This window comes from Malus sylvestris, chromosome 3 (genome assembly GCF_916048215.2).
Source record: "Malus sylvestris chromosome 3, drMalSylv7.2, whole genome shotgun sequence".
NCBI lineage: Eukaryota > Viridiplantae > Streptophyta > Magnoliopsida > Rosales > Rosaceae > Malus > Malus sylvestris.
In genome coordinates this window covers 13,037,124-13,152,421 of record NC_062262.1, presented here as the reverse complement: position 1 = coordinate 13,152,421, position 115,298 = coordinate 13,037,124, and the positions used below count along the sequence as shown (strand labels likewise).

The 115,298-nt window shown below is 37.9% G+C and overlaps 7 protein-coding genes and 1 long non-coding RNA gene across 8 annotated transcripts; 4 read left to right on the top strand and 4 right to left on the bottom strand.

Annotated features, from left to right (window-relative positions):
- Positions 1–22,723: 22,723 nt before the first annotated feature.
- On the top strand, positions 22,724–27,869 carry LOC126615653 (magnesium transporter MRS2-11, chloroplastic-like). Its single transcript, XM_050283516.1, has 14 exons — positions 22,724–23,158; positions 23,264–23,336; positions 23,552–23,622; positions 23,804–23,889; positions 23,980–24,070; positions 25,435–25,503; positions 25,736–25,816; positions 25,913–26,078; positions 26,172–26,217; positions 26,367–26,447; positions 26,892–26,974; positions 27,226–27,269; positions 27,374–27,490; positions 27,572–27,869. Exons 1-13 carry the CDS (start codon positions 22,802–22,804, stop codon positions 27,467–27,469), a joined length of 1,344 nt encoding a protein of 447 aa, XP_050139473.1. The 5' UTR covers positions 22,724–22,801; the 3' UTR covers positions 27,470–27,490; positions 27,572–27,869.
- Positions 27,815–31,530, bottom strand: LOC126615652 (uncharacterized). The gene is made up of 4 exons (XM_050283515.1): positions 31,222–31,530; positions 29,515–30,483; positions 28,791–28,838; positions 27,815–28,643 (listed from the first exon to the last, which is right to left on the bottom strand). Exons 1-4 carry the CDS (start codon positions 31,408–31,410, stop codon positions 28,227–28,229), a joined length of 1,623 nt encoding a protein of 540 aa, XP_050139472.1. The 5' UTR covers positions 31,411–31,530; the 3' UTR covers positions 27,815–28,226.
- Positions 31,531–32,708: 1,178 nt separating this feature from the next.
- On the bottom strand, positions 32,709–34,801 carry LOC126614239 (E3 ubiquitin-protein ligase RSL1-like). The gene is made up of 3 exons (XM_050281821.1): positions 34,444–34,801; positions 33,463–34,127; positions 32,709–33,025 (listed from the first exon to the last, which is right to left on the bottom strand). Exons 2-3 carry the CDS (start codon positions 34,035–34,037, stop codon positions 32,923–32,925), a joined length of 678 nt encoding a protein of 225 aa, XP_050137778.1. The 5' UTR covers positions 34,038–34,127; positions 34,444–34,801; the 3' UTR covers positions 32,709–32,922.
- Positions 34,802–47,599: 12,798 nt separating this feature from the next.
- On the top strand, positions 47,600–51,543 carry LOC126616686 (aspartic proteinase 36-like). The gene is made up of 10 exons (XM_050284773.1): positions 47,600–48,048; positions 48,406–48,535; positions 48,656–48,903; positions 49,004–49,231; positions 49,680–49,842; positions 50,060–50,133; positions 50,231–50,327; positions 50,691–50,757; positions 50,901–50,972; positions 51,103–51,543. Exons 1-10 carry the CDS (start codon positions 47,816–47,818, stop codon positions 51,276–51,278), a joined length of 1,488 nt encoding a protein of 495 aa, XP_050140730.1. The 5' UTR covers positions 47,600–47,815; the 3' UTR covers positions 51,279–51,543.
- A 10,123-nt stretch (positions 51,544–61,666) lies between these two features.
- LOC126616687 (uncharacterized) lies at positions 61,667–62,276 on the top strand. Its single transcript, XR_007621231.1, has 3 exons — positions 61,667–61,765; positions 61,963–61,989; positions 62,131–62,276. It is a non-coding gene; the product is annotated as an uncharacterized LOC126616687 (long non-coding RNA).
- Positions 62,277–74,080: 11,804 nt separating this feature from the next.
- LOC126616569 (uncharacterized) lies at positions 74,081–77,350 on the bottom strand. Its single transcript, XM_050284639.1, has 7 exons — positions 77,289–77,350; positions 76,087–76,405; positions 75,402–75,640; positions 75,079–75,297; positions 74,860–74,958; positions 74,687–74,767; positions 74,081–74,578 (listed from the first exon to the last, which is right to left on the bottom strand). Exons 2-7 carry the CDS (start codon positions 76,130–76,132, stop codon positions 74,357–74,359), a joined length of 906 nt encoding a protein of 301 aa, XP_050140596.1. The 5' UTR covers positions 76,133–76,405; positions 77,289–77,350; the 3' UTR covers positions 74,081–74,356.
- Positions 77,351–80,635: 3,285 nt separating this feature from the next.
- Positions 80,636–83,770, bottom strand: LOC126616988 (uncharacterized). The gene is made up of 3 exons (XM_050285084.1): positions 83,588–83,770; positions 83,367–83,456; positions 80,636–82,045 (listed from the first exon to the last, which is right to left on the bottom strand). The coding sequence occupies exons 1-3, from the start codon at positions 83,768–83,770 to the stop codon at positions 80,636–80,638; spliced, it is 1,683 nt and encodes a 560-aa protein (XP_050141041.1).
- A 10,676-nt stretch (positions 83,771–94,446) lies between these two features.
- Positions 94,447–96,172, top strand: LOC126616987 (F-box protein At5g07610-like). The gene is made up of 2 exons (XM_050285083.1): positions 94,447–95,708; positions 95,890–96,172. The coding sequence occupies exons 1-2, from the start codon at positions 94,447–94,449 to the stop codon at positions 96,170–96,172; spliced, it is 1,545 nt and encodes a 514-aa protein (XP_050141040.1).
- The last annotated feature ends 19,126 nt before the right edge of the window (positions 96,173–115,298 follow it).

Genomic DNA, 115,298 nt, shown 5'->3' with positions numbered 1-115,298 from the left:
CATTGATGCATGTGCGTCTGAATATGACATTGTATGCCATTGGGCAATCAACCACCAGGAAGTTAGTGGTAATGGTAGCTGTGTAAGGGCCTATACCAATGGTGAAAGGTAAGTGTATGCTCCCTAAAGGTTGCACAATATCACCGGAGAAGTTTATCAGAGGGAAAATCGAGCGATCAAGCAAGTGTTCAGCTACATTAAGTGCCCTGAAAGCTTCAGCAAACATGATATTGACCGAAGCCCCCACGTCTACCAAGATTCGTCGTACTTCAAAGTTGGCTATGTGAGCTTCCACGATCAGTGGGTCGTTGTGAGGGTAGATGATACCTCTTTCTTCCTCAGGGTAGAAACATATTGGATCCCAGTTGGGCTTTTGATACTTACCTCCCCTGATGTCTTCCACGTGAAACACTTGGTGGCCAGACCTTAAAGCTCGTTCACTATTTTTCATGGCCCTGTTGGAAGATTTAGATATGGGTGTGCCACCACTTATGGAATATATCACATTCACCTGGCATTGGTTACGATTACCCCTTGGAAAGTGAAAGATGAATTGATCAATTTTTCCTTCACGTGCCAAAGCTTCAATATGATCACGAAGGGTGATACACTTCTCGCCGTTATAGCCGTTATGCTCGTGGTAGCAGCAAAACGTGCCCGTGTTATTCGTAGGCTTGTAATCCGGGTGCCTCAGCTTTGACTTTGGTATCAAGTGTGCTATGCTGGGGTAAATGGCCACACATGTGGTGTTCAAAGGTGTGTATGCCTCATACCTCGGGGTAGGGGATGTCCTGACACGTGGTTGACCCACTGTGTTGACTGCCTGGGGTCAGGGATTATCATGGCGATACCCTTGGTTATTGCGGTATTGTCCCTTACTCCTTTTACTAAAATGAGACTGGTGAGGATGGAAATCTTTCCTTTTGCCCTGAGATTGATATGTATGTTGATTTGACAAAGTATTAAGTAAAGCAGGGAGAGGCACCGCTGCCGTTTAGAAGGTCGAGGTCTTCTCATTTGGTTGGATCTGGCTTTCATTCCCTACTTGCTGATAAGGGGTAGCTGTGGGGGGTTTACCTTGATATGTCCTTGCCTCGGTGGAGGCATGGTTGTAAGCATGTGCCATCACCTAAGAGAAAGTCTTCCAAGTGTTGGCATTGATCATGTACTTGAAGAAACAGTCACGTAGGCCTGTCGTGAAGGCTTTGAAGGCAGTTTTGTCGTCTGTCTCGACACAACGGGAATACTCATGGCTGAAGCGGCCAGCATACATACGTAATGACTCGTCTGGCTTCTGACGAATAGTGTACAACTCGTCCGCAGAGTGCAAGCGATCGGTTTGGAAAATGTGTTGAGAAACAAACAGTTTCCTGAATTCCTCAAATGAGTCTACCGTCTTAGGTGGAAGACGGCAATACCAGTTTAGAGCTTCACCAGAAAGGGTAGAGGGGAAGAGAAGACATCGTTTTTCGTCGGTGTGCATCCGGTATGCCATGGTAGACTCAAAAACATTAAGGTGTTCAATCGGGTCATCTTTTCCAGTATAGAGTTGCAAGCCAAGCTTTTGTTTTGTCTTCGCTTGAAGGGGGTGTCGAGGATCCTCATTGTGAGAAGGCCAGGCCTGGGTTGGTTCCAATAAGATATCTCGGCTTGACGTTCGACCTTCAACTTGTTTACTTCCTTAAGGAGTTGTAGGATAAGAGGGTCTTGAGTGGAGTGATGTACCACCGAGATTTTCTTTCATAAGTCTCCATCGCCTTTTGGAAGTAGGAAAGTTTGAGCAAGGGCATGTGATTTTTCCTTAGACTAGCTGTACTGACTTCTAGGGCGAGTCTGTCGGAATACCCCAGAGTCTCTTGTACTTTCATGTTCCTCTGGGACCTGTCGTTACTTCCCTAGATTGGCAGCTGGCATGGGTCGTGGGAGGGGACCGAGTCTTTCAAAAACCCTTGGGTCATTGATCTTCGAGCATATGTGGAGGGTATTCTCTCGACGTTGCTTTAGGAAGTCTCGGTAGTCATGATAAACGGCTTTCGATCCTTCCAACCCTTCTACAAGGAAGTGTCTTCCTCCACTTTTCCTGTTTCGAGTTGAAGTAGCTGGGTTAAGAGAAGTCTCATGTTGATCAATGTTTTGATGATTAACTCGCTCCTCATCAGGGATACCCATGTCGAAGGAAGGTGACCTTCCGTGTTGGGGGGCACCCAGATGATGGTTGATGTCCACAAGGGCAACGAGCTCGAGTATTTGAGTGCGCCTCGTTTTGTGGAGTGTCTCAAAGAGCTTCTTATACTGCTCCTAGAGGACCTCATTCTTCATTGCTATCTTATTGTTCTGAGCTTCTAGCTCATCGACTTTAGCTTGAAGAGCAACCCTCTTTCCTTCCTTCTTTCTTTGCTTCGCACTAGGTGCAAGAGGGGTGTCATTCTGTGTGTTGTGGCTTCCTTCGCTCCCCATGTTGGAGAGGGATATTTGGTCAAAAGAGAGTGTACGAATGGTGGAAACCAGCTTGGCAAAGCTGAAGAGAGTGGGAATAAGTGTCATTTCCACAGACGGCGTCAAATGTTGATGCACAAAATCAGTGAGGACTTTGGTACAACAGAAAATGTTAAGTTTGTGACCTTTGCTAGATTGCTCCGGTCACGAGTATGGATAAGTATGTAAATGGATAGGGACAGGGAAGTAAACACAAGATGTACGTGGTTCACCCAGATTGGCTACGTCCACGGAGTAGAGGAGTTCTCATTAATTGTGAAGGGTTTACACAAGTACATAGGTTTAAGCTCTCCTTTAGTGAGTACTAGTGAATGATTTAGTACAAATGACATTAGGAAATATTGTGAGAGAATGATCCCTATTTATAGAAGAGAGTTTCTAGTGTCATTCTGACATTAACACGTGTCGTGTTGTGATTGGCTTCTGATGTTGACATGTGTCGCGCTATGATTGGCTTCTGATGTCGACACGTGTCGCGCTTTGATTAGCCTCCTGGTTGGAGGGAAACTCTTCTAGGTCATTGACAGTATAACGTTGATCGGTGCTCAGTAGTTTCAGGATTGGTCAAGTATGGTACAAACAGTGGTCAATCCATGGCCTAACAGCCATTCTCCTACCAGAAGAACTTATGCAGAAAATCTCCACCAATTTCCAGCCAAAATTTGACAGAAGCAAATTCAACTACAAAATTACACTTCTACCAATATTCATGGCCAAGTACAAAGTCCTATGGATCTTGAAGTGGAATTATGAAGTTGTTACCAGTGAAGTCTACAGAGTAAGATCAGTCAAGTGGTGGGATAAATTCAATCAACAGAGGGTTATCAGTCAGGTCTTCTATGAATTTTCCATTACTCTACCTCTAATCATTCTAACCCAGCCATTACCGCTAGTCATTCCTGCACAGTCATTATCAGACATTAGTCCATTCTCATCCCTCAAAGGAACAATCAAGTCACCCAAGACAATAAGAACAAAGGGAAAGGACAAAGCTGCCCAACTCCAAGATCTAACTCAACAATTACTTACAGAACCAGCAATGCTCCACACTGAAGATGAAGAAGCTTCAGACTCAGAATCTTCATATGCATCCTCATAGCAACCAGCCGATCTAAACAACCAAATAGCTAAGTGGACTGACTACTAGGAATCTCAAGACCCATTTGTATGAAGCCATGTGAACATAGTTAGTCACCATGTGAAAATTAAGTCATCATGTCAAGTCACCATGTGAACACCATGTTAGTTACCATGTGAAAATTCAGTCATCATTCCAAGTCACCATGTGGAGCGTTCAGACAATATTCGCATCAATAATTCCGACAAGGCAAAAAATCATTCAGACAGCAAAAAGAATCCAGCACATTCCACAGTAAAAGCATTAATTATTCCAACAAGTTCACTATTCATCAACAGTAAAATCAAGTCATCATCTATCCTGTGCTTCAACAGTAAAGGAATCAATCATCCAAGTCTCCTTTTCTAAGTCTATAAGAAGATGACTCTGGAGAAAGAGAAATCAAGTTAATTTCCCACAAATCAAACTTTCTTTGGGTTCACACTGTATCCAAAGAAATCAAAATTGTAAACACTTTCAATTTTCAAATGTTAAGGATGCATGCGTGCACCAATATCCTTTTCATCAGTCATTTTATTATTTGCTATCTCAATCATCAATAAATCAATTGTAAGTCTCAGTATAAGTTTTGCAATAAAATTTATTTTCAAATTATATTTGCATCATTATTTTGAATTCATTATTTTCATTATGAATATTTTTATAACAAATGATTTCAATTGACGTAGAATTCTTACTCACAATCAATTCATCGAATATCTCAATCAAGGTAAACACAGATTAGTCATTCATAAATTTTTTTTATTCATCTTTCACAATCGGTTCCATGCTTTGTTTAATCCTACATATGAACCTCATTTGCTCCCACTTTTGCCTCATTTGGTATCAGAGCCAAATGAGTGGTAATTGAGTTATCATCTTTATAGTTTATTCATATTGTTCACATTTTAACTTTTTAGTTACAGTTTACCTTATATGTTAACTTTCTGAGTATGATTGCTTACTCTCAAACCAAACAGTAAGGAGTGTTCCAAACAATAACTCCATAGGATTGGCATGAGCGAATCGCATGAGCGGAGAGGGAGTTTAGCAAATACGCGAAGAAAGTAAAACCGGTAAGATTTATGTAATTAGAGAACTTGCATTTTGAACGATGAGTAGATTATTTGGATCTAGTTCAACTACCAGCACAAGCTCCAAGTCCACTTTGAGTAGGATTCCAGATATAGTAAATGAGGAACAAAAGTTAGAATTTCAAACAGATCAAAGCGTTGATTTTGGAGATTGGAACATCCCCAAAATATCTAGTAAAAATATTTACAAAAAGAAATGGTCAGTAGTTTCTTTCAGAAGTGAACATCATGTTAAAATAGTCGAGAAAACTTATTCTCTCAATAAAGAACATGAGACTTGTCAATTATTTACAGCAAACAAATCAAAGCCCATAGAAAAGATGGTCATAATTACATTCACATAGGTTTAGTTCAGATCATAGTCAAACCTTTAACAAGAAGAGGCTTTAATACCTTTATTTTGTTATGTCTCCGAGATGCAAGATTCCTTGAGATCCCAAATTTTTATAATATTATTTGGAAATATTATAGTGAATTGTAGATGTTTACTACATTTCAACCATGTTAGCCATTATGCATGTTGCAAGCTAAGTGATTTCATGCTTACAATTACATGACTAAGCTTTATAGCTTAGCCAAGTGGACAAGACAAAGAAGAGATGGCTTTGGATTTGCTTACAAAGGACATGTGTGTATGTGACTCATGAAATTTAAGCAGAAGGTGGCCATTTGTGAGAAAACACAAGTGCTTAGTGAGCACTCTTCATATTGACTATGTGAAGCTACATAGGTGGACGTGTCTTCTGGTTTTTCCATGCAATTGACACCTCATTGCCATTAGGATAAGAACCAGTCTTAAGTTTTGTATATTTTATTAGTATTTTTATTTGGTTATTAAGTATATTAACCGCCTGCTACTAGTATAAATAGGATAAGCTCATTGTCATTTCTATTCAAAACCAAAATAAGCACTTGAATGAGAATAGGATGGCATGCAATGCATGCATTAGTTTACGTAGAGATTGACGTCTATATCCATACACATAAATATAGTTCTATAGAGATTAGAATCGAATGGTTAGATATCAGTCTACCTTCAAATTAGTGCTTGATCAATGAAAGTAAACCAGTAAGCATACAAAATAGCTTAGTCAACCTAGACAACATAGAACAATATTTTGACGGAATAGTTAAAATCAACTTCAACCCTCCAGCCAAAAAATCAAACGTCCATCTACACGAGTTAGCCCAGTCACACAAGTTTAGAGAACCAGTTAGGAATTCTTTTTCTGGATCCACATTAGCCAACATGGTGGGTCGAGATCAAGATTTAATCAATTCCCTAGTCAATAAGAAATTAAAATCAGTAGAAAATAGCTCAATAGTCACCTAACAAGAATTAATTAATGATTTAATCAATATGAAGTTAAAATTAGTAGAAACAACCTCTCAGGTTACACACCCACGATACCAAACTAACAACCATAACCAAGAAGAATAACCCTCCCCAACGGAATCTGATTTCGAAGCAAATCAAGTCAACTACCAATTGCTAGTCCTAAACAAACCATTCAAAATTCAACGAAAGAAACTCAATGCTGACATCGAAGCAACGGAAATATTCCCAGAAGAAATACCTTCAGGGAAAAATATACAAAAGAACACAAATTGGACTTTTACAATAAATGGAGCAATTTCATGAAAAAACACATATTTGAAGTATTTTTCTTCGATTTCGTTGAAAAATATTACAAGTCTGAAAAGAAGTTAGAAGTCATCATCAAAGAAAATTAGGTCAAAGAAGATAAAACCATAGTTGTAGACATCGAAATTTCGGTAAATAAATATTGACCGATAAATCAAAGTGTCAACGCTCATGTATTACATAAACTTTACATGTAGCGTGTGACTCAACGAAAATTGAAATGAGTTGGAAAAGTCATCAAATAGGACACGTGTCAACACCTGGTAGAAACGACTTATTTCATCTGGGATATTATATTCAAAATTAGGCCTTGGAAAATTCTATAAATACAAGCCCATTTCATTCATTTAAGGGGGGAGGGACGAATTCATATTACACCTTGAAGCTCTGAAGCTCTGAAACTCCGAAGCTCTCAAGCATCCAGGTTCCCGAAGAATCAAGAAAGCCTTCTTCGTCCTTCGTTCATCGTTCTTCCAAGATCAAGCCCCGACGGCCCTTGAAGAAAGTGTTCTTCGTTCATCGTTCTTCCAAGATCAAGCCCCAACGGCCCTTTGGATCAACAATCATCCACCAATTCAAGATCAAGCCCCGACGGCCCTTGAAGAAAGTGTTCTTCGTTCTTCGTTCATCGTTCTTCCAAGATCAAGCCCCAACGGCCCTTGGATCAACCATCCACCAATTCAAGATCAAGCCCCGACGGCCCTTGAAGAAAGCACCATCGTTCATCATCCGTTCATCCAAGACCAAGCCCCAACGGCCCTTTGGATCAACAACGTCGACAAATCCACACATCCAACCATTCTTCAAGATCAAGCCCAAAAGCCCTTGGAGATCCGTTCACCACTGTTCTTCAAAGATCAAGCCCAAAAGCCCCTTTGAAGATCCGCTCAAATCCACCTTCAAGATCAAGTCCACGGCTCTTGAAGAACGTTCATCCTTAGATCAAGCCCAACGGCCCTTTGGATCAATCACACATCCACAAATACACACCTTACGGAGATCGAATCAGAGGATCAAATTAGAGAGAGATTGTAACCCAAAATCATCAAACACAAATATTTGTTTGTGCGCGTCGTTCTTGTCTCTTTCGTTTTAGGAATTTTTCGTGTTCACAAATTGGCACGCCCAGTGGGACAATCTCTACCTCTCATCTCTTTCTCCGTTCAAGGAATCCAAGCACACCTCAAAGTCAATGGCATCAAGCAAGGAACAAGCCATTCTCGCAACCACTGAGGGAATGATCCTAAGCACTTCTGCCGCAAACGGGCAATCCATTGGTGCCACAACCGCTCCTCAACATGCCACTTCAAAATTGGTGCCGCTAAAAGAGCAAAGGGAGCATCCAAGGTGTGAGTCTGTCATCAACCTGACCTCGCTGGGGGCACCGAAGCATGCTGCTGAGGCACACAAGATGACATCCCAAAGCAGCCAACGACATTCTTCATCAGCATCCTGGATGTCTAAAGGAAAGTCACGTCTATTGGTCGCACAAGTCATGACTATTGGTGTTACCTCCATTGAAGAACAACTGGCTCAGATGAATGAAGCAATCGCAAGGCTAACCCGAACTGTGGAAGAAAAAGACTTGCAAATTGCAGCACTCGTTAATCGACTAGAGGCGCAGGACGGCGATAAACCCGACCCAGAGAATGATCCACTAAAGAAAAGAGATGACGAAGAAGAGGAGCCTACGGTGGAGAGAATCGATGTGAAGCCGGAGCCAGACCAAGCAGCGGCACTCATGGGATCTCTTTCTATCCAGCAGCTGCAAGAGATGATCACCAACACCATCAAGGCACAGTACGAAGGGAGCTCATATACCTCCGGGTTGTACTCAAAGCCGTATTCAAAGAAGATCGACGCCTTAAGGATGCCGAGGGGTTATCAACCACCAAAGTTCATGCAATTTGATGGAAAGGGAAACCCGAAACAGCACGTTGCCCACTTCGTTGAAACTTGCAACAACGCAGGAACCGAAAAGGATTACCTCACCAAGCAGTTTATGCGCTCGCTGAAAGGAAACGCCTTTGAGTGGTACACAGACCTAGAGCCTGAGTCCATCAACAGCTGGGAGCAATTAGAGCGGGAATTCCTCAACCGCTTCTACAGCACCCGCCGCACTGTGAGCATGCTAGAGCTAACGAGCACAAAGCAGTGGAAGGACGAGCCAGTCATTGACTACATCAACAGATGGCGCACTCTAAGCCTCGACTGTAAAGACAGGCTCTCGGAAACCTCTTCAATCGAGATGTGCATCCAAGGCATGCAATGGGGTTTGCAATACATCCTTCAAGGCATTAAACCACGGACCTTCGAGGAATTGGCCACTCGTGCCCATGACATGGAGTTGAGCATCGCCCATCATGGGAAGAAAGAACCGATCGCCGACTACAAGAACGACAAAGTCCTTGGGACAAAGGTGGAAAAGGCTGCATGGAAACCCACCAAGGAAGCGATGACGGTCAACACAACTCCCGTCAAAATCTCCACACGAGGCAAGGCGATTCAAACCGAAGCTTTTCGTGATCAAGAGATGCGTAGACGCACTTTGAAGGAGCTTGAGGAGAAGATTTATCCATTCCCCGACTCTGATGTAGTTGCCATGCTGGATGACCTGTTAGACAAGAAGGTGATCAGTTTGCCTGAGTGTAGACGGCCGGAAGAGATGAATCGTACTGACAACCCAAGATACTGTAAATTCCACCGCTTCATCAGTCATCCGACAGAAAAGTGTTTCGTGCTGAAAGATCTTATCATGAAGTTGGCTCATAAAGGAATCATCGAGCTAGATCTTGACGACGTGGTGAATTCAAACTATACTACCATCACCTTTAGCTCTTCCGACTCAAAGTTTTCACCTCAACTGCTGGGGGCAACCTCCAAAACAAGCAAAGTTGAAGGATGGACTCAAGTCACTCCTAAGAAATTGCACAAGAAGCATACGCCTCCTCCACAAATCCGCCAATCGGAAAGGGGGCAAAGCAGCTCTTGTCAACCTTCAAAGCAACGTGAACATGTTGAAGATGATAAAATTGCGACACAAAGATCGTCCATCCCCATCACGATGCGTGATTTCTTGCCCGAAGACTTCTTCAATCACTCGGTCAAGGCTCCTTGCTATGAAGATTGTGAGGAACGCCTCTCCAAAATTGCTTGACAAATTCACCAATGCTCCTTGTTCGCACGAGCCTAAACTGCACGAACCAAAGCTCATCGTCTGCACGAGCATAAAAGGCGACACCAAAGCTCCTTGTCTGTAAGAGCCTAAACTGCAAGACACAAGGCTCCTCGCCTGCACGAGCCTAAACTGCATGGCACAACACTCCTGGTCTGCACGAGCATAAAAGGCAACACCAACGCTCCTGGTCTGCACGAGCATAAAAGGCAACGCGGCACCGAAAGCTCCTTGTCTGCACGAGCTGAAATTGCAAACAACACAAAAAAAGAAAATACCAAAAAAAATATATGTATGTATTTGAACTACGTTATGACTTGATCTCTTCTTTAGAGGGGTACGTAGGCAGCATGAATATTCAAAATTTCGAGTTCAGTCACATCAAAATATAAATAAATGTTTTATTAAAGAAAATCAATTTTCTTTAATTAAAAAAAAACAAAAACAAAAACAAAAAAAACAAAAAAACAAAACAAAACAAAACAAAAAAAAACAAAAAAAAAAAAAACAAAAGAAACATATATATATATATGTATTTGTATGTCTTGGCCCAGCTACAATCAGGCTTCCTTCATTTCACAGGCCCAAATGCCAAGAGCCCATCCAAAATAAAGCCTATCTGCACACAAGCCTCAGCTAAGGAACACAGCCCAATAGTCAGGCCCACCTGTTGCACACCAACTCCAAATCGTCAGCCTGCTGCTCTTCTGCATCAAACACCAGCCGTGGCCAGCGATGCCCTCTGCTCACACATTTCCGCCGCACAGCCAGCAAAAGCAGTTGAAATTTCTCTACGTTCCTTTCTAGCGGTACGATGGCGAAGAAGCAGCTGATCGTGGCCGTTGAAGGCACAGCCGCCATGGGGCCCTGCTGGGCAACCGTCGTCTCCGCAGCTTCAGCAATTGCAACAACGGCATCAACAGCAACAGCAATTGGGTCCAGGAGATTGAAACCCACTGCCAGATTTGTGTGGATGAGTAACGAGTCGTAGGGACGATTCAAGAGAGATGTGAAGTAGGAAGTCCATGCTCTAGCAACAAAGTCCCCCAATTCTATCCGCAGGTAAGCAAATGCTCCACCAGCAGCTCTTCTCCGCCGTGACCCTCTTCCACCTCCGGCGCACTTTGCCATCATCGATCTTGAGCACGAAGTAGGCGGCGAACAGCTCGCTGGAGTTCAGATCCTCCAGCCGGATCTCGCACCGATCCTTGCACGACACGACCCGAAGCCGACTGGACCAGATTCGGAAGCAGGCGGACGGTCATCGGACCCTAGCCCTAGCGTACGCGAGCTGTGCGCGGAAGCTGAAGCTCGAGAAATCGAAGCTGGTTCGGGTCTTCGCCGATCTCTCACGGAACTACTCGGATCTCATGAACAAGCCCATCGCATCTGTGAAGAAGTTGTCTATGACTTTGATTCAATCCCCGGACTTACCTGTGTATGTCGTTGGAGATGAGAATCGGCTGTTGCAAACCATTCTCGACGTTGTCGGTAATGCTGTGAAGTTCACAAAGCAGGGCTATATTTCAATTACAGCATCTGTTGCGAAAAAAAAAAAAATCTTCAAGAGACTGGCAACCACCGGAGTTTTATCCAGCGTCAACTGATGGTTACTTCTACCTACGAGTTCATGTTAAGGATTCTGGCTGTGGGGTTCTCCCAGAAGATATTCCTCATCTTTTCACCAAGTTTTCTCAGCCCTGAAATGGATCCAATCAAATAAACAACGGTGCAGGACTTGGACTTGCCATTTGCAAACGGTTTGTAAACACCATGAGAGGTCATATTTGGATTGAAAGCGAGGGTATCAACAGAGGGAGCTTGGATGGCTTGATGTCGTTCTCGCAGATATTGAATCTTGCAAACAATGAGAGGACTGATGACAAGTATTATAAAATGATGCAGCTGGACGACACTGAGATGCCACCACAGAAAGGGCAGGACATGCAAAACACTCTGGGAATTGGCGGCGACTCCGTTGGGATGTCCACGGAAAACCCGAGCGGTGGTTTGGCTGTTCACCATCAGTACTACCCTGGTGCTTCTCATGGGTACTTGTCATCTCTTGCAGGGCTTCAATCTCTGAATCAATCTCAGCCGTTCAATGTTGGGGGTGGTCATGATCCTGCCTCGAACATGAGCCTGCTGCAGGGGTTCAATCTCTCAGCTCCTGCATGGAATGGTCAGATGGTTCAGTCGCAACCACAGCAGCAGCGCAGTGAGCGGCGGTGTGCAGCAATCTCTGGCAGCCTGCTCTTCTTCACCACCGTTAGCTCTCCCCTTCTGCCCATCAGTTCCAAGCAGCAACGGTGACGGCAAAGTCTCCGACATCAAGGTTGCACCGCTCTTCTCTTGCCTCCTCCTCCGTCTCTTGCCTCGCAGCTGCCACCAACTTCAAAGACCGCTGTCAAACGACTAGTCGGTCGAGAAGCTTTTCCTCAAACTCCAGCTCTCCGTCCGTCTTCGTTCGCTCCCTGCAAATTCCTCTACCCACCACCCAAATTTATACAGAAAAAATATATTAAAAAAATAAAAAAATAAAAAAATAAAAAAAAAGGATGGTGGAGCAAAGTGGTGATGGCACCACGTGAAAAAAGAAGAGGTGCATCTGGCACCATGATTAAAGGCCAAAAAAAAAAAAAAAGGGTTTGATCTTTGGTGCGTCTGGCACCATGATTAAAGAAAAGAATTGTTTGATATTTGGTGCTCAGGCACCATGTGCAAAAAATAAAACAGGGGAAAAGAAAGGAAAATATAAAAAAAAAAATGGATGGTGCATCTGGCACCATGTGCAAAAAAAAAAAAAAAAAAAAAAAAATCAAATCAAATTTACAAGAGGGGATATTCAAGGACGATCAGGTGGCGCCTCACAACTTGACAGTGCTCCAGGAAGAGAAGGCGCCGGAGGTTGACTGTTTGAAGCCTCAGCAGTCGGTACAGCCCCAGAAGAAGAAGGCAAATGTTGCTGGAACAAACTCACAAACCTCTGATGATCAAGTAAAATCTGACCATCAGATTCCTGCATCTGGTCAATCTTCCTCTTCATGTTTGTCGCATAGCTATGTGCGAGCTTATGCAACTGTTTATTCTCATGCTTGAGCCCCTTAATCTCCTGTTTGAGACTCATCACTTCAGCCGCCAACGATTCAACTTGACGGGTTCGAGCAAATAGGCGTTGGGCCATGTTGGACACAGAACCCGCACACTGCACACTAAGAGCCAGAGACTCCTTAACAGCCAACTCATCAGACCGCCTGGAAAGTAGTCTGTTATCTTTTGGGGTGACAAGGTTCCGGGCCACCACCGCAGCGGTCATATCATTCTTCATCACCGAATCCCCAACGGTAAAAGGACCAGTAGGGGATATGAAGGATGGGCGCCATATGTTATCTGGAGAAGACGGGACTACCTCTTCATCAAGGTTCAAATCAAAACGACGATCGGAGGGTCCAGACATTTTCAAAGGTGTTGAAGAAAGAAGAGGTCGGACAAATCAAGACCTTAGAAGTGCAAGAGGGGAGTTTTCACAAGCGAAAATTCAAGTGTGCTTTGAAACGAACTGCATGCCTCTATAAAAAATCAGCACTTAACGGGATTTCAGAGATCGAAGAGGCGAGCTCAGAATTCGAAGAGGCCATTCAAAAATCGAAGAGGCAAGCTCAGAAATCGGAGAAGCATCTTGCTTTTCCAGACACGTCAGCACCCATCACACGCAAACTCAGCTTTGAGGAAATCACGGGTAATTTGTCGAAGCGCCAATCCCAGATATCGAAGAAGCGCCAGTCTTTTTCAGCCGCGTCATCACCTGTCATATGCACACTCAACTTTGCGCAAATCACGGGCAATTTGTCGAAGATTTTCGGTGAAGGAGAAAGCACGTGAAGTTTACTGTTCAATCACGCGTTAGTTGCCGACACGAGTGAAAGAATAGTACCTCTACAGGTATTAAGGGACCTCCTATAACTGTCCACCTTCACCTTCCATAGCAAGGCAGACATACAGAGTCTTTCTTCATCTCCAAAGATGCTTTCCCAACGAAGCCTCTCGAGTCATTCAATGTTCCTTATTCCTTGGGGTACCTCTGCAAGCCAATGACTCCAAAGCAAAAGTATCTCATATCACCAGGGTAGAAAGCAAGAGTATCCCATATCATGCGTTCTCCCTGTCCTTTCCTTTGTCTTTGTTCTTACCTACAAAGACAAGGATAAAGAAAACAATATGCCGGAACTTCCACTCAAACTCGGGTAAGGAACCGACTGCTTGGAACCCTTCCCTGATTGCCTACCTAGCACTGCTCTCGAGTACTCGTTTCCCACTACTGTTGTACTTCCAAAGAAGCTGCCACATCTGCCTGGAGAACAGATAAGGCAAGTGAAAATGATACCTTGCAGCATGTGGAGACAAGGTGCAGAAGGAACAAGCAGAGAAGAATGCAGTCTGCACAGTCAACTCAGCAGAAGGAGTCCGAGCTGAAGAACTCGAGAAGCTGCCATATCTGCCTGAAGAAACAAGCAGAGAAGAATGCAGCATGCATAGTCAACTCGGCAGAAAGAGTCTGAGATGAAGAACTCGTTTTGACCCTCAAATTCTTGGGTCGACTTACTAGGCGTTATGGGCTGCATTTGCCGATTCACCACCCTTGAATCAAATCCTTAAAGATCAAGTCACCAACTGGAAAAAGAGCCCGTCAATCTTGAAGATCATACCGTTGACCAAACTGCTCAGGTGTGAATTAGAAAGATTGAACAAAGAAACAGGTTGTCACCTTTACCTCGTGCCTGCTTGCCATGTGTTCGAGTCAACCTTCAAGAATCAAGCCTCAACGGCCCTTGAAGAAGTTTCCAGCCAAATTCAAGATCAAGCCTCGACGGCCCTTGAGGAAATCACAAGTCCGATTCAAGATCAAGTGTCTACCACTCTTGAATCAAAACCTAGTTCAAGAATAAGCTGTGGAAAATCAACAATTGGAGGAATCCAGAAGATCCTCCAATCCAGTTCAAGATCAAAGCTGTGGAAAGTCAACAAGTGCAACAAAATACGTGCAGATTCATCCACTACCAAAGCCAAAGATCATCTACCACATGAAGCTCCTTGTGGTCCAATTTCAACCTTCAAGATCAAGCCTCGACGGCCCTTGAAGAAATTTCAAACAAAAGTTCAAGAACAAGCCTCAACGGCCCTTGAAGAAATCTCCAGCCCAATTCAAGATCAAGCATCGACGGCCCTTGGATCGACATCTACAATAAGGGACTTCAAAACGCATCTCCTACACGTGACAAGCACATGTATACGACGTGCCTTGAAGTGGGGGCATTTGTAGACATCGAAATTTCGGTAAATAAATATTGACCGATAAATCAAAGTGTCAACGCTCATGTATTACATAAATTTTACACGTAGCGTGTGACTCAACGAAAATTGAAATGAGTTGGAAAAGTCATCAAATAGGACACGTGTCAACACCTGGCAGAAACGACTTATTTCATCTGGGATATTATATTCAAAATTAGGCCTTGGAAAATTCTATAAATACAAGCCCATTTCATTCATTTAAGGGGGGAGGGACGAATTCATATTACACCTTGAAGCTCTGAAGCTCTGAAACTCCGAAGCTCTCAAGCATCCAGGTTCCCGAAGAATCAAGAAAGCCTTCTTCGTCCTTCGTTCATCGTTCTTCCAAGATTAAGCCCCGACGGCCCTTGAAGAAAGTGTTCTTCGTTCATCGTTCTTCCAAGATCAAGCCCCAACGGCCCTTTGGATCAACAATCATCCACCAATTCAAGATCAAGCCCCGACGGCCCTTGAAGAAAGTGTTCTTCGTTCTTCGTTCATCGTTCTTCCAAGATCAAGCCCCAATGGCCCTTGGATCAACCATCCACCAATTCAAGATCAAGCCCCGACGGCCCTTGAAGAAAGCACCATCGTTCATCATCCGTTCATCCAAGACCAAGCCCCAACGGCCCTTTGGATCAACAACGTCGACAAATCCACACATCTAACCGTTCTTCAAGATCAAGCCCAAAAGCCCTTGGAGATCCGTTCATCACTGTTCTTCAAAGATCAAGCCCAAAAGCCCCTTTGAAGATCCGCTCAAATCCACCTTCAAGATCAAGTCCACGGCTCTTGAAGAACGTTCATCCTTAGATCAAGCCCAACGGCCCTTTGGATCAATCACACATCCACAAATACACACCTTACGGAGATCGAATCAGAGGATCAAATTAGAGAGAGATTGTAACCCAAAATCATCAAACACAAATATTTGTTTGTGCGCGTCGTTCTTGTCTCTTTCGTTTCAGGAATTTTTCGTGTTCACAATAGTCTCTTCTAGTCACCCTCCACAAGAAACACTTTTAATTACAACCGCAAACACACAGATACCAGCCACTCATTTCAAACTTCCCAAAGAAGATACATGAGTTAAGCCAGTCATTGAACAAAATAATTTCACAAACTAGAGTCTACACACCATAGGAAAATAGCTAGATAAAATAGAAACCAAAATTGATAGACTTTCACATCCCAAACCAACAATTAAGGAGAGACATTTAGTCAACTTCCCATAAGCCTTGTCTAGCATAACAGCTTTAAAGACAATCTCCACTAGTCAAAAAATAAAAAATAAAAAAAAAAGATCAAATGTTACAAAAGTTAAAACAAGAAAAAACAGTCAATGTCTTACAACATCCAGATAAATCTTAACCAGAAACAACTTCTGTAATATAGGATTCAGAAGAAGAGAGTGAAACAAGTTCAATAAAAAAAGTAGAAGAAACTTTTCATAACCTTGAACTAAAATGAATCACAAATAAAAGAGTCAATCCAACAACTCTTACCAAGAATTGGTATCCAAAACCAACACCTTTGGATATTCAATTTGAGGAAAGAAACATCCAGAACCAATTCTCAGTCTCAGCTGATAAACTCTATGAATGAAACATAGATGGATTATCGGAACAAGAACTTCTGAACAAATTACAACACATCTCCATGGTTGCTAATAGTTATATTACCAACCATAATCTCAGTCGAGCCGAAGTTGTCAATCTTTTAGTCACTAGATTTACAGGAATGCTCATTCATGGTGGGAAGAGCATCTCACTAAACAATCCAAAAAACGAAATTAGAAATGCAATCAAAAGAGATGAAGGAACACCTATTTTCAATGAGCGGATTGGAAGGGAAGTCCCAGACGCAGTCAACAGGTTACTTTTCACAATCATAGAACACTTCATAGGAACACCTAATAATGTCACCTCAAGAATTCATGACCAATTTAGTAACTTAAGATGTCCAACCCTAAGCGATTTTAGATGGTACAAAGATGTTTTCATGTCTAGAGTCATGCTTAGAGAATACAGTAATCAACAATTTTAGAAAGAAAATTTCATTAATGGTTTTCCAAACTTCTTTGCCCATAAAATCAGACAAATTTTAGTCAAAGAAAGTATCATACCATATAATACCCTTACGTATGGAATATTATTAATATTATCCAAAATGAAGGATTAAAAATGTGTATTGATATGAAAATTCCAAAACAAGTAAAAAAAGACAAGTCAATAGCCAAATATGAGTTAGAAACATTCTGCGAACAATATGGATTATCCCCTAATGCTCCATCCAACAAAAATAAGAAATCAGAAGCCTACAATAGGTACCCAAGTAAGAGACACCCCAAATACAACAAATACAAATTCAAAAATAAGAATTTTGAAACAAACAATTTTTACGAGAAACCAAAGTCCAGCAAGAAGTAGAAGAGGAAGCCCTCAGGAAAATTCCACTCCAAAAACCAAGAACCAAAAGGAAATTGCTACAAGTGTGGCAAATTCGGTCACTACGCAAACAAATGTAGAGTCAAGAAAACAATCAACAGCTAAAAATCTCTGAAGAAGAGAAAGCCCAGTTAATCCAAGTCTTTGAACTAAGAGACACAGACTATAGTCAATCCGAAGATGGTTTAGAATCTAGTTCGTCTTCTTCCACTACTCCTCAAGTAGCCTTTCATCCCTTGACATCAAGATAAGATGCACGGATACTTGCTGTAAGAAAATTTGTGTCCTCAATAAACAAGAAGAACAAGAAGATCTTCTTATCAAGTTAATCAGTAAAATAGATGACCCTAAGTTAAAAAAAATTTACTTAAAAAGGCTTAAAAAGTGAGTCTCCCAAGAAGATGCCAGTACTAATCAATCACAAGTAACCCTAAAAATATGTCTTAGTACAACCCTGGAAAGGTTTTGTAAAACTAAGAAAGAAATTACAATCAAGGATTTACAAAGAGAAGTCAATAAGATCAAAGAAGAAATTAAGTTTCTAAAATCAGAAGACCTAGAAATTCATTCACATCTCAGTAGCATTCAAACACGAGAATTTCTTAGGAACAATGAAATCCAATCCCCATCAGATGAAGAACAAAATAATTCTTCATCCGATCAAGAATCAGAATCCAAGTTCGTAAATAGTCCAACACAGGACTTAGTATTAGGATTACTACAAAAGATCAAAATCCAGAAATGGTATTCTAAAGTAAAAATAATAATTGAAGATTTCCAGTTCGAAATAATTGCCTTAATTGATTCAGTTGCAGATTTAAATTGTATTCAGGAAGGTTTAATTCCTACTCAATATTTCCATAAATCAATGGAAATCCTTAGTGCAACAAGTAGGCCTGGCAAACGGGTTGTGTCTGTCGTGTTCATGTCGTTTTCGTGTAACACATGTTATCTTAACGGGTCGTGTTGTGTCACACCCGTTATGACCCATTAAGAAAAATATTTTTTTTTCTTAAATTTGCACATACCACACATTGCCACATAAATATTACTTCAAAACATTAAAATATATTTGTCGTTTAAGTACTACATCTACACTCGAAAATAAGTGCTTAATAAAAAAATAATAAATACACTACTAATCTATTACAAATATTAAATGTGCAAGGATATACAAAATGAAAAAAAATTTGTTTCCAAGATTGTGAAGTCTTTCTTAAAAGTTTAAACCTCAATTTACAAAATCCTCGATTTACATCGGTCATCATGAAATTGTATTGGAACTTTGGCTTGATCTCAGCCGATCTAATGGTTATCCATTTTTTTAATTTAATTTAATATATATATATATATATAATTATATTATATTATATAATTATTATAGTTTTTAGGGGTATAAAATTGTTAAATTAATATATATAATTATTATAGTTTATTCCTACTTTTATTAAGTATAACATAAGATTTTGTGATATCCACTAGTGTAAATAGTTTAAATTGAAGATTGAATTCATTCTTTGTATTCATATAGGGTCAAGGAGTGTAGCTGTAAAAAATCATCAACATCGGAGTTAAAATAACCGTTAAATCGTGATTTTCGTTTTATAACCGTCGAAAAGTTTTGTCCCGTTACTTGATCTCTGAATGTTTGTTTTTTGCAATTTTTGGCGTATGCGATCTCGAAGTATATACAAACATGTTTGACGGTTGGATTGTTGAAACTAGTTTCGTAGAATGCATGTATCTCATCAAAACAATAGATTCACTAACACTTAAAAGTTTATTCATTCTTTCATTAAGTATAACATAATTTTTTTTTCTATCCACTAGTGTAAATATTTTAATTTGAAGATCGAATTCATTCATTGTATTCATATAGGGTCAAGGAGTGTGACTGTAAAAAATCATAAAAATCGGAGTTAAAATGACTGTTAAATCGTGATTTTTCTTTTTATAACCGTCGAAAAGTTTTGTCCCGTTCTTTCATCTCTGAATGTTTGTTTTTTGCAATTTTTGGCGTATGCGATCTTAAAGTATATACAAACATGTTTGACGGTTGGATCATTGAACTAGTTTCGTAGAATGAGTATCCATTCAAAACAATCGATTCACTAATACTTCAGAGTTTATTCATACTTTCATTAAGTATAACATAAGATTTTGTGGTATCTAGTAGAATAAATATTTTAAATTGAAGATCGAATTCATTCATTGTATTCATATAGGGCCAAGGAGTGTTGTTGTAAAAAATCATCAAAATCGGAGTTACAATAACTGTTAAATCGTGATTTTTCGTTTATAACCGTCGAAAAATTTTGTTCGTTACTTTATCTCTGAATGTTTGTTTTTTGCAATTTTTGGCGTATAAGATCTCAAAGCATAAACAAACATGTTTGACAGTTGGATCATTGAAACTAGTTTCGTAGAATGAGTATCCTATTAAAACAATAGATTCACTAATACTTAAGAGTTTATTCATACTTTCATTAAGTATAACATAAGATTTTGTGGTATCCACTAGTGTAAATATTTTAAATTGAAGATCGAATTCATTCATTGTATTCATATAGGGTCAAGGAGTGTAGCTGTAAAAAATCATCAAAATCGGAGTTAAAATAACCGTTAAATCGTGATTTTTCATTTAGAACCGTCGAAAAGTTTTGTCCAGTTACTTTATCTCTGAATGTTTGTTTTTTGCAATTTTTGGCGTATGCAATCTCGAAGTATATACAAACATGTTTGACGGTTGGATCATTAAAACTAGTTTCGTAGATTGAGTATCCCATCAAAACAATAGATTCACTAATACTGAAGAGTTTATTCATACTTTCATTAAGTATAACATAAGATTTTGTGGTATCCACTAGTGTAAATATTTTAAATTGAAGATCGAATTCATTCATTGTATTCATATATGATTAAGGAGTGTATCTATAAAAAATAATCAAAATTGAAGTTAAAATAACCGTTAAATCGTGATTTTTCATTTTATAACCATCGAAAAGTTTTGTTTGGTTACTTGATCTCTGAATGTTTGTGTTTTGCGATTTTTTGTTGATATGATCTCGAAGCATATACAAACAAATTTGACGGTTGGATAGTTGAAATTAGTTTTGTATAATTCATATCCCATCAAGTTCAATGGTATATATATATTAAGTACATTTAAATCTATTTATTTTGTACGTATAATTGACCGGTACACAAAGTAGTACATCACGTGTCATTATAAAAATAGTGGGATATGTCATATGTATGATAAAAAGTTAATAACTTAAAAAAATAAAATTTCTCACCACTTTTATTAATTTTCACTTTTCCCTCTCTTTTTTGTTTCCTTTTCAGCTTTTCTTATAATTTTCATTTTTCCCTCCCTTCTTTTTCTTTAAAGGGGCAGCAGCCTACCCATCTTTCCCTTTCTTTTTTTTGTTTCCTTTTCAGCTTTTCTTAGAATTTCCATTTTCCCTCCCTTTTCAAAGGGTGCGGCAGGAATGGAATGGAATTATGGAATCAATGGATACATATTAATTAATAATTATTATAGTTTTTATAAAATTTAATTTAATATATATATATATATAATTATTATAGTTAATATTTTGGGGGTATAATTATTATAATTATTATAGTTAATTTAATATATACATATATATATTATAGTTTTTAGGGGTATAAAATTGTTAAATTAATATATATATATAATTATTATAGTATTTTTTTAGGGTTATAAAATTATAAAATTAATATTCTGCTTATCGTATATCGTGTTAATCACGTGTATACCCGAATCAACCAGTTATCTTAACATGTGCTTATCGGGTTACCCGATAACGACCCGATTCGTTATCGTATCGACCCAAATACTTGTTAATTTCGTGTCGTGTCGTGTCGGGTTATTGGGTTGTATTAGGAATTGCCAGACCTAGCAGCAAACCAGTCACCAATGCAATTAAAATATGAAATTCCAAAGACACATGTTTGTCAAAACAATGTTTGCTTTAAAACACCATTCGTTCTGATAAAAAACATATCAGACCCAGTCATCTTAGGGCTACCCTTCATAGCTCTATTATATCGTTTCTAAGTTCACCACAATCGCATAACCACGAAATGCTAGGACAAAAAAAATCACAATCGCATAACCACGAAATGCTAGGACAAAAAAAATCACATTTGAGTTCTGCACGAAAACAGATTTCAAAAAATTAAGACAATTACAAAAAGATAGTATTTAAAAATCATCAATCTAGTTACCAAAAAATCACAACAAATTAATTTCTTAAAAGAAGAAATTAATTACAAAAGAATTGAAGAACAATTAACAAACTAATCTTTATTACAAAACATTGACAACTTTCAAAAGAAACTTGTTAATGAAATTTGTTCTGATATTCCCAGTGTTTTTTTGGCACAGAAAACAGCACATCGTTAAACTTCCTTACAATAAGGAGTTTAATGAAAAGAAAATACCAACAAAAGCCAGGCCAATTTAAATGAGTGGAATTCTGTAAAACAGAAATTCAAGAACTTCTCAATAAAGAAATAATAAAAAAAAGTAAATCACCGTAGTCCTGCCTTGCTTTCTTTGTCCAGAAAAACACTGAATTAGAAATAGGAACGCCTAGGTTAGTCATTAATTACAAACCTCTTAATGAAGACTTGGAATGGATACGATATTCAATTCCTAACAAAAGAGATTTAATTAAGAGACTTAGTCAACCATAATCTTCTCAAAATTTGACATGAAGTCTAGATTTTGGTAAATTCAAATTCATGAGGATGATAAATACAAAATAGCATTTGTCGCTCCTTTTGGTCATTATGAATGCAATGTAATGATATTCGGTCTTAAGAATGCACCCAATGAATTTCAGAATATCATGAATAAAATATTTAATCAATACAGTCATTTTTCAATCGTTTATGTCGATGATGTTCTCGTATATCACAATTTGTGGAATAAATTGTTCCAAAGAAACCATGCTGAAATTCGTTGGAAGAAACGAGTCTGAAATTAGTAGAATATCTCACCACTTGACCGAGGTTCAAATGAGGTTCATATGTACAATTAGGGCTGGTTTGGTACTGCTATGCTTTGAAAAAAAATTGCTTCTGTTGTGCTGCGATAATAAGCTCATTTTTGCTGCTTCATTTTTCACCCAAAACTGTGAAAAAAAATTTGTTTTTAAGTGTTTACCAAACATTTTTTTAAGCTCAACTTTTTTTAATACTCACTTTTTATAAAAGTACTTCAATACCAAATAAGTATTTACACTAATTGTTGAGCCGAGCTGCGCCGAGCCGAGCCACAACCTGAAGCCGTTGCACCGAGCCGCACCTGAAGCCGCCTCTAATTCATTTTCCAACCAGAAAAACAGAATGCTAACGGTAATAACAAAATAAAATAATAAAAAAACTCAATGAGGATATAATTTTAAAATATCTGCAGAACTCCTCCACCCTACATGATCGCAGCCAGAGCTCTTCGACTTTGCAATGGCTCTGACTCCATGGCCGTACCTCCTCCAGCTCCCACTCCACTCCTCGCCCCACTCCGCTCAGCTCTTCTACTCCCAATCGCGAAAGGCCGAGGCCTCTCTCGTCTCTCCGATTCCGGTCAAGCTCTCCGTCTCGGTCTCGCCGAGACCCAAGTGCTTTAGATCGGCCACCGAGGAGGACCGGTTCAGCGACCCCGAAACCATCTCCGATGACGAAGATAGACCCCACGACGAAGTTCCCGTCAACAGCCGACATCAAACGACGACGACGGCGGCGACGAGTGGTGGTTCGGGTAGGGTTGCGATGTCGTCTGCCGGTGATTCTTTGCTCGGAATTCGCGAGCCGGTCTACGAGGTCTGTTGCAAGTCAGTTTTGTAATCTGTTTAATTGCACTTTAAGAATGTGATTAATGTATTAATCCATATGATTAACCAATAAGATTATTTAATTAATTAATAGGTGGAAGAAGTGAAGGCTAATGGGACGATATCTGTTAGAAAAATAAACAGACGTCAGCTGCTTAAGTCAAGTGGTGAGTCAACGAATTTAAATCACATTATTGCGTGAAAGAAATGCTGATAATATCGTTTTATATTAAAAAAAATAAAAATACATGCGCCGCTTTTCATTAATTTCGTAAAAAAGCTATTTACTTTACACTGCTCTTTGAAATTAAACTGCTAACAACATGATGTGGGTTAATTCTAGTGCTGTTTCCGGGTTACGGGTGTTAATTTTCATCCTCAGGTCTTCGTCCGCGTGATATTCGGAGTGTTGATCCTTCATTGTTTCTCACAAATTCGATGCCTTCGTTGCTGGTATGATTCCAGCTTCCATTTTTGGTATTTCATGCTAGTTCCTGCAAATTGTAATGCTTTTGTGTGTGTTCTTACCTGTATAAATATTTAAATTTTGGTAAGTAAGAATCATAGATAACTAATTCTTTTTAAATGGCGGAAATTTATCATACTTACGAGCTTCTTTTGATCCGTCTCTTAGGTCCGGGAGCATGCTATTCTGTTGAATCTAGGCTCATTACGCGCAATAGCAATGCAAGAGCGTGTCCTTATATTTGACTACAACAAGTGAGAGAGCAGAACAAGATATTGCATTGACTTCTAGTTTTGCCTTATCGAGTTCAAAGCGTAATACTACTGGAAATTTTGCATGTGCAGTACAGGAAGCAGAGCTTTCATAGAAGCATTGTTGCCTCGACTAAACCCCAAAAATATGAATGGAGGACCATCTATGCCATTTGAGCTCGAGGTTAGCGTTCTTGTCGCAATTCCTATCTCGGTTCATGCTAAATCGCTGTTTTTGCTTTGGAATTTCAGATTTATTAGTGTGTGTTACGGATTTGCAAAGGGTCTGCTTGTAGAAACCTTACACAAAGATGATTCCAAGAAATGCTACCCTTTTAATTTTCTTCAATTATAAGGGTTCAGTTCTAAGAGGTCGCACTTGGTGCGATGGCAAGTGCCTTCGCCCATGAGCAGTAGGTCTCGGGTTCGAGACTTGGGAGCAGCCTCTCCATAAATGGGGGTAAGGCTAGCCAACATTCACCTCTCCCAGACCCTGCGTAAAGCGGGAGCCTTGTGCACTGGGTACGACCTTTATAAGGGTTCAGTTCTGGAGGATTTGAAAAAGGTTTCTAGTTTGCCTTATTGCAGTTTTTTATGCCTTAAGGAACGGTAATATGGCTGCCATTTGCATTGAATTGGAGGGCCAAATATATAAGTTTTAATCCTAGTACCATTCTTTATTTTATGACTGACTTCAAAGATATATTAGTTCTTGATATGGTATTTTGTAAGTTGGATACCCTTACCTGAAAATTTCTATAAGAAATAAGAATCTAACTTATAGGCAGATCAAATGTAAGGCAGAGATTGTTCAAATGAGTGAGAATGATATTCCTCTCCTATGTAACCTGCTGAGCTCATTAGCTCATTGCTGAGAAATGCAATGAACATTCTCGGAAATTCTCTCTGTCATGCTTCTAATTCTTCCCAGAAATCCAAAAGGGGAAATTTCTCCATTTTTGATCCTATCCTTTATGAAAGAAAAATACTAACACGCACAAATATGTACGCACTTTAACAAGCTTGTGGCATGCAGTGAACTACATAAAATACAAATTCAATAACAACTGAACTGAGATTAAAGATAGACAAAACTTTCCGTTATGGCTTAGGTGTGACTGCTTTGGATTATATCAAATTTCAAAAGGAGGATACACTGTTTGAGTTTAATGTTTCACTGTATCTCCTTTCTCAATAACTTAGAACAACCTGTAGGTTTTCAATAACAAGGCTTACATCAAGGACCGATTTCTGTGTTACTAATATTCATGTTCCGAAAAGGTTGGCAAGAGGTAAAAAGTGACCTTATTTGTCATGCATATGCCCCTTCTGCGCAGATGTTTGGATTAATCAAGACAGAAGTCATCGGCATATTATCATTAAGAATAGGGGGGTTTCTATACTTTGTGTAAACTTGAGGGCTTTCTTTGCTTTTATATGATTCATATTCCTTGTCATGCATATACTTCCTAATCTTTTCACCTATTAAGCTTCTGATTCTCAATTTATCAGAGTGCCGAACGTATTATGTGTTTGTGGTACTTTCAGGTTGTTGAAGCAGCATTGCTCTCAAGAATACAGCGTTTAGAACAAAGACTAATATATTTAGAACCTCGTGTGAGTATGGGCACATAGTGAGTATTTTAATATATATTTTTTTCCCTAAGGTTCTCTTTTAGGTTCTCTCAGCAGATATCTACCTTAGAGCTAAATATATCCTCTATGTTCTAGCTTGCAACTGTCATGAAAAAATCAGTAAATTAAATATCTGCCTTAGAGCTAAATATTTGTTTTTTCAAATGCTGTGGTTCAAGTGAAATCATGTTTAATCTCCTTCAATTGGCTTCAGGTTCAAAAGTTACTCAGTGTTTTGCCGAACCGGTTAACTGCTGACATACTGGAAGAGCTTCGTATTAGCAAGCAAACCTTGGTATAGTTGATCATTTTGGCTTAATGGTAAACCCGTGTTCAGGGGCATTGACAAACATCATTATTAATCTGGTTACCTGTCCTTTGTTGATGAAAGGTTGAATTGGGTTCGAGGGCAGGGGCTTTCAGGCAAGTGCTCTTTGATCTGTTAGAGGATCCCCATGAAATACGCCGTATATGCATTATGGGGAGAAATTGTACACTCAAGAAGATAAATGATGACATGGAATGTTCTGTTCCTTTAGAGAAGCAGATTGCTGAAGGTTAGTTTTAGTGCTGTAATTTACTTGAGCAACGTTTAAGTTGCAAATTCAGTCAATGAGTGTGTATCTTTGGTTTGGTTTTGTTATATACAGAAGAGGAGGAAGAAATTGAGATGCTCTTGGAAAATTATCTTCAACGGTAGGTTCCCCTTCACCCCTAACGTTAGCACGAATGGATAGTGATGCATTTTTTTCCCTATGCTATAGTACCACTGCAAAGCAGCATGTTTGAAACCAGTGCTATGATGTCCACCGTGGAGTTGAACTTAGTGTTTGATGCATTTGCAGGTGTGAATCTTGTCATGGCCAGGCTGAAAGGCTTCTCGATTCTGCTAAAGAAATGGAAGATTCTATAGCTGTCAATTTGAGGTCTGAATGTTTTTGCTGTTTTTTATTTGTTTATAGCTCTAGACATTCCGCCTGGATGTGAAACATTTATTGATCTTGTTGTTTGACAACCACGAAATCCACAGAATCTAAAATGTTTAAGCTGTTAGAAAACTGGGCTGACAACGTATATAGATCAGCATCCTCTTCCACGGAAGCCCCGTCGTGCTCATAGAGATGCAAACATAAATGCAGACAAGAAACACATAGCTGCAGCCCCATTCCGCACACCATACAACCTTACCTTGAGCTGAATTAGTATTAGTTAAAAGTTTCATATGTAATCCTGAAACCGAAAATTTCCCTATAATTGTTGTGTTTGCACTCTCATACTCAAACCGGAATTGAATTGTATTGGATGCTTAAAGGCCACACTGGGTGCTTTTCAATTATCTAATGCCAATTTTATCTGATTTCATTTATCAGTTCTCGGAGGCTTGAGGTTAGCAGAGTGGAATTACTACTCCAGGTTGGGACGTTTTGTGTGGCACTTGGCGCTCTGGTTGCAGGTGTGTCCTTAACCTGCTACAAACCCTATCTCTTACCTCTATTAGTTATGTGTAATGCTTCTGGAAATAAGTTTGGGCATTGTGTTGGTACAAATGTTCCAATGGGTTCCGGACCTCGGGTGCGATTCTACTCGTTTCCAGTTGTCCTTGTGCAGATCTTGCTATACCACATAGGAAATTCTCATGTATTGTGATCATGGCAACAAGTATCTATCTACGTTGTCAGGAGTCTTATTTCCTTCTAATTTCAGGTATTTTTGGCATGAACTTGAGGTCCTACCTCGAAGAACATGTGGTACGTAAAAGTCCGCGAATTTAACTTAATTGATTATCTTCCCATTCTCTTCCGGGTAACCACAACTTGGCCTTGGCCATTACTTATTGCTTAATTTGGTGCAGTTCGCATTTTGGTTTACAACAGCAGGGATACTTGTCGGCGCCGTCGTCGGATTTTTTCTTGTCTACTCTTATCTCAGGACACGGAAAGTATTGTAAATGTAAAGTGATTCAGTATAGGTAAAAATTTCAATGCTCTCTTTCGTTTCGTTAATCTCGTTTGTGTTCTGGAAACCTAATCGCACCTCGTTAATTTTACAGGTGATTTCGGAGGTGATGAACAAACAGTCAGCTGCCAAACACATTGATATGATTGTACTTATTTCAATTATTTCATCACTGCTGCTGGTAACGCGAGTTGAATCCGTTAGGCTTTAGCTCTAGCATATGCAACAAGTAGCGGTGATTAGTGTTTATGGCCCTGTAATATTTTGGCCAAGTTGGATGCTGGATTGTATAAGTGCCCCACTGCCCACGCCTTACAGAAGTAAGAAACAAAGAATGTACACCCAAAAGAACGATATATTCACAAATTACAAACATAAATCTTTAAATGAAACCTAGTCTGGTGAAAGTTTGATACATCGACCCTTCCATAGAACCGTCAAATTGGAAATAACGAAATATTTGATAAGAATGTTTGTAATCAAAGACAAGATGTGCTTCAGAGATGTACTTAGAAATTTGAGCACGATTGAGAAGGATACTAGAGCAGACTACTGGTAAGCACTAATCAAAGCCGCATCCACGAAACTCGAAATGGATTAACAAATGAATATGGAAAACCAACAAAAGCTCAATGCTTTGGACAAAAAAGGAAAGAAGGAAAAGGAAGAAGATGAAAACACAGCTCTATGGTAAAAGAACAAAACAAATTGCATAAAACATGGAAAAGAAAAACACCTGAACCAACTGGTCATGCATGTTGTGATAAATTTAGTGCACTTTGGGATTCTTTAACAGGTTTTGAAGATTCATCAATGGCTATATTCCCCATTCCCACCTCCATTGCTTCCCTCCCATCCTTCTCCACCTTCTCAGAAATACTCCCGTTGGACGCCTGAGGTTGCACACCAGCCACGGAAGGCTCAAGGAGTCGAGGACCTGCACTGAACCATGAATGACTGAGGCATTGTGCAGCTGTTGGCCTCTTTTCAGGCACAAAATCAAGTATGGGAACTAGAAACTCTGCCATGTCATGTGCATCTTGCTCGCTGAATGCGTACTTCTCCGTTAGCACCTTATTAAGAGGCCAGAAACGCAAACGTCGAATATGCTTCAAATCCCCATACCGGTTAAAGAAGTCCCGGGAATACTTGCCACCTAATGCAGTCTGCAAAAGAAACATTTATGAATACCCTTATTTAACCAGATTTATTGTGAAACAGTATAAACTCACATTCTTGATTCTTCAAAGTGGCAGTGTAAGCACTACATATTAGTTTCACGTCTTTCAGTGAGCAAAGTATCATGGTATTACCTTACGGGGAATTGTTCCAAGAAGTTCCATCATCAGTGCCAGGTGATCCTGAAAAATGAGATTTAAAAGTCAATATGGAACTTCAATTATTTAAGGGAATACAATATATCTGACACCTAGTTTTTCAAATTCATCGTAAACTTCCTTGAAATTCAAAGTGTGCAGTCTACCCCCGTCACTCTATGATCAATTAGCTCAATACCCTATTCAAGCAAATCCAGTAATGACTCGGGCAAAAAATTAACTCTGTAATATTTGACAATTAGCTCAATACCCTATTCAAGCAAATCCAGTAATGACTCGGGCAAAAAATTAACTCTGTAATATTTGATGAATTATGCTGGTTAGATGGTGCTTACGATGATATCAAAATTTACAAATTTGCGACTACAATGGCCCCTTTAAAGTGTTGAGTGCATCAGATAAGACAATTTAGGGGGTGGGGAACAATAATGACCACAGAAATATAGAACATACAAAATGGTCCACCATAAGGTGTAAGTTTTAACATTTGAATTGTTGCCTGAACAAAGAAAATATACATGTTCTATGATCTATCTAGGTGGCTATCCATGGAAAGAAATATTTTGATGAATTCTCAGTATCTGTAAAAATATCCGATTGGGAAAATCAGACAGTGCAGTACTTCAAAAGCGGCAAAGCTTTAAAAATCTAACAAAAATCTTTAGCAATTTCAGAGGAAGAAATCAAGAATTTCGCATACCTCATCCCGATCATAATTGTCACCGCTGTGTGGATCAAAAAGAACGTCACCAGTGGCTAGCTCAAAACAAACACAAGCAAAGGACCATAAATCTGCTGGAGTTGAGTATTTCGCTCCAAGAATAACTTCTGGACATCTGTACTGCCTTGTCTGAATATCACTAGTAAACTGCTTATACGTCCAACAAGCATTTCCAAAATCAACCAATTTGCATTTAAGGTCAGCTTCTGTGAATAACTTCTGCCTTGCAGAACGGCTTGCTTGTGCTTCTTGAGTTTCTTCCTTTTCTTCACCCTTTACTGATTCATTACTAACCCCAGAATCCTTCACTTGTTCTTGAACAGAAACCCCATTTGATTGTAATTCATGAATAGAATCTTCCGCATCAACTGTAGTGGAATCTGCCTCCATATCCTTCAAAATTTCCCTTCCTTCACAACCTTGAGTTGCCTTCTTAGCCTTTTTACGGATCTTCTTTTTCTGGTTTTTGGTGAGATCTCCGTTTAACTTCTTAATGTCTTTAGAAGCCCCAGAGACGGGCACAGTTTTATCTTTGCTGTTTGGAAGGATGAGAGGAGCACCTGATTTCCTAGGATCTTTAGATGGATCAATCATTGACGAAAGCAAAACATTCTCTGGCTTTAGATCAGTGTGTATTATTGAAAGTTGACTATGCAAATAATCCAAACCCACTAATATATGAAAACAAATTTCTTTGACCATGTGCAGCGGAGCCCCTCGGTAGTCATTATACTTAATAAGGGTCAGGAGGTTATCCCCCAGGTACTCAAAAACCAAACAGACGTGCTGTCCATTTGGGCCTGAATGCTTGAAGTGATCCAAAAGCTTCACAACACACTTCTTATTGCCAGGGTCTCCCTCGGCAATCTGTTTGAGAATCTTTATTTCGTCCATCGCAGCTTCAGTGTAATAACGAGAACTCTTTTGAATCTTCAAAGCTACATAACGCTACAAACAATGAATTTCTCATGTTATTAAAGGTTTGAACAATGAGATTATAGAATGGGTACTCAATTACTTTCGTACACGTGGATAAAAAAAAAGGGAACTTTAACAAAAAGCTTCCGGTACTGTTTACTTAAACGAAAAACCACATTTTTACACTAAAAATCAATCCTCGTACTATTCACTTTACCCTTTATTTTGTTCTTATCGTTAAAACTCAGAGTTTTCAAGCTATTTTCATTAGTTTTCCTTAAAAAAAATCCGCACACACAACAGGAAAGATAGAGAATCTTCAATCCAAATGCTAATAAAACAACTAAGATAAAGTAACTGTAATAAGAAACTAGCTCAAATCACTAAAGAGTAACCAATACAATAAATTTATTCTAAAACGAGATCCTTACTCAACTACACCCAACTCTTTTCACTATTTGTATAAGCCAACCAATATAATCTGAGAATTTGAGCCATTCCCTAATATTTTTTTTTCTTTTTTTTTTTTCTTCTACTCCTCTTGCAAATTACATTCAATTTTTCCTTTTCATTCTCACAATAACCGAATTGGTTCGCTATCAACTAATTGGATTCATCAAAAAATTATGCCTCTTTTCATTGCCTAAACCCTAATTTCCCAAAGAATCATACAGAACACAACATTTCATTTCCTCTACTCTTTTCATTTTCCCTCAGTTTCTCAGTAACCAAACAAGCAGCATTCTTCACAACAAGACAGATACATACCGAGCTCTTTGTGTCCCACGCAAGCCAGACGGTGGAGAAGTGGCCCCACCCGAGCTTGCTCTGAACCACATAGCAGCCATTCTTGAAGGAGTCCCCAATAGAGACGGCGTGGTAGCCTCCCTTCTTGTAATCCTCGGTGCCTTCGTCTTCCGATGTGTAATCGCTGAGCTCGTCCCGGTCATCCGCCATTGGAATTGGGGAATTAGGGTTAACTCTTCACTGAGAAACCCTAGTGAGGTTTACTGGAACAAAGACCAACAAAGAAAGTTGATTGAGATGGCAGAACCGCAATTTTGGGGGCAAAAAAAAAAAAGAAAGGTGGCAGAACAGTAAATTAAATATAAAAAGAAAACAAACGGGCCTGGCTAGCCCAGACTCTACCCGGCCCAAGATATTTGGGCACCACATTTGTTCATTGTAAGATTTGAACCCCATACAAACATAATCCTAATATAAACTTCATTGTTTGAATGAACCCTAAAAGAGTGCAATTGTGGACCAAACTGAACCTAATTATAATAACTTGTTTGGTAAGTTTGACTTACATGAAAATCCGCCTAAGCCGAATCAAACCACCTAAACTGATTCTTAATTGTTTTAGCACTTGTCACATTTTTTTTTATCGGTTGTTAGCATATGTACTATTATGTTTTTTTATCGGTTCGTTAGATATATATAATGGTCCTATTAATACCGTTGGGATTACGTGTCAAAATCTGGGCTTTTGAATTAATCAAACAATGTAATCCAACAATCCATATTAATTAGGTATGATAAAACTTATAAAAAAATAATTAACAAATACAGAAAACGTCTCCACCAATTATGCGGCAGTAGAGGCGGTTGAATCTCATTTTAGGGTTACTAGGTTTTACTATGGGGTCATTTTTGGGCCTTTTCGGGTGGGCCTTGGATTTTGGGCCGAGACACACTCTTTGAAATTTTTTGTTTTAGGTATTGAAGGGAACCTTTACTCATGTGATGAATGCATAAGTGACGTCCTATTTGTGCCTACCCTATTTATGGATCTCTTATTTATTTTCACTCATGTACCGTCTCTATTTGGACTTTGTTATAAAAATTCCCAATGACCTAAAAAAAGTATATGAAATGCTTCTGACATTCAAGGGTTTCTAGAAGATGAAGAGTCAAGTTTCATTCAAGGGTTTCTAGAAGATTAAGGCGGAGTAAGGTTTCATTTAAATTTCTGAATTAATTTACTTAATCAATATATCCTGAGTCTCCTCACATCCTTGAAAGGTTGGAAACAATTCAGCAAGTTTCTTCCCCCGGCACCTGACCTTTGGTGTATATATGATGGTTCAACCCAATCTCAGCGAGCCGTGGACGTGTCTGAGACACAGAAGAGCCATATACACAGACTAATAAAGGTTCTCCTACTTGGAGAAGTGTCTTCCATGCGAGGTGCTAAAAAGTGACAACCACTTTAACTTGGATCTTCATGTATTTAGACAACAGACTGTAAATTCGAGAATTGGGTGATCTTGGTGATGATAAAACAGCGCAAGCAGATAGATAAGAGAAGCACATAGGAGGTGCTTCTCTTAGCACAGGTTACAAAAGTTACAACTACATTTTCCCCTAAGAAAGAAACCCAAAGAGATTGACGAAAACGTAAACGGTGATAGGTTTAGAAATTACATGTGTTTGTTCACATATAATGTCATGTCACACTCCTTGTCACGGCCTGATAATAAAATGCTCGTCCCAGATAGGGCAGGAACAGGTTGCATGCTTGTTCTTCCATTCAGCTCCACAAGTATAGCAAAACTGATGTCCACATCTACAAAGACAATAAAGACATGGTAAAAACAACAAGGGTTTATACAAAACCCATGAAATTATATATATAGCAGCATCCAAAAACAAAAATAAAAAAACACGAGTGAAGCCTTTTCTTAGTTTTCTTCGTAAGAAAGTCGAAATGTCCTTACAAGAGAAAATTGCATTTGTGTCGAGATCTTGGGACAACATGTTAATCCACATAAGAACTCGAAGGAACTTCCTCGCAAATTGGAATGTGAAAAATAAAGAGCGGTGTTCATGAGAATAAAAGGGTATGCGGAAATCACTTACCCTCTAATCTTGTCTTTTCTTTTCTTGGCTATTCTTTCATATATAACATTTCAAAGCGTTCTAAATTAAGACAGCCAAAGGAATCACAGAGGAAACCTAAAAATTAATCAGACTGGAGGGACTAGAAGCGTAAAGCACAAGCACCTGCAAGTGATGTGGTAGCAACCACTCTCAAGTTCAACCATATGATTGCACTTTGAACACTGGCGCCAAAGTTTCTTCGACGCAAATGATTTCAACAATTGGTCGTCCACGCAGGAATACGTTTCTGATCTCTGGAAATCGTAGCAGCTCATATCATAGTGCCAAGGAACCTTGCAGTTGATACAGAAATAGTGTTTACATTTCACGCACTTCCTGCCTCCCTCACTAACAAAAGAAGTCTTGGTATTTTCCAAGACCTCCTGTTTCGACATTAGTGCAGAACACCTCGGAAATGGGCAGTAAACTTTCTCCGTAACAGGAATTGAAGACTCCTTGATTCGTTCGATCAAAACATTGGCAAGTTCAGACGACAAGAATGTCTTACAACTATCGACATTCACCTCACACTTACAGTCTTTATGAGGGCATTGTGCCACGATCCCGTTTTGCAAATTTATTTCGACGTGATGTTTCAAGCAAGGCAAGCAATATTTGTGTTCACAAGTACCGATCGAAAGCATTCGAGCAACATCAATGTCTTCAAAACAAATCAAACAAGTTTCCTTCACACTCATGGCTTTGCTAGTTCAGGCAGGTAGAGGGGTTCTTAGAAGTCGTAGTATCAAATGTATAACCCTGCTTGCAAGACTCCGTGTGTTCGTAACCTATTTGTTATATATTGTCAGTCTTCTCCATCAATTGCAACAATATAACAAAAGCTTCTGTGCTAACCAAAACAGTAAAATTGAAATAATGAAGCTTAATGCTAATTTAAAGTAACACATCGGTTAACCAAGTTATCGTCACAGGAAAAAGATGAACCTTTTCAACTTCAAACCGCAAACTCCGTAGAATTTGAGGAAGAAAAGTTCGTTCACACAATTTATCAGAGCACAACTCAGAGTTGCTTTCGATTGCACGTTCTTCATGGAGAAGAAGCAAGAATTCAACCAAAGAAGCAAGAATTGCAGAAGATCGTACCAGTTTTGCAGAGAGAGATTGCAGAAGCAGCGTAGAAGTCAGGATCGAAGACATCGATCGGCCATGTACGGCGAAGATACCATATAGAAATGAAGAAACTAACCTCAACAGTAGAGTTAGAGAGAGAAGTAGAGAGATACAATTCTAGATAGAGAGGAAATGCTTTCTGTAATTTTCATTAAACTTTGAAATTGCAAGTAATCCCAGTCTAATATGACTCATTTAGAAGTTCTTTTAAAATATTTATATAAAAAATATTGATAAAAGAAATTTTAAATCTAACTTTACTAAAAATACAAATAAATTTAAAAAAATACTAAAATTTAATAAAATAAAATAAAAGCATATAACCGATTCATCCTGCAAAAAGAACTCTACTCCATAGACTTCTCTATTTCTTACTCACTAAGAAAAGCAATCTAACCACTCCATTAGAACCGACTCAATAAGTTAACCAAAAAAAAAAATATCTTTCCTCTCAAATTCACCGAAAATAAAAACAACTTTCCTCCCAATCTTTTGACACCTGGAAGCATCTCAAGCATTGATATCTTTACACCCCCACAGTCCACACCACAAAACGATTCATGTCGTAAAAGTTGTGAGAATGAATGCTTATATGTTTTAGCTAAAAATGAAAAGTGAGGAAGACTTAAGAATAATGGTATTGTTGTTGTATGATGTTTTTTTTATAAGGAAAACTAATGAAAATGGCTTGAAAACTTTGAGTTTTAATGATAAGGACAAAATAAAGGGTAAAGTGAATAGTACCAGGATTGACTTTTTAGTGTAAAAATGTGGTTTTTCGTTAAAATGAACAGTACCGGGTGCTTTTCGTTAAAGTTCCCTTTTTTATAATGCATTCATTTCACTTTTATGATTCGTCACATATATGACTCTATATAAGGAGCATTCTGTGTAGGATTACAACACACAACACAGAAAAAAAGTGAAAGCAATAATATCAATATCCTTTCATTCCCTTCCTTACCTGCAATTTTTTTTGTGTTATAGTTACAAAAATAAACAGTGATACATTGCACTCACTTCGCTCATGTCTCTAGTAAAGGTTATCTCTCTAACTTTTGCCTACTTATAACAATCTATCCCTCTAACTTTTGCCTATTTATAACAATCTAAGATTTTGAGATTCTTTCTAGCTAGTTTCGGAATATCAAATTTTTGAGAAATTTTTCAGTATGCTCGGATCATAGAGTAATACACAACATGTAATTATATATTTAAGGGGACACTTGAAAAAAAAAAACTTTGCACTAATTATATAATTACATGTGCCGTACTGCCTTGTGTTCTGAACACATTGAAAAATCTTACCAAATTTCAACTTTAAATCTTTGAGTTTTGATGAGAGAGAGAGGTGGTCATGACATGAGTCATGAGGAGTCATGCCTTCATGCATTGCGAAAGTGGAGAAGGAGTAGCATGTAAGGTTTGATTATGAGAATAAACCAGAAGGGTTTTCGTCGTACGTCTTTTGGAGTTCTCCACCTTAATCAATTTCAAAACAATAATTTATGGTCCATTTGGTATTTGATTTGAGTCTAGAATTTTTAATTCAAAAACTATTTTTAAGTTTAGGTCCTAAAATAAGCTGTTGGTAAGCCCAGTTTCCAAAAATGAACTCAGAAAAATTTAAGAACAGTTCGTTATAATTTGAGAACGCCAAAAGTTAGGTTTTAGGGGTTTTTTTTCTTTTCTTTTCACGCTGATCATTCTTCGCAATAGTGAGGTCTGAGTGACCTTGTGCCGCAGCGATCACGAGCAATCAAGGACGAAGACATTCCGGGCGGTGAAGTTGCGGGTAGACCTGGCATTTTCAACCTGATCTGTTAAAATTAGTATTTAGGTGAGTGATAAACGGATCGGGTGGTTAATCATCCATTAAATAACGGGTCATTTCGGATACACCCGCAAAACTCGTTAACCACCTGTTACCACTCGTTATTGAGGATTTTCAATAATGATTTTTATGTAATTTCAATAGTCTGTTCGTCACTCTTCTCACTCTAACGGAGGAGAAGGAGAAGGGGCAGAAGATCTTCTGTTGCTTCGGAAGGTAAACAACTGCTTCGTTTTCCCTCTATCCAAACAGCTTTTCAGTCTCTGCTTTAATTCTTTGTTCAATTTCTCATCAAATTTTTCAGTCACTGCTTTTCATTTCGTGCTCTTCTTGATTATAAAGCGAGAGGTTTCTTGTTTTTCTTTCGCGACGACGTCGTCAACTAGTCCAAGCAGTTCTTTCACCAAAACACCTGCGAAACATTTACCAGCTGAACTCTCAGCCTTGACCAAATCTCAAACCCAAAATCCCAAAATCCGCCCCAAGATGCGGCCACCCCACATCTGCAATGCCGCAATCCCACACAGACGACGCCGTCTTCTCTTCACTCTACTCCACCATTTTTTATCGCAAGACTTCGGTCAGTCGACGTCGAATCGGACCACAGCTTTTACGGGTTGGGTACCAAACCCAAAAACAAATTGTTAACGGGCGAAGCGAGTGACCCGTTATCTTAACGGGTTAGGTTCGGATGACCCGTTAAATTAACGGTTCGGATTAAACTCGACCCAAACCCAGTAAATCCCAACCGTTTACAAGTCTAGTTGCGGGTGATTTGGAGTGAATTTTCCAACGAGTCCCTCAGATAGAAGAGATCTCTCCTAGCTTCTTTCCATCTACTAAACCGTTTTTTTTTAAGAAACTTTAATGAAAAGGACTTGTGTTAAGTTTATTTTAACAAAAAATCATGCTATAACTTTATTTAATGAAAAACCCTTAAATTTTAATAAAATGAAAAGGACACAATTAAAAAAAAAAATCTGATGGGCGCGCAAGACCTGTGCACTGTTTATGAAACTAAACACTATTTATGAAACTAAACACTATTTATGAAATTGAAACTATTTATGAAACTGCACTATTTATGAAACTAAACAGTACTAAACTATTTATTGGTCCAATTTCATAAATAGTGCCTAGTTTTTTGTCCACTTTCATAAATAGTGTCTAGTTCTTGATCATGTTTCATAAATAATGTCTAATTATTGGGCCTAGTTTCATAAAGAATGTATAGTAATTGGTGCACTTTCAAAAATAGTGCCTAGTTATTAGTCATGTTTCATAAATGTTGTCTAGTCCTTACTTCAGTTTCATAAATAGTTTATAGTCCAGTTTCATAAATAGTTTCAATCTATTGGTTTAGTTTTGGAAATAATGCCTAGTTCTTGTTTTCGTTTCATAAATAATGTCTAATTATTAGTCATGTTTCATAAATAGTGTCTACTTATTGGTCTAGTTTCATGAATAGTGTCTACTTATTGGTGAAGTTTTATAAATAGTGTTTAATTCTTGGTTCAGTTTTATAAGGTTTGAAATTTAAACTCTTTTTGGTCTTGTAAAAGCACCCATTATGCCAAAAACGATGAACCCAGAAGTGACTTTTTAGATCAAAACCTTGAGAAGATTATGTTCTCATTAATTATATTTAAAAAGCTATTTTCAATTACCAAATTAAAATTTCCTCACTTTTTTCATATACCTACAATAATAAATGTAGCTCTCTATCCAATTTCTTGAGCTTCGGTGTCATCTTGGAGAATTTTTTTCTTGTGTCCATAACACAAATGATATACCACGTGTTATTATATAAGTGGTGAAAATTTTTATTTTTTATGTTATTAATTTTTTAACATAAGAATCTCACAACTTGTATAAAATATACCACTTCGTGTTCTGGGCACATTGAAATGATTCTCGTCATCATGACTACTATTGAAAAATAACACCACAAAATAAAATAGTAGAATGTAATTCAATTCGAAGTATTTTTCTTATTCTAAGCCAAAAAAAAAAAAACCATAAATGTAGCTAACGATGGCACAAAAAGATAGGAGGAGGAAAAAGTGGAGTGTTTGAAGTTGGGGGGACTTGGATTGTTTGCCCTCCCCATCCTATACCATTCCCATATCATCCTATATTTTGTGGTCACGGTTAAGCCACGTCAACATTTTATATTGATTTTTTTTATAAAAATAATAAGACAAAAAGTAATGGAAATATAAAATATTGACGTGGCTTAACCGTGACCATATAAATATGAGGGAATGGGGAGGGTATGGAATGGGGAGGGCAGACAATCCAAGTCCAAGTTGGGGAGGGAAGGGGAGGGGAGGGGGGTTCAAGCCCCAGCCTAAGTTGGGTTTGTTAGGTTTTTATTTATTTGTTTATTTTTTATCTTTTTTATTAGTCTTTTATCCTTATTATTAAAATAAAGTTAACGAGTGATTTTTTTATTAAAATGTAAAGATTTGAAGTTATTTTCATTAGTTTTTTTTTAATTCCCACGCACATAATGCATGGGTTACATTCTAGTATTTTCCAATGCTAGTATATCTGAAAAGAACACCTTCCTAGATAAATTTGTAAGCTGAGTATTTCAAAAGAAAGGATAACTAAAAGTCTATCTCGGGTCACATTCATGTGAAATGTTTTTCGCATATAAACACCGATATGGCTCATTATGAAACATGTCATTATCATCGAGTTAGTCCGTTATGGATCTTACGCGATAAAACTCGACTCAAACTCTCAAATTTTGGTGTGAAATCAAGTTGTGTTATTGTATCACTATCGTATACGATTTTCCGATGCCTCTCTACTTCTGAGAGGTATTTTTTCCTATATGTTATGTTTAAATGGAGGATTTCCCGCTTGGGGGAGACTTGAGCTAGCGGCACCCTTGGTAAAGTGCAAATGCAGTGGAGGTAGCCTGGAGGTCACCAACTTAGTCGACTAAATAAATAAGCTACTTGTGTAACTCTTCCAAAAATAAATAAAAAATAAAAAATTGATAGTTAATCAATTGAAGGAAGGATTCCTGAAATATAGTCAAGTTTATGTTCGGTCAAATGAACATAACTGAAGCTTGGTCAATTTCAACAACCTGGGTTTGTTTTCTTTGCAATTTGTGGTTATAATGTGTTCAACCAAAACCATATGGAATTATCTATTCAACATATTATATATTATTAGTCTATTAGAGAAATGCTATAGGACTCTTTTAAAAGTGGAACTGTTCATGAACTCTCTGCCATTAACGTCATTTTCCATACCAACATTATAAAATAGTGTAAAAAAATATGAGATGGCACCACTTAGTACTACTGTTTAGTGGTATTCCTCCTCACTTGTAAATGAGAGGTCTTAGGTTTGATTATCGCCAAACGCGAATTTGAACCACATTATTGCTAGTCCATTATAAGGCTTAGCCCACTCCCCCACCCGCATTTCTCATATTATCAAATGAGAAATAATAAACACACACTCTTTGTAGACAAACGCTCCCATGTTTAGTTTTCGGCCGTTATTTTTGTTTAATTTATTCAATTCGATAATTAAAAATAAAATTCGATAACTAAAAAAAAAAAGCAGCATCGTGTGAGACTAAAAAAAATGTGTGCAAAAATTATCTTTCGATTAATTATCCTTCTACAAGGGTGCCTGTTGTGTTGTGGCATAGGAAAAAGGAATGTCAGGAAGCTTCCTTCTCTATTTCTTGGTTGGTACACAAAGCAAAGTGACGGTACACATTTTGGTGTTCCTTTTTCTTATTTTTTCTTCTTCTTTAGCATGTGACATTCTCGTCTAGGGATAATGTGATGTCCCACAAAATATAAACTCTGTATCAGTTTTCCTTTTCAACGAAATAAGTCTTGATACTTGATTTTCTTCCTGTTGAAGTAATTGACATGCCTTCGATTTGTAGTTTAAATTGCAGTCATATTTGGTATGAATGTGACGACTTTGATTGCATCTGCTCGTTAAATTCATTTCAATCTTTATACGTTTATAGAACGAAGAAATTTTGTATTGTATGTCATATGTACATTGATGTAAATGTAATATAGAATTTTCAAAGCATGGATGTTAAAAGTATAAGTAGTGTCTCAATACTATTTTCAAAGCCTGAAGTGTCTCAATACTTTGTCCATCTAATCTAAATCAATTAACCAATCTTGATTTGTTTTTTCTTAACTGTATTGCATTAAAGTTATGTAAGACTCGTGCTAATTGAAATGGATGGAATTTGCAATAGAATTGTAGCTCACTAGGAGGGTTATATTTAGGTCACTCTTGGCTCAAATTTGTACAAAATTTGTCTCCAGTTATAAGTCAAAATAAATCTACTAAAAAGGATCAGGCTACAACCTCTACCCCCGCCGCGTGCTCCAATATGTGCATCCCAATCTTAGAAAAATATAACCATGCATAGCTGGAGATGAAAAAAAATTTAACCTTACAATATTATTTAAAATATTAATTTTGAAAGGCCTTATTAATACCACGGAAAGAGATCATCTCCGGATCATTTCCACCTAATCTTTCTCATCAAACAATTTAGGCCCTTGAAATTTGATTCAACGGTTAAAGTTATTATAACTTTTAGAGTGAGCTTGTGTTTTTAGCTGTTTGATCAAATTTTAAATGCTTAAATTGTTTGATGCGGATGATTAAGTGGAAGAGATCCTAAGAGGATCCCTTTCCTAAGAGCAACTCCACCCATGAAGCCCTCCCCCTGGCAATCCACTATTGAATCCACCATTTTGAACAATAACTGCCTTTAATGAATAGTAATTGCCATTTGCATCTCCATCCTTGGAGCCCTCCCCCTAGCAATAGGCAATAAAATATTAGTTTTTTTTTGTTTGTTTAAATAATACAAAATAAAATTATTCGTAATTTCGGATAAGATTTTTTAAATCGTTCTCGTTGCGCCACGTGTCATTTTATAAAAAAAACAATTATTTAGTGATGGATTTCGATAAGATTTTTATCCAATGTCATTGTGCCACGTGTCATTATCTTTTGAGAATCTTTGACGATAGATTTCGATCAGATTTTAACTCGTTCAAAATTGCGCCACGTGTCATTATCCGAAAAGATAATTATTGGAGATCGATTTCGATAAGATTTGTATCCAATACGATCGTGCCACGTGTCATTATCTTATCATAATCTTTGAGAATAGATTTCGATCAAATTTTTAACGAATGACGGCATGTCACGTGGCCTTATCTACAATCCAATCCCTTCTGAATCGTCCATATAATCCACCATCCATCCTCACAAATCTCACACCAATTTTCTCAACATCTTTATCTCATTATTCATAGTTTCTGCTTCTTCTTCACCATCCATCATTACAATGTCTTCTTCTTCATCAAGGATGATGTGGGAAATCGATCAGCAAGAGGAAGAATTGTTTAACCAATCTGCAGGAATGTTCAACCTTCAGATGGCCGAAAATGAGATGGAAGAGGATGAGGAGCGTAGAAGGAAAGATGACGAAACAAGAATGGCCAGAGCCTCACATTCCCGTCGAGTCATCCAGACTGTTGCTCAGATATGTAGGCCCAACCGTTCAAGAAACCTTGATAGAAGCAGGCAACGACGGGGTGAAGAGCTGTTGGACGATTACTTTGTCCATAACAGTGCATTTCCTGATACGTACTTCAGACGTCGTTTTAGAATGGAACCACATTTGTTCAACAGAATCATGACTGATGTTTGCAACCATGATTCTTACTTTGTGCAAAAGAAGGATACTTGTGGTGTTTTGGGTCTCCTGCCTGAGCCAAAAATCACTGTTGCATTGCGGATGCTTGCGTATGGAGCATCTGCAGACTAAGTGGATGAGATAACGAGGATGGGGAAATCAACCATTCTTGAGGCCCTGATGAGGTTTTGCGGAGCAGTCGAATCTTTGTACACCGCAGAGTACCTCCGAAAACTTACTCACAGGGACTTGCAAAGGCTTCTGAAGAAATGCGAGATGCGAGGTTTTCCTGGGAAGATAGGAAGCATCGATTGTATGCACTGGACGTGGAAAAACTGTCCAAGTGCATGGCAAGGCGTATATGGGGACAGAAAAGGATCAAAATCTATCATTTTAGAGGCAGTGGCATCTTTTGATACATGGATATGGCACGCCTTTTTCGGGGTTCCGGGGCTCAAAATGATCTTAACGTCCTTGCCCAATCCCCAGTGTTCAACGATGTCCTGCAAGGAAAGGCACCAAAAGTCACGTACGTCGTCAACAGACGTAGGTACGACGGGGCATACTACCTAGCTGACGGCATTTACCCACGGTGGGAAACATTTGTCAAAACAGTGCCACGTCCGCGAAGTGCAAAGGAAAAACACTTTGCAAGCTGTCAAGAGGGGTGCAGGAAGGATGTGGAGCGTTGTTTTGGTATCCTTCAAGCTGGTTGAGCGATCGTCAGGGGTGCTGCCAGAATGTTCGATGTAGAGTCACTTCGATCCGTCATGATGACGTGCGTCATTCTTCACAACATGATTGTGGAAGATGAGTTCGATTATAATGCGGTTGATGAATATGAGCCAGAGCTAGACACGATGAACAATTCAAGAACACGGATATATTGTGCACATGATGCCACCGAAGAACCCGTGCAACATAGCCATTAGAAAGGGATGGACGTTACAATTAAATGGTCATTCAACGATATACTGCACTTCAAATGTCATCTATGCACAATGATCGGCAAATTGACTTGATAGAGCACTAGTGGGCACTGAAACAAGTTGAAGATACTTAAGTTTATTTAGTATGTTTGTTTGTATTTGGTGTGTTTATGTAATTTTATTTGGTGTGTTTTTTGTAGTGAGTTTTTTATTATTTCGTATGTTTATGTAATTTTATTTGGTGTGAGATATTTGGTATGTTTATTTATTTTTATTTGGTGTGTTTTTTTGTAGTGAGTTTTTTATTATTTCGTATGTTTATGTAATTTTATTTGGTATGTTTATGTAATTTTATTTGGTGTGTTTTTTGTAGTGAGTTTTTTATTATTTCGTAAGTTTATGTAATTTTATTTGGTGTGTTTATGTAATTCCAATTGGTGAGTTTTTTAGTTTTATTTGGTGTGTTTTATAATTTCATTATACGTGAACAATTTGATGAATAAAGATTCTATTATTAGGATAAATATATTACGAAATTAAATACATGTACTCTCACTTTAAATAAAGTACTAACTTCAATAAAATGGAAACAACATAAATAATAAATTACAACCCAAAGTGATTGGAAAACTATGGGCTCCGATTACAAAAGTACCCTATTCCTCACCACTTAACCAATATGTGGTGCTAGGATCATCTTGTCTTGTTGTGTTAGGACCATCTTGTCTTGATCTCACTTCTCTTGCACGCCTCCTTTGCACCACATCCGCTTTCTCCGACTGCCAAAAATATTTAGAATTTGGAGACATCCCTTCTAAACGCGTGTTCATAATGTCACGATCTCGTTGTGCAATTCTTTCTTCTCTAAGCAACTCACTTTCTTGCCTAAGTAGCTCTCTTTCCCTCTGTTCAGCTTGAAATGCTTGTTGAATAGCTGCAACTTTTACCTCATCTCTAGCCTTGTCAGCCTCATATTTCGCCAATTCCCGCGCCAACGTCAATTCACCTTGACGAGCAAGTTCTTGCATGTACTTTCCATAATCATTCTTGGAAGCACTTCCTTTCCTCTTTGAAGCCTTCTTACCTAGAGGCCTAACTGGATAACGGGTTGACCCCGACGCTTGTTCAGGAATGGGCGTTTTAGGCACTTCTTCTCCATCTTCTTCATCAACATGGGAGCCATGATCGGGTGTAGAGTGTGGATGGGTGCTGTGTACAAAGGTGTTGTGTAGAGGGATGTTGTTCATGCATACTTCTGGACCAACAGGCACAACTTTGAATTTAGGACAATCTTTAACAATATTCCAACATTCCCACCGGGTGAATGATTTGTTTCTTGATTTGATTTTGGCACCATACCATGCTTGTGCTTGAAGTTGCTACAAATAATAATATTGAAATTATTAGGTAACAAATAAATAATACAAACAAATAATAATAATGAAATTATTAGGTAACAAATAAATAATACAAACAAATAATAATAATGAAATTAGGTCACAAATAATAATAATGAAATTAGGTCACAAATAAATAATGCAAACAAATAATAATAATAAAATTAGGTCACAAATAAAAAATGCAAACAAATAATAATAATAATGAAATTAGGTAACAAATAAATAATACAAATAAATAATAATAATGAAATTATTAGGTAACAAATAAATAATACAAACAAATAATAATAATGAAATTAGGTCACAAATAAATAATGCAAACAAATAATAATAATAATGAAATTAGGTAACAAATAAATAATACAAACAAATAATCTTACCTCATCCACATAATTTGCCCCACTTCGAACATTACTACTAGCTTGTGTCAAGGCATCTCTCCACGTACTAAAGGAATGGCTAAGTATTTTCCAACGACTGGACATCGATTCTTTGGTTCTTTTCCCACTCATTTGCTCAAGAAATTTGGTATGAATTAAACTCCACATTTCTCGCAACTGCATCTCATTACCCGTAAGGGAATTATGAGTAACTTCAACCCAGCTAGTGCACAACGCAACATCTTCAAGAAGCGACCAATTCGTACCTGCATCAGTAGTCATTTTGTGGAAAAAAATTGGATTGAAACTTTGAGAGAAATATAGAAATTTGATTGAAAGTGGTTGAGAAAATATGAAATTGTGGTGTAAGGTAGATGGAGAAGAAGTGGTATTTATAGAAAAGTAAAAACAATTTTTTACAAATTTTTTTTCAGATTTTTTACAATTTTTTCGGATTTTTTCCATTTAAATTTGTTTTTTTTCAAATAATTAATCTCTGCCGTTGGATTTAAAAAAATTTGAATTCCAACACTCCAAATTGTGCCACGTGTCACAACGGTAATTTTTCTTAATTTTAAAACTATTTTTCTTTATTTATAAAGCATATTAATATCGACCGTTGATCTCAGATAGAACGGTTGATATTAAATAAGATTTTTTATTTTTTTTTACCGTTGAAATCCAACAGATCCAAATGAAGGAGCCGTTGAGATTGAACGGACCGTGGGAAGCCACGTGGCTTCCCAACGGTAACTGAGACCTTCTGAAAAGCGGACTGGTTTTCTGAAATGTTGTCGAGCGACGCGCCCCCACGCGCGAGTGGGGTGCACGTGCCTGACAGAAAAAAATAAAAAATGGGCTGGGAGCTTGGGCTGCCGGGCTGTCACAAATTGATAGGCCTCTTGCTCGGGCCTTCTCCACGAGCTCGGGCTCTTCATGGCTGGAGCTGGTTGACAGGCCCTCGGGCCCTTTCTTCTCCCTTGTCCCCCGGCCTACATGCAAGGCTGGACTTGCTCTAATACCACTAACAATCAAACAAAAAATAAAAAGAAAAGAACACCCTTTTAAAACTTATGGGGGTAGATTAGTCATTTGACTAAAAGGAAAAAGGAAAACCCTACTTTTTGTCCTTTTAACAATTAATTGATGAGGGGATATATTGTAAAACGTGGACAACCTTTAGCTTTAAAAACCGACCATGTAAAGTAAAATGTGAAATAATTGTGCATTGGGTTCTGCTAAAGTTCACAAAAAATGGACTACATGCCATTTCAAAAAGATAATGGAACTTGATTGGCTCTTTACCAAGAACATTTCTAATGGTTCCTTAAGGGTGCGTTTGGTACGCAGACGGAACGGAACGGAACGGGACGGGACGGGACGGGACGGGACGGAACGAAGGTGTAATTTTTGAAAAAGACATGGGGTATATTTGTCTTAAAATGGTAAAACAGTGTGTTCCACAGACGTGGAACAAACCCGTTCCAGGGGGGAGGTGGGACGCAAAAACACCCAAAATCTGTCCCGTGGAACAACCCGTTCCACCCATTTTTGGCGCACCAAATGCGGGACGGAACGCCTCGTCCCGTTCCGTCCCGTCCCGTCCCACGTACCAAACGCACCCTAAGGGTGCGTTTGGTACGCAGACGGGATGGGACGGGACGGAACGAAGGTGTAATTTTTGAAAAAGACATGGGGTATATTTATCTTAAAATGGTAAAACATTGTGTTCCACAGACGTGGAACAAACCCGTTCCAGGGGGGAGGTGGAACGCAAAAACACCCAAAATCTGTCCCATGGAACAGCCCGTTCCACCCATTTTTGGCGCACCAAACGCGGGACGGAACACCTCGTCCCGTTCCGTCCCGTCCCGTCCCACGTACCAAACGCACCCTAAAGGAGTCTGCTGTACCTAAAATGTAGACAAAAGTTAGAAGTATTCATCTCTAATCACACTCCCTCACCATACTCCTAGTAGTCATGGATGCGTGTTAAAGAGACAGTGAGGTTGGATACACAAATGATTGATGAAATTACATATTTATGTGATATTAAGGAGGAGGAGGTTAAAAAGTGAAGACATTGCAGAAAAAATGGCCTTGATGATAGTACGTAACCAGTGTTTGAAGTTTTTCCGATAAGATCAATATATATATATATATATATATATATATATATTGGTGGAAATATTAAAAAAAAAAATCAGAGAAAATATGAAATGGTGAGGTGAAGTCCATATCCCATAAATTCCTAAATTTTGGCTAAAATTGACAGAATTCGTCGATATTTTAAACATATTGATTAAATATCGACAAACTGTTATAGGACATTCCATAAAGTTTCTTTCAAATTTCCACATTTTGGAGCCAACTTTCATTATTTCCATCGAAGACAATCGATATCGATATAATATATTTATCAATATTTCCACAAATCTACATATCAATATTTTCACTCCTACCGATATTTTAAATACTATATGTAATGTGTAATGGATTGGGTTGGATAGTGGTGAAGATAAGCTTTCGAGGGAGCTTCGGTTGGCATGTACAAAACTAGGAGGAGACGAAGGTGAGAGTGGTGGCGGATGTACACAATGCAATGGATGTTTGGGTCTCTCCCAATATATTACTTGCAAAGTAAGAAAAAGAAAAAAGATAATGAACGTAGGCGCATGCGCATGCTTTTGTGGTTCACCAAAACCCGGAAGAAGCACGGAAGATCCCCACTTGTGTCACACCGCAACTCGAGATTTTGTACCTTTGAAAAGTAAAAGTTCACCGCAATTAATAAAACAATTAAGACAAACAAATATTTAAATAAATTATTTACCATTTCCACGTTTTCGAAACTTCTCTTCTCTCCCTCACGTCGATTGCCATCTCTCTCTCTCTCTCTCTCTCTCTCTTTTGCTTTCTCTCTCAAGACTCCTTTTTTCTTTCCTTTTATTTCTCAAAAACACACACGGATTATACTTTCTTTCCTTATTATCTCTTTGTCTGCTGTTAGAATTGGAAGCTCTGAGAGCTCCTGATTAAGTCTTGGGTCTTCCTTTTTGATACAAATTCTAATTGTTCCCACCGTAATGGGCTTCCCCCCCGGGATTCTCATCGCCGGAGCCATTCTGATGTCGGCGGCCGTGGTTCTGTGCAGTTTTCCGGCCACCCTCACCCTCGAGAGAGCTTTTCCTTCGAACCACCGAGTGGACCTGAGCCAACTCAGAGCCCGGGACAGAGTCCGGCATGGGAGAAGGCTTCAGTCCTCCAATGGCGTCGCTGATTTCCCCGTTGAGGGAACGTACAACCCCTTCCGCGTTGGGTAATTTGGTCTCCTCCTTTGGCACTTTTAATGGGTTTTTGATGTCGGTTTTCTCTAATTTATGGATTTGCTTGTGTGTTTGATTTGAATTGATTTTGTGGATAATGGGTTGCATTTTTAAGTTGGGTTTCTTTCCTTATAAGTAACAATTAGTTATTTGTAAACCATCTCTTATTTATTTATTTGTTTCTTTAAAAGCGGTATAAGTTTAATGCTGATTTTCTTAATTGTTTTCTTCTGCTTTGATTTTTTCTCTAAAATTCTATACTCTTAGCAGTAATGGGTATTTATCACTGAAGGCTTTGGAGAATTGTTACTAATTATGTTGTTTTTCTCGGAATTTATTTCCCTTTTCAGGCTTTATTATACAAAGCTGCAATTGGGATCTCCTCCAAGGGATTATTATGTGCAGATTGATACCGGAAGTGATGTTTTGTGGGTCAGTTGCGGTTCCTGCAACGGTTGCCCGGAAACAAGTGGGCTCCCGGTAAACTCGCATTTCCTTACTTTCAACATTCCTATCATGGTTTCAATTTTTTTTCGAGTTTTTGAAAGCTCAGGAGCCATATTCTGCTACAATTGAAATGGTTGCTTGTAACTCATACAGATTCAGCTCAATTTGTTTGATCCTCGAAGTTCATCAACGTCACAATTCATTTCTTGCTCAGATCGACGGTGCAGTCTTGGATCTCAATCGGATTCTGTTTGTTCCACGCAGAATAACCAGTGTTTGTACACCTTCCAGTATGGAGATGGCAGTGGGACGTCAGGCTATTATGTATCAGACTGGTTGCACCTTGAGACGATTCTTGAGGGTTCTATGACCCAAAATTCTTCAGCTAATGTTGTCTTTGGGTGAGTTATAATGGGGCTTTCCAAGTTAAATAATTGATTTATACTCTTTTGTGCATTTTTCTTGAATCTCAAAAGTCATTCTCTAGGATGGTGAAAACAGGTGTAGCACCTTGCAGACTGGAGACTTGACAAAGTCAGATCGAGCTGTTGATGGGATCTTTGGGTTTGGCCAACAGGGTATGTCTGTCATCTCTCAGTTGTCTTCACAAGGAGTAGCACCAAGTGTCTTCTCCCACTGCTTGAGGGGAGACGATACTGGTGGAGGTATATTGGTTATCGGCGAGATTCTGGAACCAAATATAGTCTATAGCCCGCTTGTCCCCTCACAGTACGTTCCCTTCTGTAATTCCACTGCACATCTTACAATATCACCCCAAAGCTAAAAATATTTTGTGGCCTTCTGTTATTTCACAATAGTGAATCAGTCATTACTCATTATAGAAATCTGACTCTGTTATAGCATATTATGGTTTACCTTAAACCAAACAGTTTTGGTAACGCAAATAAATCACCTTCAGAATATTGTTTAGGTATGGACAAATAGAGCCCTGTGAACAAAAGGGCAGTTCACTTGACCTTTCGGAATCCTTATAAAAATTAACTAGTCCTGCATTTACTTCTAAACAAAAAATTTAACACGTTGCTCAATTCTGATATGTCAAATTTTAGGGACTTATTCTTTTTTCATTTTTGTTTCCTGCTAGATTCCCAAGAATGAATAGCATAAACCTCACTGATGTGTTTTTGACTAACCATTTGGACATTTAATATTTCAGGCCTCATTATAATTTGAATCTGCAGAGCATTTCTGTCAACGGGCAGATGTTACCCATTGATTCCACAGTGTTTGCAACATCAAGCAACCGAGGAACTATAGTCGATTCTGGTACAACTTTGGCGTACCTCGCAGCCGAAGCTTATGACCCTTTTATCACTGCTGTAAGTCTCACTTATGTGATTTCCTATAATTCGTCTGTTTTGGACATCATTCTGGTGCTTCGGGAGAAATAAATGGAAACATCATGCTCTTTGATATGTTACGCTAGTCAATGTTTCTGGCGATGACACTGAGAGTTTTGAATTTCTCAAATTTGGGTAAATAAAGCATTAAAGCTAGAAAATTTTCAATAATATTTTGCCATGCCATGCCATGCAGATAACAGCTTCTGTTTCACAAACTGCGAGCCCTGTTGTTTCCAATGGAAATCAATGTTATATGATCACCTCAAGGTTAACCTTCTGAATCTGTTGTCTCCGTTCTTTGTTCATTCTGTGCTTTCTGTTTTGTAATGATTTTCTCTAACATGTATGTGTATTTTATGTTCAGTGTCAGTGATATATTTCCTCAAGTTAGTTTTAACTTTGCTGGTGGCGCATCCATGATTCTGAGACCTCAGGACTACCTCATACAGCAGACTTCTGCTGTAAGTTTCCCTTTTAGATATTTCAGTTACTAAGAACTTACACGGACTTTTTGTTTTCTCACAATACTGATGAATTAAAAATGTGCATCTGCTTCTTCTAGTGGACAGTCCATGTTATGGATTTTCCAATTGCATATGTCTTCCTTGGCTATTCTCATTTCCTTCAACATTTCATTCATTAATGTTTTCTCTCCACTCACTAGGATTTAGAACGGGTATATATTGGAAAGTAAAAAATGGTTTTTCAGCTATTAGATTTATACCATCTATACATTGCTTGTCCTTTATTTATTATCATATATGTAAAGCTGTAGTCTTGCCGTCTGAATCATTAGTTGAAATGGGTAAACTTAATTGTTACAGAGTGGTGCTGCAAGGTGGTGCATTGGTCTTCAAAAAATTCAAGGTTCAGGGATAACGATATTAGGAGGTATAGACACCAAACTGGAAACTTTTTATCGACTTATTAATTTTGTAGATTCTGTACTTTGAAGGTTTATACTCCCTTATCGTGAACTTAGTGGTTGGATGTATGTTTAAGAGTTTTTCTTAATGTGATATTCCCCTTGCCAGACCTTGTGCTAAAAGACAAAATTGTTGTCTACGATTTGGGTGGTCAACAAATTGGATGGACTAACTATGACTGTAAGTTTCCGTATCCTACCTGATTTATGCAATTATTCGTTTATATCTTTTATGCAATTACTCTTGAAGCTGTGAGTTTATGCCAGCAGACCCAGCACTGAACTTTGATCCATTGTATCATCTTTATTAGGTTCAACGTCAGTTAATGTTTCTGCAACGGGTAGAACTGGAAAAAGTGAATATGTCAATGCAGGACAGCTAAGTGACAGCAGTTCTTTGCATAATGATCGCTACGAGCTGATACCAGCATGCATGTTGGCTTTCGTTTTGTTTATCATAACTATACAAGGAAACTTGTTTTTATAGCATACGCTTCCAATATCTGGGGTTATCATATCATTCTTTTTTCCACTGTATATCTCTAACCTTGCTGGTTTATATTCATAGGAACCGGTAAGACCGTGTGCTATAGTTTTCATACCCCCTTTGGCTGTTCAGTTGCAATAGAATAGGTTTGTGTTTCTTCTGAGATTGTTTTCATCAAACATGTAGAATTTCACGTTACCCTGCCGATAGGTTGTAAAATACATTTACGTGTAATTGGTTCAATGGGATAGTAGTTTATACGAAACTTCCTTCGTGTCATTCCTTATTTGCACCGGTATATGCTTTGGCACAGATTCGCGTTTTTATTCTTTTTACAATTATTATGAAGTGATTGTAATTATCTAGATCTTATCAAGATGTTTGAAGCTAGATTTTTAAGGAGCTAATGATAACTAAATGCTAGATTTATTTTCGCAAGCAACGATCTCTCACATTTGCTTTAACATGTGATATTCAGTTCTTTGACAGTGCTTATCAGTTGTGCTTATCTGTTTGTGAGTTTTACGCGCAAGGAAGTAGACTTTTCAGGTAGCAAAGCTAGCTCTTCGTATCTTTGGCATCGAGCAGGTGAACCTCGCTACACAACCAATTGTTACTCTAGCATCTGCTTACAGGCTTACACCTTCCTGTTACCCGACCTACATGAAAAAATCCAGTAGCTCCCTTAGAATTTAAGCCTATCTGGCCTCGTGAAATCATTCATATAGCCGCTGTCGGAGCGGCTGTAACATCCCCCTATTTCCACCCGACTCCTCTAAACAGATCCCTTACCCAGATTAGTACCTTGACCGTCAGATTTGATCCAACAGTTTAAGCTCTGTGACAGCGGACCGTTGGACCTGTAGGTACTCGGAGGAAAATTGATCTGCTTGCCCCTTCTGCCCCATTTCATCAAGTTTCTGGACATGGTGATTTGCTAGAGGGTCTGTTTTCCTCCTCTTTTTCCAAGGGAGGAGAAACTTCAAGGCTTGGATTGTTTTTCCTCCTTTCTTCCCAAAGGAGGAGAAACAATCCCGACCTTGAACTCCCCGAACATGGAAAAGGAAGTAATGTTGTAATCTTCCTCATTTCCCCTAGGAGAAGAAACACCAACACTGCCTATATTTCAGCAGTAGAACACATCATCCTTTATACACAATGCTTAAATTATGCGGCCACAAGAAGTGAAGAGATAAAACTGAAGACCATTTGAAAATCCACATTTAAAAAAGAAAATTAATGAACAAGGCTTCAAAACTTTGAATTTTAACAAAAAACTATTTAATAACTGTATTTAATGATAAGGACAAGAGGAAAAAAAAATATCAAGCGCTCGTGTAGTCTCTGCATCTTCCGGCTGCTTCATTTTCCAGTACTCATCAATTGGGGTCCAAAAATTGCCTTGCTCGAAGCAACTCCAATATTTATTTTACAGCACTTACCTCGATATATTTGTAATATATATATACACACACCCTAGTAACTATTATATATTATGGACATATGAAGCACTAAAGAGTACCTTGTGCAACTTTATTTACCAAGCCACTACCTTTTATACCTACAATTTTGATTTACATGATGCACCATTGAGATGAATGCAATGTTCCTAGCAATTTCCATCCACGAAACCACCAGCGCCGTAAGATGTTTCGGAAATTGTATGGTAATCAAAATTTAGGATTTTTAAGTTCACACAGATATTGAAATGATTGAAGACTTGAGATGCTTCTGAAATTGAAGGACATGAAGCGGGGGCACGATCTGGGCTCATATCTATGGGTGCATTCGATTTTATTGATTTCATTTGCATTATTTTTTTTATTCTGCAAAGGGAGAAGGTGAGATTGTAGGTGAAGGAGAAAAGGAAGTTGCATATGGGCAAACAATAGAAGAAAATTAAGTGATTAGTGTAGAAAGTTAGGAAATTGAAGAGATACAAAGAAAATTTGATGAGTATGGAAGAAAATTAGAAGAAGAAAATGTGTTTGGAAGGTGAGAATGTGCCAAGAAAATTCAAGTTGGGGAGAGAGAAGAATGTAGTACCGTTAAATTTCATAAATAGTGTAGTATCGTTAAGTTTCATAAACATTGTAGTAGGTTTCATAAACAGTAGTAAGTTTCATAAACAGTGTAATACCGTTAAGTTTCATAAACAGTTTGTGTGAGGACTTGCAGGTCCGCGCGTTAGATTTTTTTTAAATTCTTTTTAATATTAAAATTATGTCTTTTTCATTAAAATTTAAGTTCTTTTGTCATTTTTATTAAAATTTAAGAGTTTTTCATTAAAATTTAAGTTTTTTTCATTAAATAAAGTTATAACATGATTTTTTATTAAAATAAACTTAGCCCAAGCCATTTTCATAGAAGTTTTCCTTTAAATGCATAGCATCTCACTTCAAATAAATTTTATATAATTAGGTGGGTCTTTAATTAAGCAAAATGAAGTCTTAATTAACGTAACAAATTAATTAACATGTAATGTCCAAAGCTCATTTGTTAAACTCAAAGCTAAACAGCCTAGTGAACAAACCTATACTATGTGAATGCATATGCATGCCAAACTTATTTGAGTGGATGTCTCTGAAACGCTAGCCATTTTTATGATCGGGAGCATGAGAAATAAATTTAGAATAAAATAGTTACAATGGAAAAGTCATTACAAAGTTAGGCGTTTTGTTAAGAATTGCCAACTTTGCACTAATATTTTGATTGTACTATAAGGTATTTTGATGTTGAACTTGTTTCAAGTTGAATTTTAGTATGGTGATCATCATGAATAATTTTTTTTTCAATTGGGTTTGCATTAATGGCATAAAAAGCATTTAGTTTGTAAAAGATTAGGTTTTGAATTTTTGAGTTTGTTTGAATGTTGAATACTTGTATTAATGACAATTTTTAACGGGCCTACAAGTGAGGCACAAATTAAAACCAAAACCATTTGAAATCAAACCAAACCGAAACTAAATAGTTTGGTTTCATTTCGATTTTCATCCAAAAATCGCACCGAACCGAATAAATTTTAGTTTCAATTTTACTCTAAAACCGCACTGAATCAAATTGTCTCCAATTCTAACGGCCGTGGCCACGTTGAGACATAGCGTCTCTGGCGGTTCGGTTTATAGAGAGAAAGAGAGAGGGAGGAGAGTTTAGTGTGTGAGGAGAGCAGAGTGAGAGTAGGTGTGTGTTTGCATGTTGTTTATACAGAAACGGAAAGAAATTAAAGACATGCAAAAGGGAAGGAAGGGCTCTTGGGTTGAAAACGAGAGCAAAATCAATAGAAATTGTGCTGTGGATCTTTTTTTTTTTTTTGAATTATACTCTAAAACGGTTAAGTGATATTCTTTTAATGTAGATAATATTGTTTGTTAAAAAAAAACGGTTAAATGAGGTGGTTAGGTGGTTAATTGGGCAGTTGAGAAAATAATCAGAAGGGCACATAGGACTTTTTCTTTTTTGTTTCGAAGTTTTAATTTAATTTAACGACCTAATAATTTATTTATTTTTTGGGTCAAAAGATAGAGTTTATTAAATTATTATAGCAATGTTTACATCTTCAGCAAGAATATTAAAAAAGAAATCAGGACCAATAACGTCCCATAAATAATTTGATTTTGTTGGAATTTGGTTTTTGGGATTGGAATTTATTAGACGATTGATTTTCTGGTTAGATCTGTCACAATCCGTCCCGAAATATTATATTTTTAGGCATGAAATGTCAAATATACCCTTGGACGTTTTGTGTGGTAGTGTGGTAGGTTAGAATTTGGACCAATTAGTGCTAAGTCCTATTAGTTTGGAACCAATTAGGACTTAGATGGTATTTTCTTTGGTTTTGGTTGGTGACCCACGCGTACCACACACACACACACTCACTCTCTCTCCTCCCTCACAGACTTTTCTGAAAATCCGTACAATTGTACGGACGAACTTTGGAACCAACCATACACGCCCGGATCTACGTCAAGAAGGTAATATTCGAACTTCTTGCAAGTCTCTGAGTTCATATATGCCATTTTTAGATCGTGAAACCCTAAAAAACCCCGAGAAACCATCACCCCCGATTTGAGTATTGTTCATGTGGTCATAATTATGGATGCTTCAGGGGATTTTAAGCTCGTAAGAAGCTTTAGGACGTTCTTACGAAGCTCGAAGAAGAAAAACCAAGCAAATTGGATGTTAGGAAGTCGAGTTTGGCGACTTCTCCCTCCTTGCACATCGCTCGTCCAAGAACCCCAACATCCCTCGTCCTGCTCGTCGCACATCGCTCCCTCTTTGCCCTACTCCCTTATCATCGTCCTCCTTACCCTTATCTCTGTGTCTTCCCTCATCTGCTTCGAGTTGTCTGGTAAACTTCGAATCTTCAATTTATTTTGTCGATTTATTTTGCAGATCGTGACATAACTGAGCTTTCTTTGATTTTGTTGTTTTGGGTTTGAGAAATTTTCAATCATAGACCTCTGCACTTGAACAAATTAGGGTTTTGATTTTTAGGTCAAATTGAGATTAGAATTTGGGGTTTTCATATTTCAACTTTTCTTTCAAATCCGAACTCAGAAACCATGCTTGGCCATAAAATCGACAAGTTTCTTTTGCAGAAGGGACACATACTTCCATCTCTATTATGTTAGCATAAATCTGTGTGGTTTTTCGTTTTTATGTTCTTGGTTCACGAATCTTTACCAGTTTCTCTATTTTATTTTATTAAATTGCATGTAGGGTTGGATGTTTGTGAATTGTTTGGATGAGAAATTACGTGAGTTGAAGAAATTTTTGTTATGCACTCTTTAAATGGTTTGTGGTTATGTTGAAAGTCGTATCTTCTATTTGGTTTTGTTTCTGCATTTTTTTATTTCCTTTTACCTTCCTTGGAGGACCTTCTGTTGCTCTTAAAGACAAACCCTATCAAGAAAAGAAAACTTAAACTTGTACCCTAAACAATCAATCCTATGAATAAATGTGATCACCGGAGAAAATTAGGAGAGGTTTTCTTCCAAGTTCTCTTCGAATCAATCCTTTTTTATGTCGTCTATCAGAAATTTGAAGTGGAGATGAGTAGTTAAAGGTGATGGCTTTCTTTTACTATGGAACTGTCTCGGACCACCTTGTTTGAATGGCATTGGAGATAGGCAGGAAGCAATTCCATATGTCCCGTCAATGCCCAACCATGATATTACAATGAATGTTTTGTACCGTGTGGGGTTGATACTGAACTGCAATATTCTGTGGGTGCAAAGAAGAGGAGCATAAACGGAAGTGGCTAGTGCTCAGAACCCAAGGGAAAACAAGTAACAAACGACTCAAAACCCTCGAGTCTAGAAGAAGGTATAATTCCTAAACCCATACATCAATTTTCGACATGGATCTATTGAATGTAGTCCTTGGATGTGTGAAAGTTTGCGTTGCATCTCTGTGAATATGACTTCTATGATATTATAGAAAAAACAAACTGTTTAGGCAATATAAAATACGGTTGTTGATGAAAGAAAATTTTAGCTTTAGAGGATTTCCAGTAAGCTGATTGGATCTCTTTAGTCTCGTCAAATGGAGCATTCTCTCCTCGGTTGAACTTAACGATAAGCGTAACTGAGTTGGCAACTTGAAATTTCCATTTGGAAACGCTCACTGATCTCAATACCCTGGATATCCAAGCAAACAAAAGTTAAAGGTCCAGTAAAGCTTTACAGTTAGAAAGTATGAGCGGGAAGGTGGAAAGCAACTATAGTAATGCAATATATGGCTAAGTTTCTAGGCCTAGTATTAAAACAAATGAATCACTTCACGCAGCATAAGAATGAAGAAAAATAATCACACCACAGTGATTACGCACATTGGTTCATACGCTACAAGCATAAACAAACTATTAAATTGGTATAATTTGATTTTGGGCTCATGAACTATAATGATGCAGTTAGTTGTGACTTGGCTGGTTATTTTTGGACTGTTGATGCAGTTAGTTGTTTCAGAATTCTTTGTATACCTTTTCTTTTGATCTAGTTCATTTGATATCATAATAACTTCATTTCCATCACCCTTAAATTACAGTAAATATTACATATATAATGTCCTCATTTTTTTTCCTTTTTTTTTTGTTTGGATAGATATGGATCGAATGAAGCTTTTATTGATCTTATTGTTAGAGATGTCTCATTAGAGACAATTTTCATTTGTACGATTCTTGTGTTGCTGATGCTAAGGGCCAAACAGAGACATGTTGAACGACGCACTTTGACTAACCGTTCACTTGTTAGACAAGATATTAGTTTGTGTTATCTGAATGGTATAATAGGGAATACCGATATTGAATGTGTCGACGAATTGAAAATGGATAGAAGGACTTTTGGCATATTATGTGACTTACTTCATCAAGATGGGAGGGTAAAAACGGATGGTTTGGTGTCTGTAGAAGAGCAGGTGTGTATGACTTTATAAATATTAGCACATCATACTAAGAATCATAGTGTTGGTGGTAGATTTTATAGGTCGGGAGAGACTGTAAGTAGGTATTTCAATAGTGTATTGCAAGGAATTTTGCTATTACAAGGTATCCTACTAAAAGTCCCTCAGCATGTGCTTATTGATTCTATAGATCCTAGGTGACGATGTTTTAAGGTATGTTGATAATTTTTTTCATTTTCTCTAAGCTTTAACTAGAGATTCCATTTGTATAAATTAACAAAAGCTTATTTTTTGTTTAGAATTGCTTGGGAGGATTAGATGGAACACACATTGATGTGCATGTACTTGAAATTGACAAACCAAGATACCAAACAAGAAAGGGTTGAGTCGCAACTAATGTGTTAGGTGTGTGTTCAGGAGATATGTAGTTCATATATGTGTTTCTGGGGTGGGAGGGTTCGGCATCAGACTCTAGAATGCTACATGATGCAATTACTAGGCCTAATGGTTTAAAGGTACCAGAGGGTAAGGCTACTAGTTAGTCTCAACTTTGTAAGTTAGGTCTAGTTTTGGTTGTGAACTACAAAATACTAATAAGGTCTTTTTTTTATTAGGTTATTATTACCTTGTAGATGGCAAGTGCCTTCGCCCATGAGCGGTAGGTCTCGGGTTCGAGACTTGGGAGCAGCCTCTCCATAAATGGGGGTAAGGCTAGCCGACATTCACCTCTCCCAGACCCTGCGTAAAGCGGGAGCCTTGTGCACTGGGTACGACCTTTATTATTACCTTGTAGATGGTGGTTATACAAATGATGAAGGATTCCTTGCACCCTATAGAGGAATACCTTACCATTTATCTGAATGGGAGGGATGAACACCTTCCAATAAGGAAGAATATTTTAAAATGAAGCATTCTAAGGCAAGGAATGTAATTGAACGATGTTTTGGCTTGCTAAAAGGAAGGTGGGGGATACTAAGGAGTCCAACTTTCTATCCAATAAGGACACAAGGTCGAATAATTACCGCTTGTTGCCTACTACACAATCTTATTAGGCAAGAGATGTCTGTGGATCCAATGGAGAATTATCCAATAATAGAAGATGGACAAAATACAGAAGAAGGTGAATATGTTGGTAGTGTTGAAACATCTGACTAGTGGAGTGCAAAGAGGAATGCCATAACTCAGGAAATGTATAATGAGTGAAGAGCAATTAGGAACCAGCAACCGAACAAGCTAAATGTGTTAATGATAACATTTTATTTTAGTTTTCCTTTTTATCATGCATATGTTGGATATTAGCAAAATGATTAGATTACTCATCATTGAATGTAATTCGATTTATTAATTGGATAGTATGCAAATCAATTGGATATTATGCAAATTGATTCTTTGTATTGTACTTTAGTACATTCAAATATTTTTTGTTTAGGTATGGATAACGACAATAATTTGAGTGCTGCTCAAGAGCCAAAAGGAAGAAAGCGTAAATGGGAAGCATTTGAGGAAGAAGTATTACTATCCGTTCTTGAGGATTTTGTTGCTCGGAAGCAACGGTGTGACACATGTGCTTTCAAACAAGGTACTTTAATTGAAATAACGAAAGCTGTCAATGTTTTATGTCCTAATTCAAATATAGAAGCAACTCCACATATTGAGTCAAAGTTGAAGAAATGGAAAAAAAAACATATAGTTTGGTCCTTGACATGATAAACACAAGTGGATTTGCATGGAGTGATGTCAAAAAGTGCATTGAAGTTGACAGTAATGACGCATGACAAACTTATGTGCAGGTTCAAACCCTATTTTATTTATACATTAGTTATATTCTTGCAGCTATATTTGTTACGCATGCTAAATTTTAGTTTTGCTATGCTGATATAATCTTAAAAAAATAAAGAAGCCAATGGATAGAAGCAAACCTTTTCCACTGTATGATAGATTTGCATATATATTTGGAAAGGATCGGGCTACGGGTAATGTAGCCGAAACCCTTGCTGAAATGATGGAGGAACAAAGTCATGATCAGGTTGGTGCAAGTGATATTGGAGGTGAAAATGTTGTTTATCCAATGAACCAACAAAGCCAACAAAGCACCCCATCTGAAAATAGCCAAAGAAAGAGGAAAAGAGGAAGTTCAAGTGATGGAACCGGGGCAATTATCAGTGGACTGAAACAATTTTATGTTAAAAGTGGGAAAATGATGCAAATGGTAACTGAAGCTATAGTTCAAAGTACTGCAGATCATAGTGACATAGCTAATGAACTTAGTGCAATGGGTCTTTCTCCTATGGATCAAATTGATGCTTTGACTCTTATTTTGGAAAACCCACAAAATGTGGGAGTGTTCAGGGCAATCAATTCGGAACTCAAGGAAGTGTTCGTCCAAAGGCTTTTAAGCGACAAAGCAAGCAGATGAGTATATTGTGTGGTGCCTTTTGACATGCATGTATTTTATTAATCGTACAATCTTAGGTTATGGCTTCTAACTTAGCTTTGCACTATGAAGTATTTTGGCTAATGTTAATTAGGATTTGGTAAATTATGGAGATCTACTTTGGAATGCTACACTATAGTTAACTAGCATTTTGTAAAATGTCATGGATGAAAGTTTAGTGAATGATGTTTTAGAGAGTCAATCAATAGCAAAGGTTGACTTGTCACAAGTATCTTTTTACGTACCTTCATATGTTGAAGTTGCATGTATTGGGCACTCTTCTTTTTCTTCTTTTGGGTGATAAAGAGTTTAAACCAAGCTAGATTTGCAGATTAAAAGAGCTTAAAGAAGGGATGTGAAAAAGAGCTGAGGGTTTGTGTACACAGATCCCATAAGCTAGTGATAGCTTAGCTGCAAAAGCCGTTATATAGAATAGAGTTGAGAAAGTTCAAGTTCCCAAACACTCACTTTGCTGCCTAAATGTGCCTTAAGGGGTGGGGGAGTCTTAGCCACTTGAAATGTAATGTTGCTCATTATATGATAAGCTGAAGAATTCTGAAAATTTATAAATATTTGATCACCAATTTGCCATCTTAAACTCAACTATAATATGTCCCAATTCTATTAGCAGGTACTAAAAACAAAACAATTGTCCTATTTTTTAAAGATTCATAACATACATGGCAAAAATATGCTCCAATTAACCCAGATCATGATATTTGTAGCATTATTGCACAATGGGAAAATTTGGGTGTTGGGCACAGGTAATTGGAGCTATTAAAATAGAACAATAATGTAGTCCTAGTCTAAGCAAACACAAATTTGGTGAACCGTATTGTTTTCATTATCCTGCTTCTTAGTTCGGCACTGCACCAAATGCTTCACTAAGTTAGTCCAGCTTAGTCTAGTCTAAGTCAATCCAGCTTAGTCCCTGCAGCTAGTCCAGTCCGAGACAGTCCGGTGCAACAAACGCCCCCTTAGGGTGTGTTTGTTTACCTTCACTAGGCTTCATTGGACTAATAGTTAGTCCAAGCCCATGTTTGTTAGCAACAAGGACTACGTTTAATGGTATTAACCGGGACTTGTGTCGACTAAAACCTTTGCTAGAAGGTCTTAGCCAGAACCTTCCAGAGTGAGCGGATTGCTAGTCCCGCTCTTTCCCTTCTCCTTCGCACCTTCGCCCCTTCACCCTTTTGTCTTCTTTTTCCTTGTCGCATCTTCGCCCTCTCGTCTTCTACTCCTTTGTGGGTTTCCAGCCACATACTTTGCGTTCACCACCAAAGGCCTACTCCAGTGGGCGGATAAGCATTGCGTTCGCTGCCAAATGCCTCATCACCGACCCATTCTCCAACCCCAACAACCTATTAATTAGGTTTATGTTAATGGGGTTTGATGAATTTAAGTCAATTTGGGTTAAATTTTGTTAATTTGGATAAATCTCGTTAATGGGGTTTAATAAATTTATGTTAATTTGGATAATACTTATTGGATATTAAAATTCCATTATTGTTGTTTTTTTTTGTTTGCAGATTCTTGAAGCAGGTGGAGAAAAAATGGGAGTTTCAATTTTTTTGGTCTCATCGGTTTTGGCATTGGAAGTCTGAGAGGATTCTTGTTGGGTTTCTATGTTTTCGTCATTTCATAGCATGAGGAAGTGAGAGTAAATCTTTTATTATCTTTCAGTGGAAATTATCCCTCTGTTTTTCGTTGTTGCTCATCTTGTTTGCTCAATCGATTGGGTATTTTTGTGTGTAGAGATTTTGGATTAAACAATTGGTTGAACTTGTCAGTCGTGCATGTATTTGATTGCATTCAGTATCACCTGCATCTTATGAACCACTGATTTTGCAGGGACATTGTTCTGCAGCTCTGTGAGAGGTACAATTGCTTGTGTATGATTCTTAGAATTGATGCTCTGTATGTAATTTAGAATCTTAGAATTGATTTAAATTTGAATGATGTAGACAGACGTGAAGTGGGTTAATTTAATGGTTGAATTGGTGGTGGTGGTGGGTGCAGGTATGGGTGGACATGGTGGCATAGCTAGTTGGAGTTACATTGGTTTCAAAAGGAAGGAATGTGGTGCTGCAAAATAAGTATGGACCTCCAAGATTGTCAATGACGGTGAAACTCTCCTCAAATAGGTAATTGGTTCCACATTTGAATTAGCCGATTGCTGTTTTAGTATTTTAGAATCTTTGAATTGATTTAAATTTTAATACCGACATAAATTGAGTTGTCCTTGGTGGCATTAGTTTAACTTTAGTGTTAATAAATGATACTCAAAATATTATCTACCAAATTATTGCTCATGTGTTGTAGTTGGCATTTGTATCTAGAAGTTTGCATGAGCATCTTTTTATGGTTCCCTTGTATTGCACACTGACTACCCACAAAAGTTTGATCTTCCAGCTCCATTTGTATTGCACATTGCCGGACCATAGACAATTGTTGTGTTCTATTTATGATGATGCAATATGTGCATTTGGAGCGATGTAATCTGTGCATTTGGAAGGCTTGGCTACATGTATAGGGGTGACAAATATAACATTAAACCAGACCTTGTATCTATGGCAAAGGCTCTCTCTTCTTCTGAATATATGCCAATCAGCGTTCTTGTAAGCCCAGAAGTTTCAGATGTCATATCCTCTTAAAGTAGCAAGCTTGGTTCTTTTCCTCATGGGATTACATATTCTGGACACCCCGTAGCCTATGCAGTTGCAATTGAAGCACTTAAGATCTACATAAGTAGTTGAAGGGCATTGAAGAATATGTAAATGAACTCAAGTTTAAGCACAAGTAGTTGCAACTTGTATATGTATTGATAGCTGATGATGGTGAAAAAAATATGTAAACTTTCATGTAAAAGCAAAATCGTTTCCCTGTTTTGTTTGTGAGATGAATGATATTTTCAATCAAGCATCTTTTATCTCTTTAAAAAAAATGTTTTTTAAACAAGAAAGTGGAAGTTTTCATAATTAAATATAAAAAATAAAAATTTAGTCCTGACTAGTCTGATACTGCACCAAATGCTTCACAATTTTAGTACTGCTTAGTCCAAGTGAAGCCAATCCAACTTAGTCCCTGAGATTAGTTCAGTTTGAGATAGTCCGGTGCAACAAACACACCCTTAATTTCCTTGGCCACCTTCACCTTGTTCCAGTTTCTGAGCTGTGCATGGTTTTCTCCTTCTTCAGCCACATGTTTACATGGTCAAGGTTTCTTACACGTAGAGGATGTGTACATAGTCGAGGATGAGAAGTTCTTAATTTAATCGTCAAACAACTACGTAATTTTTTTTAATAAATCTATTTGTGTATAAATAATGCATGAAATGTGTGTGTGTGTGTATATATATATATATATCGGAAGGTAAATATATAAATATAGGGGGTTCAGGCATTATGGGAATGTTTTCATGCTTTAAGATTGTTTCTAATATCTTATTTTATTTAAGCGGACCTGATTGGCAAAAAACAACAAAAGCCTTTGAATTTGTAGAAGATCCTTCTCGGAAAGCCGGAATTGCATCTCCAATGCGTTGTATCACGTTCAACATAGAAAAATTAAATTGAATTAATAGCATGTATATCAATTCAATAAAATAATTAAATTAATCATGAAAAGAATGATTAAAAGGTAATACTCCATTGATTGAAGATTAAATTCTCTTGTTAGCGCAGCGTCAAAAACATGTTGATAACGTGTTGCAGGCATAATTTACTGAACAAGTATGGAGGCCAGAGAGAGGAGGTGCGGCATAGAGAGAGAAGAGAGAAATGTGTAATTGTGGGTGTGTTTTATTCCACCACATTATGCCTTTATTTATAGTAGTAGGGCAAGTAAAAACCTTTCCCTTTAGGATTACAATATTTAATTGTTAATTTACTCATAATAGAAATATAAGATATATTCTCATATCTAATAGGATTTATACAATCACATTCCTAATCTAATTTGACTGCAACAATATTTTTATTTTTGACTTTTTAAATCTGCAATAACAATTAGGAAAATACACAAAATTATAAAAAGACTCAAAACTAACACAATAAAAAGCACGTCCAATAATTTTTTGCCTTTCAAGTCTCTTGCAATTCTCTCTTTTATTCAAATTTCAATCTCTTTATTGTATAGAATGAGGATCCTCTTCGAATCCTCTTTATGAGGATACTGGGGATCCTCCATCTTGTCCGTTTATCGTATATCATGCGGTCAATTTTTTCAGATACTATTTATATTCAATTTTAAATAAAAAATTTACAATGATTTCTGACACATTTGTAATGGAAATTACATTAGTAGGAATATAAGCCGAAACATGTACGGTATATGATGAACGGATACGAGTGGAGGATCAGAGAGGATCCTCATTCTTAGATTTGGAATTCAAACCTCTTGTGATTCAAGGTAATCAAATAGAAGCTAAGATTAAATTTAAGGTAATCGAAGAGAACATTCTATCTTTTTTATAGTTATTTTTTTTCTGTTTGAGTTATTGGGATTTTTTTTCTATAGTATGGTAATGGATCAATGGTTTGGTATTATTGTTGTGTTTGTTACATGGTTTTATGTAGGTATATTTAGAAATTGTGAATTTGTGATAATGAATTTTGGAAAAAACATAAGAAAATGTGTTGTGTTTGTCAATCGGGTTTTATTGTTTGTTAAGACTTTCTCAGGTTAAAATATTTAGATGATTGTTGTAGTGATTTTGTAATTTTTAATGGTATTTGGTGTAAAAATAAAATTTTCATGTATTATCGAATTATTTTACATATTAATGTACAAAGAATTGAGATCAAAGAACTATAGGATCCCATTTCAAAGACTCGCCTAGAGCCCCAAATTCTTATGACTGACCCTGTGTGCCATCATTAATTTTCTCGTACTACTTTACCCAATTCCATTCTACATATTCATTGAATTTTTTGTAGAATTGACGTTAAAATTTTCAATTTCTCTTAACCTAGTAAGTTGGGTTTGTGAAGAAAATAAATTCACTAGGAAAACATCTAATGGCAAACTACAAAAGTAATACAAGGTGTCTTACCATAAGATTTATTTGAAACACCGTTAGTTCCAACAGGCCAAATTAAAGGTGTCTTGGAAGGAATCACTTAATTTTTATTAACATACATCGCCACTGATAATTTGATACAATAGATAATCGTTTCGCAGAATTATATACATGTTCAACGAGTTAATTATGTATGGCTAAGGATTGAGTCATGACATTCGCCCCATTGGAGAGAGAGCGAGAGAACTATGGCAACGGCTAGGGAGTACACGAGAAACAAGCCCGAGCTTGATTACGACAACGACAGCGACAGCAGAAGGTGTGGAGGTGGCGTGCAGGAAAGGATGAACGGATTGAAGTGGGGTGATGGTGGCACGCTTGCGAAAGTGGGTAATATATATATATATATATATATATGCCACGTGAAAAGACAGGGCTACAAGCCCATGTAGTTGGCAAACAGAAGAAAGAAAACCACTTTGGTGAGTGATGGATGTTTAAGAAAAGCAAAAGCAAATGGGAGGTGATGGGTGCAGCGCCTACGTGAAGAAAGTTGTAAATTGGGGCGGAATGGTGATGGCGTGATGGACAAGGCTAAGTTTTGTAATGGACTTCTCGTAAGGGTGCGTTTGGTACGCAGACGGAACGGAACGGAACGGGACGGGACGGGACGGAACGGGACGGGACGGAACGGAACGGGACGGAATGAAGGTGTAATTTTTGAAAAAGACATGGGGTATATTTGTCTTAAAATGGTAAAACATTGCGTTCCACAGACGTGGAACAAACCCGTTCCAGGGGGGAGGTGGGACGCAAAAACACCCAAAATCTGTCCCGTGGAACAGCCTGTTCCACCCATTTTTGGCGCACCAAACGCGGGACGGAACGCTTCGTCCCGTTCCGTCCCGTCCCGTCCCACGTACCAAACGCACCCTAATGGATCAGGATCTTCTCTAACCAAATGGTGAGCATCCTCCTGATCAGGTTAAATTTTATTCAACGGCTACAATTATTATAACTTTTAGAAGGACTTTCTGTTTGTAGTCGTTGAATAAAATTTAAACGGCCTGATGGGCCTAATAAGGAGGATTCTCACCATTTGCTTAGGCCTGATGGACAAGGCCTGCAAAATGTAATAAAACAACGAAGCAAGCTTTTGCTACTCGAGTCCAGAGCCTCACTGGTAGCTGTTTTTTTTTTTATTTTTTTTTATTTTTTTTTTTACAAGAGTATCTAAAACTAAAAGAAGTGTATGAGTAGGCTAAGACCATCTCCAACCGAAGGGTCTAGAGGGCTAGAGGGCAAAAAAAAACCCTAAACTTGTCTCCAACCGAGGGACAGGCAAAGAGCTCGTGGGCCCCACTGGAAAAAAAATGGTCAAAGGGGGCTAAAATTTTTGAATCTCAACAGCTAGCTGACATCAGCTAGCCGTTATTTTTGAATTTTTTTTACAGGTTTTTTTTTGGGCCAACAATTTAAAAAGAATATTTAATTAAGGTCCAGAAAGGTGATTGGTTCCATGTAAGGATGTTGCTTTTATAAGCATGTTTGATTGCTTAAACCTCTCCCACAACCGATGTGGGACAAATAAAATGGGTGCAACACATGCAAGCTTTTGCTTGCTCAATTCTCTCCTGATGTGGGACAAATATAATGGGTGCCCCAAATATAAGCTTCCTATTATAGATGGTAAATGTGTATTTAATTTAGGGTAAATAGCTAAAATGGTCCCTGAGATTTGCATAACTCATCACTTTGGTCCCTAACATTTCAAATCAATCAAAGTGGTCCCTAAGATTGTCCACCATCCATCATTTTGGTCCTTCCGTTAAATGTCCCGGAGCTCTTGGCCGGAAGTTTGGGCAATTTTTTAAGCTTCATAACTCAATCGTTTCTTAACCAAATTCAACCCATAATATATCAAAATGAAGATAGGAAAGTGTATAATAAGATTATACCTATTTGGAAGCCCAATGGTTGCCGAAGATGGCCGGAAAATAGCAGCCACTTTCGAGTCGTTTTCTGGCCAAACCACGGTGAGTTAGCCATCTAAAATGGTACCATTCTCTTTGTCTCATCGAGAAGTATGATTTTCATTTTTGAATCACTTGATTTCGTTGAGTATTGAAGAATTTATGAACGTTTAAAGTTTACCCAGTTTCCGGCGAGTTTTCCAGTTTTCCCTCGTACCAGTCAACTTTGAGGCTATTTTCCGGCCATCTCTAGCAACCAATGAGCTTCCAAATAGGTATAATCTTATTCTACACTTTCCTATCTTCATTTTGATATATTATGGGTCGACTTTGGTTAAGAAACGATTGAGTTACGAAGCTTTGAAAATTGCCCAAACTTCTGGCCAAGAGCTTCAGGACACTTAACAGAGTTTTTAATGAAAGGACCAAAATGATGGATGGTGGACAATCTTAGGGACCACTTTGATTGATTTGAAATGTTAGGGATCAAAGTGATAAGTTATGCAAATCTCAGGGACCATTTTGGCTATTTACCCTTTAATTTAAGTTGTTGTAGTTTTTAAAAGTTAAATAATATGTTTGGCCCTCGGTTGGAGATGGTAATGTCATCTCCAACCAAAGGGTCCAGAGGGCCAGAGAGCCGAAAATAGCCCGAAAATCGTCTTCAACCAAAGGCCAAGCCAAAGTGCTTATGGGCCCCATAAGATAAAAAAGGGTCAAAGGGCCGGCCCAAAGTAGTCAGCCAATCGGCCCTGGGCCGGGTTGGAATTCAAACCCCCCAACGGCTAGTTGACGTCAGCTAGCCATTATTATTTTTTTTTTACATTTTTTTTTATAGTTTTTTTACATTTTTTTTTGTTTTAAAAAAATATGTTTAAAACATTTTAAAAATTCATTCTTTTCCCTATAACTTCCTAAACCATTAAACATTACATAACATTAATTAACATGAAACAACATTAAACAATATTAAACATCATTAAATTATATTAAATAACATTAAACAACATAAAAATTATACAATATAAAAAAACATTTAACAACATGAAACTTAAACAACATTTTAAAAAATATTTAACAACATGACATCACTTAGCCATTGGATTTGAATTCAAGTTGTAATTTTTAAATAATAAATTAAGTTTGGCCCTATGGCCCTTCGGCCCTTGGTTGGAGATAATTTTTTGTGACATGGCTAAAACGAGCCCTCTGACCCTTTTGGCTCTCGGGTGGAGATAGTAAGAAATATGGCCCTGCAATGTTCATTAAAATATTAATATCTTGGAGGGCCAGAGGTATAAAACGAGCCATCTGGCCAACCCTTGGTAGGCCATCTCCAACCGAAGGAACCAGAGGGCCAAATGGCCGAAAATAACTCGAAAACGATCTCTAATCGAGGGTCAGGCCAGAAGGCTTGTGGGCCCCACTGGACAAAAAAGGGCCATAGGGCCAACTAGCCGGCCCAAACCAGCCAGGCTCCAATTCAAATTTGAAACGGTTAATTGTTGACGTTAGCTAGCCATTATTATTATTTTTTATTTTAATGTTTTTTTTACAAAATATGTTTTAAACCTTGTAAAAATTCTTTTTTTCCCTATAACTTCTAAACCATTAAACATTACATAACATGAAACAACATTAAACAATATTAAACAACATTAAATAACATTAAACAACATAAAAAAAAACATTTAACAACATAAAACTTAAACAACATTTTTAAAAACATTTAACAACATAAAACTTAAACGCCTACTTCATGCTATTTTTGGCCCAAAGATGTGCAACAAGATCCTGTTGTAGGTACTTGTTTGTGGCACTGGAACTTATCATTCTATAGCGCCTCATGTACTCATTTATAGAGATACTACCAGTTCTTGGATTGAAATGCAAATTAAGCCCATCATATATTTTGTACGAGCCTTTCTTGACCTATTTGGATCGTCTTGGTCGTTATCGGACTCTCCATCAATATACCCATTTTGCTTATCCTCCACTATCATATTGTGTAATATGATGCAAGACATCATGGAGTCCAAATTTTCTCAACTCTACCCTCTTACCAGTTTGCTAATGATCTTCCACCGTGCTTGTAGAATATCGAAAACTCTCTCAACATTGTTCCGGTATGTCTCTTGGTGTAAGGTAAACAACTTTTCGGTGTCATTCCTAGGGTTTGGAATTGCTTGAACAAGTGTCGCCCACTTTGGGTAGATGTCATATGCCAAGTAATACCCCATATTGTATTAACGGCTGTTAATGTAGTAGTCAAGTTGATGTGTTTTATCTTTTGTCAGGCTATTGAAGAGGGGTGAACGCCCAAGAACTGTAATGTCATTTTAGGATCCAGGGACTCCAAAGAAAACATGCCAGATTCATGTGTCATACGAGGCAACCGTCTCTAACACAACAGTTGGCTTTCTTGACCTTCCACAAAAACCTCCTTGCCATCCGGTGGGACAGTTCTTCCAATCCCAATGCATGCAGTCTAATGACCCTATCATGCCTGAAAACCCACGGTCTTCAGCTTTGCGAAGGAGCCGATCTAGATCTTCTTGATTTGGCTCGCAGAGGTACTTGTGTTTGTAAACGTGAACAATTGTGACACAGAATTGTTCAAGAGTATCAAGGCATGTAGACTCATACATACCATAAGTTTCATCCATCGAATTAGCTGGGGAGCCATAGGCCATCATTCATAGTGCAACAGTAACCTTCTAATGAGGTGAGAAACCAGGGCGACCTGCTCTGTCCTGCTTCCGTCGAAAGTATGGATTGACCTGCTAGACATCACGAAGTACACGCTCGAAGGCATGACGCCTCATTTGGAAGCGACGTTTGAAATCTTCTTCTATGTACATCGAGTTGGGGTTGAAGTAGTTGTTCATCAGATTGACATGCGTCATTGCTGTGTTTCGTGGTTTGTAAGAGTGACCAGCAACAGAGCCACCCTATTGAGGTTGTTGCATAGTTGGCTGACACACTATGGCTGCTGCTCTGTTTTGTGCGTTGCGCCATGCTTCATCTGCTTCATCAGACTCCTCATCTGCTCGTCTCATCTGCGCCCATTTTTCTTCCAATTTGGAATTGGATGAGGACCCCGAGTTGGAATCCGAAGAGGATCCAAAGTTGGAATTCATTGCAAACTTGAATTGAAAGAGATTGAATTGAAATAGATTGAATTCAAAGTTGTGTGAATTATAGTCCAATATCCATCCTATTTATAGCCCAAAAAAATTCAAATTCAACGGCTATATTATGAGAACATGTATTAATATAAATAAATATATATATATATATAGCCGGCAACGTGAAAATGCAAGGCTACAAGCCTATGTAGTTGGCAAACAAAAGAAAGAAAACCACTTTGATGAGTGATGGATGTGTAAGAAAAACAGAAGCAAATGGGAGGTGATGGGTGCAGCGCCCACGTGAAGAAGGGAGAAAATTGGGGCAGAATGGTGATGGCCTAATGGACAAGGCTAAGTTTTGTAATAGACTTGTCATAAGAGCATCCCTAATAAGTGGCTTTACATGGTGCTGGAAAAAGGACTAGGATCCTCTCCTGAGCTAAGGATGAGGATCCTCCTCATCAATTGGTGTGGGCCGTTGGATGAAAATCTAACGGCTACAAACAGGGGGTCCCTTTAAAGTTATAATAATTGTAGCCGTTGGATTTTCATCCAACGGCCCACATCCCTTGATGAGGAGGATCCTCATCCTTAGCTCAGGAGAGGATCCTGGTCCCTGGAAAAATGGTGGATATAGCTCATTATAGAGTTTCGAGGAATCTTTGAGGCTTTATAAAAGAATATCTCCTAATGATGAGCTATATCTTTTGGGCTCTATTTGGGGCTATATGTATTTATTTACGTAGTAATTTGATTAAGCGATGATTTTTTTGTGTGTTTGCTTTTCTTAAGTTGATTTTTGGACGTGCTATCTTAATTTTTTTTTGTGAACCCTTCAAATTGTAGCAAAGTTAGATTTCATCATTTATGAATCGTTCGTTGGATTAGATTCCCTTATCTCAATTTCATTCGTTGAAAGAAACAAACTCCTACTTCGCCCTCTAAAATAATTTGATTTTCACATATAACACAACAATTTACCTAGCACCAATTGGTAAATTAGTATCATACAATTTTGAAAAAAAATATTTGAAAATTTCACCTATCAATGCCTATGAACGTTAAATCAATTTGAAATTTTAATTCTTATGAAATTTAAAACAATCATTAATTAGCCAAATTGCAAGAAAAATAAGTAAGAAAAAAGAATTATAAAATAATAAAAGGAGAGTATAAGTGTATTCGCAAGTGGAGGAAGAGTGATATAATTTTGCTTATATGAGTTGCTACTTTTTTGTGTGGGACCCACTGTTTTTTTGGGCTAGATGTAGCCCAATTTTATGCTACCTAAGAAATGAAGTTGCTGGCCCTAGTGGTGGATCTAACCCCATTTTCCGGCTCATTGGGAATGAAATTTCTTGCTAAGGCTAGAAATGTGGTAGCCTCATGGAGGATAAAGCCTCCATTGGGGATGCTCTAATAATATGGTTCAACTGTATATTTGGCGAAAATTGAATCTAAAACTTCTCCATTACAAGTGAAGAAAAAAAATACCACACTATACCGTAGTATTAAATGAGGCACGAAAATCATTTTTATTTATCACAATGCTCACCATAATTATGGAGTATACCCAAGGGGGTGGTAAAAGTACATACTCTAAATTATGGAGTTTGGTGGAGTAGAAGAATTGATATTCTAAAAATGTGAGTAATTGATTGACATTTAAATTGACGAACGTTTTTCACAATCTATGGAAAGGTATTTGTAAGAGCAATCATTGCTCAAGTTCAATTGTAATCAACGAACCATACATAAGAAGCAATAAATGAAACAAAGACACAAACACACGTAAGACCATCTCTAACCGAATGGTCCAGAGGGTCAGAAGGTCGAATATAGCTCGAAAACCGTCTCCAACTGAGAACCAGGCCAAAGGACTTGTGGGCCCCACTGGACAAAAAAGGGCCAAAGGGCCAACAGGCTGGCCCAGGGCCAGGCCATAATTTGAAAGCCAACAGTAACTAGCTGACGTCATCTAACTATTATTTTTTATTTTTTACAAAATTTGTTTTAAAAATTGTAAAAATTCTTTTTTTTTCCTTATAACTTCCTAAACCATTAAACATTACATAACATCAAGTAACATGAAACCACATTAAATATTATTAAACAACATTAAATAACATTAAACAACATAAAAATAAAACATTTAACAACATGAAACTTAAACAACATTTTAAAAACATTTAACAATATAAAACTTAAACACATACTTCATGCTTCTTTTATCCGTTGGATTTGAATTTAAGTTGTAGTTTTTAAATAATAAATTATGTTTGACCCTATGACCCTTTAGCCCTCGGTTGGAGATGGTAAGAAATATGGCCCTGCATTGTTCATTAAAATATTAATTTCTTAGAGGACCAGAGGGCTAAAACGAGCCATTTGGCCAACCTTCTGTTGGAAATGACTTAATAGAAGCTATACCAATTCCGAAATATAGCGTGATCAACAATGGCGGTGGGCAACCACTAGTAAAAAAAACTACTTGCGCGACGCATTATTGAGCGACGAAGTATAGACGTCTTTGCTCAATAAAAATGAATTTCATTGCGATCAAACTAAAAAAACACAAAATTAAAACCCTTGCACGACGACATTGTCTCTTTGCGTGAGGAACTCTTCGTCATTCAAGGGATATTTGACAACAAATTTCCATTTCATAGCGCAAAACCCCAAATGTTTCGTAGTAAACTGGGTTTGGCGCCACCATCTGCGCAACGACAATAAACTTGGCGTGAGAAATATTTGTCGTGTAAGGCTTTGCCGGACAGAAAAATGGATTTCGTCTCACAAAAACCTTTAAAAAAATGCTAAAATATATAAAAATCTTGTGCAATGAACACTTCGTCGCTCAAGGGCTATTTGCGTGAAAAAATGTTCCTTGCGTCCCTCAAAACCCTAAGAATCTGCGGTAAACTAGGTTTTAGCACCATTGTGCGACAAAAATTTAACTTTGTGTGTCAAAAATAAAAAATGCTCTCTTCGTGCAAAACTTCTATTTCGTTACACAAAGTATTAAAAAAACTTAAAATAAATAAATAACCCAATACCTTTTTGGGGTTTGGGAGACGACATATTTGTTGCCAAAAGCCTTGCTCGACTTAATACCTTCAACCTTAAACCCTAAATTATTAAAATAATATGGGTTAGTTTTGCGCAAAGTATATATGGGTATTTTTCCTTACGCAAAAATGGTTGGTCCAATGAAGTGAGGGTTTTCGTCGCGCAAAACTACCCCAATTTTTTTTCATAATTTAGGTATTTATTAGCAACGAAGTTTTATTAGACAAAGTAATGCTACAAAGGTTCATACTTTGAGCATGAGATTGCTTAATCACATAAATCTCCTCACATAGATCATAGATCAAGGTACCCTTGAAGTTTGTAAATGTTATGCACTACTAAATTAAACAGTTTGCGCGACTATGGACATTTTGTTGCGCAAAGAATTATTTGGTCGCACATAAACTATGGCGACCATAAAATCGTCGCGCATATTTTGTCGCGCAAAGCTCGTGAAAAAAGACATTGCGTGACGAACATCTTCAAATTTGTCGCGTGTTTTACCAACTGCGCGACGCTTTACTAGTCGTCGCGTGAAAGTTATACGGACAAAGGTTTTCGTCGTACGATATAAACAAGTACAAGTGCGTTTGTGGGTAATTTGTCTCAAAACTTGTTGTGCGACGAAATCTATAGTAATCGCGTGGTAATGCGCGACGAAGAGTAAGACGCGCTTAATTTTGCACAACGACATTTCGTCGTCGCGCACGTGTAATTTTTAATAAAAAAATAGAATAAAAGGAAAAAAAAACAGATTTCATAAAATGTACGTACAAATGTAAAGTTAAAAAAAAAAGGGAACAAAACCACGAAAATAAAGAGGCAAAATCTATAGGCGTGTCATTCGGAGGTGCTTGGTAATCTTGCTGCTAGTTTGGGACGGGGTCGGAGGTCGACGGGCCTGATTGCTGTGCTTGGTCGGTGTGGAAGGGTTATGAGGGTGATGGTGTAGAAAAACCGGGGAGATGTATTCCAGAGAAACTAAGGGCTTGTACAAGCATTGACATTTGAGACTTGTATGATGCCAGCTCACTCCTCAGCCCAGCGACTTCCTAAGTCAAAGCCGTAACCTTGGTATTTGACTGCGAGGATGACGAGGCTCCAGTCTCCCGACGCCTGGCATTTCCCATCCCTCGACAATATGTCCTTGACCTCCGACCGAAAGTCTGGTCTAATGTCTTAGTGACGATGTGAAACCTTGCATCCTCAGGGGGATCCACAAACTCGATCGGCGTGTCCGGAGAAAGGTGGGAGGCGGACTCCTGAAGCACCACCTGTCGCTTCTCCACCATAGTTGCATGTGAAAAAAAAAACATGGATTATTAATAGAAAACAATTTGAAAGAATTAGTATAAATGTTTAATGCATAAGAAATTACTTACATGAAGGGACTGGGTCAACTCATTCCCAGGCTGAACATAAACGTTAGCATAGATGTCAATCCCCGGAAATTTTGAACCCTCCTAAAATCGAAAAAGATAAGGAAAATGTTAGTACGAAAAAAAAAAACTATTAGCGACATTTTAAAATTGGAAATGAAAGTTGTAATATATACCTTCCGTCGCGCCTCCATCCTATAGGCGAAAGGCCTCGAACCCGAATGGTGGAGAAGAGTCTTCTTCTCTCGATTGATCTTGTTCGCCTTCGCCTTCTTCTGTTATACAAAAAATAAACGTATTAGTTGTAATAGTTAAAGAAAATTAAAAAAATTAATAATAAACATTATTAAAAAATAAAAAAAGTAAAATGAAAGAAGTCGTCATTAAAAACGCACCACATATGTCGGGTCACTAAAATGACCGCAAAGCCAAACCCAACTATCTTGTCCGTCCTCCAACTCCTTCGGACATCCCTCCTCAAAAGCGATTTGTGGATCATCAAACTCCTGGAAGCATTGGTGCAGGTCACTCTTCCACTGCTTGTAGCGTTCGGAGAAGAACCGATTGACATACGCGAACTTGTCCTCGTCCATGTGCTCCAAATTGTAGTTTGTCTGCAATATAACAAATATTTTGAAAGTATTTGTAATAAAAGACAGTAATACATATAAATTTATAAATTTTACATGAAAAGCATTAAAAATGTGATGGTACTTACGAACAATTGATTGCGCACCGTAATCATCGTCTCCTCCGGCATTGCCTTCCAAGACTTCCACAACATAGGGCAAAAGGTTCGCACGACATGCCCAATGTCGTCGGCCAATACACTATGCTGCTCTGCCGTTGGTGCTGCCCGATGTCGCTCATCGTATCCAATTGGGATACGACCGTTGGTCACCCGAGTGACCTTCCCCGTCTTCAATTGCCGACAAGGTCCCCGGGGGTTTTTCTTCGCTGCAAAGAGATGAAAAAAAAATCATTAACCCATAACTAATAACAAATCCTACTATAATTTTGGCATAATCTCCCCTATAATTAACACATTTCCCAAAACCCTGAAAATAACATAAACAATATACATATCCAACACAATGATCACAACAGTTTAATAAAGGGAACTTTAACGAAAAGCTCCCGGTACTGTTCACTTTAACGAAAAACCACATTTTTACACTAAAAAGTCAATCATGGTACTAATCACTTTACCCTTTATTTTGTCCTTATCATTAAAACTCAAAGTTTTCAAGCCCTTTTCATTAGTTTTCCTTTTAATAAAAGGTTCGGAATGATGAAAACTTTTTAATCCTTACATGACATAACAAATTGAATACCTGGCCATGTACCCTAAACCCTAAACCTTAGTAAACAAGGGAATGAGGGAGTGAATTAGGATTGTATACCTGGCCGTGTACCGGAGGCATCGGTTGTGGATCCCGATGGCGACATCTGGTCCACATTGCATGGGCGTCGGTGAGTTCGTCTGGCGCTAATAGGTAACGCCACCGAAGAAGTCGACGATGCCTACGTCTGTGGGATTGGAGGACCATCTGAGTGAATCGGATTGACCGGCCTATGGTCCATCTCTGCCAGAGCAGTGATGGCAGTAATAGGTATAGTCGTCGGACTAGGTGTAGCCGTCGGACTAGGTGTAGAAGTCATTGGCCTCCGGGTTCTAATCAGGTAAGGCATCTACAAAATTGGCAATCAATTTGTGTACATCTACAAAATTGGCAATCAATTTGTTTAGTACACAAAGATTTTGATTCTGTTTTCACATGCTTACAACTTCAATGGCTACAAAAGGATTGCTAATTGTTGATTTGATTTTAAATGAACTTGTTAACTAAAACAAACATATGGGAATTCAAGTCCATTGGCTGGTCAAAGCACTTTCTGAATGCATATGGGCAGATTCAATGATTTTGGAGATGTAGAAATATGAAAATCATTGAAACATTCCCATCATAACAAAGTTCATGTGCTCTGCGATTTGCAGCAAAAAAAGTTTGCTAATACCTCTCATGAAAATCTAATATATATATATATATAATCTAAACTATAATGGAGGAATTCAAATTACTGTGCAAAAAAGAAAGATTAATATCAAAACGTAAATGTAACTTCGAAATTGGGAGGCCGAATTCAACAAGCAACACAATCGAGTCTATCATATTAATAAGGCAACAACAAAGGGTAATACCCCATTATATATCAACAAATCGTGGCAGTCAACAATGCAAATCCTTAATTTAAGAACCCTGTACTTAAATTAGAAAACCCCTAATTCGAACCCTGTACTTGAAATTAAAAAACCCCTAATTTAAGAACCCTAATCTAACCCCCAGTGAAGCACCCTAAATCTAACCCCCAATTTCAGAAAACCTAATCTAACCTCACTGCCCAAAATCGTTCCCCTAAGTTAAGACCTAAACCTAACCCCAATTAAGAACCCTCAAAAGTCTAATTTAAGGACCTAAATGTAACCTCCAATTTACAAACCCTAAATCTAACCCCACCGCCCCCAATTTGAAAAAATAAAAACCCTAATTCTAACCCCTAGTCAATAAACAAAATTGAAACTAAAAACTGAAAAGGAAATTACCTATTGGAGAAAAAGAGGCGATGAACTGAGAGAGGGATGGAGAGACGAGGTGAGTGAAGGAGAGACAGACGAAGATAGAGAGAAAGGAAAGAGAGGGTATCGCGCGGGGAAAAAAGGAAGACGAGGGAAGTAAGGGAGGAACGAAACACACGGGGTTTAATAATATAGGATATTACGTGACGGATTTTTCGTCTCGCAAGGCTAAACAATCGTCGCGCAAGTTTTTTAAAATTTCCGCGAAAAAAAAAGCTCTTTATTTGAATTTTCAAACAGTTGCGTGACGGATCAATATATTTCGTCGCGCAAATATACTTTGAGCGACGAAACATATTGATTCGTCGCGCAATTGTCTGAAAATTTCCGAAAAAACGCTTTAATTGAATTTTCAGACACGTGGGCAACGAATACATATATTTCGTCGTGCAAAGGGTATTTGCGTGACCAAAAATATTTTACTCGTCGGGCAATTGTGTTTTAAATTTGTTTGTTTTTTTAAATTTTTTAATTTTGTTTACAATTTATTATAAAATACAAACAAAACAACTTTATTTACAAAGTAATTCACATATAAAATGGGAATCATTCATACCATTTTTTTCCATCACTCTATATAATGCATTAAACATTTCATGTGTTTTACAAAAAAGTTACAAATAAATTGCCTTAATCTTCATCCGAACTATAATAACTTTCACTTTTGTCGCTATCATCATTTTCAGTGTCCCATTCCTTATCATCGATAGGCAAGGTATAAAATATCGATGATATCGGAAATATCGGTAGTCCAAAAACACGGAAATTTCGATGGAAATATCGGGATATTTTCGATATCGATAAAAATTGAATAAAAACCACAGAAATTGTAAGAAAAACTTGGAAATTTTTATTTAAACTTTGCAGGATGTTTATTTAGTCAATTGTCTATTAGTTTATCACAAAAAAATGGAAGGAAATGCATTGCATGATAGATATAACTGATTTAAGTTGATTATATAGCGAGCTGGCAAACATTGTGAGTGTAGAAAATATGTAGTAATGAATGAAAGAAGTTTAAACATACCATAATCATTTATATATAATGAATTAGTACAATATTTTACACTTTATACATTGCATGGTAAGATACATGAGTGACTTAGCAAGGTCTAAAATATCGATGATATCGGAAATATCGGTAGTCCAAAAACACGAAAATTTCGATGGAAATATCGGGATATTATGGATATTTTAGACCATGTCGATAGGTACGTCACCATAGTCGTTCGTGCGCACTGGACCATCGTATCGTGGAATATTACCGAGGTCAATCGTGATGGACTGAATTGGTACTTCGATTGAAGATACTCCATCTATCTGAAATGGTTCTTGGATAAGATTAGTAACTCAGAGTGTTTCTGCACCACTTTCCATGAAAGATTTAAGACGTTGGTCAGCAACATTGTTGATGTCGTCGTTAGTACGGTCTTGTTCTACTATAGCATACATGTTCCTATGATCCATCTTTTGAACAACTTTCCAACCCCTCCCGGATTTAGGGTCATCTAGATACACAATTTGTTTTGCCATGGTTGCTAATATGTAAGGATCGTCATCGTACTAAGTTTTGGTAGTGTTCATTGATAGTAATCCATGATCTGTTTTCACACTTCCATGCCTATTTGGGTGTGTATCAAACCATCTACACTTAAATAGGATCACTTGGCACCGGTCTTTATAAAGCAATTGCACGACACTTGTTAGTTTGTCATAAAATTCAATGTCTGTACTTTCGCCTCCTCCGGGGACATGAACACCGTTGTTTTGTGTACACAACTTGTCATTTCGTGCACCCGCTAAGAACTTGACGCTGTTGACATGGAAGCTTGAGTACAATTCAACGCGAATTGGTTCGAATGCTAAGTTATATAACTCTTCACTGTACGCGGAGGAATTTGATGCTTTCAGTTGATTCACCTAATATTAGACAAACATTTAAATTTGTTAGTTCAAGCAACTTAATTGGTACAATATATATGTCCAATACAAAACACTTCAAACTTACATATTCGAGAAACCACTACGGAAACAATTCATGGTGTTTCTTGGCATACAAATGTGAAGGATGTGCTTGCTTCATCATATTTTCATGCTTGTCTAGGTGTGACAGTGTCTCATCACAATTGTTAAGTACGAACCAATGTGCTACATCCATGTCTTTCTTGGAAAACGACTCGCCACAAATAGGATCTCCGAATGGTCGAGCGACCTCGGCAAAAACTGAAAGTTTCTCATTTCTCACACCCCCCTCATTATTGCGAGGAGGACGATTGAAAGTTGTCTCAACAACTTTTAAATACATTCCACAAAATGTAAGTGCCTCATATGACACCCAAGCTTGTATAATGGATCATTCGGGCCTCGCTTTGTTTCGTACACTTTTCTTCAAGTCTCCGAGAAGCCTGCCAAAAGAAAATGATACGATACACATATTACTAATCATAATATATTTAATATCGATTAATAAAAAAGACGAGGAATATATACCTTTCTATTGGATACATCCATCGAAAGTTGACTGGTTCAGCAAGCAATGCCTCATATGGTAAGTGAACCATCATGTGTATCATACTTGTCAAGAAGGCTGGAGGAAATATCATCTCAAACTTGCATAGAACTTGCACATTGTCATGGCGCAACTGATTAACGTCCGTTCTACGTAACATTCTTGACGTCAATTGCGAAAAAAACTGGACAACAACATGATTAGTTTCACTACATCGGGTGGCAAGAGATGTCCGAATACTCACAGGAAGTAGGCGTTGCAGAACCATATGGCAGTCATGACTCTTTAAGCCAGCTAATTTACCCCTGTCAACGTTCACGCAACACGCGATATTTGAAGCATACCCATTGGGAAACTTTACAGACGATAAAAACTTTAAAAATTCTTTCTTGTTATTTAGTTTCATTAAAAAAAATGCAAGATCCCTTATGGCTTTATCATTGTCCCTATTAATCCATAAACACCGTCGTATTCTCATTCGTTCCAAATCAAGACGAGCTTTGATCGTGTCCTTTGTCTTGCCTTCAATATCTAGAATTGTGTCGACCAATGTGTCAAATACATTTTTCTCAACATGCATAACATCGAGGTTGTGCTTCAATTTTAGTTTTGACCAATACGGGAGCTCAAAAAACATAGACTTGTGCGTCCAGTTCATATGTGTAGCAGGTCTTGTCCTAGTGACATTAGTCCCGAAATGAGCAAAATCCAAACGGTTAAGCTGTTCCAAAATCTGAGCACCAAACCATTCTCTGGGTCTGAGGCGATGCTCTTTCTCCCCGTCAAACTCTTTATCCTTTTCTCGTCACTTGTGGTCCCAAGGCAACCATCTTCGATGACCAAGGTAACAAACTTTTCCAGCGTGCCAACTACATGTTACGTCTTCCTTGCATACAGGGCATGCCATATAACCCCTAGTGCTCCACCTAGAAACCATTGCATATGCGGGGAAATCGTTCACAATCCACATCACTGCAGCCCGTAAAGTGAACATCTTGCCAGTACATTTATTGTATGTGCGCACACCGTGTGTCCATAAATCTTTTAGCTCATCCACCAACGGTCGTAAGTATACATCGATTGACCTACCAGGATCCTCAGTTATCAATAGAGTCATCATCATGTATTGTTTTTTCATACATTTCCATGGTGGCAAATTATATAGAAATACGAAAATCGGCCAATTACTGTAGTGTTGGTTTAAAACCTCAAACGGATTAAATCCGTTAGTGGCAAGTCCCAATCTAACGCTACGAGAATCAGCAGCAAACTCGGGGAACGTTCGATCGAACTCTTTCCATGCCTCCCCATCTGCAGGATGTCGCATCACATCGTCGTCTACCCGTTTTTCCTTATGCCATCTCATGTCTGTGGCAGTATGCGACGACATATACAATCGTTGCAACCTAGGTTTCAGGGGCAGATAACGCATGAATTTTTGTGGGATCTTAGTGGTTCTATTATGAGATGTCATTTTGAACCTCGACTCATTGCATACAGGACATTTATCCAATGTTTTATACTCTTTGTAGAATAAAATACAATTGTTTTTGCAAGCATGAATTTTTTCATAACCCAATCCAAGACCTTTCAACACCTTTTGCGTGTCTCTATGGTCTTTCGGCAAACAATTGTCCTTCGGAAGCATTCTCTTAAAAACCCCCAAAAAGTAATCGAAACACCGGTTCGATGTACAATGCTTTATTTTTCCATGCATTAGTTCCACAATGGCCGTGAGAACGGAATAGCTTTTGCATCCCGAGTATAACTCTTGGTTGGCATTTTTTAATAGTTTTTCATATTGTTCGAACTCTGCACTGTCCATTGGTGTAGGTACGTCATCTTCCCCTTCGTGATTGGTGTTTGTTGATGCAAATGGAAAAACATCATTTATAATATCCATGACTTGTTCATTAGCATCGACAATAGGTTCAACATTATCCACTCTTGTGGCATTTGAAGACGAAGCATTGTCTAATTGTTCCCCATGATGGTTCCAAGTATTATATGTCTCAATCATTCCATTCCTTACTAAATGAAATCGAACATTTTCTATTGTCTCCCTTAACGTGTTGTTACACCTCCTACAAGGACACTGGATTCTAGTTGCACCCGGGGTTGTGTGTACTTGCAAAGTCAATAAAATCCTCGATTCCATCCAAGCATTCGTTCGCGCATCTATTCGAGTTTTGTATCCATGTCCTGTCCATAATTCCTGGAACCACAACAACTTCTTACAAACTTATAATGTCACCTTATGCCTCCGGTAGGGGCCCTATCCCATTCGGGAATGCATATTTATGTCACGTAATTTACGGCTATATCAGATTAGATTTCGACATGGATGAATTTCGGTAGCATCCCGATACAGTTCTTCAGGTGTACGACCCGAAGAACGTACAAAGATGATAACGAAATCTCCACAACCGAAACCTAATCCTTCAACCATAAACTACGCGTCATAACTGTGCATTCCCAAATTGTCCAAATAATGGGACAATTCAAGAATTAATTGGACCGCAGTTATGCTTTCGCATCCATGCGCGAAATCCAACTAATCCTTAAACGGGAAACTAAGTTTTACTAAAAATAAAAAACAAGTACGAAGTTAATTTCAATTAAGTCCGTACATCACAACACATATTTGTACGTCAAGTACAAATTTAACAACATAATATAAATATAATTTCATAGCACAATATAAACATAACAAACAAAGTTCAACATAATTTAATTAATGGTGTATGTTTAAAAAATAAAACGAAGAAATTACCTTCTCAATCGTTATCCACCAATCGCTAATCACACACAATATCCCTATAGAGAACGAAATTAATGGCGTTAGTATGAATTTACATTAATACTTTTATTGTAACGACAAAAAACACTTACCAGACACACCGAGATAGCTCGATAAACCTAGAGAAGATGGAGGGAGTAGTTTAGATGATGAAATTGAGAGAAAATGAAAATGACGGATACCAGATTCAGCAAAATCGCAGGGATGAGTGCAGAGGCACAATCTGCAAATTTTTTGCAGTTTGCCTCTGCACATGGCTGATTTCAGACTAAAAAGGACGAACGATTTTGCGCGACACATTAACTGTTAGTTGCGCAAAGAACCTTTGAGCGACGAAGAAAACTTGTTCATCGCGCATATAATTCTTGCGCGACGAAGGACTGTATTCATCGCACAAATGCTAGTCGAGCGATGAAAGAATAGTTTCGTCGTGCAAGAAATATTTGTTTTTTATTTTTTATGTTTTCCTTCTTTATTTTTATGTACTGTAAATTTTTATTTTATTATAAATCAAAAACTCAAACCTAATTAAACATTAAATTAATTAACAAAACTAATGTACGATCCCAAATAAAAATTATAATTACAGCAAATATTAAGACTCATCCACATAACATATATTTATTCATTAAATTCAACATAAAGTCCACAAAATCTTATTTAAAAAAAATAAAAATAAAAATAAAACAAAACAAAACAACCCTCATCAACTTCAATCTTCCATCGCCTGCAATACATCAAACTTCCACTTCCGGAATCTCTGCTTGAAAAGCCCATCCACATAAATCCGTTGCTTCTCATCGGTTTCATCAATATCCCAATGAACCTACATTAATGCCAATAACAATAAATTAGTAATTTAAAAAATATTACGTTTTATCAAAAATAATTTTTCATTATTTACCATAAACTTACCGATAACTCTCCTAGCATGGACTTCTACAGCTCCTCAGGGACCTTTTTCCAAGACTTAAACTCGGCAGAACAATTCCTCTGCACCAAATTCCCAATGTCATAAATGAATTCGGAGTACACCTCAACCAAATTTTTGCCTTCAAAGTACGGCACTTGCTTCCGTCGGTACCTCTCTACTCGCACTACAACTTTCTTTTTTCCAAAACCTTCCCCAATATCGGCCATTCTTTTTGAAACAAAAAAATTTTGAAAACTTCGACTCTGAAACTCTGTTAATATAGCACTAGGACAACTTTGCGCGACGACTATTTCGTCACGCAAAACTATGAGCCATCGCGCAAAATGCGTCATTAATGAGCAATAAATTGGAAGGTTTGAATGCATTTAGACAGGGCACTGTGCGACAAACACATGTATTCGTCGCGTATGGTGTATTTGAGCGACAATTTATTCGTCACGCAAGGTGTTGTTTAGCGTCGCTCAATATATTGCGCGACGAATAGAATAAAATAATTGTAATTACAAAGTTTACGTAAACATAGATATCTATGTTTACGTAAACTTGGTAATTACAAACAAATATTCATAAACGATTTAATACCTTAAATATTTATTCTTAAATTAATTAATACTTTAAATATTTATTCTATAAATAATTAATACCTAATATTTTATTCTAAAAATAGTTAATACCTTAAATATTTAATCTACAAATAATTTATGTCTTCATCCATACCATTTTTTTCAGCATAAGTACGATATTCATTAAAGATTAAAAACACATATAAACCATAGCCAGGGTGCTTAATTAAGTCCAAATACATAAATTAGATAAAAAAACCTTAAATTTAAAATTGTCGTACAAAACATAAACTTTAAACTACTATTTGGATAATCCTGCTCCATTCCGCAAGACTTCATAATGCCACATATTGTAACCTTCCTCCAACGCATCCTCCAGCAACTTCATCAATTGTTCTTTCGGTTCATCATCAAAAACATACTTACGCTGTTACACATATATACATATAATTAATTCCAACATATAACTAAAAATTTTGCAATCCATCACAAGCTTTTTCACATTTCCTGGCACATCTTTCCAAGAACGCTACTCAGCAGTGGGGCAACTATTCCTCATAGATGCAGCAATTGCACGAGCAAACGCAAAATGTTCTCTTATATCATGCTCGTCGGCCTTGCGCACACTCTTATTGTTGTTTTTATCTGCCATCTCAGCACGAAATTGTGAAGAAAAAGACAGTAGAAGCGCCTATAAATAGCAAAGTTAGGATCTTTGTGCGACGAACTCTTTGTCGTGCAAACATCTGCATTAAATAGCCTCAGATTTATTACCTGATTCTAATGTATTGGAAGGGAAAAAGTTGGTGGAATTTGCGCGATGAATATTTGTTGCGCAAAAATAAAATTTCGTCGCGCAAGTTTTTCCCGCCAAATTAAATTACCCACGTTTTCTTGCTGACCTTATGCGACGACAAAAAAAATTCATCGTGCTAAGTATTCTTGAGCGACGAATAATTCGTCGCACAAGTTTGGTTTATTTATTTTCTATTTTGTGCGATGAATTTTTGTCTGTCGCGCAAAATGTCGTCGCGCAACCTATTTTTTTTACTAGTGTATGGCACTATTAGATGATGTTCAAAAAACATAAGTGGTATAATGTGATCGATGCAAAGTCAATTGCAAAATTTGAGCCGTTCAATATTTAGACCTCTTCTTCAAGATGATCATTGAGAAAAATTATTCCATTTTGAAATGGATAAATCATTCTTTATTTCAAAAGAAAAAAACACGTATGAGAATTAATTAACAACTTTGCACAATGAATAATAGCATATTTGTGGCGCAAAACATACCCCAAAATTTTTAAAAATAATTTATATTTTCGGGTATTTTTTGCGCAAGGGTTTTAGTAACAAATATTTCTTCGCACGAGACCTTATAAATTTAGGTGAGTCGCGAAAATGGGAGCCGAATATTTAGTTTTTTGAGTGTTTTTTAAATTATTTGAGCGACGAGTGGCTACGCTTTGAGCAATGAAGCACTTCATCGCGAAAGTGTTACGCATTCCACACCAGATTAACAGTGATGATTGGAGAAATTATTTAGCAGAAATTTCTAGTTTTCAAAAAAATGAAACACTTTTTATTGTATGATTAAGTATAAATGGATTTTTGGCTAAGAAATATGAGTTGTAAAGGCGTGGGTAGGTGGGGATTGAGGGTGGCGGAGGACAGTGGAGACGAAGATGGGGATATACGGCCCAAATTGAAAACATATAATTTTTGTTGCAGTCATATTTAGAATAAGAATGTGATTGTGTAAATCCTAGAGAATATGAGAATGTATCTTATATTCCTATTAGGACTAAATTACCTATTAAATGTTGTAATCCTAAAGGGAAATGTTTTACCCTTTCTACTACTATAAATAAAGGCACAATGGGGTGAATCAAACACACCTCACAATTAAATCAATCTCTCTTCTCTCTAAAGCTTGCCGCACCCCTCTCTCTAACCCTAGATTGCTCAATCAAATAGGCATATAACACGTTATCAGCACGCTCTTGCCAGAAGCTAAGGAATTTACGCATCATTGGAGGAGGCTATCATCCACCAAATTCAAAGGCTTATTCGTTTTCTGCTAATCAGGTATGCTTAAAATAAAAGAAGATATTTGAAACGTCCACGAAGCATGAAAACATTCCCCATGATGCATGAGCCCCAATATGTTTATATTTTCCTTTCGATATATATATATATATATATTGTATATGTTTATATATTTGTCAATATATATATTTGTTTCATGCATCGCACAATTAAATTGTTATGTGGAATTTGTGAGTCAATAAATAAAATTAAATTAGAAGCATGTTTAGGGTTTTCCTAAACCCTAAAGGATTTGAAAAAAAAAAAAAAGAAGGGGAAAGGCACCATCATTGTGCAAATAACCATCAGGCCTAGGCCTGGATTTTACCTCGGTAGGGCCTGCAGCCCTGACCCTCTGCACACTGACTTTGGCCCGCAGCCATCCAACCTGCTCAATTAGCTGGGCACTATTCCCTGCACGTTGCAACCTTTAAGGTTGCTGGTTCTGTGTTGCCAGGCCCGCAGCCTGCTCCTCGACCCACAACAAACTGACGCCAGCCATAAGGCTGGGTTTCTCACGCCAAGGACCATGGCCCCAGTTTTTCTGGGTTTCCTCGTGTGCTAACCCACAAGCCAGCGTATGTTGGGCTTGTCTCCGTGCCCTCCCTTCAGCCCAACAACAAAACCCAGCTACGCCTGGGGGTTTTCTCCCTCCCTGTGTGGCCTGTAGCCTACCCCTTAATCCCTTGGGCCGTGTCTTATGCTTAAGACACCCACCTAGCCCAAATTTTTTGGGGCATATTTTTCAATCCAAATGCTATTATTTTAGCATTCTAAAATAATTTAACTCATATGTTAATATTATTTTGCTTCTACAATCGACCCCGTATGACCCGATTTATTGAATTAATTAAAAGTGACTTGCAGTCTATTAATCTGATAATGAATCCAAAATTATTCACCTGAAGATCACTTTTGGACATTAACGATTCAATAATTTATTTTTATACTTTGAACCATCACATACTTTCGCAATAACGAAGCTCTCACACTTGAGTTCCCGAAGACAACTCAGATTCACTACACTTAGTTAGTATATTGCATTCTGTGTTTCTTGCAGGAACCTCCCATTATGAACTAATTGTTCATAAAACTATATTGAACCTGTAGTTTCAAATTTAGTGCCTTTGAAACCTGAAGTTTTCATTCAAAACATACCACATGAAACCTGTAGTTTTCATGCATAAATTAAACCACTACATGTCTAAAGAACCTGTATGTTCTACGATATATATCTATGGCTTACCATATGACTAATCACGTTTTCTCCCTCCGTTTTAGGGACATGTCGAACTCGAACAAGCTCGATTGCTCCATTCTAGAAGTCTCTGGAAGAAACTATCTGAAGTGGGTTCAAGACGTGAAGCTCCATCTCATTACAAAGGGTACTAGAGCCACCATTGAGGCACCTATCGCCGACAAACCTGTTGATGAAGCTCAGAAGGCTACTGCAATGATCTTCATTCGAAGACACATTCATGATGCACTGCAGACTGAGTATCTCGCTGAGGAGGACCCACGCACCCTCTGGCTTGCTCTGGCCAACCGTTTCGATCACCAGAAAGACATATACTTGCTTGAAGCAAGACACGACTTTCAGCATCTTCGCTTCCAGGACTTTAAGTCCGTGAATTAATACAACTCTGAAGTTTGTAGAATCCGTTCTCTGTTGAAATTCTGCAAAGTGGAACTAACCGAATCAGATCTCCTGGAGAAGACCTATTTGACCTTCCATGCCACCAATATTGTCATGCAACAACATTATAGGGCACAAAAATTCACTAAGTTTTCGGATTTGATCTTTGTTTTACTTCTCACTGAAAAGTAGAACCAGCTTTTGATGAAGAATCATCAAGCTTGACCTACTGGCTTGAACGCCGCGCCTGAAGCGCATGCGACCTATTCTAGCAGCCCTAAACGACAAAAGAACCGTTGTGGCCTTGGTAATGGGTGGTAAGCCCAACCATAGGCCCAAGGTCAATAGAGTGCTGCACCTAAGGGAAGAATTGCGACCCAGTAGCGTCAACTACTCGCCCCTAAGGTCCCAAACTTTAAGAACAAGGGCAAAGCTCTCGTTCAGGCTGTTTCCACTGAACTGGACATGTGCTATCGCTGTGGATCAAGGGATCATTGGTCACACGTATGCCGAGCTTCCCCTGAGGCTATTGCCAAGTATCATTCCCGTCGTGAGTCTAACTTTGCAAATGTGGATCATCTGGAAGATGCAACTACATCAATGGAGATATCGAATTTCCAGGAGGCGTCAGTGCCTATGGATGAATAAATTAGACATGTATTTAGGATGTTTACCCCTAGTGGCCGAACCCACTAGGAGTGGCCGGCCCTACCCCCTATTTTGCTAGGTTTATGGTTTAATTTTGAACAATTTTTCTAAGTATTTGGAATAATTTGTTTGGTTTTGGTTTGTTTTGAATTATGGATTGTTATTTGAATGGATATTATTTTCTTGAATTGCTTAATTGAATGAATGGACTTATATTTATACATGTAACCAATTCAATCAATTTATTTCTAGGTATGTCTAGTGGGGAAGTTAGTTGTCTGGTAGATAGTGCAACCACGCACACCATCTTGCGTGAACGCCATTATTTTACTAACTTCATACCCAAGAAAGCTCATTTGACAACTCTCTCAGGCTCATCCAACCTGATCGAAGTATACGGAAAGGCACATATCATGTTGTCTAATGGTACAATTTTGACCATTAAGAAGGCACTCTATTCTCCACGTTCCGGAAGAACGTTGCTGAGTTTTAGAGATATTCGAGATAATAAATATCATCTTGAAACCACTGAAGATCATGGTTTTGAATTTCTTTGTATCACTTTTTATGAATATGGCTAGAAGCATATTCACGAGAAGTTGGAACGCTTGCCGAGTGGGTTGTACATCACAACCATTCGCGGCATAGAAGCCCACAGTGTGGCCGGCCTTATGCCTGCGTTCCCAGACACTTTGTTGCTTTGGCATGATCGTTTGGGACATCCTGGACGTGACATGATGCACCGTATCCTCAAATCCTCACACGGGCATAAGTTACATCCCTATGTTGGACTCCCACCATGCAAAGCGTGTTTTTTAGGAAAGTTGAATACTCAACCCTCATATACAAAGATTATTCACGACCCCCTTAAATTTCTTCAGAGGATTCAAAGGGACAATTGTGGACCTATCCAACCAACCTGCAGACCATTTAAATATTTTATGGTGTTGGTATGCATCGACAAGATGGTCACATGTTTGCTTGTTGTCCACACGCAATGCCGCGTGTGCTAAACTCCTAGCTCAAATCATTAAGCTAAAGGATCACCACCCTGATTATCCGATCAAGTCGATTCGACCAGATAATGCTGGAAAGTTTACGTCATAGACTTTTGACGATTATTGCATGTCAGTGGGGATCAATGTGGAACATCCTGTACCCCATCCCATGTTCACACCCAAAATGGCCTGGCAGAAGCTTTCATAAAGCGTATTCAATTGATAGCTCGGACTTTGGTTATGCGAACCAAACTGCTGGTATCTGCTTGGGGTTATGTAATATTGCACGCAACTATGTTGGTCCGCCTGAGGCCCACCGCTACCCAACCACATTCACCGTTACGGTTGGTCACTGGATACGAGCCTGACGTCTCGCATTTACGGGTGTTTGGGTGCGCTATTTATGTGCCAATAGCGTCGCCGCTACGTACCAACATGGGTCCTCAAAGAAAAATGGGAATCTATGTCAGTTATGATTCGCCATCAATTGTTCGCTACTTAGAACCCTTGACAGGAGATCTCTTTACCGCACGTTTTGCGGATTATCACTTTGATGAGACAGTCTTCTCGTCGTTAAGGGGAGATAAACATGCTAACGTTCCCATAGAACGCTGCGAATTGTCGTGGTATGCTCCCACTATGTCTCATATAGATCCCAGCACTGCTCAGTCTGAAACTGAGATGAGTCGAATTATAGATTTTCATAGCATTGCTCAAAGCATGCCAGATGCTTTTAATGATCTAGCAAAGGTGACAAGATCACATATACTCACTAAAAACACACCTGCAAGGATATATGTACCCCATGTACATCAACAACCCACCTAGGAAGGCTGGACCGCCCCCGAAGGTAGGGAGACCGTACCTTCCACGCGGCAAGGTACATTGGCGGCTAGCCAATCATCTGCTCCGACCCTGAAGCGTGGCAAACCCCATGGTTCAAAGGATTCACAACCTCGGAAGAGGAAAATGGCACCAACTAGTGACCCTAGTTTGAATCCGACCATCGCTCACTCATCTATTCCAACGCATGAGGTTATTCTAGATTACGGTGATGCTTCAGATGAAACATGTTGACCTTCCGAGAATCGTGAGATTTCGGTCCACTACACAGTATTGGATGAGGTTTGGAATAGGAATAAGATGATCGTTGACAATGCATTCTCGTACTTAGTAGCTACTGACATCATGCTTAGCGATGACATTGAACCACGTTCCGTCGATGAATGCCGACGTAGAATCGATTGGTCAAACTGGAAACAAGCAATCTAGGTCGAATTTGATTCGCTCTCGAAACGTAAGTTATTTGGACCTATCGTTCCTACACCACCACTCGTGAAGCCCGTTGGCTACATGTGGGTTTTCGTGAGGAAGCGTAATGAGAAGAATGAAATAGTGCGATACAAAGCACGCCTCGTAGTGCAAGGCTTCTCTCAGCGCCCAGGGATTGATTATGAAGAGACGTATTCCCCCGTAATGGACGTTGTAACGTTCTGCTACCTAATTAGTTTGGTAGTTTCTGAAAAACTGAATATGCAACTTATGGACGTGGTAACCGCGTATCTCTATGGGGATCTAGATACGGAAATTTATATGTAAGTTCCAGAAGGACTTCCATTGACTGGCTCAAATAGTTCTAGACCACGGAACACTCTCTCAATTAGGTTAATGAGGTCACTCTACGAATTAAAACAATCCGGGCGGATGTGGTATAACTGTTTGAGTGAATATTTGACAAGTTAGGGTTATGTGAACAACGAACTATGCCCATGCGTGTTCATAAAGAAGTCACATTTTGGATTTGCAATCGTTGCAGTTTATGTTGATGACATGAACCTTATTGGGACTCCCGCACAGCTTGAAGAAATTACTATACACTTGAAATCGGAATTTGAGATGAAGGATCTTGGGAAAACTTGATACTATCTCAGCTTGGAGATCGAGCATTGTTCGGATGGAATCCTAGTACATCAATCGAACTACACCCAAAAGGTGTTGCAACGTTTTAATGAGGATAAAGAAAAGCCTTTGAGTATACCTATGGTTGTTCGGAGTCTAGATGCTAAACGAGATCCCTTCCGTCTAAAGGAGGATGATGAAGAGATTTTGGAACCCGAAGTTCCTTACCTAAGTGCAATTGGAGCTTTATTATACTTGGCTTAGTGCACTAGACCCGACATCTCCTTCGCTGTGAATCTATTGGCTAGATACAACAATGCGCCCACACGCAGGCACTGGAATGGTGTTAAAGACATTTTCCGCTACCTCAAAGGTACTACGGATTTGGGCTTGTTCTATACCAGTGAATCTCCAAGTGTTGCCGCCCCTTATGGCCATCGGATTGATTCTGGCCTTGTTGGTTACGCAGATGCTGGATATCTGTCTGACCCACATAGAGCATGTTCTCAAACGGGTTATGTCTTTACCATTGGAGACACCGTTATATCTTGGAGGTCTACCAAGCAAACGCTAGTTGGGACTTCGTCTAACCATGCTGAGATTCTCGCTCTACATGAAGCATCGCGTGAGTGCTTTTCGTTGAGAGAAGTTATGGAACATATTCGAAGCACTAGTGGTCTTACATCAGTCGTTGACTTTCCTACGACGATCTTTAAAGACAATGCAGCTTGTATCGAGCAGCTGAAAAAGGGATACATTAAGGGAGACAACACCAAGCACACAGCGCTGAAGTTCTTTTACTCACACCAGCAACAGCAGCATCAGAATATTGAAGTTAAGCAAATCCGTTCCCAAGACAACCTGGCTGATCTCTTTACCAAGTCATTGCCTAAATCTACATTTTAGAAGCTCGTCTAAGGAATCAGTATGCGTAAATTATCTGAGTTGAATCGTTTGTAGTTCTCTTATTTAGAAGTTATGTCTAACTCAGGGGGAGTATCTAGAAGCATACTCACATGACCTTAATGTACTCTTTTCCTACGATTATGAGCATTTTTCCCACTGGGTTTTTGCTACTTAACGAGGTTTTAATGAGGCACCCATCATGGGATGATCATACTCCGATGAGTTCACCACCTTCGTCTAGTTTGACGAGTGTTTTAGACATTATGCTTTTTTTCTTACTTTTCTCCTTAGTCTATGGGTTTTCCCCATTCCTTGGGTTTTACCATAGCAAGGTTTTTGTGAGTTTTTACAAATGCATACTTCAAAGTACATTTGAGACTCGCGATCACCCGTTGTGCCAATGACTTCATCAACTATTCTACCTTATCTGCTAAAGATCTGATGCGATGGTTTGTTGAGTATTTACACACTCAAGGGGGAGTGTTGCAGTCATATTTAGAATATGAATGTGATTGTGTAAATCCTAGAGAATCTGGGAATGTATCTTATATTCATATTAGGACTAGATTACCTATTAAATGTTGTAATCCTAAAGGAAAAGGTTTTACCCTTTCTACTACTATAAATAAAGGCACAATGGGGTGAATCAAACACACCTCACAATTAAATCAATCTATCTTCTCTCTAACCCTAGATCACTCAATCAAATAGGCCTACAACAATTTTTTAATACTATAAAATTTTCATTACTTTAAATATTATAAATAATAACAATTTTTATTAATGTTTTGTCCACTTGGTCAAACTTGATATCCATATCAGCAAAAATATGGGCTTACAATTGCTACGTCAGCATTTAACAAAAAAATTGACAGATAAATTGACGGAGGTTTGACATTGCAACAAATTTGTAAGTTAATGTATGATATTGTAATTATTAAAATATGAAGTATGAGATTATGGTTCGACTCATAGTTGAGGTAGTTTTGTGTAATTTATCCATATATCTGTGTTTTTGTAAAAGTTGCCATTAAAACTCAGTTTTTATAAATAAAATAAAAGTGACACTAATCATTTGAGTGTTTTATTTTAACAAATAATGTATCATATAAGAGAAGATATCTTTCATATGTATAAATATTAGATGATATATTAAGAAATTTTTAAGTGTAGGAATCCTATATAATCTAGAAGATATCTTTACTATTTAATATATTAGAAATATTAAATTACCAGGAAATTTTAAGTGTAGGAATCTTATAGGATATAGAAGATGTATTTCCAATTCTTTGAAGGATAAGTAATTCTCACAATGGACAATAATGTTGTGTTGTTATCCCTCCTACATTATGCCTTTATTTATAGTAGTAAAGGGAGAGAAGATATTCCTTCTCCTCCAAGTAATACAAGTTGTAATAGGAAAGGATAACTAGAATCAAATCTAATCTAGGATTTACACAATCACACTTATTCTAGGAATGTTTACAACAGTTCAAGTAATATATTAAAAATATTAGATACATTAAGAGAATTTTAAAATAGTGTAGCAATAATCGTATCTTTACTATTAGATATATTAAGAAAATTTTAATGGCAAATAGAGAGGAAGGAGATATCTCAATGATTTGATCCTAAACCCTAATTAAACAAATGCAGTTACTATTTCAAATTCAAGTAAAATGCTTTCCTCATTTTGGCAAAAAAAATAAAAAAATAAAAAAAGAAATTTTTAAGTGTATGAATCCTATATAATCTAGAAGATATCTTTTAGGATATATATGTACAATTGTATTCCTTGAAGGACAAGTAATCCTTACAACGAGTTATATAAATTAAGGAACAAGACCAGAAGGATAAAGAAAAAGGTTGAGAAGGGTTTCCTACGAAACAGAAGGATATATTCTAGGGTTTCTTCTGTATACTAGCCAAAACAAATCAGGTCATCCAATCCAAATCAAAGTAGTAATCCAGATTCAAAAGTGACGATATATAGTTCAGATCCGCGTAAAGATTTTGTACGTTTATCTTTTCGTTGTCCTTCTGTTTCTTTTGCTGCCGGAGATTCCCCCGAATTTAAGTTTTGGAACTCTCGGTCTTCGACTGTTAGATAACTACTGATCATCATTCTAAACGGTCTCGCCAATGGATTCTTCTCCCGCTGAGGCTGTCAACCTAAACGATTCCGGTATGTGTGAGGATTTGTGGTTTGAAATTCTGTGCAGATTACCACAGCTGGATCTGGTGCGATTCAAGATGGTGTCCAAGTCATGGCATCGAATAATCTCCCAGGTTTGGTTGCGGAAGTTTTGGCTGCAGTCTCCTGTTTTAGGTATTTATTACTTGACATTAGGACACTCAGAGGATGAGTATCATTTAATCCCCCCTTTAATCAATTACGCCTCCGTAGTTCATTTTTGTCATAGCCAGACATGCATGACCTCCGATCGTTACCTCGACTGTTGTAATGGGTTACTCTTGCTGTTCAAACCGTGCACTCATCAGTTCTGTGTGAGCAACCCCATCACCAGACAACATGTCTCCATACCTGTAGTGTCGTCGGCTGCTGAACATGATGGTCGTAACCTCTTTTGTGCTGCCTTGGCGTATGACCCTATTGAATCTAATCACTACAGAGTCGTTCGAATTGACTTTTCCCAACAACCCGCTTCCTCAACCCCATCACCAACGTCTCTGGACATGGACATATTTTCATCGCAATATAGGCAATGGGTTCGACATGGGTTGCAACTCGATCCCATCTTTATCGAGGGTTTCAAAAGTTTCAAGCTTTGCAGGCACTTTGTCTACTTACGTGGGGTGTTGTATAGCTTAGCTAATTCACGGAAACTTTTGTGTATTGACCTCAATTCTATTAAAGCTTGTGCCTTGGAGCTCCCTTACGTCGCAGAGGATGCGGATGATCATATGGGTGCAATGATGGCATGTCTTGGGGTGTCAATGGGCAAAGTCTGTTATGTAAGGCGTGAGAGTTCAGGTACTTTTCGCTTTTGGTCTTATGATGACCAGCAGTGCAAATCTGTGGATCGGTGGAGTCTCAAGTATAGTGTTATGAGCCGGAGAATATTGGACCTCATCAGCAGGAAGGATATAAACTTGGGATACTTGGGATTTGCTCGTCCCGTGTTTATACCCTGTGCAATAAGTCCAAATTCTAATGTTGTGTTCTTTGGTGCTCAAGACTTCATACATCCAGAATATCAAGAATACCAAAATAGGGTCATCTCATGCTACGACTTCCAACGCAGGAAGTTGAAAATTGTAGATATATCATGTTTGAGAAGCGTTGTGCCACCTGATCAACAACGTGCTGGCTTTACACTACGTGCAAATTTAACGTCACTCTACGGTTTGGATGGTCCGAGAAATGCCTTCTCTACTCCATTGTAAGTAGAATTTTTTTCAAATACTTCTCTCTTTTGCATAAACGTGCACATATGTTGCTCTATATAATTATACGGGACTCATATGGTGTGTACCAAAAATGCATAATTAATGGTACTTAAGTTGGCAACCATGCCATCACTTTTAATACTCTTAATTTGTTCATATTTTCTGATCAAACAGACCAAAGGGAGCTGAGGTTCTGAGTGCGGAACAAGTATCGTGTAAATGTACTATTGAACGAAGCGAAAGTGACAGGACTTTTGGCAAGGTGACCAATAGAGTACTTGATAAAACAGCATTTTGTTATCCCAGTGAATGGCAGTTATGTCAAGAAATGAATCAACTAAATGCAACAATTGAAAGCGAGGACGAGGACGAGATTGACATTCAAATGAGGAAATTGTTTGAGAAACATGCAAATGAAGACGAGTTGCTGAGTTATTATAAATACCTAGGCATATGATTTCGTGTTGGAATGCTATTTTCTTTATACACTCATTAATTGGAAGGCTTATTAATTGAAATGTCCACGAATCCCGTTATGCCTCAAGGGTATTTTTGTCCTCTTTTGTCCAAAAATCCACGTGTCACCTAATGAATATTTTTGGCTCCACACCAAGGAAGATGAAAGATTATAGATTTTCTAGTAGAGAAGGAGAGAAACAGGAAGAGTGAGAGATGTGTAAACTTGTGTAACCTTGTAAGAACATAGAGAGAATCTTGCAGAGGAAGAAGATGAGAAAAACTGACTTTCTTTGATATATTTCTTGATGATGAAGTAATACAAGCTTAGGCTATTTATACATGCTTTAATACAAGAGTAACTAACTAACAACCACATCCTCTAATCTACTTACACTTGGCACAATCCTATACAACAATTACTATACTCTATCATCCCTCCACAAGCTCATGCTTGGATGATCAAAGCATAAGGTTGTCACAGTGAGTGTGAAAGAGATGAGCACTTAAACCCTTGGTAAGTATGTCTGCAAACTATTCCTTGGAGCACAGTTAGGTGCTATTTTGTGGGATATCCTAGAGAAACTATGGGATATGAGTTCTACCATCCTGACGACCAAAAGGTTTTTGTCGCCAGAACTGCTAAGTTTCTAGAAGACGAATTTGTTCTCAAAGGAACTATAAGTAAAACAATGAAAATTAATGAGATTAATGATGAACCACAAACAAGCACTCGACAAGTTGACAACCCTGTTCCTGAACCCCTAGCTCCACATAGATCTGAAAGGGTTAGCAAGCCACCTAAGAGGTATGGCTTAGATAATGACTTTGGGGAATTGCACCTTCTAGGTGACAATGACACAAAGGAAGACCCTAGAGACTACACTGAAGCAATGTCCGACATTGATTCAAAGAGATGGCAAGAGGCCATGAAATCCGAGATGGATTCCATGTATCAAAATCAGGTCTGGACTCTTGTAGACCTTCCAGAAGGTATAGTACCTGTTGGAAACAAATAGGTCTTCAAGAGGAAGATAGGCGCTGAAGGGAACGTGGAAATTTATAAGGCTAGACTTGTAGCCAAGGGTTACAGGCAAAGAGAAGGGATTGACTATGAAGAAACCTTCTCTCCTGTAGCCATGATTAAGTCCATTCGGATTTTGCTTGCTATAGCTGCGTACCATGATTATGAGATATGGCAAATGGACGTGAAGACGACCTTTCTGAACGGCTACCTAGAGGAAGAGCTCTATATGACTCAACCCGAAGGTTTTGTGTCAAAGTCTGAAAGGACTAAGGTATGCAAGCTTCAAAGGTCCATTTATGGACTTAAGCAAGCCTCCAGGAGCTGGAACATTCATTTTGATACTGAAATCAAAACGTTTCGTTTTACTCAAAACGAAGACGACAATTGTGTTTATCAAAAGGTCGTTGGGGATGCAGTTGTATTCCTAGTGTTATATGTAGATGACATATTATTATTCGGGAATGACACTGCAATACTTTCTTCTGTAAAAGTGTGGTTGTCCAAAACCTTCCACATGAAAGATTTGGGAGATGCATCTTATGTACTTGGGATAAAGCTCTATCGTGATAGATCCAGAAAATTAATTGGTTTATCCCAATCTATGTACATAGATAAGGTGCTAAGTAGGTTCCAGATGGAACAATCTAAGAAAGGTCTTCTTCCTGTGAGACATGGAATTCACCTTTCTAAGTCCATGGAACCTAAGACTCCTGAAGAGATACGGCAGATGAGTGTTATTCCTTATGCTTCTGCCATAGGAAGTCTCATGTATGCCATGATATGCACAAGGCCTGATATCCCATATGCTGTGAGCATTACTAGTCGATATCAATCTAACCCAGGATCAGAACACTGGGCAGCTGTCAAGACGGTCCTTATGTACTTAAGAAGAACTAAGGACATGTTCATCGTTTATGGAGGAGCAACAGAGTTACGAGTGGAAGCCTATACAGACACAGATTTCCAATCTGACGTCGATGATAGAAGTTTCAACTCCGGATATGTATTCACTCTGAATGGTAGGGCCGTTAGCTGGAAAAACAAGAAACAAGATGTAATTGCTGATTCCACGACGGAGGCAAAAAAGTGTTCTGGATGAAGAAGTTCATTACTGAACTTGGAGTGGTTCCAACCATTACATCACCAGTAACTTTGTACTGTGATAATAGTGGGGCGATAGCTCAAGCCAAGGAACCCAGGGCTCATCAAAAGAACAAGCATTTTGACAGGCGCTTTAATATCATTAGAAGATATGCTGCCGAGGGGAAAGTCAACATCCTCAAGGTTGCCTCAGCTGATAACGTAGCAGATCCACTGACAAAGCCAATGTCTCAAATCCAACTTGACCGCCATATGGAAAAGATGGGTATTAGATACATGGGAATGTGGCTTTGAGTGCAAGTGGGAGATTGTTGGAAGTATGCCCACAAATCCACTCATTTGATGTAATAGCTTTTGGAATACTTATTGTATTAAACTATTATATGTTTAATGAAGGGCAAAGCTTATTTTTAATCACTATTTATTGTATCATGTGTTTAAGCAATAAGGGAATCCAAGGAATGTATTTGATCTAAGAGAGAAGTGATTTAAGTAAGTTAGATTAACGAGACCTTTCTCTTATGTTCATTCCTAAAACGTTCCTAGCCATAGGATTGCCAATTGGGCATTGACAATCTACTAAGGTTAGTATGTGTTATGTCAACTCAAGCGTGAGTATGACTAGTCTCAAGTCATTTAGTGTTGGACACTAAGACAAACACATAGGTGCTTGAAAGAGTAATCGAGTACATTGAACAACGATCAAAAGAGAGTTCGAACATACATGTCATGTAAGAACTCGTTAGTTGCAATATGCAAAGTAGTCATTTGACCTGAGGCATCATAGATGTCTAATGGTTAGGTCCTTGATCTTTGATCATGTTAAAGGCATTCCATCGAGAGTGTCCACGACATTGTTGGGGTCAAGCTATCTAGTCATGTAGGCATATGAATGCACAACAAGGGATCTCTAACCTTCCATGGTGGAAGGAGAATACTTTAAGATATGATTCGGGAGTCTTTGGCCAAAGCATACGAATATAACTTAGGAAGTATGTTCCAAATCATATTCAATTGAATCATATAAAGAAGTATCACATTGGATAGTAGACATGAAACAAACTATCATTCAAACAATGTGATTAAGAGTATTGTATTAGAGAAGGACCGTATTGCATTGTAATTGTAACTGGATAGGTTCTCCAACCACTTCTACTTAGCTTTGGTAGCCATGACATACTGCTAGGTGTCACTCATGGTTTGTGGAAGCCCTGAAGATTAGCAAACACTAATCTTCAACAAAGGGAGAATTGAAATGTTGTTTCAATTCACAATCGATCGTTAAGAGTAACAATCGCCCACTACCTCGCTAATTGGAACCTAATGGATCGTACACCGAGTAAGGGTGAAAGTGAAGAAATATAAATGAGATGGATAAGCGATTAAATGGTTTAATTGAGAATGGTCAAGATTAATTAATTAGTTAATTAATTTTATGAAAGGTTCGTATTGGGCTTTTAAGTTGGTTTTGGGTTTCAGGGCCCAAGAGTGTTTTGGTCCACAAGGTCCATTATGTTTAAGTTGTATGACAACTAAAACAAAATGGGCAATTAGCCCAATAACAAAGACAAGGCCGGCCATAAGGATGAGTGGATGCAAACTTGAATTAATTACAAGTTTGCCACTCAAATGTGATGTAGTATAAAGTGAACTTTATAGCTATTTCTCATTAGGGTTTTTCTTGAGACAAAGAAGAGAAACATTTTCTCTCTTTTTCTCTACAAGGAGGCCGGCCACATAGGGAAGATATAGCTAGCAATCTTTTCTTCTCTAAGTCATCAATTTCATCTTCACACCTCATCCTTGGTGTGGAGACTTAGAGACACCAAATCTTTGGTGTTTTTGGAGATCCTTTCCTCACATCCTCAAGGAGCAAAGGAGCATCAAAAGGAAGAAAATCATAAGGAAGATCCAAGGAGCTAGGAGGTGACTTGAAGGCCCTCCACTTGGGTGAATCCCTTGTGTAAACAAGGATGAACTTCAAGGGTAATGAATCTCTAAAACCTTCTTTCTCTTTAATGTTGTTAAAGAGTCTTGTGGTTCACCATTCACTAGGCTTTGAAAGTCATGGGTTTTAGAATTGTTTTTGAATGCATGCCTACTTTAATGTGTTAATAGTTTGCATATGTGTTCAAATATTCTCACATGTTCTTAGCTAGGACAAAATGTTTCCTTCACACCTGCCCAATCAGCATCACTAAAATGCTCTTAACAACAAATCACATTTGTGATATGAAATACCATAATGCATAGTGCCCTTTAGATAACGAAGTATCTTTTTCATAATAGTGAAGTAAGAAAACATAGGTTGTTGCATGAATTGACAAACTTGATGAACATAAAAGGCTATATCAGGCCTTGTAAATGTCAAGTACTGTAGGGCACCAACAACACTTCTGTATAAGCTTGGATTGCCATATAGTTCACCATCATCATTCAAAAGGTGATTGTATGGTAGACAAGAAGTATCACATGGTTTGGACTCCAGTATCTCAATTTTCTCTAACAAATCATTGATATATTTGGTTTAAGATAAAAACAAACCAGATGCAGTCTTGGTGATCTGAATTCCCAAGAAATAATGTAATGTACCAAGGTCTTTGATGTCAAACTCAGTTGTGAAAGAATTGATAACTTGTTGCACAACAACAGTTGCACTCCCTGTGATGATGATATCATCAACATATAATAGAAGAACTACAATTTCAGACCCAATTGTCTTAACAAACAAAAAAAGAATTTTAGTATGTATTCTAAAATCCCAACCGAGGCAAGAAAATTGTGAATCTATCATTCTAGGTCTAGGTGCTTGTTTTAAGCCATATAATGACTTATGAAGTCTGCAAACTAGATTGGAATTGACTGAATCTTCAAAGCCTGGAGGTTGTGCCATATAGACTTCATCTTGCAAAATTCCATGTAAAAAGGCATTTTTGACATCTAATTGCCTGAGAGGCCAATCATAGTGAGCTGCAAGTGCTAATACCAATCTAACAGTGATTTGGTTTAACCATTGGACTGAAGGTTTCCCCATAATCAAGTCTTGGTTTCTAACTAAAACCCTTTGCTACTAATCTAGTTTTGTGCCTTGTTATTGACCCATTAGAGTTCTTCTTCACCTTGAATATCCATTTACACCCTACCAAATTTTTGTCAGGTGGCAAGGGAATTAAGTTCCAAATACCTTGTTGATGTAGTGCTGCAACTTCTTCCTTCATTTCTTGTAACAAAAACTAGAACCTTGAGAGCTTTCTTGTAAGAAGTAGGCTCACTCATAGACACATCAGGACTATTAGACTGTTGCAATGAAGCACTCGGAGCTTTCTTTTTAATAATGCCACTCTTGCTTCTTGTCTGCATTGGATGAAGATTAAGTGGTGGAATATCCAGCACTACTTGCAATGTTTCTAGATAGAACTCAGAAGTGACATGTTGCTGTTCAGAACCATTGACAGGGACCACATGGATTTGAGAAGAAAAATCTAATATGACATTAATGGGTTGTAATGGTGTTAATGGGATATAGGATAATGAATCTATTAATGGAGTGACTTAAGAACTACCAGTTGAGTCAGTGTTAATATGTATATCAAGTGGTATAGATGTAGGTGGTAAAGGAGGAAATGAAGTAACTACATTATTTGTAGTTACCACAGGTAATGAAATAGGTAATTGATGTATCTCTGGTGTAATACAACTAACCTTAGAATATACCAGTAAGTTTGTATATGGAAACTCAGTTTCATTAAAAACAACATGTCTTGAAATGTAAACTATTTTCTTAGACACTTCATAACAAATGTACCCTTTGTACTTGCTTGCATACCCCAGAAAAATGCATTTAGTTGTTTTGGGTTGTAACTTTTTGAAGAAGAGGGAAGCAAGTACACCCAAAAATCCTGAGGTGAGATATAACATGTGCTTTCCCAAACAATAGTTTAAATGGCGACTTATTGCCTAAAACTGGATAGGGCATTCTGTTTATAAGATATGCAGTTGTTTGACATGCATAGAACCAAAATGAAGAAGGTAGTTTAGCTGTTTGTAATAAGGTAATGGTTGTCTCAACAATATGCATATGCTTCCTCTCAGCAAAGCCATTTTGTTCTGGTGTATGTGGATAAGATTTGTGATGTTCAATGCCTTTATTCAACAATAAGGTAATGGCTTTACTAATATACTTTATCCCCCCCCCTCAAAAATCACTTTGAAGAATTTTAATGGATGCTAAGAATTGGGTATAAACATAGGAATGAAATGCTTGAAATGTAGCAAAAAAATCTGATTTATTGATTAAAAGGAAAATGCGACAGTGTCTTGTACATTCATTTATGAAGGTTACATAATACTTGTAGCCTTCAATAGAAACACTAGGTCCAGGACCCCAAAGGTCAATGTGAATACAAGCAAATGGTTGTACAGACTTATTGATACTAGGCTTCCAAGCAACTGTGACACATTATAGGCATGGAAATCTTAGGGTTTATAACATTGGATTTATTTAACGTCAGAGATACAATACTATTGGTTGGGTGGCCTAATTTGTTATGCCAAAGAGTGGAGTTAACAAGCTGACCAAGGAATGTAGTGGCTTTGCAGTTGTTGTTGTGAAAAGCAGGTGAAGGTATAGGGTAGAGACCATTACTGCACATTCATTTGAAAAGAATCCTCCATGTGGCCTTGTCATGAATCCAGAAACAAAATGCATCAAACACAAGCGAACAATTGTTGTCTAAACAAATTCGATGCATAAACAGTAAGTTGTTTGTCAATTTTGGAACATGAAGCACAAAATTTAGGTTGATTGGATGCACAAATGGTTTAAGAACAGTACTGCGTATATGGGATACTTGCTAACCTTCACCATTGGCAGTTTGAATGATTTCATTTGTTGGATAGGGAGAAGCCAAGGATAGATTGCTCAAGTTAGTAGTCATGTGATTAGTAGCTCTTGAATTAGTAAGCCAAACTTCAGAAGTAGTTAGAGCAATTGAGCCACTTGTTTGATTCATCACAGTGTGCATTACCTGAGGATGAGATTCATTCTAATGAAATGGTACATAAGATTGTTGACTTGACATATGGGGATGTGGAGAATATGACTGCATTGATTGACCTGTCATCAGAGATTGATGAACAGGAGTATTGAAGCCCACAAAATTAGGTCCTTTTTCATTGTAAAAATAGTTCTAAGTACCGTGATTGTGCCTGCCACAAATTTGACAGGTTGATTTTTCAGAAGGCTTGGAATTATAGTATATCATTCAGAATTACATAATTGACATGGAGTTAATGGATGAGCAATAGGAGTGCCATAATATGATGCTAGAGAGTCCCTAAGCACACCTAGAGTGGGTGTACGGAGCATATGAGTCTGAGTATGAAACATCTGTTTAGGTGCAAAAGACCTTGAATTATGATTATATCTTCATCTACCTCTATTTTTATTCCCATTATATGCCTTGAAACCTCCATTTCCAAAGTTAGATTGGTTAAATCCTCTAAGACTATTAGAGTGATTGGTAGCTACCATTGCAGTAAGTAATGGAGCAATTGTAGAATTTTCAACAATGATCTCTTCAGCAAGTAACTAAGATCGAAACTCCTTAAGAGATATCACACTCTCATGACCTCTAATTACTGTTCTAAAAGTATTATACTCAAGAGGTAACTGATGCGAAAATAACTTAACACACAAATTAAACCCTCTTGTTGTCAATTGTAGTAAAGAATGTAAGTAGGGATCGTTCTAGGCCGGGGATTAGGAGGGATTGCTAAAACACTTGAAACTGACTTAAATATGTGTAAACAAACTTAAAAGCATGAAATTAAACTTACAAGACTCAAAACAAAGTCACAAGACTCAAAACAGATTACAAAGACTCAAAACTGCCTAAAAACAACTCTAAGGCAGTTTCTGCCACTAACACAAGGTTTGGACGAAAATTAATTTTATCTTGACTTAAAACACTTAAAAACACAATCTAAAACAAGTACTAACTAATATGACTTAATAAAATAAAGGGGATTTGGGTTTTGGACGAAAATAAGGAAAACAAAGCAAGAACAGATTCTTAGACAAATTTAGGTGAATTGATGTGTGATGGGTTCAACTATGGATGATGGGCTAGCTAGAGGGTTTTTCTTCACACATGACACACTTGCATATAAAACGATTTCCAGTTGCTTTTCAATAAACCATGAACCTCAACACCCCAGATTAATTAGGTACGCTTAAATTAATCCTCAGATTTTCCTAATTTCATTGAATTGGATGATTGCATACAACAACCCAAAGCATTCCCCACAAGTTCCCTACATGAATTGCATAATAGAGATACAAGCAAGAATCATTAAGTTCTATGAAAATCATAAGCATTGACGAAACACTTGTAACTATGAATTGCATAAAACTTATGCCAAGAATTTACTTAACACGGTTGTGACAAACAACCTTTACTACTTGTGAATATAAGTTCATAACGATTAGGTGAAACTCCCTTATATCCTAGCATCATATTTATGCATGGAAATTAAGCGTGCACTCTCAACCAACATACACAAATAAGTTTAATTCAAATGGATAAGTAAATTGAATTCACAACTTATGAATCACAACTGAAAGTAATCAAATCATATTGCAAGCATGAACATGGTTTCGAATTCCCCCCTAGCTAAGGGGGGTTTAGTTTCTCATACTTACAAAGCAAAGATAAACAAATTTAGACATTGAAAATAAAAGAAAGAAAACACCTAAACGCTCCAACGATCCAAGTTGGACAGCAAGCACATCCAAGCACTTTCCTTCCCTTCCTTTGCTACAGCACAAGGTGTTGGTGAGTGTTGAAGGTTTGTTTGTATGGAGGAATGGATGTGAGGATGAATGGAAGTGTTTGGATGAAGGTTGTATCGAAATGGGGATTAATTCTCTAGCAAAAACTGAGCTCTATGGCTGCCACACACACATCCTTTTATAGAGGAGGTGCAAGGCAAGGGAGGTGAATTGGTGGTGTGTGCAATGATTCAAGGGTGAAAATGAAGTAATGATACAAAGCATGGGGGGTAAAATGGAGTGGTGTTGCAGCAATGAGTGCAAGGAGTGGTGTTGAAATGATTCAAAGGTGAAAGTGAAGTGATAATGCAAAGCATGAGGGGTAAAATGGAGTGTTGTTGCAGTTAGGGAACATGAATGATTATGCACATGGTAGAGAAAGGAAAGGGAGGTGGAATGGTGCAGAAATGAGTCGAGGGTGAAGCAAGAGTCATGATGCATGGCATGGGAATCCAAAGGGAGTGCAATGGTGCATGAATAAGTGCAATGATTCAATGTAATGATACATGAAATCTGAAATGATGGAGGGAACAAGGAATGGTGCAGCCATGAGTGCATGGAATGGAGGTTTAAAGTGGAATGATGGAGGGAACAAGGGTGGTGCAGCCATGAGTGAATGAAATGGTGCATAAAATGATTGCATGAAGGTGAAAGGGAGTGTGAAATTCGGCAGAAATTGTAGGACAGATTTAGGAATGTGTTTTGAGGCACAAAATAGGTAAGGATCATCTCCCTTAGCACGGCAAGGATTGAAACAAAAGGGTAATGCAATTTTGGGTCAGAAAATAGGCAAGAAATGATGTAGGGTGTGGCTGGTTACTTGAAGAAAAAGGGGAATGTGAATTAGAAAAAAGAAAATAGGAAGGAAACAACCTCCTTGCACGGCAATGAGTTAAATGGTGCAAGGAACCTTTGGTTAGTGTCCTAAAATGCATAGGGGACCTTCAATGTTGCTGGAACTTAGGGACATTTAGGATTAGGAAAGGTTAAATCAAAATAAGGTAATCTTGACTCATGTTTCTTCTTTGGTTGCTAAGCTCTTTGTCCTTTTTAAATTAATTCTTCTTTCTCTTTAACACATTCCTAGCCTCTTTAGTCTTCAATTTCGTCCATCTACTTAGCTCCAAGCATGTGTTATTCATTCCAAGCCCAAAACTGCTCCAAAAGGCTCCAAAATGCACCTTTTTGCATACTTTGTCCTTAGAACCTGAAATTGCACGAAAATGACTTTAAACACTAAAACAACTAAGGAATAACAACATAAATGCATGAGAACAAGCTAACTCAGTCGCATAAATATGCTCCTATCAGTAACCCATTTAGAGCAAGAATGACAATATCTTCATCAAGAAAATACACACTGGCAGTAGACAAATAGTCTCTAGCTTCTTTGATTCTACGTAAATATTGAGAAACTGAGTTTGTTCCCTTTTTTATTGTTTGGAGATTGGATTTCATTTGGAAAATTCTAGTTTCAGAAACAGTTGAAAATTGTTCCTGCAATCGAATCCACAGATGTCTTAAACTAGTACTTCCAATTGCACAAGATAAAGCAATAGGTGAAAAAGTTGCAGTAATTAACTGCATAATAGCCCTATCATGTTTTTTCCATACGAAAAATTCATCAGTTTCAATGGAAGAAGATGAATTTGGAAAATTTATACCAGATTAACCTGATGATGATGAATGTTGAGCCGGACGAGGCTTAGAACCATCAACAAATCCAAGAATACCATTGCTTTCCAATAAAAGTTACATTTGAAACTGCTACTTTAAGTAATTGAAGCCATTAAGTTTGACATTGACCGATGTTGAAATCGTCGAGATAAGAGCTATGATCGAAGATTGAAGAAGCTGAAGTTGCGAAGCAGTCACCATACTTGCAGAGTTCAGAAATTGCAGAAGTCGAGAAGAAAACCTTAAAAATCACCGACATAAAAACTTTTCAAGAAATCGGAGATGAAATCTAGAAATTCACAGAGGAACGTTGAGGAAGATAGCGAAAGCAAAAGAGGATCGAAAAAGCTTGCTTCGGTAACAATGGCGAGTGATACCATGTAAACTTGTGTAACCTTGTAAGAACACAAAGAGAATCTTGCAGAGGAAGAAGATGAGAAAAACTGACTTTCTTTGATATATTTCTTAATGATGAAGTAATACAAGCTTAGGCTATTTATACATGCTTTACTACAAAAGTAACTAACTAACAACCACATTTTCTAATCTGCATCCACTTGGCAAGATGAGAGAAGAGCGGAGAGAGGGTTCCCCATATAAGATCAGTGAATGGAAATAACTAGAAAAAACGTACTCCTTCCCTTTTCACGATGACCAACACGCATCCGACATGGCCGTAAATAAACTGAAATTCCCCCAAATCATTGTTCAGTTGAACAGATAGAGTCGGGACAGAGGGGGAAAGAAAAGGTGGTGGCAATTTTGTAAATAAAGTGAAATTCGATCAAAAACACTGTTCAGTTGAACAATGCAATTATATTTCCTACTTAAACTAAAGTAATGGTACTTTGGATTTAGCCGGTGCAGTGATATGGCTTTCTGATGTCCATGGGATGTGGTCGGAGACATGATTTTATCTTTTTACTTTGTTTCTGTTTAATAATTTCTAGGAATTATCTTGGAGTTTGGATTTATTTCTCTTTGTATGAGAGTTTGCTAGTTTGACAGCCCTTAATAGGAAAATGCTTGATTTTAATTTTTGTTTTGGTGTGCTACCTCTTTTGGATCTATGTGTAACAAGTTTAGTTGTTTGATTTTCTAGACCTACTTCATTTGGTGTTATGCGATCGTGGAGGTGATTAGGCGATGTGATCGACCCATGGCCCCCACCTCACTTCCGTGCAAGCCCAGCAAGGTCCAAGGCCTCTCTTTCTCTCTCTTTCTTCCTCTATATCAATCCCGAGCTTGCTCCACCATGCTTGGCCCGCTCCAAGCTCAAGCCTAGAAAGGCTAAAGCCTTACGGCTTGAATAAAAGCCCAATGGGTTTAGGCCCAATGGGCCCAATTAAACCCGAACGTTTCTTTAAGCCCAAAACGATCTTTATCGCTTTTATGATTTCTTTAAACTTTCTAAATTAATCACAACACTCAATTAATCCAATTAATTATTTCCATCATCCATTAGTTACTCACTACAATAGTGTATTGGTGAACAATCTTTTAGGTTCTAATTAGCAAGGCAGTGAGGTGATTGGCATCAATCCAATTGATTATATTTAATTCAATCACTTAGTGAATTAAAACTTCATTTTAATTCACCTTTCTTCTTTGACGACTACATTTAATCGTCTAGAAGAACTCACAAGCTATGAGTGACATCTAACCATATGTCATAGCTACCCAAGCTAATGTAGAAGTTTATTCGGAGAACCTATTCAGTTGGAATTACAATGTAATTCGATCCTTCTCTAAAACAATACTCTCAATCACATCATTAGGGTATGGATATATTATGTCAAACCCCTAATGTGATTATTCCTTCTTATATGATTCATTTGAGTCGTATAGGAACGCTTTCCTTTATTACGCTCGATACTTCGGCCGAAGATTCTCGAATCATATCTTAGAGTATTCTTCCTCTCTTATCGAGGATTAGAGATTCCTTGTTACGCATACACTTGCCTTCATATCAAAGGTTGTTGAGGCCATCCCCAGTTTCGTGGCAAGGTTGAACAGAGGAAAACATTGTTGCAAAGGTTTTTGAGGTTTGAAGAGCTTTTAGAAGGCGCAGTAGTATTCAGAAGACAAGAGTAAAGTAGAAGCTCTCTTCTTGGTTCTCTCTCAAAACTTATAGGGCAGAAGGCCAGACGTCAAAACTGTTAAGAATCGTGGGTTAGTGGACCAGTTTAAAGATACGAGTTGACACAGGCGGCATTAAATCATGACCTTGACAGGGAAAGGGAAACTTTAAAACATAATTAAAACCCGCATGCCAACAGTTTAATCATGTTTAAAAGGGGCACTGTTTGGGCCCAAATTGGACATTAGGCCAAAAGCTTAACCCAATTGCACGTGAAGCCCCAGGAAAGCACTAGACTATCAAAGTAAAAAGGACTAAAGATGGAAGCTCGGCCTAGAATTCAAGATATTGGCTGATGTGGAAAAACTGGGCGGCAAACCTATGTAACTGGACATGCATAAAGGTAATTAACGAAGGGTTTTGCAAAAAGGCAAAAACACTTTTTTAGAGGTAAAACCCCGTAATTTAGAGAGGGTTAAGTGTGAAATCACCACTTGTCTGGCACATCAAGCCAAGGGGGTTTAACCAGAATGGTGAAGGTCCTATAAAAGCTACAAAAGAACACAAAGAAAATGACACTTAACTTAACTTTCAGAAAAACACTTAAAAGCTCTATCACTTTCTTTACATTCTCTTTGCACCCCCAGTTATTCCCTTTAAGTTATAGCTCTGCTACAACGTTCTCGCAGTATCAATTTAATTTGTAGCCATTACTGCAACCTTTTTCATTCCGAAAGTCGACCCATACTCTGTAAGTTTGCAGAAGAAGTGCCTGAGAGGTAGGGACTCGAGCCCGATAAGGTTTATAACCTGCCCGAACTTACTTATTTACCTTTTAATGCATTAAATACTGTATTTATTTACTTCATTTTCACTCTTGACTTCATTTATTACGTTCTAACATGGACTGTTCTGCTCATTGAAACTTTCATTGTCGCTCTACTTTTGGTTGTTCCCTATCAGTTTTGATGCAATCATGGACTAAACCTGGTAATCTTGACCTAATTAAAACTTGGTAAATATGAAGGGAAAATTATGAGATTCATGTATGGGGTTTCTAAATGACTATCATGCATATACAAATCAAATTTAATATACGAAAGCAGCGGAAGCATTTATAACAAATTATCAAAGCTATAGTCATGCAAATCCCCTTCAAGGTTCATAGGTTTATATATAATGCATCAAATAAAATTTATAGAGAAGAACAAAGTGAAGGTATAGTCTAATACCTCTTGATCTAGACTTGAGACCAAGGATGGACCACCTCCAAGCCCTTTGTTCCTTGAACTCCTTGAGCCTAGCTTCCCTCCTTGCCTCCTCCACTTTGTTAGAATGAGTGCTCCTAGGTTCTCTTCAAGTTTCCAAAGTAGGAAACCTCTAAAGATCCTCACCCACTAGTGTAGTGAGAAGGATGAAGGAATAACCAAAAGGGTGTAAGATATGTTAGTAAAAACACCCCTAAGGTGGCCGGCCTTTGTAGTGTTTAGAGAGCTATTTTTCTTTTGCCTCTTTGTTGTTTTAACACTTCAAAAACTCTTTTGAACAATATCTCTATAAATTTCCTTATATAGACAAAAGAAACCTAGCCAACAACTTGACTAAATATCTCACCCTTTCCACACCTAAAATGGCCGGCCCTTTAGTGTTTGGTTTGGGCTTTGGGCTTTTATTATTTCAAGTCATCCAATGCTTGAATAAAAGCCCAATGGGTTTAGGCCCAATGGGCCCAATTAAACCCGAACGTTTCTTTAAGCCCAAAACGATCTTTATCGCTTTTATGATTTCTTTAAACTTTCTAAATTAATCACAACACTCAATTAATCCAATTAATTATTTCCATCATCCATTAGTTACTCACTACAATAGTGTATTGGTGAACAATCTTTTAGGTTCTAATTAGCAAGGCAGTGAGGTGATTGGCATCAATCCAATTGATTATATTTAATTCAATCACTTAGTGAATTAAAACTTCATTTTAATTCACCTTTCTTCTTTGACGACTACATTTAATCGTCTAGAAGAACTCACAAGCTATGAGTGACATCTAACCATATGTCATAGTTACCCAAGCTAATGTAGAAGTTTATTCGGAGAACCTATTCAGTTGGAATTACAATGTAATTCGATCCTTCTCTAAAACAATACTCTCAATCACATCATTAGGGTATGGATATATTATGTCAAACCCCTAATGTGATTATTCCTTCTTATATGATTCATTTGAGTCGTATAGGAACGCTTTCCTTTATTATGCTCGATACTTCGGCCGAAGATTCCCGAATCATATCTTAGAGTATTCTTCCTCTCTTATCGAGGATTAGAGATTCCTTGTTACGCATACACTTGCCTTCATGACTAAGTGGCTTAACCCCAACTATATCGTTGACATTCTGATAGAGCGACTTTTGAGATAATCAAATATCAAGTACTTAACCACAAGACAACGACGATGCCTCAGGTCAAAGGACTACTTACATTATTCCAACCATTAGAGTTACTTGCTTGACATGTGAGTAGACCTCCATGCAAGTACTCTCGTTCGATTGTGTTCAGTGAACTCATTCCCTTAATGAGCACCTACATACTTGTCTTAGTGTCACAACACGAATGGGATGAGACTTTCCATCCTTCTAATTGAAGCGGACACAGTATGTACCGGTCTATGCATTGTCAGTATCCCTCCGACAATCCAATGACCAGGAACCTTTTTGGACATTTGGTTATGTGAAGAAGGTCTCTGTAGTCTAACATCATTAGATTACTTCTTCAATCGATCCATTGTCCATGGATACACTATTTAGGACATATATCGTTTATTGAGATAGTCCTAATTAGTATCTTTGCCAGCTGATGTATAAGAGTCATCCATACATCGATTCAATTGTCCTGAAAGGTTTCTTCCAAAGATTAACTTTCAGGGCATATTTCCAACAAAATAACTACACCACAAGCCCTTGATCGAAAGACAGTAAAAATGACCTTTTATGGACTTAACCCCTCTATAAACAATCCCTTGATAAAAGAAGTTAAATTACTTGCAGCATAAGTAATCAATCCAGTCATGCCTGAATGACTCACAATCTGTTAGTCTTGGCCAACAGTGGCATGCTCAACATTCATCTAGTTTTGATAGATAGCCTGAGATCCTAACCAGAGGCTCCACAGAGGCATCTTTCAAGCTAATCATCACTTTCACCATACACACATGGGGAATTGCGCAAGGCGCATCCAAGGCCAAACAGAAGTGTATGATGTTTTTAGGTTGTTTTTGCTCGATCAGAACAACGACAACTAATTTGTTTGTCAAGGTACTATTTCTTTCATTCTATTCAAACAATCAACAAGCTTATAGTTATTTGCAAAGCATCGTCTCATTTTCTTATATGTTTTCCATGTGCAATGCTTAGAACAAAATGAAATGTGCTTTCATGGATGAAACTCGATTAAGGGTTTGATCAATTTCTCTTCCCAAAGCTTTCACTAAAGCTTCCAATGAATTGTGCATGCTGTGTTGGTTGTTGTTCCTGGACTAACAAGAAAAATTCTATTGTGCATAACATGCATACATTTTAAGGATCAAAACAAGTAGAAGTGAAGGCTTAATTGTTAGGGTATTTATCCTAAACCTCATTATTCTTGTTTAAATGGAGCCTCCTCTAACTGATTCAAGTTTGTATTCTATTCTCGAACTATTATTTAGTTGAAAAGAAAAAAGAAGCTGAGTTGATGAAAATAGTCTTTCCTGGTCAATTTCGCTATCATTGGCACACTTATCACCAAATTCTCTATTGGTCTCAATGGTACTCCATCCCTCCCTTTTTTATATCATTGGCACATTTATGTAAAACTAGATTTTGCTTTGATCGATTTAGGGATGTACAACTTTGGCAGAGTAGGACGCGAAGAATTCTCTATTCATACGGAGGCATAAGAAGTATGCATCTCAAACCCTAATCTCTTGAAAAATTCAATCATAATTTGAGTTTATTATAATTAATTTCTCACCCCTGTCTTTGATCCAAAATTTTGATTTCCTGAATCACTCAAAACCTCAAACCAACCAAAACAAACCTTCTCACGTTCAGTCTAACCCTGAAAACGATTTCTAGAAATTCTTTGCCTTTTTCAAGTATTGGGAACTTAGGACTCAAACAAACTTAAAATCTCTGTTAAATTTTCTTTCATCATATCTTTGGCACATTAAAGCACCATCAAAATTTAAAATTTTGGTAATTTTCCATGCGGCTGTTGATGAAGGTTGTTGGAGGTAGATGCACCCTTTTAAGGTTGGCATCAAAGGTCAAATCAGGAACAAAAATATACACACAATATAGAATGAATTTCCATCAGATCATATGAGATCAGAGTAACTGACAAATACATCCAACCAAGTAACATATAATATATCCAGTTCAAAATATTCTAACTCCACCACTAGTCAAAGTGTTTGGGCTGAAATAATTAATAATGGACTTAATGTATGGAAGGCCCAAGCTCGCAAAAGCCTCTTGACTCTAGGTTGATTGAAGCACAGGCCCAAGACAGATTTAAAAACCATTTTCAATGGTTAATAAGCAGCAACCCTATGATGGAAATGACAAGTGACAGGGGGCAGCTCACCTCCAGCAAAAGTGCTTTTCTGTGGCATGAGTGGGTAAATAACAAAAGTAGATGATGACTCACCCCACTCCAAAAGCTATCTCTGGAGGGGAGAACCTGACATTCAGTCTAAGAAGTCTATAAAAGCAGTAAAGAAAGCAAGCAGAACTCTCTTTCAACCAATCAAAATCAACTCTACATTCTAACAGCTCCAGATCAAAAAGCTTTAGTTTGTTGAGCATTCACCTTTGTAGGACCACTATAGAAAGTTATCTTTTCTCAGTTTTATAACCTCTGCTATCTTCCTTTGTGTTGTGGTATTGAATCCCTTTAGTGATCCTAGCTTATATTTCATTTTCCAAGTCTTAAATCTTTGTAAAATACAAGGAGAAGTAGCTGCAAGAGGATGAACCTTGCCCAACAAGGTTGTAATCTTCCCCAAATCTCCTCTATTTGTACTTATATAAAGTAGATCTATTATTTATGCATCTTTCATTAGATCCCATGCTATTTTCAAACACTTTTGTTCAAGTCTCATCTTTGGTTAATCTTGTCAAAGTTCATTAATCTGTTTTCCTTGTTAACTTAAACTGGTAACTAAAAAAATAACTTGAAGGACCTTGAACTCCCCTTACTTGGACATACATATTTATGAGATAAAAGTACTTGTTTACAAGGCAAGAAAACGACTTTATATAGATTTAACCCATCTATGAACAATCCGATCGAACTAAGACGTCGAAATAACTTGTGGCGAAAGTAATTGACCTATTTACATAACTAAAAAGACAATATGTTATACAAAGATAACAGAGGGACGCTTAGACTCATATTAGCTTTGATTGTGAGCCTCAAGGCCTAACAAAGGCCCCATAAAGGCATCACTCAAACTAATAACAAACTTCTATTGTAGTACACCAAACTACAAATCTTGCCTGACAGGCAAAACCTAGGGAAGTTATGCGAGGGATGGATCTAGCTCGAACATAGTTTTGGCATGCCTAGTGGGACCCTATCTTGTGTTTTGTATGCCAAAAAGAAGGAAGGATCAAATATTCATGTGAAAGGTAAAATTCGGGTAACCTCTTTGCCCACCAGAAGCAAACATGGTCGATCACCTAGAAGATTTTTCTTCACTTGCACTCTGGGATCATAGAAAGCCCGACCTCTTCTGAGAAGTCGGATGGAAAGGTTACTAATTTAAATTTGCAAGCCACCAGGATGCAAGTGCTAAGAAGTATGGAAAATATCTCATTAGAAACCAGAAGGGAGGTCAGGATACTATATTCCTTAATAAAGACATTACAGAGGAAGTTAGAGTTGGAATACTCCCTACCAAATGAGGAGTTTGTGAATAAAGGAAGTTCAATCTTGGATCTGGAAAGAAAACCAACTACCCCTAGTTTCCCTTGCTCAGGAAAAAGAGAGGATAAAGGGAAAAAGAATAAGCAGACAAAGACTAGCCAGCAAAGAAAAGTTGGGAACGAGCTACATGAATCAAGCTTACTATACCTCCTACCACCACCATCGGGGATCAAGAAGCCAAGAGGGCTAGATGTGATAAGGTTAGGCATGCACGACCAAGAAGAAGGCCCAGGTGCCAGAAGCTTACCCGATGATGGAGGCAAACCTTCTCCTAATCGACCACCTTCATTAGTTAATAAGGAATGAGGATAAAGAACTAGTTAGAGACAACTAGATGTAGCAAAAGATGTTTTCTCAAACGCAGATCATGGCCTGAAATAGGGAAATTCTTTATCCCCAAGGAACAACTTGGCCAATCAGTAGCTTAAAAATAAGTTGGCAGA

Coding starts and splice junctions, on each gene's coding strand:
- LOC126615652 (XM_050283515.1), bottom strand. CDS start 31,410: ATGGCGGATGACCGGGACGAGCTCAGCGATTACACATCGGAAGACGAA. Junction 28,839..29,514: donor ACAATTATGATCGGGATGAG/GTATGCGAAATT, acceptor CTCATTTTTCAG/GATCACCTGGCACTGATGAT. Junction 28,644..28,790: donor TTGGAACAATTCCCCGTAAG/GTAATACCATGA, acceptor TTTCTTTTGCAG/ACTGCATTAGGTGGCAAGTA.
- LOC126616988 (XM_050285084.1), bottom strand. CDS start 83,770: ATGGCCGATATTGGGGAAGGTTTTGGAAAAAAGAAAGTTGTAGTGCGA. Junction 83,457..83,587: donor AGTTTAAGTCTTGGAAAAAG/GTCCCTGAGGAG, acceptor GCATTAATGTAG/GTTCATTGGGATATTGATGA. Junction 82,046..83,366: donor TCCGGAAGTGGAAGTTTGAT/GTATTGCAGGCG, acceptor TTGTGGTTCCAG/GAATTATGGACAGGACATGG.
- LOC126615653 (XM_050283516.1), top strand. CDS start 22,802: ATGGCTCTGACTCCATGGCCGTACCTCCTCCAGCTCCCACTCCACTCC. Junction 23,337..23,551: donor TCAGCTGCTTAAGTCAAGTG/GTGAGTCAACGA, acceptor TTTCATCCTCAG/GTCTTCGTCCGCGTGATATT. Junction 25,817..25,912: donor GTATTAGCAAGCAAACCTTG/GTATAGTTGATC, acceptor TGTTGATGAAAG/GTTGAATTGGGTTCGAGGGC.
- LOC126616987 (XM_050285083.1), top strand. CDS start 94,447: ATGGATTCTTCTCCCGCTGAGGCTGTCAACCTAAACGATTCCGGTATG. Junction 95,709..95,889: donor AATGCCTTCTCTACTCCATT/GTAAGTAGAATT, acceptor CTGATCAAACAG/ACCAAAGGGAGCTGAGGTTC.
- LOC126616686 (XM_050284773.1), top strand. CDS start 47,816: ATGGGCTTCCCCCCCGGGATTCTCATCGCCGGAGCCATTCTGATGTCG. Junction 48,536..48,655: donor CGGAAACAAGTGGGCTCCCG/GTAAACTCGCAT, acceptor TAACTCATACAG/ATTCAGCTCAATTTGTTTGA. Junction 50,134..50,230: donor TGTTATATGATCACCTCAAG/GTTAACCTTCTG, acceptor TTTTATGTTCAG/TGTCAGTGATATATTTCCTC.
- LOC126616569 (XM_050284639.1), bottom strand. CDS start 76,132: ATGTCGCCATCGGGATCCACAACCGATGCCTCCGGTACACGGCCAG. Junction 75,298..75,401: donor CGGTGCGCAATCAATTGTTC/GTAAGTACCATC, acceptor GTTATATTGCAG/ACAAACTACAATTTGGAGCA. Junction 74,768..74,859: donor GGATGGAGGCGCGACGGAAG/GTATATATTACA, acceptor TTTCGATTTTAG/GAGGGTTCAAAATTTCCGGG.
- LOC126614239 (XM_050281821.1), bottom strand. CDS start 34,037: ATGAGTGTGAAGGAAACTTGTTTGATTTGTTTTGAAGACATTGATGTT. Junction 33,026..33,462: donor TGCTACCACATCACTTGCAG/GTGCTTGTGCTT, acceptor TTGTCTTTGTAG/ATGTGGACATCAGTTTTGCT.